Source organism: Salvelinus namaycush, chromosome 36 (genome assembly GCF_016432855.1).
Source record: "Salvelinus namaycush isolate Seneca chromosome 36, SaNama_1.0, whole genome shotgun sequence".
NCBI lineage: Eukaryota > Metazoa > Chordata > Actinopteri > Salmoniformes > Salmonidae > Salvelinus > Salvelinus namaycush.
Genome location: NC_052342.1, coordinates 16,850,672 through 16,994,850, shown reverse-complemented (window position 1 = coordinate 16,994,850; position 144,179 = coordinate 16,850,672). Strand labels below are relative to the sequence as shown.

The following is a 144,179-nucleotide window of genomic DNA, read 5'->3' as shown; positions in this document are numbered from 1 at the left end:
CTCTCACCTATTCTGACCAAATAGCTATTCATAAACATTACAAAAAATACATGTTGTATAGGAAATGATAGATACACTAGTTCTTAATGCAATCGCAGTGTTAGAATTCTAAAAATATCTTCATTACAACATAAGGCTTACGTTATAGCGAGAGAGTGGCCAAAACCTGGGCGCAAAACTACTAGTACACAGTTCGACAGATATATGAAATAGCATCACAAAATGGGTCCTACTTTTGGTGATCTTCCATCAGAATGTTGTACAAGGGGTCCTTTGTCCAGAACAGTCGTTGTTTGGATTTAGAACATCGTTTTTCCCTCTTGAATTAGCAAGCACACTGGCCAAGTGGCGCGAAGCTCTCCATCGTCAACAAACACAGACAACGCAACACGCCTAACGTCCCGAAAAAATTTCAATAATCTAATAAAACTATATTGAAAAAACATACTTTACGATGATATTGTGACATGTATCAAATAAAATCAAAGCCGGAGATAGTATTCGCCTATAACGACAGCTTTCCAGAAGGCAATTCCAGGTTCATCTTCGCGCTTTCCAAAAAACAGGAAATGGCGGACACGTCATTCCAAGAGGATTTATTCCACCTCAGACCAAGATAATCACTTAATTTATTCTCTCACTTCCTCTTGACATCTACGGGAAGGTGTATGACGTGCATGTATACTCATACGTATCATGCCCATTTATAGGCAGGCCCTTGAACAGAGCATCATTTTCAGACTTTCCACTTCCTGGTCAGAAAGTGTGCTGCCAAATGAGTTCTGTTTTACTCACAGACAAAATTCAAACGGTTTTAGAAACTAGAGAGTGTTTTCTATCCAATAGTAATAATAATATGCATATTGTACGAGCAAGAATTGAGTACGAGGCCGTTTAAATTGGGCACGATTTTCCCCCAAAGTGAAAACAGCGCCCTCTGTCCTCATGGACTCTGGTGAATACATACAGGCTCAGATTTCTGACTTCCTGTTTTGATTTCAACTCAGGATTTTGCCTGCCAATATGAGTTCTGTTAATCTCACAGACATAATTCAAACAGTTTTAGAAACTAGAGAGTGTTTTCTATCCAATACTAATAATAATATGCAAATATTAGGAACTATGACTGAGGAGCAGGCCGTTTGATATGGGCACCTTTCATCCAAGCTACTCAATACTGCCCCTTCAGCCATAAGAAGTTAACAAGATGTTTATCTTTCCTTTGCTGTATTGGACTTGTTAATGTGTGAAAGTTATATATTTCAAAAAAATATTTTTGAATTTTGCGCGCTGCCTTTTCAGCGGAATGTTGTCGAAAGGTTAACTGACTTGCCTAGTTAAATTAAAAAAGTAATCTGTGTGCATTTTTATTTTACAGTGCGGATTATGCGGAAGCATAATAGAACTAGGAATAGATATAGTCCTTGGTTCACTCCAGACCTGTCTGCCCTTGACCAGCACAAAAACATCCTATGGCGTTCTGCATTAGCATCAAATAGCCCCCGTGATATGCAACTTTTCAGGGAAGTTAGGAACAAATATACACAGGCAGTTCGGAAAGCTAAGGCTAGCTTTTTCAAACAGAAATTTGTATCCTGTAGTACTAACTCAAAAAAGTTCTGGGACACTGTAAAGTCCATGGAGAATAAGAGCACCTCCTCCCAGCTACCCACTGCTCTGAGGCTAGGAAACACTCTTAAATCCACTATAATTGACCATTTCAATAAGCATTTCTCTACGGCTGGCCATGCTTTCCACCTGGCTACACCTACCCCGGTCAACTGCCCGGCACCCACCACAGCATCCTGCCAAAGCCCCCACCATTTCTTCTTCACCCAAATCCAGATAACTGATGTTCTGAAAGAGCTGCAAAATCTTGACCCCTACAAATCAGCCGGGCTAGACAATCTGGACCCTCTCTTTCTAAAATGATCTGCCGAAATTGTTGCAACCCCTATTACTAGCCTGTTCAACCTCTCTTTTCTATCGTCTGAGATTCCCAAAGATTGGAAAGCTGCCACGGTCATCCCCCTCTTCAAAGGGGGTGACACTCTTGACCGAAACTGCTACAGACCTATATCTATCCTACCCTGTCTTTCTAAGGTCTTCGAAAGCCAAGTTAACAAACAGATTACCGACCATTTCGAATTCCACTGTACCTTCTCCGATATGCAATCTGGTTTCAGAGCTGGTCATGGGTGCACCTCAGCCACGACTAAGGTCCTAAATTATAACATAACCGCCATCGATAAGAGACATTACTGTGCAGCCGTATTCATCGATCTGGCCATGTCACGGTTCTCTAAAGTAGAACCCAGAAGCAGACCAGGACAAGGAGAGTAAGACGAAGGTGAGTATTTATTTACAAGTTTAAATGTAGTGATAGAAAAATCCAAGTAGCGGAGCGGGCAGCGGAGGTGAGTTGATGGAATTGAGTAAGCAGATCCAAGGAAGTAACTGAAGTCACCGACGACCAGGTAGGGATGGGATGAGTGTTCCGGGTGAATGACTGTAGACAGAAAAAACAGAGGTGAGTTCAAGGCAAGCAAGACGTACAAAACAACCTCTATCAAACTGGAGGCTGATACGCTGGCACAACATACTGTTCATGGCTAACGATCCGGCAGGGAATGGATGTCAGGTCAGCGCTTATGAAGTGGAGGGGTGATGATCAGGACCAGGTGTGCAGATAGCTGATGGGATACAGGTGCGGGTACTCAGAGATCCTCCAACTAGCTACGTCGCCCGGCAACCAGACAGGGTGCGTTCCAGGACACCGAAAAAAACACTCCAGGACAGAACACAGGCAAAAACAGACTCAGGAAGCGGGATTCGTGACAGGCCAAGGCTTTCGACTCTGTCAATCACCACATTCTTATTGGCAGACTCGACAGCCTTGGTTTCTCAAATGATTGCCTCGCCTGGTTCACCAACTACTTCTCTGATAGAGTTCAGTATGTCAAATCAGAGGGCCTGTTGTCCGGACCTCTGGCAGTCTCTATGGGGGTGCCACAGGGTCCAATTCTCGAGCCGACTCATTTCTCTGTATACATCAATGATGTCGCTCTTGCTGCTGGTGATTCTTTGATCCACCTCTACGCAGACGACACCATTCTGTATACTTCTGGCCCTTCTTTGGACACTGTGTTAACTTCTTGGTGCCCCCATCCCTTTAGCGGGATCATTTTCGTTAACATCCGCTGAATTCCAAATTCAAACTAAAAATATTTAATTTTCATGAAATCACAAGTGCAATATACCAAAACACAGCTTAGCTTGTTGTTAATCCACTGGCGTGTCAGATTTCAAAAAAGCTTTACAGCGAAAGCAAACCAAGCCTTTATGTTAGGACAGCTCTCTCAAGAGACAAAACATTACAAACAGCTAGCAGCAAAGTAGATTGGTCACGAAAGTCAGAAAAGCAATAAATGAATCGCTTACAATACATGTTCGTTTTGTTCCATAAAGATTATTTTTATATCCAAAAACCTCCATTTGGTGACGCGTTTTGTTCAGTAATCCACAGGCTCGTGCAGGTCACGACGGGCAGACGAAATTACTATACAAATAGTATCCGTAAAATTCGTAGAAACATGTCAAACATTTTTTATAATCAATCCTCAGGTTGTTTTTACAATAAATAATCGATAATATTTCAACCGGACCGTAGCTTTTTCAATAGGAGAGAGAGAGAAAAGGTCTGCTCCAAGCTGCTCGCGCATGCAAAACTCTGGGGACACAAAGCTATCCACTGACGCGATGTGATCGTTCTCGCTCATTTTTCAGAATAAAAGCCTGCAACTATGTCTAAAGACTGTTCACACCATGTGGAAGCCATAGGGAAAGGAATATGGTTGATATCCCTTTAAATGGAGGGAAGGCATGCAATGGAACAGAGAGGTTTCAGGATAACAGCACTTCCTGCTTGGATTTTCCTCAGGTTTTTGCCTGCAATATCAGTTCTGTTATACTCACAGACAATATTTTGACAGTTTTAGAAACTTTAGAGTGTTTTCTATCCTAATCTGCCAATTATATGCATATTCTAGCTTCTGGGCCTGAGAAGTAGGCAGTTTCATTTGGGTACGTTTTTCATCCAAACATCAACTGCCCCCTAGTCTCAAGAGGTTTTAATAACTTTTCATGTTCAAAATTCATGTTCAAAATTCTGAGTTTGCAAGGAGTGTTTTGCCTGGTTTTTAACTTGTTGCCTTTTAGAATGCATTTCCACTGGCAATTCACATAGATTCTTCCAACCCCAAAATTGGTTCCACACCCGTCGCCATGTAATAATATCTGGGTATTGTTACTGGTCCTACAGTCAGAGACATAGGTAGTAGTCGTATTGCTTTCGATTCTGCCCCTTTTACCTTCCTGAATGTAATACTTTTCCTGTTTTAAATTTTGCCAATTTCTCATCGTAAGGAATCTATTAGAAAGTTGTGTGGGATGTGGCCTCCTACCTCTCCCTTCACATTAAAACCATCAGCTCTAAGCACCACTATCGATCGAACCAAGGCCATATACCGCTATGTGAAAGTTTCCTGCCCGCTGCTTTCAAGACTGTTTGCTGCCGTTCTTTTGTCAAAGATGCAAACACTTGCCTCGCAGCATTACCTCCGAATGCAGCGGGTGCAGTAGGCTCCAGTACTACCCTACACTCCATCATCCGATGACCAATGGGCCCCAAATCTAAAACAGGGATCTGTCGCCCTAAGCTTTGATGTTTTTTCACTACATTTCCCCCCCTGTTTCTTTGTCTTACCTTGGTCATTAAAACCATTATTAGTGACTTTCACTGTGGCTGCCTTAACCACTCGCCCATCTGCAGAGTGAACGGAATTTGACTCCACTCTAATCGGCGCTTGTACTATTTCATCCCAGTGAGAATGTTGGTCCAGTACCCCCACAATAGCCGATTTGATAACAACTGTCAAACCTGCCATCAAATCAGACGTACAAATTCCTATCAAGATACTCACATACCTGATGTCTTATCAAAATTATTCACAGTTGTCTTCCTATTTCCACATAAAATGTCACGGTTCTCCACCCCAATTTGGCATAAACCAACTCTCTCTCCTTATTGCTACTGCTAACATAAACAAATCATGTTCAAACAACGTTCAAATATCTTCTTGCTTTTCTAACCATGAATGTGGCTCTCCTCCGGAACTTATAGGCAACCTTTTATCGCCATCCCCATTTCCTATCACTGACAATGTTTAATCTTTAAGCACAGATATTCTTGGATATCTCCTATTCTCTTCAGAATGCACTTCCTGCCTTTGTCCCTCTATACTCTGTATAGTGGCACAGCGGTCTAAGGCACTGCATCTCAGTGCAAGAGGCGTCACTACAGTCCCTGGTTTGAATCGAGGCTGTATCACATCCGGCCGTGATTGGGAGTCAGATAGAGCGGCGCACAATTGGCCCAGCGTCGTCCGGGGAAGGCCGTCATTGTAAATAAGAATTTGTTCCTAACTCACTTGCTTAGTTGAAAAGGTAAATCATTATTATTTTTTTTAACATGTACATGGACTACTTCTCTATACCCTATCGTACTAACACATGGATGTTCCAACATCTCCATATACCATATATACTACAGACACTTAAACAGACTCCAACCCCTAATCTAGCATACGAAGTGGCTAAACCCTCCTGAACACGCTGTGCCCACTGTGCCTAGTCCTACCGGTAGTATTTACAGTGGGCCTACTAAATAAACTCAGGCTTTTTTTAGGTCCGTATCCTATAATTGTTCAGCCTAAAATTCTCACCCCCCCAAGATGTCAGAATGAGTGGTAAAAAGTGTAGGAGCTGTGCCAACCTTGTTTTTTTTTTGTGCCGGCTCCTGCTCTACTGATTCGGACTCTCCAGTTGGACTGTAAACCATGGTGAACCCAGCTCGCAGCGCTAACTTTTAGGTTCTAAATAAACACAGTAAAACTCACGGACGACTAAGAAAAGCTCAAACCAAGTCTATTCTCCCACTGGGTAAAACAGCTGCATAAGACAAAGACATATTTACACAAGTACATACAGTTGTAGTCGGAAGTTTACAAACACCTTAGCCAAATATATTTAAACTCAGTTTTTCACAATTACTGACATTTATTCCTAGTAGAAATTCCCTGTCTTAGGTCAGTTAGAATCACCACTTTATTTGAAGAATGTGAAATTTCAGAATAATAGTAGAGAGAATGATTTATTTCAGCTTATATTACTTTCATCACATTCCCAGTGGGTCAGAAGTTTGCATACACTCAATTAGTATTTGGTAGCATTGCCTTTAAATTGTTTAACTTGGGTCAAACGTTTCAGGTAGCCTTCCACAAGCTTCCCACAATAAGTTGGGTGCATTTTGACCCATTCCTCCTGACAGAGCTGGTGTAACTGAGTCAGGTTTGTAGGCCTCCTTGCTCGCACATGCTTTTTCAGTTCTGCCCAAAAATGTTCTATAGGGTTGAGGTCAGGGTTTTGTGATGGCCACTCCAATACCTTGACTTTGTTGTCCTTAAACCATTTTTCCACAACTTTGGAAATATGCTTGAGGTCATTGTCCATTTGGAAGACCCATTTGCGACCAAGCTTTAACTTCCTGACTGATGTCTTGAGATGTTGCTTCAATATATCCACATAATTGTCCCTTCCTCATGATGCCATCTATTTTGTGAAGTGCACCAGTCCCTCCTGCAGCAAAGCAACCCCACAACATGATGCTGCCACCCCCGTGCTTCACGGTTGAGATGATGTCCTTCAGCCTGCAAGCCTCCCCCTTTTCCTCCAAACATAACAATGTTCATTATCGCCAAACAGTTCTATTTTTGTTTCATCAGACCAGAGGACATTTCTCCAAAAAGAATGATCTTTGATCTCATGTGCAGTTGCAAACCGTAGTCTGGCTTTTTTATGGCTGTTTTGGAGCAGTGACATCTTCCTTGCTGAGTGGCCTTTCAGGTTATGTCGATATAGGACTCGTTTTACTGGGAATATAGATACTTTTGTACCTGTTTCCTCCAGAATCTTCACAAGGTCCTATGCTGTTGTTCTGGGATTGATTTGCACTTTTTGTACCAAAGTACGTTCATCTCTAGGAGACAGAACGCGTGTCCTTCCTGAGCGGTATGACGGCTGCATGGTCCCATGGTGTTTATACTTGCGTACTATTGTTTGTACAGATGAACGTGGTACCTTCAGGCATTTGGAAATTGCTCCCAAGGATGAACCAGACTTGTGGAGGTCTACAATTGTTTTTCTGAGGTCTTGGCTGATTTCTTTTGATTTTCCCATGACGTCAAGCAAAGAGGCACTGAGTTTGATGGTAGGCTTTGAAAGACATCCGCAGGTACACCTCCAATTGACTCAAATGATGTCAATTAGCCTATCAGAAGCTTCTAAAGCCATGACATCATTTTCTGGAATTTTCCAAGCTGTTTAAGGCACAGTCAACTTAGTGTATGTAAACTTCTGACCCACTGGAATTGTAATACAGTAAATTATAAGTCAAATAATCTGTCTGTAAACAATTGTTGGAAGGAGGAACATGGCTGCCACCACCAAACACTTGCTCTGTCTACCCTACCTGCACTCACCTGTATTGTCTGGACTGACTCTTTAATTATTGTTGTTGTCAAGTTCCCTTGCATAATTGAACAAGTGTATCAATAGCTGGATACCCTCAGATTAAAAACCAACACGCTTGTCTCTAGATTACACCTATCTAAACATATTTTACATTATTTGCAAGGTCAGTCATACTATCACTGTAATTTGAGGATTCATTTGCAGAAGTTGCTTTCATTTCAGCACATCTAATTGTAAAAATGTCAACAGTATTAAATTATAACTTTTAGTGAAATTGAAAAAAGTTAACACGGATCAAATCAAATCAAATTGATTTATATAGCCCTTCGTACATCAGCTGATATCTCAAAGTGCTGTACAGAAACCCAGCCTAAAACCCCAAACAGCAAGCAATGCAGGTGTAGAAGTACATCAAAATGAAGTTATCTTTGTTGTCTTTATTTTGATATAAGTGTCGAGACGGTGCGTTAAATCCCTGATGAAGCTTTAGCGTTCTTATAGATTCAATGGAAAGCCATTGTATCCCATCGAGCCCATTTCATCCATTACCGGAGTGCGTTTGACACATTTCCACGGATGTAACGTTAACCGGGAAAAAAATGACAGGCACAAGCACGAGTATGAAAGAGTCTCAGCAGTACAATGAAAGTAATCAATCCATGTAACCCCTCAAACTCAGGAAATAGATGACTGGAAAAGACAGATCCTCAGGTGGGTGGGGCATCTACAGTGGGAAGAACAATATTTGATACACTGCCGATTTTGCAGGTTTTCCTACTTACAAAGCATGTATAGGTCTGTAATTTTTATCATAGGTACACTTCAACTGTGAGAGACGGAATCTAAAACAAAAATCCAGAAAATCACATTGTATGAAAATGGAAGAAGTTCAAGATGACGGTCAATCACCCTCGGTCTGGGGCTCCATGCAAGATCTCACCTTGTGGGGCATCAATGATCATGAGGAAGGTGAGGGATCAGCCCAGAACTACACGGCAGGACCTGGTCAATGACCTGAAGAGAGCTGGGACCACAGTCTCAAAGAAAACCATTAGTAACACACTACGCCGTCATGGATTAAAATCCTGCAGCGCACGCAAGGTCCCCCTGCTTAAGCCAGCGCATGTCCAGTCCCATCTGAAGTTTGTCAATGACCATCTGGATGATCCAGAGGAGGAATGGGAGAAGGTCATGTGGTCTGATGAGACAAAAATAGAGCTTTTTGGTCTAAACTCCACTCGCCGTGTTTGGAGGAAGAAGAAGGATGAGTACAACCCCAAGAACACCATCCCAACCGTGAAGCATGGAGGTGGAAACATCATTCTTTGAGGATGCTTTTCTGCAAAGGGGACAGGACGACTGCACCGTATTGAGGGGAGGATGGATGGGGCCATGTATTGCGAGATCTTGGCCAACAACCTCTTTCCCTCAGTAAGAGCATCGAAAATTGGTCGTGGCTGGGTCTTCCAGCATGACAACGACCCGAAACACACAACCAGGGCAACTAAGGAGTGGCTCCGTAAGAAGCATCTCAAGGTCCTGGAGTGGCCTAGCCAGTCTCCAGACCTGAACCCAATAGAGAATCTTTGGAGGGAGCTGAAAGTCCGTATTGCCCAGCGACAGCCCCGAAACCTGAAGGATCTGGAGGTCTGTATGGAGGAGTGGGCCAAAATCCCTGCTGCAGTGTGTGCAAACCTGGTCAAGAACTACAGGAAACATATGATCTCTGTAATTGCAAACAAAGGTTTCTGTACCAAATATTAAGTTCTGCTTTTCTGATGTATCAAATACTTATGTCATGCAATAAAATGCAAATTAATTACTTACAAATCATACAATGTGATTTTCTAGATTTTTGTTTTAGATTCCATCTCTCACAGTTGAAGTTTACCTATGATAAAAATTGCAGACCTCTACATGCTTTGTAAGTAGGAAAACCTGCAAAATCGGCAGTGTATCAAATACTTGTTCTCCCAACTGTATATATATCCCACTTAAGACACTCCTCCTTCTCTCCAATCCTTAGATCTTATGGTTTCAACCCGTTTGGACGCATGTCCCGCTAACGGGACACCTACGACAACATCCGGTGAAATTGAGGAGCGTGAAATTCAAAATACAAAAATCGTAATATTAAACATTCATGAAAATACAAGTGTCGTACGTCATTTAAAAGCTTAAATTCTTGTTAACCCAACCGCGTTGACAAATTACAAAAAGGCTTTACGGAGAAAGCATAGCATGCGATTATCTGAGGATAGTGCCCCACATCAAAATACTTTTTCAACCAGCACAGGCATTACAAAATCACAGATAGCGATTAACTTCTCTGGTATATGTGGGACGGTAGCGTCCCGCCTAACCAACAGCCAGTGAAATTGCAGGGCGCCAAATTCAAAACAACATAAATCTCATAATTAAAATTCCTCAAACATACAAGTATTATACACCATTTTAAAGATAAACTTCTCGTTAATCCAGCCAAAGTGTCTGATTTTAAAAGGATTTACGGCGAAAGCACACCTTGTGTTAGGTAAGTACATAGCCACAGAAAAACCCAGCCATTTTTCCAGCCAAAGAGAGGAGTAACAAAAAGCGGAAATAGAGTTAAAATGAATCACGAATCTTTGATGATCTTCATCAGATGACACTCATAGGTCTTCATGTTACACAATACATGTACACTGCTCAAAAAAATAAAGGGAACACTTAAACAACACAATGTAACTCCAAGTCAATCACACTTCTGTGAAATCAAACTGGCCGCTTAGGAAGCAACACTGATTGACAATAAATGTCACATGCTGTTGTGCAAATGGAATAAACAAAAGGTGGAGATTATAGGCAATTAGCAAGACACCCCCAATAAAGGAGTGGTTCTGCAGGTGGTGACCACAGACCACTTCTCAGTTCCTATGCTTCCTGGCTGATGTTTTGGTCACTTTTGAATGCTGGCGGTGCTTTCACTCTAGTGGTAGCATGAGACGGAGTCTACAACCCACACAAGTGGCTCAGGTAGTGCAGCTCATCCAGGATGGCACATCAATGCGAGCTGTGGCAAGAAGGTTTGCTGTGTCTGTAAGCGTAGTGTCCAGAGCATGGAGGCGCTACCAGGAGACAGGCCAGTACATCAGGAGACGTGGAGGAGGCCTTAGGAGGGCAACAACCCAGCAGCAGGACCGCTACCTCCGCCTTTGTGCAAGGAGTAGCACTGCCAGAGCCCTGCAAAATGACCTCCAGCAGGCCACAAATGTGCATGTGTCTGCACATGTCATTACACCACATCAGTCAGTGGCTTCATCAATAAGTGCATCCATGACATCGTCCCCACAGTGAGAGTACGAGCAGATGAGCAGGGACCCTGGGCATCTTTCTCTTGGTGTTTTTCAGAGTCAGTAGAAAGGCCTCTTTAGTGTCCTAGGTTTTCATAGCTCCCATTGAAATTACAGGGAGATATGGATGAGTATTCACTTCCTACAGCTTCCACTAGATGTCAACAGTCAATAGTGAGAGTACGAGCAGATGAGCAGGGCTCCGGGCAGCCGAGCGGAAATGGAGGAAAACTCGCCTCCCTGCGGACCTGGCATCCTTTCACTCCCTCCTCTCTACATTCTCCTCTTCTGTCTCTGCTGCTAAAGCCACTTTCTACCACTCTAAATTCCAAGCATCTGCCTCTAACCCTAGGAAGCTCTTTGCCACCTTCTCCTCCCTCCTGAATCCTCCTCCCCCTCCTCCCCCCTCCTCCCTCTCTGCGGATGACTTCGTCAACCATTTTGAAAAGAAGGTCGACGACATCCGATCCTCGTTTGCTAAGTCAAACGACACCGCTGGTTCTGCTCACACTGCCCTACCCTGTGCTTTGACCTCTTTCTCCCCTCTCTCTCCAGATGAAATCTCGCGTCTTGTGACGGCCGGCCGCCCAACAACCTGCCCGCTTGACCCTATCCCCTCCTCTCTTCTCCAGACCATTTCCGGAGACCTTCTCCCTTACCTCACCTCGCTCATCAACTCATCCTTGACCGCTGGCTACGTCCCTTCCGTCTTCAAGAGAGCGAGAGTTGCACCCCTTCTGAAAAAACCTACACTCGATCCCTCCGATGTCAACAACTACAGACCAGTATCCCTTCTTTCTTTTCTCTCCAAAACTCTTGAACGTGCCGTCCTTGGCCAGGTCTCCTGCTATCTCTCTCAGAATGACCTTCTTGATCCAAATCAGTCAGGTTTCAAGACTAGTCATTCAACTGAGACTGCTCTTCTCTGTGTCACGGAGGCGCTCCGCACTGCTAAAGCTAACTCTCTCTCCTCTGCTCTCATCCTTCTAGACCTATCGGCTGCCTTTGATACTGTGAACCATCAGATCCTCCTCTCCACCCTCTCCGAGTTGGGCATCTCCGGCGCGGCCCACGCTTGGATTGCGTCCTACCTGACAGGTCGCTCCTACCAGGTGGCGTGGCGAGAATCTGTCTCCGCACCACGTGCTCTCACCACTGGTGTCCCCCAGGGCTCTGTTCTAGGCCCTCTCCTATTCTCGCTATACACCAAGTCACTTGGCTCTGTCATATCCTCACATGGTCTCTCCTATCATTGCTATGCAAACGACACACAATTAATCTTCTCCTTTACCCCTTCTGATAACCAGGTGGCGAATCGCATCTCTGCATGTCTGGCAGACATATCAGTGTGGATGACGGATCACCACCTCAAGCTGAACCTCGGCAAGACGGAGCTGCTCTTCCTCCCGGGGAAGGAATGCCCGTTCCATGATCTCGCCATCACGGTTGACAACTCCATTGTGTCCTCCTCCCAGAGTGTTAAGAACCTTGGCGTGATCCTGGACAACACCCTGTCGTTCTCAACTAACATCAAGGCGGTGACCCGTTCCTGTAGGTTCATGCTCTACAACATTCGCAGAGTACGACCCTGCCTCACACAGGAAGCGGCGCAGGTCCTAATCCAGGCACTTGTCATCTCCCGTCTGGATTACTGCAACTCGCTGTTGGCTGGGCTCCCTGCCTGTGCCATTAAACCCCTACAACTCATCCAGAACGCCGCAGCCCGTCACCCCGCGTCACCCCGCTCCTCCGCTCTCTCCACTGGCTTCCAGTTGAAGCTCGCATCCGCTACAAGACCATGGTGCTTGCCTACGGAGCTGTGAGGGGAACGGCACCTCCGTACCTTCAGGCTCTGATCAGGCCGTACACCCAAACAAGGGCACTGCGTTCATCCACCTCTGGCCTGCTCGCCTCCCTACCTCTGAGGAAGTACAGCTCCCGCTCAGCCCAGTCAAAACTGTTCGCTGCTCTGGCACCCCAATGGTGGAACAAACTCCCCCACGACGCCAGGTCAGCGGAGTCAATCACCACCTTCCGGAAACACCTGAAACACCACCTCTTTAAGGAATACCTAGGATAGGATAAAGTAATCCTTCTAACCCCCCCCCTTAAAAGAGTTAGATGCACTATTGTAAAGTGGTTGTTCCACTGGATATCATAAGGTGAATGCACCAACCTGTAAGTCGCTCTGGATAAGAGCGTCTGCTAAATGACTTAAATGTAAATGTAATAGAACTTTGTCTGATGACTCTAATGTGAATGGGGCCCAAAGGAGACAGGAATGATTCACCACTGCCATGAGGTGACCACTTATTGAACACGCGCGTTCACGTGAGAGGCAGCTCCATTCCATCGCTCAACTGAAGTCAATGTAATTCTCTGGTTGGAACGTTATTCAAGATGTATGTTAACAACATTCTAAAGATTGATTCAATACATCGTTTGACATGTTTCTACTGACTGTTACGGAACTTTTGGACATTTCGTCACTTTATAGTGGACGCGCTTTGTAGGCTTTGGAATTGTTTACCAAACGCGCTAACCAAAGTAGCTAATTGGACCTAAATAACGGACATTATCGAACAAATCAAGCATTTATTGTGGACCTGGGATTCCTGGGAGTGCATTCTGATGAATATCATCAAAAGTAAGGAAACATTTATCATGTATTTTCTGGTTTCTGTTGACTCCAACATGGCGGCTAATTTTACTATTGTTCTGAGCTCCGTCTCAGATTATTGCACGGTTTGCTTTTTCCGTAAAGTTTTTTTGAAATCTGACACAGCGCTTGCATTAAGGAGAGGTATATCTATAATTCAATGTGTATAACTTGTATTATCATCTACATTTATGATGAGTATTTCTGTTGAAACGATGTGGCTATGCACTATCACTGGATGTTTTTGGAACTAGTGAATGTAACGTGCCAATGTAAACTCAGATTTTTTTATATAAATATGAACTGTATCAAACAAAACATGCATGTATTGTGTAACATGAAGTCCTATGAGTGTCATCTGATGAAGATCATCAAAGGTTAGTGATTAATTCTATCTCTATTTGTGGCTCCTCTATTTGGCTGGAAAAATGGCTGAATTTTTCTTTGAGTTGGTGGTGACCTAACATAATCGTTTGTTGTGCTTTTGCTGAAAAGCCTATTTGAAATCGTACACTTTGGTGGGATTAACAACAAGATTACCTTTAAAATGATATAAGACACATGTATGTTTGAGGAATTTTAATTATGAGATTTCTGTTGTTTGAATTTGGCGCCCTGCACTTTCACTGGCTGTTGTCATATCGATCCCGTTACCGGGATTGCAGCCATATGAAGTTAATCCTTTAACATAACTCCTAAATTTAACCATAACCTTAACCCTAATCCCTGACTCTAACCCCTAGCCTAGCTAACGTTAGCGAGCTAGATAACGTTCTCCAACTAGCTAGAATTCGTAACATACGTTTTGAAAATTCATATCATATAATACAAATTGTCATTCGTAACATATCATACAAAATGGGTGATGGACATCCACAAATGTAATATATGCCATACACATATACTGAATGGAGGGTTTCGGATTTGCTCTGAGGCTAGGCTGTATTATTTGTCATTAATAGACTGGTTTTATCCACAACAACTTTCTATCCAAGCTGGGCGATAGCGCGAGGAAGGCTCATGTTCATGCCGGTTCAGGTAGGCTAAGACAGTTGTATATTAAAACAAAAATATATTGGTAGCTGATTAATATGATGTTGTATCTAAAATGTATTTTACAATCTGCAATGTTTGAATTTCCAACTTGAATTACTGAACAAGTAGGATAATTACATTATTGCCGCCAGCCAGCAGACAGACACCTTGTATAGCTTAGTGAAATGTTAGGCTTGACGACTAAATAGGCCTACCGATACACTTTTATCCATTAGCTAAGGAAAAGCTATAGAATAGCTTAGCCATACTCATTGACAGCCTAATCTATATTTTAATATACGTTTGATGAATGTATGAGGCATTGCAAGACAAGACATTGCGAGATACTGATTGCCAAGATAGCCTATGCGCTTGGTTCCGACTGTCTGCCTGCCCCTCCTCTCTCTTCCTCGCTGGCTTGCCTTCTCTTTTTCAATCTCTTCTCTATGAAAGATGTGTGTTCAGTCTTCAGTAGTTTGTGTGTAGAATAGCCTAATCATTGATTCCCCCTACTTTAGTTAACTTGCGAGACATTGCAAGCCAAGAAATGGTGAAATAAAGCATTGCGAGATACAGCTTCTGATTATTGGATGCACGGTTCGGACTCTGCCTGGTAGATGCAAGAGTTTGTGTTCTCTGAAGTAGCCTATGCCAACTACTCAGTCTCATCCTTTGCACAAATACTGAATCTTAGGAGTCGATTCCTAGTGGAATTGAAGCTTGACACCCAGAAATGGGAGTCAACACCGGGAGTCAATGGGCAACAAGTCGAGGAATTGATTATTTAGGATTTGACTCGCACTAGCACAGGATGCCCACTTGATAAATATGCTTCTACTGCACCATTCGGTGACTCGACAACTAGCGTTTAAGATTGACTCAATTGACTCGTGAACCTGCATACCGGGTGAACGAGTGCTCAAAGTGTTGGGTTTGAAATTCTTATAATCTTTTCATCACTTTTAACTTACCTCTTCTCCTGGAGATGGTTTGTTTCAGTTCTGCAGTCAGAAGAGTAGAGAAGAAGGAAGAGAAAGAGGTGATGTGTGTTGCAGGTCTTATAGTGGAAGAGCCCAGCATTCTCCTCCCACCTCACCACTCCAGTACTATACTCCCCCTCTCACCTCTCACCAAGTCAGCTGATTTCAGAGAAGAGAGATAATTTCTTCAGCAGAGGGTACCGGATTGGTGGCAGGATTCCAAACAAATAAAGGAGATTTCTTCAGTAGAGGCAGTTGGAGCCAAATCCTCTATTCTTTATTTGTGCTATTTCAATTGTTTTGGCCCATTTAGAATATATCATCATGACATATTGCTATTTATTTTGTGATTTTGAATGTATTATGAAAGTGAGGAATTATGAAATTAACTTGAATTAATTGTGTTTGTGTTAAATTGGCAATATGGAGTCCCAGCTAGTCACGCACCCCTTTTTCTCCCAGGGATCTTTCCTTATGCCATATAGGGGGTTGGTAATATGGGCAAGCTAATCTCTAGGCACAGCAGCAAACAGTTTTTTACCACACCCGTTTATGCTTTTTGTTGTCCAATTGCTTCGTTTTTTGGTATTCATACCCGTAAGAGAACAAATGACCAACATGTAATGTCAATCTCAGTTTCATTATGAAATAATGTTGATTACTATTTTTTCACAAGCGGAGCTTCGGATATTTTTTTTTGTTGCATGATGAAGTTGTCTATAGACCATAATGATGTTGGGCAACTTCAAAATGTGTTCACTGGAACATATAGTCCTTACAGAAGACAAAGAGCTCTAATTCTGTTTCATTGGTCCTATGAAGTTCCTATTTGTCATAATCATTGCTGATGCTGCAGGCACTATGAGGTCACATAGAGCTCAATAGAGATCACATAATGATTAATATATTGAAAGGGAATACACTTTATTAGTGAGTCAACAAGGTCAGACATGTTTAAATGGGTGTAGGCAAGAAGTGTATAGACTCATGTAACATGTGGTGACATAGAACTTGTGATTAAAAAGATATGATTTACTACTGAAACTACAAAGGCCAACAACGAAACAAAGAAAGTTTTGTGGTTAACACATTCTCAAAAAACATTCAGTGCCTCACATCATAAAACGCAAAGTTTATCCCATGCATCATGGAATAATGGAATATAATGGCACCGGTGAAGAGGGCTGCCGTTCTACAGGCACCTAACCTGATTGTGCTACTAAGTGTGTTCTATTGCATTATTTGTAACTTATTTTGTACATAATGTCCCTGCCACGTCTCTTACAACAGAAGAGAGCTTCTAGATATCAGGACAGCGATTACTCACATCAGACTGGATGAAGAGTTTTTCTTCAATGAGTCGGACGGGAAGGATGTACTTCAAACACCCGACAAGGCCGAAATCTCTGTGATTCGCAGGAGAAAGAGACGGAGATATTGAGGACGTAGGTCGGGGTGCCTGATAAGGATCCGGCGGCGAGTGGGTAATCTGCCTTTACCATCAGTATTACTCGCCAACGTTTAATCATTGGAAAATCTACTAGACGAGGTACATCCTACCAGACGAGGTAAACAAGACGAGGTATATCCTACCAACGGGACATTCAAAACTGTAATATCTTATGATTCACCGAGTCGTGGCTGAACGACGACATGGATAACATACAGCTGGCGGGTTTTAAGCTTTTGGATAACATACAGCTGGCAGGATAGAACAGCGGCCTCCGGCAAGACAAGGGGCGCGGCCTATTTATATTTGTAAACAACAGCTGGTGCACGAAATATAAGGAAGTTTCAAAGTTTTGCTCACCTGAGGTAGAGTACCTCATGATAAGCTGTAGACCACACTATTTACCAAGAATGTTTTCATTAATATTTTTCGTAGCTGTCTATATACCACCACAATCCGAAGCTGGCACTAAAACTGCACTCAAGGAGGTGCTCATACTGCCAGTAGCAAAATCCTCACCCAGAGGCCGCGCTCCTAGTGGCCGGGGATTTTAATGCAGGGAAACTCAAAAACCAGTGACCCGATCAATAAGAAAGTGGTCGGATGAAACAGATGCTAAGCTACAGGACTGTTTTGTGAGCACAGACTGGAATATGTTCCGGGATTCTTCCGATGGCATTGAGGAGTACACCACATCAGTCAGTGGCTTCATCAATAAGTGCATCCATGACATCGTCCCCACAGTGAGAGTACGAGCAGATGAGCAGGGACCCTGGGCATCTTTCTCTTGGTGTTTTCAGAGTCAATAGAAATGCCTCTTTAGTGTCCTAGGTTTTCATAACTGTGACCTTAATTGCCTACCGTCTGTAAGCTGTTAGTGTCTTAACGACCGTTCCAGAGGTGCATGTTCATTAATTGTTTATGGTTCATTGAACAAGCATCGGAAACAGTGTTTAAACCCTTTACAAGGAAGATCTGTGAAGTTATTTGGATTTTTTTGGGGAGGCAACCACCTGCATAGTGTCGTTGTCACGTTTCTGACCTTATTTCCGTTGTTAAGTCTTTATTTTGTTGGTCAGGACGTGAGTTGGGTGGGTATAGTCTATGTTGTCTATTTCTATGTTTTCGTATTTCTGTGTTTGGCCTGATATGGTTCTCAATCAGAGGCAGGTGTTTTGTGTTGTCTCTGATTGGGAACCATATTTAGGTAGCTTGTTTTGTATTGTGGGTTGTGGGTTATTGTCTATGTCTATACGTTAGTTGCTTGTGTCTGCACTTTCGTTATATAGCTGCACGTTCGTTTGTTGTTTTGTATAGTTTGTCAAGTGTTCTTCGTTTCGTCTTCGTTAATTAAATTCAAGTATGTATTCAAACCACGCTGCGTTTTGGTCCGATCCTAACTCCTCCTCAGACGAGGAGGATTACGACGTTCGTGACAGAATAACCCACCAAAATAGGACCAAGCAGCGTGGTAACGGGCAGGAGCAGGAGAGGCAGTGATGTCAGGAAAAATGGACTTGGGAGGACGAGTTGGACGGAAAAGGACCCTGGGCAGAGCCAGGGGAATATCGCCGCCCCAAGGCAGAGCTGGAGGCAGCGAAAGCAGAGAGGCGGCATTTTGAGGAGCTAGGTCGGCAGCAGAATCTGGACTATACAACTTGGGAAGAGACAGACAGGTGGTCGGTCGACCCAGGGAGAGTGCCGGAGCCCGCCTGGGATTCGCTGGAGCAGTGCGAGGAGGGTTATAGGAGAATGGAGTTGGCGAAACGAGCACGGCGGCGCGGTAGGAAACCCGAGAGGCAGCCCCCAAAAATTTCTTGGGGGGTGGCACACGGGGAGTGTTGCTAAGCCAGGTAGGAAACCTGCGCCAACTCCCCGTGCTTACTATGGCACCGTGTTATGTGGTAGAACGCACGGTGTCTCCAGTACGCGTGCTTAGCCCGGTACGCTACATACCAGCTCCCCGTGCTTACCGTGAGTGAAGCAGAGACGGTGAAGGATTTAATGGGGAAATTGGAGGAGAGAGTTATGAGGGAGGTGCTGTGTTGGTGCTTGAGGCACGACATCCGCCTGACGGAGAGTGTCGGGGACTTGATGTCACCTGAGTCAGCTCTCCATACTCGTCCTGAGGTGCGTGCTAGCCATCTGGTGAAGACTGTGCCAGCACCACGCACCAGGCCTCCTGTGCGCCTCCCTAGCCCTGCACGTCCTGTGTCAGCTCAGCGCACCAGCTCTCCTGTGGCAGCCCCTCGCACCAGCCCAGTACTACCAGTGCCAACACCACGCACCAGGCTTCCTGTGCGTCTCCAGAGTCCAGTACGCCCTGTCCCTGCTCCTCGCACTCGCCCAGTGGGGCGTGTCCCCAGCCCGGTACCACCAGTTCCGGCACCATGCACCAGGCCTACTGTGCGCCTCCAGGGTCCAGTATGCCCTGTTCCTGCTCCCCGCACTCGCCCAGTGGTGCGTGGTCCCAGCCCGGTACCACCAGTTCCGGCATCACGCACCAGGCCTACTGTGCGCCTCAGCAGGCCAGAGTTTCCCGTCTGCCAGCGACGTCTGAACTGCCCGTCTGCCCAGCGCCGCCTGAGCTGCCCGTCTGCCCAACGCCGCCTGAGGTGCCCGTCTGTCCAGCGCCGCCTGAGCTGCCCGTCTGTCCAGCGCCGCCTGAGCTGCCCGTCTGTCCAGCGCCGCCTGAGCCGCCCGTCTGTCCTGGGCCGTCAGAGCCGCCCGTCCGTCCTGAGCCACTAGAGCCGCCCGTCCGTCCTGAGCCGCCAGAGCCGTCCGCCAGTCAGGAGCCGCTAGAGCCGTCCGCCAGTCAGGAGCCGCCAGAGCCGTCCGCCAGTCAGGAGCCGCCAGAGCCGTCCGCCAGTCAGGAGCCGCCAGAGCCGCCCGCCAGTCAGGAGCCGCCAGAGCCGCCCGCCAGTCATGAGCTGCCCTTCAGTCATGAGCTGCCCTTCAGTCATGAGCTGCCCTTCAGTCATGAGCTGCCCGTCAGTCCGGAGCTGCCCGTCAGTTCGGAGCTGCCCATCAGTCCTGAGCTACCCCTCAGTCCGGAGCTGCCTTTCAGTCCGGAGCTACCTTTCAGTCCGGAGCTGCCCGTCAGTCCGGAGCTGCCCGTCAGTCTGGAGCTGCCCGTCAGTCCTGAGTTACTCCTCAGTCCGGAGCTGCCCGTCAGTCCTGAGCTACCCTTCTGTCCTGAGCTATCCTTCAGTCCGGAGCTGCCCCTCAGTCCTGAGCTACCCCTCAGTCCTGAGTTGCCCCTCAGTCCGGAGTTGCCCCTCAGTCCGGAGTTGCCCCTCAGTCCAGAGTTGCCCGTCAGTCCGGAGCTGCCTTTCAGTCCGGAGCTACCACTCAGTCCAGAGGCGCCCCTCAGTCCAGTGGGGCCATTTAGGAGGGTCGCCGTTCCTAGGAGGCCACAGAAGCGGACGAAGATTATGGTGGAGTGAGGGCCACGTCCAGCGCCAGAGTCCGGAGCTGCCCCTCAGTCCTGAGCTACCCACCGCGGACAGATGCCCACCCAGACCCTCCCCTATAGGTTCAGGTTTTGCGGCCGGAGTCCGCACCTTGGGGGGGGGGGGGGGTACTGTCACGTTTCTGACCTTATTTCCTTTGTTTAGTCTTTATTTTGTTGGTCAGGACGTGAGTTGGGTGGGTATAGTCTATGTTTTCTGTTTCTATGTGGGGTTTCTTGTTTGGCCTGATATGGTTCTCAATCAGAGGCAGGTGTTAGTCATTGTCTCTGATTGGGAACCATATTTAGGTAGCCTGTTTTGTATTGTGGGTTGTGGGTTATTGTCTATGTCTATACGTTAGTTGCTTGTGTCTGCACTTTCGTTATATAGCTTCACGTTCGTTTGTTGTTTTGTATAGTTTGTCAAGTGTTCTTCGTTTCGTCTTCGTTAATTAAATTCAAGTATGTATTCAAACCACGCTGCGTTTTGGTCCGATCCTTACTCCTCCTCAGACGAGGAGGATTACGACGTTCGTGACAGTCGTGTCTTTTGCATCATTAAGCTGAAGACTTATTTTATCAAATAAATTCTCTGTAATTAGTATTACGTGATTAAACTAATCACGTAAATGTAATTAACTAGGAAGTCTGGGCACCAAGGAAAATATTCAGATTATAAAGTTATAATTGTCCTAATATAACTTTCAGATATTTTAATATCTGATTAATTACTCTTCTAATTAATGAATTATTCCTTACCTCATGTTAGCCTTATTCCAAACTTCGTAAATTGTTGGTTATCTGCACGAACCCAGTCTTCACTATGAATCATCCATACATGAATTGTCTCAATCATTTATTTATTAACTAACTAAATAATCACAGAAATGCACATACAAACAAACAAAGTAGATATGGTTACAAGGAAATGATAGGGTATGTGCCCTAGTGGGCTAAACCGGTATTACGGCTTGGTGGAAAAAACGGAAGTGGGTGTAGACTGAGAAATGCGGGAATTACACAAATGAGTCACTACACACTTGATAATTCTAACAATTGAAATGTGAATCCTTTGCACATGAACGCTCACTCATTCGGGAATAATTGCAATCAATATATATATTTACGCTCAGTGTGTCGTCGTGATCTCTGTTGGAAAGTTTGGAGAGTCTCTCTCTTCCGTGGTTAGAATGGATAGTTCAGAGTCCCATTCAGAAATGTTTTTATAGAATAGAAGTTTCGGCGGTTGTCAGTCCTCGCATTCATGGGTACATAATTTCTAGCTGCAGACTAGTAATTAGTATCGAAGAGTAGCTCTTATTCTGTCAGATCGATAGTCTCAGAGTTTAACCACGTGGTATGGTTAAAAGATTCAGCAACCATTACAACCTTAGCTCCTTTGATGGTCGAGGTATGCATGGTCTCTACTCAAACCTTAGCTCCCTCTGGATCGAGGTACTGGTCTGCTGGGAAATCCTTCAGGTGGGGGTTATATTCTTAACTTCTCTAGGGTAGGGGGCAGCATTTTCACGTTTGGATGAAAAACATACCCAAATTCAACTGCCAGTTACTCATCGCCAGGAGATAAGATATGCATGTTATTAGTAGATTTGAATAGAAAACATTCTGAAGTTTCTAAAACTGTTTGAATCATGTCTGTGAGTATAACAGAACTTATTTAGCAGGCGAAACCCCGAGGACTTTTTTTTGAGGTCACTGTCTTTTCAATGAATTTTCATTGGGAAACCAGATTTCTAAGCAACTTGCTTGCAGTTCCTACGGCTTCCACTGGATGTCAACAGTCGTGAGAAATAGGTTGAGGTTATTCCTTTGTGTAATGAAGAAATACGGCCATCTTGAAGTCGAGGCACTCCTGGTGTCCTAGACATGCGTTTCAATCAAACAGAAGGCATGCTACATATCGTTTTAATCCTGTATTGAACACATATTTCCGTCTTCAATTTTATTGATTATTAACGTTAAAAAATACCTAAAGTTGTATTACATAAGTAGTTTGACATTTTTTGGCAAAGTTTACAGTTACCTTTGATATATTTTGTCTTCATGTTTGAGCAAGTTGGAACCGGTATTTATCCGGATCAAACGCGCCAAATAAATGGACATTTTGGACATATATCGACGGAATTAATCGAACAAAAAGACCATTTGTGATGTTTATGGGACATATTGGAGTGCCAACAACCGAAGCTCGTCAAAGGTAAGGCATGAATTATATTTTTATTCTGCGGTTTGTGTCGCGCCTGCTGGTTTGAAATGTTTTCTCTCTTTTGTTTACAATGGTGCTATGCTCAGATAATAGCATCGTATGCTTTCGCTGAAAAGCCTATTTGAATTCAGACATGTTGGCTGGATTCACAACGAGTGTAGCCTTAATTTGATATCTTTCATGTGTGATTTAATGTTCATAGTCATTCATTTTAATGTGGCGCTATGCATTTTCTCAGGCTTTTTGCCAAGTGATACAGTAGCGTCTTGCCTAAACTCAGATTTTTGGATATAAATATGAACTTTACCGAACATAAAATACATGTATTATGTAACATGAAGTCCTATGAGTGTCATCTGATGAAGATTATCAAAGGTTAGTGATTAATTTTATCTCTATTTCTGCTTTTTGTTAATGCTCTCTTTAGCTGGAAAAATTGCTGTCTATTTCTGTGACTTGGCTCATACCTTACATAATCGTTTGGTGTGCTTTCGTCGTAAAACCTTTTTGAAATCGGACACTTTGGCTGGATTTACAACAAGTGTAGCTTTAAAATGGTGTAAAATACTTGTATGTTTGAGGAATTTAAATTATGGGATTTCTGTTGTTTTGAATTTACCCCCCTTTAGTATCACTGGCTGTTGATGATACCCTTGAGAGGTTAACAGCAGAAAAGGGCTGTCCCTTGACGCCAGGTCAATGTCTGTGCTCATGAGGCGGGCCTATGACTGAGTTAAAGTCCAAAAGAATTGGAGTTTCCTTCATTAAACAGTTTATAATCACATTACATAATTTCACAAATAGTTTCATCTTTACTCATTCATTTTATACAACAATTAGATGCAAGCCTCACAACTGAGACTCTTGTATAAACAGAGTTATGGTAATGTGGCTGTATTGTCTCTCACGAGTTTTACACACATTAATCGACAACCATGTCATCAGTGCCCGGGGAGCAACTGTTGTTGGGGTTTAACTGCTTTGCTCAAGGGCAGAACGGCAGATTTTCCAACCATGCCGGGTTGAGTATTCAAACCTGCGACTTCTTGGTTACAGTCTTAACTTCTTTGGGATAGGGGGCGGTATTTTGACATCCGGATGAAAGATGTGCCCAAAGTAAACTGCCTGCTACTCAGGCCCAGAAGCTAGGATATGCATATAATTGGTAGATTTGGATAGAAAACACTCTAAAGTTTCTAAAACTGTTAAAATAATGTCTGTGAGTATAACACAACTGAAAAAAAACATCTCAAAAACAAAAAGAATTCAGCTTATCACTGATTTCAATGGCTGGCACTTTTATAATAGGGCAAAATTGTCCCCGATTGCAGTTCCTATGGCTTCCACTAGATGTAAACAGTCTTTAAGAAAGAGTTTCAGGCTGGCTTTTGGAAAAATTAGGGAGAAGTTGTAGTTTTTCTAAGTGGCTCCCATTTTGGCTGTAGTGTTTCCAAGTGTTTCCAAGCGCATGGCCGAGAGAGCGCAATCTTTTTGTTTATCTCCCGTAAAGACAATAACGATTCTCCGTCTTAAATTTTATAGTTTATTTGCGTATTAGGGTACCTAAGGCTTGATTATAAATGTTGATTGACTTGTTTGGATAAGTGTATTGGTAACGTTTGGGATTAATTTTGTATGCATTTTGAAGGAGGGAAACCGAGTGGATTATTGACTGAAGCACGCCAGCTAAACTGAGTTTTATTGATATAAAGAAGGACTTTATCGAACAAAAGGACCATTTGTAATGTAACTGGGACCTTTTGGAGTGCCAACAGAAGAAGATCTTCAAAGGTAAGGCATATATTATTTCGCTATTTCTGACTTTCGTGTCGCAACTCCCTGGTTGAAAATGATTTGTTATGCATTTGTGTGTTGGGCGCTGTCCTCAGATAATCACATAGTTCGCTTTCGCCGAAAAGCCTTTTTGAAATCTGACATGGCGGCTGGATTAACAACAAGTTAAGCTGTATTTTGATGTATAACATATATTTTCAAGAATGTTAAATATTTTAATTTAGTATTTTTGAATTTCACTCTCTGCAATTTCACCGGATGTTGGCCAGGTGGGACGCTACCATCCCACGTATCCGTAAGATGTTAAAGGGGGTTTGAGGTCCACACTGTTCTATTTGTAAAATTGTCCCTCTCATGCATATAGATACCATCTGTGGTCACCTTCGCCATGACATCGAAAGAGGACAAATCAGAAAAACAGTTTAGTTTAGAGCATTTCTGATTCAGGAAATCCAGACAAACTATTCACTGTAGGACAAATTATTACTTCTACCGGGGGCGCTGTTGGAAGCCAAGGATGTAGAACGCGTTTCCCTATCGCTCCTGAGTTAGACCAAATTTATGTATTTAACCTTGCAAATGTGTATATATTTGTGTTTGGCCAGGCGTCTGAAGAGACCCATAAACAATTCAGATCAAGTTTGAGAAATGTAAGTTTGTAATGGCGTCTACCCGGCCAAAAACAGAGTCTGCAAGAGCAGGCCACAGCAAGCCCGCGCCCTCTCCTGATTCACCCCCGCCACCGGACGCTGCTAATGCCAGCCCCATCTCCACAGACCGTCTCCGGGCTGTGGAGATGCTACAATCCGTGATAGGCACCCTCAAAACCAATATTTTCTGCAAAATTGACTCTCTCTCTACCAATCTCAGGTCTGAGGTATCAATGGTCAAAGACGAGCTTAAAACATATATCGAGAGTATACAGAATAAGCTCGACGCACACGGAGTGGCCTTATCGGATTTGGAACGAGGTGCTACAGACCACAGCACTCGCATTAGCGAGCTAGAGGCTAACGTTGGCTCATTGATAACTAAGGTGGCATACCTCGACAATAGATGCGAAGATATGGAAAGTAGAATGTGGAGGAACAACATTTGTCTACTGGGAATACCGGAGGGAGTGGAAGACCCAGACCCACAGAATTAATGACCCAGCTGCTTCAGGAGCTGCACGGTCTGGAGGAGAAGCCACTGCTAGACCGGGCCCACCGCACTCTGCGTAGCCGACCCCAGGATGGAGAACCCCCGCAACCATTTGTCATCAGGGTGCATTTCTTTCACGTCCGCAATGACATACTGAGGAGATCGGGAGAAACGGGCTAGCTTTGGAGCTGTGAAGCGACGCGCCTACCCGGGCGTGAAGTTCGGCCTCATCTACCCTGCAGTTCTGAGACTGACTTTACCGGACGGCTCCACACACAGATTCGAGGACCCGGCTTTAGCGGCAAATTTCATCAACAAGAACGTGAAAGCGGCTGTTGTACCACATGGTGTGGAACAAATGGTTGGTTGGCTGGTATTCTTAGCAGGCTAGTTAGCAGGCCGAATGGTTTGCTAGTAAAGCCAATTTTGCTGGCTGGGTTCATCGACATTTGAATGTCATTCTCTTTTTAATTTTTTTTATTTCTAAGCCAGGTTGCCACCTCTAATGCCAATATCTGGCTGTTTCATGGTTCAGTCGTAGATTTACCATCTGTATTATTGCTGTTAAACCACTCTTAACTGAGGTTAGTTTTCCGTAGACTCTGTTGGGGACTAATCTATGTATGTTTGGCTTACTCTAGTTAAATGGCCACAAATCTCAGGTAGCACAGAGTAAGAGTTATCATGCTTTGCTCTAAAGAAAATTGTATTTAGGGTTTTGCTTGCATCTCAGTTGGGGAGATGCTTCGGCATTGGAGGGTGTGAGGGAAGGGGTTTTTCCCTCTTTATTTGTATATAGTTTTTACATGTGTTTTGTGCCTCGTCAATGTGTTTGTTTTTAAAATTTGCGCATTTAGGTTCAACTAAGATCTTCAGTTTACGTTGTACCTTGTCCTTTCTCTCATAAGACATGACTCAGCCTAGTGTAGCCCACCCTGCTGGAGGGAATGGCTTTAATTTTCTTACTTGGAACTGCAGGGGCATAAATAACCCAGTTAAACGTTGTAAGGTGCTACACCACCTTCATCAATTGAAAGCTCACATCATCTTTCTCCAAGAAACTCATCTGAAGGTATCACAACACTCAAGTTTTAGGTGCAGATGGGTGGGTCAGGTTTTCCATTCCTCATTTCAGAGTAAGGCAAGAGGGGCGGCTATTCTACTTCACAGATCGGTACCTTTTACATGTTCCAATGTGATCGCAGATCCCCATGGTAGATATATAATTGTAAGTGGTAGGCTGCTCAATACAAAGGTACTTGTTACGGAGTCTAGTTGATAGGTAATCGACTAGCTGGACTGTTCCCCAGACTCCACGCATAGGGATTTGTACAAGGCTTAACAAGGCTATTGAACTTGACATTGGTGTCTGTCTTTATTCCTTAATCCGACATATCATACTGAAACATGGTATCAGAAGTGGCTCGGAAAACACACGTTTGTTATTTTTGTAGCTAAGTACAGTATAGGCGCAGTTACGTTCCATATGCGAACACACGCCGTTTCCTACTCACAACACTGATCAACTCGTTGTTAGCTGGCTAGCTAGCATCACTACCTACCTCCATGACTGAAGGCAAAGAAATCTCCTATTCCATTGCTATGGCAGCGAACATTCCGCCACCAAATCACATGGTTCTCACAGGGGACTGGAATACTAATTGGGACAACTTCAGGGATGAATTCGAGGACTATGCGCTGGCGACCGGTCTACATGAGAAACCCAACGAGGTACAAGCGGCAAGTCTGAGGAGTTTAATGGGCAGCGAATGCAGGCATATCTACCGGCACAATCTCACCCTCACGGCACGACAACAGTGTGATGCAAAGGCTATATTGGATGCATTGGAGAATTACTTCAAACCTGCCAGAAACGTCATTTACGAGCGGTTCGTTTTCGGAAGCTGCAAACAGGAAGAGGGTGAGTCAGTACACAACTTTGTAACCCGTTTGAGAGAGAAATCCGCCACTTGTGAATACGGGGGATTGAAAGATGAATTGATTCGTGACAAAATAGTACTGGGAATTGCAAATGAGAATACGTGCCGGCGTCTACTGAGAGAGAGAGGCTTAACATTAGTAACTGCCATCGAAATGTGCCGCACTGCTGAAGTCACTGACATGAGAATGAGAGCAATGGAAACGGAAACCCCACGCTCCGACGTTGATACTGTTCACGCTGTTGTTAGGCAGACATTCAGACAAAACCAATCGAGGCAGAGTAATTCACCACGAACGGTGAACACAGAGAGCCCCGTAGCATGTAAATACTGTGGGAATACACACACGTGGCAAAGAGCACTGCCCTGCCTACGGAAAACCATGCAGAGCTTGTGGAACTAATAATCACTTTGCAAAAGTGTGTCTCAAAAGCAAAAGAAGGGTGAGTGAGGGCAAGATTCACTGTGTTGATGATGTTACTCAATGTTCAGAGCTGAACAGTGAAAGTGACATTTACATGCATGAATCCATTGGGGCTGTAACCTCAAGAGGGAAGAAATGGTTTGTGACACTACGATTACACAACAAGCAACAACAATGTCAACTGGATTCGGGTGCTACATGCAACGTAATGAGCTACAAAGACAAAATCAATCTGGCACCTGACAAACATCTATTGCCCAGCGATACTAGACTAAAGCTGTACTCAGGAGAACTAATGAGCTCTATGGGCACCTTTGAGACCGAATGTGTTATTCGGGGACGCAAACACAAGCTGGAGTTTGAGATTGTGAAAACCAGTCAAAATCCTCTCCTCTCAGGCTCTACATGCGAACGCCTGGGACTGATGCAGTTCACTGTACCAAATGACCTGCACATTGTGGATCATGTCCAGCATGGACCCCTGTCCAAAGAAAAACTACTCAGCAGATATGACGATGTATTCAACATGCCCGTTGAATCAGTGCCTGGGGAGGTACACTTTGAAGTGGATGAGAGCATCACTCCAGTCCAGTGTGCTCCTCGCAATGTGCCCATTGCAATGAAAGTGGCTGTGAAGGCCCAGCTGGACAAGTATGAGGCCGATGGCCACATGACATCTGTGACTGAACCAACTGACTGGATCAGCAATATGGTCATAGTGAAAAAACCAGAGAAGCTGAGGGTCTGCATCGACCCAAAGCATCTGAACCAAGCACTGAAACGATCCCACTACATCATGCCGACACTAGAGGATGTCCTCTATAAGCTTCCCAAGGCCAGGATTTTCACCTTGGTGGATGCCCGAGATGCATTCCTTCAATGCAAGCTGGACGAAGAAAGCAGCTTCATGACTACCTTCTGGACCCCCTGGGGTCGGAAACGCTGGCTCAAGCTCCCGTTTGGTGTCTCAGTGGCGCCTGAGGTATACCAACGCAAGCAGCACGAGTTACTGGCTGGGCTCTAGGCCATTGAACCCATCGCCGATGATATCCTGATCGTAGGCTGTGGTGAAACAGACGAAGAAGCAGAACGCGACCATGATGTGAAGCTCCTGGCACTGATGGAGCGCTGCCGATCAGTTAACCTTTACCGAACCTCAACCCCGGATCCGGGATCACCCCCCCCCCCCCCCCCCACACTGATTAGCATCGCTAGCATAGCGTCACAATTAAATAGTAGCATCTAAATATCATTAAATCACAAGTCCAAGACACCAAATGAAAGATACAGATCTTGTGAATAAAGCCACCATTTCAGATTTTTAAAATGTTTTACAGGGAAGACAAAATATGTAAATCTATTAGCTAACCACGTTAGCAAAAGACAGCACTTTCCTAACTCCATCAGTTTCTTACTCCATCAGGTGCTATCACCAATTCGGCCAAATAAAGATATTGATAGCCACTAACCAAGAAAAAACCTCATCAGATGACAGTCTGATAACATATTTATTGTATAGGATAGGTTTTGTTAGAAAAATGTGCATATTTCAGGTATAAATCCTAGTTTACAATTGCACCCACCATCACAACTCGACTAGAATAAATACACAGAGCAACGTGTATTACCTAATTACTAATCATAAAACATTTCTTAAAAATACACAACTCACAGCAATGGAAAGACACAGATCTTGTGAATTCAGACAATATTTCAGATGTTCTAAGTGTTTTACAGCGAAAACACAATAAATCATTATATTAGCATACCACATATGCAAACGTTACCCGACCATTGATTCAAGCCAAAGAGAGCGATATCGTTATCATCGCCAAAATATATTAATTTTTTCACTAACCTTCTCAGAATTCTTCCGATGACACTCCTGTAACATCATATTACAACATACATATAGAGTTTGTTCGAAAATGTGCATATTTAGCCACAAACAACCGTGGTTATACAATGACAATACTAGCAAAACTAGCCTGAAAATGTCGGACGCCATCTTTCACAGTGATCTTGTCTCATGGATAACTATTCATAAACTTGACTAAAAAAATATAAGTTGGACAGCTATCGAAAGACAAATTAGTTCTTAATGCAATCGCTGAATTACATTTCTAAAATTATCCTTACTGTGCAATACAGGGTTCGCCAAGCGAAGCTATACCAAACAAAATGGCGGAATATGCGTTTAAGATTTTTCGACAGAACAACGATTTATCATCTTAAATATTTTTTACTATGAGGTGATCTTCCATCAGAATCTTGGGCAATGTATCCTTTCTTGGGTCTAATCTTCTTTTGGTCGAAAGATGTCCTCTGTCCGTCGAAATGCCCACTAACGTTCGACCGGGACCCCGAAACGTGCCCAGCTCTTGGATGGGCGTCACATAGAACTGCCTCAAAATCGCACTAAACGGATATAAATTGCTATAAAACGGTTTAAATTAACTACCTTATGATGTTTTTAACACCAATAACGAGTAAAAACATGACCGGCGATATATAAGTGGCTAAACCAAAGCTTGGAAAGAGAGGAGGTCCAACGTCCATCCTGCGTCAGGCGCAGGGAGCAAAGGGACGGTACATCCGGTCTTTGCCGTTTTATACAGGCACTGATTGCGCAATCGACTCCATTCAAATTGTCACCACTTACTGACATCTAGAGGAAGGCGTGGGCAGTGTTTGTATCCTCATAGGATTTACAGGGACTTTAAAACTGATCTGGAACCAGAGGCCAAGATCTCTGAAATCTCACACACTGGGAGGAAAAGTGCTGTAGAATGAGTTCTGTTTCACTCAGAGACATAATTCAAACGGCTATAGAAACTAGAGAGTGTTTTCTATCCAATAATAACAATAATATGCATATTGTACGAGCAAGAATTGAGTACTAGGCAGTTTAATCTGGAGAGCAAATTATGCTAATGCGAAACAGCACCCCCTATAGTGGCAAGAAGTTAAGCTTCGTCTTGGCCTGAAGAAGCTGCAGTTCAAGGTGAAAGATGTCCACTTCCATGGCCACATTCTCTCGGCAAAAGGCCTGAAGCCGGACCCAGACAAGGTCCAAGCGATCCTCGACATGCCAAACCCGTCTGATGCAAAAGAAGTACAGCGTCTCATCGGCTTTGCAAACTATCTTGCAAAGTTCATGCCACACCTATCAGCAGTCTGTGAGCCTCTGCGCCGGTTGCTGGACAAAGACACACCATGGCACTGGCTACCCAAGCACGAGGCCGCAGTGCAGGAGATGAAATCTCTGGCTTCATCCATGCCAGTGTTGCGCTACTACGACGTCACGAAGCCTGTCACAATCCAGAGCGACTCTAGCCAAAGGGGACTTGGATGCTGCCTTATGCAGGAAGGCCAGCCCGTTGCGTTTGCCTCGAGAGCGCTCACCCCCACCGAACAAAACTATGCACAAATTGAGAAAGAGTGCCTCAGCATCGTCTTCTCCTGCCAGCGATTCCATCACTACTTATATGGTCGAGAGCTGGTCACCGCTGAAACTGACCACAAACCACTCATTGCCATATTCAGTAAACCTCTCCTCAACGCGCCCAAGAGGCTTCAAAGCATGCTCCTGACTCTGCAAAACTACAGCCTGAAGGTCATTTACAAGCCGGGACCTGAGATGTACATCAGCGACACACTGAGCAGGGCAACAGCACAATGTACAGGTAGAGGCACTGCCTATCAGCGGCAGGCCATCTGTTCGCTACAGCGGGAACAACAAGATGTTCAACAGATCAATCAGGCAGACTACTTAAACGTCACAGATCACCGCCTAGCCCAGATCAGGCAACATACTGACAAGGACGAACACCTACAGTCACTGAAGTCCATGGCTCTCGCAGGTTGGCCATATCTGAAAGAGGAGACACCTTTCACAGTGAGAGAATACTGGACCTTTCGAGATGAGATCAGTGTGCAAAATGGCGTCTTGTTCAGAGGTCAGAAGGTCATTATTCCCAAATCACTACGTCCAGAGATGCTTACCCGCATACACTCCAGTCACGTTGGAGGTGACGCATGCTACCGCCAGGCTCGTGAAACATTATACTGGCCAAACATGCAAGCAGAAATTAAAGACTTTGTCAGCAACTGTACCACATGCAACGAGTACGCTCATGAACAGCAAAAGGAAACCATGATGTCACACGAACTGCCCACAAGGGCCTGGCAAATCATCAGCATGGACTTATTCAGCCACAGACAAAAGGACTATCTTCTCATCGTTGATCATTACTCTGACTTTTGGGAAATTGAACTGCTCCCTGACTTGTCTGCAGAGACGGTCATAAAGCGCTGCAAGGCGCAGTTTGCAAGGCAAGGTCAGCCTGACAAGGTAATCACGGACAATGGCCCACAATTCACTGCACAGTTCAAGCGTTTCGCCTCAGAATGGGAGTTTGACCACGTGACCTCCTCTCCAAGACACCCAAAAGCAAATGGCAAGGCAGAATCAGCTGTCAAGATTGCAAAAAACCTGTTAAGCAGGGCCTTGCGCGACAGCAACGACCCATGGAAAGCAATCTTACAGTGGAGGAACACACCCACCGAAAACATGGACAGCAGCCCAGCACAACGCCTTCTGTCCAGACGTCTGAAGACTACTATCCCCGTAGCTAACAAGCTACTTGAGCCCTGCGTCATGGTTGGCGTCACGGACAAACTGCGTCACAGAAAGCAGCTCGCTAAGTGCTTCTACGACCGGACTGCTCGAGACCTACCAGAGCTGGAGGTGGGTGAAACTATAAGGATGAAACCGCTGCCGGGAGACCACACAGGACTTTGGAGGCTGGGCACATGCCTACAGAGAGTTGCACCACGTTCTTACCTGGTGGATGTTGGTGGCTCCCTCTATCGTCGCAATCGGGTGGATCTGCGCGTAGCAGAGCAGACAAACCAGAACATGCCATACACTCACCTAGATGAGCTGGATCACAGTCCAGGCCTAAGGGTAAGGGGTGCAGAATTGAGACATGAGCCAACTGAAGGTGAAGCTTCTACCCCACCAAACTCTCCAGCTCGTGGCCCTAATCCTACCCCTGTCAGAGCCAATACTTACTCACGGGTGGGTCGGCTGTGCAAGCCACCGGACAGGCTTACTCTGTAAGCAAGAGACTTAACTTGTTGTCTGTTAATTTAAAAAATTAAAATTAAAATTAAAATTAAAAATGTTTAAAAAAAGGAAGATGACAACTGAAGTAAAAAGAAAATGTCATGCTTTTCAATTGTTATGACTTGACTGTTAAGAACTCAATGTTATGCCGTTATGTTTGCACTTTCTATTGAAAAGGATGATGTTACGGAGTCTAGTTGATAGGTAATCGACTAGCTGGACTGTTCCCCAGACTCCACGCGTAGGGATTTGTACAAGGCTTAACAAGGCTATTGAACTTGACATTGGTGTCTGTCTTTATTCCTTAATCCGACATATCATACTGAAACAGTACTTCTTGTTAATATTTATGCTCCTAATTGGGAGAATGGGGATTTTTTCAAATCGGTTTTCTCTACACTCCCAGATATGTCTTCCCATATGTTGATCTTACTTACTTACTTACTTACTGACTTTATTGTCCCCATGGGGAAATTTTGTTGCAGTGTCATGTACACATTTAAAGTGGCGTTTAAATACAAAACAAATTTGACAATACAACTTTCATAACAGTTACGTACCAATAAAAAATAAAAAAATAAATAATAATAATAAAGAAATAAATAAAACATTTTAAAAAAAGACTAGCCTGCTGGCCTTACGGAGTCGATAGGAACATTAGTCTGAGCTATTTAGGAGAGATATCACACCTGGCACAAATTATTGTCTAGTTCTGTTTTTTCTGCTGAGGGGTGCCCTATACCTGCGCCCAGAGGGGAGTAGTTTAAAGTCCATGTGCAGGGGGTGGCTTGGGTCTAAAATTATTTTGTGAGCCTTACGGAGGGCCCTGACCTTAAAGATCTCATCCAGGCCTGTGTGTTTGACTCCAAATACCTTGCTCGCTGTGGTAATAATCCTTCTCAGCATATTTCTCTGGCTGACAGTGTGTTGTTATGTGTTAATAACATTTAGACTACGTTACCCAGCAGGCTATGCGGGCGCGGGAGATGGTTAAAGAATGCCTTGCATGGCTAAACATGGAGTTTTCTAGCTGAAGTATATGTTCATTAAAAGTAGTTAAACCTACGCCCCGGTTTGTCATTATATAAGGAACAAACATAACAGACAGTAGCGTTGCCAAACCAACAAACAATACAAAAAGTTAAAATACTATCAATAAAAGATTTGTAAAACAGAGTCAATATAGTACAGTCTACATTAGAAGATCTCAGCTTTTTGAGAAAGTACAGTCTCTGTTGGCTCTTTTTGTAGATCAGGTCTGTACATTTACTCCACTGAAGCTTATTGTCCAAAAGGACACCCAGATATTCGTATTACTCTACAATTTCTATGTTCTGACCTCTGATAGATGTTGCAGAGGTAGGTGTTGTACGCTTCCTGAAGTCTATGCATATCTCTTTGGTCTTGTTGGTATTGAGGACCAAGTGTGATTCCTCACACCACTCTACAAAGTCATCTAGGACCGGGCCATGATGTTCCTCGTCATCATGCAACAGGCTGATCAAGGCAGTGTCATCAGCGAACTTAACGAGGTGTCTGTCAGTATGGGAACTAGTACAACTATTAGTGTACAAGATGTACAGGAGTGGGGACAAAACACATCCCTGAGGAGAGCCTGTATTGGTTTTGCGTATGTCCGACACGAGGGGACCTGTTTTGACTCGCTGTGAGCGTTGGCTCAGGAAGTCCAACAGCCATAAAAGCAGCCCCCCATCTAAGGAGAAGTCCCCAAATGAGTCTCTGTGCCAGAATGTAGGGCTGGATTGTGTTGAAGGCAGAAGAAAAGTTAACAAACAAAACCCTGACATGGGATTTGGCACCCTCTAGATGTCTATAGACCATGTTAAGGAGGGTAAGAATGGCATCATCAACTCCTCTGCTAGGCTGATAGGCAAACTGAAATGGGTCGAGACGCTTCTGGGTGACACTGAGAATATGACTTTTCACAATTTTCTCCAGGCATTTCATTACTAAGGATGTCAAGGTGACAGGGCGGTAGTCATTCAGCACAGAGGGATTAGATGCCTTAGGAATTGGTATAATTATTGAGTTTTTCCACAATACTGGCACGTGTTGCTGGTCGAGTGAGGATTGGAAAATGTCTCTAAAAACACCAGCCAATTGTTCAGCACAGTGCTTTAACACATGTCCACTTATTTTGTCTGGGCCTGGGCTTTTGTATGTGTTACATCCCCTGAACAACATTAAAACATCAGACTGTTTAGCAACAACTCAAACATTTGTAATGATGCTTCCATTTGTTTACCTCCGACACAAAGTTGTCTGATTTAAATCTTAAGAAAACATTCAGTTCATTAGCCATGCTCTGGCCCTTATATCTCCCAAGGTCAGCACTGGTTTTTTCCCTGCCTATGTGGGGGGCACTAGCCATGGATTTAATCCCTTGCCAGGCCACCCTTGCGTTTCTAGAGGAGAGGGTCCTCTCCACCCTTTGCTTGTATGCCTCCTTGTCCACCAGTATCTGTCTTTTGATCTCATGTTGTACATCTCTTAAAGCCTGTCTATCACCCTCAGCATAAACTGCCTTCTTCCTATCAAGTAGTGATTTTGGATGTTTTGATACCCAAGGCTTGTTGTTAGGGAAGATTTTACAGGTTTTAGTAGTCACAACTGACTCAACACAGAAGTTTACATAGTCTGAAATAACATCTGTGAGTTCATCAAGATCAGAGCTGCTCTCCTCAAATACCGCCCACATAGTACAGTCAAAACACCCCTGGAGACAAATGATACTGTTGTCATTCCAGATCTGGACAGTTTTAACTATTGGTTTCTCCATCTCCAGGAGCCGACAGTAGGTTGGCCTGAGGTAGACCACATTGTGGTCTGATGTTCCCAGGGGAAGTCTGGTGGTGGCAGAGAACACCTTTGGTATTGTCCCATAGCACAAATCAAGAGTCCTATTTTTCCTGGTGTGACATTTCACATACTGGTGGTATGTGCGCAAGACTTTGTGCAAGGTACAGTTGTTAAAATCCCCTAAAATAAATGTGGGTGCGTCGGGGGAGATGGATTCCAGTTTCTGTGACAGATTATAAATAATCTCTGATACCTTTGTTTTATTAGCTTTAGGTTGAATGTACACAACGGTAGCAAACAATTGGGGGAACTCACGGGACAGATAGTAGGGTCGCAGTGACACAGAAAGCAGTTCAATGTCGGGGTACAGAGTCTCTCTCTTACCAGGATCCATTTACACCACTGGTCCCTGACAAGCAGGCAGACGCCCCCGTGAAGTTTCCCTGTGACTGTCAGATCACGGTCCGCTCTGACCAGAGTGACTTCTCTGTCATCCAGCCAAGTCTCAGTAAATGCCAGCAAACAGGCCTCCCGATATTCGTGTTGGAAGCGCAGATTCGCTGACCACTCATCCGCTTTCCCCCTCAGTGACTGGGCATTAATCAGCAAGGTGGTGGGTAAGGGAAGTTTGTTCTTAAATGTGTTAAGTCTTTGTCTGATTCCCCCGCATTTTCCACATTTGCATTTGGGTTTGTAATCCACTCGCAGACAATCAGGGATTAGATGGGCCATTGGGATATCCATCACGTTTGTATTTGAGTTGGATTGTAGTAAGAACTCCCTGCTGTATTGGATTCCGCTGCCAGCAGCGTTTTCATAATTTAGTCCGTTTGTAGGCGGTATGTACACGATCAACAAGATCAGTCCAACACCCCACCACTGTAAATCCATGGTTGGCAGATTGTTTGTAAACTGAGTGTACAAATTAAAAACATAAAAGAACGCCACACCAAACGTCACACACACTGCAGGTCGCAACAGAGCCGCGCCCCCTACCTTAGTATTGGTGGTGACTTTAACTCTTGGTTAGACCCAAATTTGGATCGATCCTCCACTAAACCTACCACCTTATCAACCTCAGCTAGAGTTGTCTGAACCTTTATGTCTGAATTCGCAGTTTCAGATCCGTGAAGAATGTTTAATCCAGCTGGAAAAGCATACTCTTTTTTCTCATCAGTTCACCACACTTTTATGCGCATAGACTACTTTCTTGTAGATGACAGGCTCCTCCATTCCATATCTTCATGTTCATATTATCCAATTGTTGTATCTGACCACTCCCCTGTTACTATGGAAGTAGCCTTTCAAAATGTTGACAATCTGCGGCCGCCTTGGTGGCTACATACCCAACTGCTCAGCAATGAACACTTTGTCAAGTTTGTTTTGAGTCAAATCGACTTTTTCATGATTACAAATAGAACCCCGAACATCTCTGCGTCTACTCTCTGGGAAACTTTGAACGCTTATATCAGAGGTTAAATTATTTTCTACACCACACATGAGAACAAACTGAAAAGGGATAGGCTATCTATGTTAACACGCTGTATTGCCCAATTAGATGACATTTATGCCGTTTCACCATCCCCAGATATTTATAAGGAACGTTTAACTCTGCAAGCAGAATTTGACACATCATTAACAGACCAGGTTACTGAACTGCTTGTCAAGTCTAGGAGCACTTACTATGAACAAGGAGATGAAGCCAGTAAATTATTAGCTCACAAGTTACATCAACTATCATCATCATTTCAGATTCCAAAAATGTGTACATCATCTGGGATATCATTAGATCCTAGGGGGATCAATGATGAGTTCAAGAGATTTTACCAGTCTCTATATACTTCTGAAAGTAAAGTGAATATATTGAAGTTGGATAATTTCTTCCACTCACTTGCTGTGCCTTCTGTCAGCTGGGATTTGGTTAAAAAATTAGAGGAGCCGATCACTGTTGATGAATTGTCTAATGCTGTCAAATCACTTCAATCTGGGAGAAGCTCAGAGCCTGACGGCTACTCAGTTTTATAGTTTTATAAAAAGTTTATCTCCAAAATAGCCCCTATTCTAATTGAAATGTACAATGACGCATTTGTAAATGGTGCTCTCCCACAGACTCTCACTCAGGCAACCATTTGTCTTATTCTTAAAAAAAACAAAGACCCTCTTGACTGTGCATCATACCGTCAAATTAGCCTGCTAAATGTTGACTTTAAAATTCTAGCCAACCTTCTGGCAACGCGTCTGGAAACAGTCCTCCCATCAATTATCTCACCGGATCAAACAGGATTTATTAAAAATAGACACTCATTCTTCAATCTTCGACGATTATTTAATATTATATATAATCCTTCTGTCGTCAATACCTCTGAAGCCATTATATCCCTGGATGCGGAGAAAGCGTTTGATCGGGTGGAATAGAAATACCTTTTTTACACTCTAAATAAATTTGGCTTTGGCTCCAAATTCATGGCTTGGATAAGACTTCTGTACTCATCCCCTCAAGCCTCTGTCAGGACTAATAACACTCAATCAGACTGCTTCCCTTTGCAACGATCGACACGCCAGGGTTGCCCTTTAACTTCTCTAGGATGTGTGGGATGGTAGCGTCCCACCTCGTCAACAGCCAGTGAAACTGCAGGGCACCAAATTCAAAACAACAGAAATCCCATAATTTAAATTCCTCAAACATTTACACCATTTTAACGCTACACACAATCCAGCCAAAGTGTCCGATTTCAAAAAGGTTTTACGACGAAAGCACACCAAACGATTATGTTAGGTATGAGCCAAGTCACAGATAAAGACAGCCATTTTTCCAGCCAAAGAGAGCAGGAACAAAAAGCAGAAATAGAGATAAAATGAATCACTAACCTTTGATGATCTTCATCAGATGACACTCATAAGGACTTCATGTTACACAATACATGTATGTTTTGTTCGGTAAAGTTCATATTTATATCCAAAAATCTGAGTTTAGGCGGCACGCTACTGTCTCACTTGGCAAAAAGCCTGAGAAAATGCGGAGCGCCATATTCAAATTAATTACTATGAAAATTACTATAAAAACAAACTTTCATTAGATCACACATGAAAGATACCAAATTAAAGCTACCCTGGTTGTGAATCCAGCCAACATGTCAGAATTCAAATAGGCTTTTCGGCGAAAGCATACGATGCTATTTTCTGAGGATAGCACCATTGTAAACAAAGAGAGATAAGCATATTCCGACCCTGCAGGCACGACACAAAACGCAGAAATAAAAATATAATTCATGCCTTACCTTTGACGAGCTTCTGTTGTTGGCACTCCAATATGTCCCATAACCATCACAAATTGTCCTTTTGTTCGATTAATTCCGTCGATATATATCTAAAATGTCCATTTATTTGGCGCGTTTGATCCAGAAAAACACCGGTTCCAACTTGCTCAAACGTGACGACTAAATATCTCAAAGTTTACCTGTAAACTTTGCCAAAAAATGTCAAACTACTTTTGTAATACAACTTTAGGTATTTTTTAACGTTAATAATCGATAAAATTGAAGACGGGATGATCTGTGTTCAATACAGGATTAAAACCAACCGTAGCATGCCTTCTGATCATGCGCTTCAATCTAACAGGACACCTAGAGTGACTCGACTTCAAGATAGCCGTATTTTTTCATTACACAAAGGAATAACCTCAACCAATTTCTCTAGACTGTTGACATCCAGTGGAAGCCGTAGGAACTGCAAGCAGGTCGCTTACAAATCTGGTTTCCCAATGAAAACTCATTGAAAAGAGAATGACCTCAAAAAGAAAAAATCTAAATGGTTTGTCCTCGGGGTTTCGCCGGCTAAATAAGTTCTGTTATACTCACAGACATGATTCAAACAGTTTTAGAAACTTCAGAGTGTTTTCTATCCAAATATACTAATAATATGCATATCTTGTCTTCTGTGGATGAGTAGCTGGCAGTTTAATTTGGGTATGCTTTTCATCCAAACGTGAAAATGCTGCCCCCTACCCTAGAGAAGTTAAGTCCCTTACTGTTTGCCCTTGCCATAGAACCACTTGCAATAACACTTCGCTCCAACCCCCTCATCAAAGGTATAGTCAGATACAGACACAAACACAAACTGTCCTTATATGCAGATGATTTATTATTATACACATCCAACCTTTCTGTCTCCGTTCCTGCTGCCCTTGCCACTTTCGCATCCTTCGGTCACTTATCACGGTATAAACTGAATCTCAGTAAAAAGCAAATTGATGCGCTGAATATGGCCGCAAAAAATTCCCCTTTACATAACCCCGTTCCGCTAGCGGAATCCCTCGCCAACAGCCAATGAAATTTCAGGGCGCCAAATTCAATCAACAGAAATCTCAAAATTCTAATTTCTCAAACATACAAGTATTAGACACCATTTTAAAGATACAATTCTCGTTAATCCAACCACAGTGTCTGATTTCAAAAAAGCTTTTTGGCGATAGCAGAACATATCATTATGTTAGGTAAGCAACTAGTCACAGAAAGCACACAGCGATTTTCACACCAAAGAGAGGAGTCACAAAAAGCAGAAATAGAGATAAAATTAAATTTAAATTAATCACTAACCTTTGATGATCTTCACCGGATGGCACTCCCAGCACTTTGTTAGACAATAAATGTGTGTTTTGTTCGATAAAGTTAATATTTATTGTCTCAAACCATTGTCTCAAACAAACATCAGGGTGAAATTGCAGAGAGCCACATCAAATTACAGAAATTCTCATCATAAACATTGATGAAAGATACAAGTGTTATACATAGGACTAAAGATGCACTTCTTGTTAATCCAGCCGCTGTGTCCGATTTCAAAAATACTTTACGGCGAAAGCACACCATGCAATTATGTTTGGTCAGCGCCTAGCCACAAAAACCATACAGCCATTTTCCAGCCAAGGAGAAGTGTCACAAAAGTCAGAAATAGCATTAAAATTAATCACTTACCTTTGATGATCTTCATCTGATGGCACTCCCAGGTCTCCATGTTAGACAATAAATGTGTGTTTTGATCGATAAAGTTCATCTTTATGTCCAAATACCTCCTTTTTGTTCGCGCATTTAGTCCAGTAATCCAAATGCACAAAGCGCAGGCACAAAGTCGAGACGAAAAGTCAAAAAAGTTCCATTAGAGTTTGTAGAAACATGTGAAACGATGTTTCTAATCAATCCTTAGGGTGTTTTTATCATAAATATTCAATAATGTTTCAACCGGACAATACTGTTGTCATTAGAAAGGAAAGGGAACAGAGCTCGCGCTCAGGGCCACGCGCGATAAACAACCCATGGCTTTCAGCTGAGTCATTTACTCTGAGTGGTCTTATTCGCTCCCCTTTCACAATAGAAGCCTGAAACAACTTCTAAAGACTGTTGACATCTACTGGAAGCCTTGGAAGTGCAATCTGACCCCACAGACACTGGATATTCGATAGGCATTCACTTGAAAACTACAAACCTCAGAATTCCCACTTCCTGGTTGGATTTTTCTCAGGTTTTCACCTGCCATATGAGTTTTGTAATACTCACAGACATTATTTTAACAATTTTGGAAACTTTAGAGTGTTTTCTATCTACTAATTAGATGCATATTCTAGCTTCTACGCCTGAGTAACAGGCAGTTTACTCTGGGCACGCATTTCATCTAAACCTCCCAATGCTGCCACCTATCCCAAAGAGGTTTTAAACGAATACATTTTCCCTGCAGTTCCAGAGTGATGTATATTTATATATTGGTGAGGTAAGAGGCCTGGTATGTGCATACACGACATCTCGGATGTTAAGGATGGTATTATCTGTACTAGTTGACCTATAGCAACTGTATCAAAATATATATTTATACTTATTATTATTATTATTTGTATTTTTGTATTTAAATATTTTGTGTTTTTTCGTGTCTGTCTCTCTATGTTTTGCTGTATTGTTGTCTTTGATGTGTTGTTTTATACTACTACCAAATAACTTACAAGTGCAATTATTTTGTAAATGCTGGTACTGAAAATTCAATAAACAAAGTATATTAAAAAAAAGACTTCTACCAATATTCTTAATACAAATTTCTAAGACTAATGTAAAAAAAAATACCAACACATTCTGTTGAAATCATTTTTTCAAATTGGCTTATATCACACTGTCGATCTCATCGCTGGGCCAATATATCACAACCGGCAGTGATTGGGAGTCCCACAGGGTGGCGCACAATTGGCCCAGCATCGTCCTGGTTTGTCTGGTGTAGGCCGTCATTGTAAATAAGAATTTGTTCTTAACTGACTTGCCTAGTTGAAAAAAAGTTACATTTTATTTAATTTTTTAAGTCACAGGGTCAAGGAGTTAGAGGGCTAATTCTTAGGGAGAAATCCTGATCATCCAGCAGACCCAATCTGGTGAAATTTGTATTGAAACAAAATAGAAACAGAACAAACAACACAACAATACACTCCTTCATATATCACTTGATGCACTTCTATATCACTTGAGGTGTGTAAAACTTCAATCCAAAAAGCCTCAGAGGACTTGTAATTCCCCCATTTTGACACATGACTCACAACGTGATTAATGTAAAAAAAAAAAAAAAAAAACTTTTGGTTAAATAAAAATAAATCAAATAACAAATTGAATTAGAATTACAACCCTTAACTCCATAAAGAAATCATCAAATCACATTTTATTGGTCACGTACACATGGTTAGCAGATGTTTAATGTGAGTGTAGCGAAATACTTGTGCTTCTAGTTTCCGACAGTGCAGTAATTTCTAACAATTTCACAACTACTGCCTTATACACACAAGTGTAAAGGGATATAAGAATAAGAATATGTACATATAAATATATGGATGAGCGATGGCCGAACGGCATAGGCAAGATGCAGTAGATGGTATAGAGTACAGTATATACATATGAGATGAGTAATGTAGGGTATGTAAACATTATATGAAGTGGCATTGTTTAAAGTGACTAGTGATACATTTATTACATCCAATTTCTTATTATTAAAGTGGCTAGAGATTTGAGTCAGTATGTTGGTAGCAGCCACTCATTGTTTGTGATGGCTGTTAAACAGTCTGATGGCCTTGAGATAGAAGCTGTCTCTCAGCTTTGTATAATTTTATCTCATAAGTTAAGGAATACAGTTCTGTCCTTCTCGTGGTCTGTAACTATTAATTCTAAACTTTTTTGTTTGTTTACATATACAGTATATCTTACTCAAAGTTTCTAGCCTCTCTAGTGAAGGTGATCAGGCCTCACCAGAAAGTCAGAACAGAGGTCAGAGGTCATTCAACCCTTTCAAGTGATTGTTTCTCTCCCCTTTCCAAACATTTAACATTTTGTGTACCAGGATTACATTGTTAAAAAAAAAGTGTTCAATCAAATCTCAGAAAATAAAAACTTCAGAAATGTCAATGTGTGCCCTTTAAGTTGCATCCTTTCCAACCTGTGAAAAACCTACTAAAACCAAATAAAAATCCACTCACAATAAATAGGACATGGTATCAAAACCACTAACACATATTTAATAACAAGTGGGTTTTGGGTGTGTGTGCTGGTAAAACGTAGGGCAAAAACAAACAAAAATAGCCAGACCTTATTTAATTTGGGAGCCCCCTTAACATGCATACTGTACAGGACTTCCATCAGCTCTGGAAGAAAGAAACCTACTTAAGACCCATCAGATAATACAGTGTCCCATTAAGTGGAATAATCACCTTCTACAAAACTATCCCAGAACCCCTTTCCTGTAATCTTATCATTTTAACCTGTTGAATTAATTGAGTCAAAATATAAAACCGGTTGTTTAACAATTCTGTCAGAACCTTCAAAGTTGGCGCCGTCAGCTCAATATTCAACACTAAAACATTCACTTCAATCCACTATAAATACAAGACACTGTTCCACGTAATGGAAGCAGACCATCATTTTAAATGACATTAACTTTCTGCATAAATTCACTGGTGTTACCCAAACTACTGAGCAACAATAATTAGAAACTGTCAAAGAACGTCTCCCATTTAACTATTATTACCTATGCTCCAAATGTCCCACTGGGTCCCTTACAGCCCGCTTGCTTTCATCTGCAGCTAATCTATTTTTCAATATAAAGGCTCAATCCCTCTACTCATCATCCAACCCGGCATTGAAACCACAGCCTCTTCAATTTACCAAAACATGGCATTATTAAAGTGCGATCCAAAAAAACACTGACAACACATTACTATTCACATACTGTTCAACACTCACCAAGTTTACATCAACCCTGCTTGTCTTCGTCACTGTCACCCATCGTAAGGTTTAGAAAACAAAACAAACCAAACATGATTATTCTCTCCTTACTAGAAGACAATGTTTTCACTGTATTCCACCCCAACAACGTTACTCCATATTGCATTACCAACCTCTGTTGGATATTCACTTTGTGCTTCACAATTATTAAAGGTCTTTATTTTAATATTAACATGTAATGCGCCAAATTTATATAATACATCAGCCAATTCCCAACAATACTAGAGCATCTTACTGCCCACAACTTCAATTCATTGCTGTTGTAGCCTTGTTTTATGATGCAATAATTAATACCCATGTTTAGATATCAAGTATGATCATGGTCACAGCTCTATCGCAATAGCCAATCAGCTGTTATTAGATTAGATTAGATTTAGGTAACTGTCCCTTTTGATTAGACTACAGGTAATAAAACAAACACTTGATGTTGTTGACAAGCATGTATTCAGTTCATATCCATATTATTAATATTTGATTCAGTGATTTTAATTACGACCCCATTCTCAGTAGGCTACTCTAACAGACCATTAGGCAACAAAAAATGTATTACCTCGAAATCGCCCCGCTATTCATGTTGAAAACATGTGCCTTTCAAATTGAACTAAGCAAGCTGCTAAATTGTTCAGTTTACATCTTAAAACAAACACTGGCTGATGTATCTAGCTAAGAAAACCATGGCAATAGTTGAATTACAATCAGAAACCCAGATTTTAGTCCGTAACGTAGACCCAATGCTTTTGAAATTACAAGGAAATCCTGCAAATAACTCAATTATAATGGTTTGTAGTCTTAACATCTAACACATAATAATGACACAATTACCAGAAAATAGCCTTAAAGTTCGTCCAAGTTTTTCTTTACAAGAATTTCCCATGCGCAAAGTGGATTTAGCAGTCCACGAGTTGAATCGACATTCATTGATTTGGAAACAGATCTGGCGAGTTTAATAAATGCTGATTATCTTGTCTTGTGCGACATAATGGAAGTCATTTATTACATCACATTTGCTCTGCAATGATTATTTTTAATGAAACCCACTTTTTTTAACGTATTTAAAAGTTACGTCTACATTCCGTATTAATTCACCCTAACTTAATGGAAACATGATTTATTCAATAAATATAGCAGCAACTCTCTTACTGCGGGAAAAAAACACATGTTCAGGCCTTATGGTCAGTTTTTATAAATGTATTACCCGGATGGAGAAAATCCCATAAGCGTTTATAGTTTTATTGGTTAGAGGTAAGTAAATCTCCCGTACTTTTACTAAAAGTGAACATTCGCCAACCATTTTCTGAGAGCATATTTTCCAGACCCTCTAGACACATTTAATGCAAAACCTTATCTTTATCAAATTATCCATAAAGGGACCACTCTGAAACCCTCCGAATACTTTTTACACCCCTTACGTAAGTCTACGTATGGGTTTGTAAGTTGCATATCATTATTATACCCATTATTACTTTATCAAATCTCTAATAATCAATTATACACACACAATTTATCATATCTTCACAGAAGCCATATATAATGTTATAAATCTTAGGTACTCACATCAACCACTCCATGTGCGTTTTCAACGGCTCATCGCTGCAACAAAGTTTCAGCTTTGCAACCATACTCGCTCTGGATAAGAGCGTCTGCTAAATGACTTAAATGTAAATGTAAATGTGTCTGTCTGCTGGCTAGCGGCAATAATGTAATTTTCCTACTTGTTCAGTAATTCAAGTTGGAAATTCAAACATTGCAGATTGTAAAATACATTTTCTATGCAGCTACCAATATATAAAAAATAATAATTTAACTAGGTAAGTCAGTAAGGAACAAATTCTTATTTACAATGACAGCCTACCGGGGAACAGTGGGTTAACTGCCTTGCTCAGGGGCAGAACGACAGAGTTTTACCTAGTCAGCTCTGGGATTCGATCCAGCAACCATTCAGTTACTGGTCCAACCCTCCAACCACTGCCCCAATTTTGTTTTAATATACAACTGTCTTAGCCTACCTGAACCGGCATGAACATGAGCCTTCCTCGCGCTATCGCCCAGCTTGGATAGAAAGTTTATGGATAAAACCAGTCTATTAATGACAAATAATACAGCCTAGCCTCAGAGCATTTCGTATTATTCTGCACGTTAATCCGAGAAATAATTCAATAGCGCCATGTACACTCTTGCCTTAATCTAGCTGATCTAGGGTGTAATCATTAGTCCAACAGTTGCAAATGAGAGTTTCTATTGGACAAATTCAGTTATGTTTATCCCTGTTTCGTTCCGTTGTCTTCTGTTTAAGAAATGTTTCGGAAACGAGTTGGCGAAATGAATACACCCTTGATCATCCATAAACACAGTTCACTCACCTTTTCCCTTCGTTTGTGGATGAAGGGAAAAGCATCAGCAGTTTGTGACCAGGCAAAAAAAAACATTTCAAACCATATCCTAACCGCTACACACAGCCTATATCGTTGTCACCAAATTAGCTAAAGTAACATCCTAGTCAACATAGCTAATATAACTAATGTGTTAGTAAACCCCATACAATTATGCAGTAATGTTAGTCACTAAGCAGTATAGCGGTTACACCAGAGGGCCCCTGTGGAAATAAATTAATAAAACCAAAAGCTTGCTTTGACTTGGAATAGTTCCAGTGTTGTGTTTGATAGTCATAGCCAGCAAGCTAACATAGTGTAGCATCCCTTCTGTTTTAGCTGGGTGTTTTGAGTAGGCTAAACTAGCTAGCTGCATTCCTTCTCCTTCATTTTTGAAGATATTAATTTGTTCGAAACTGTTTAACAATTGTCTTTCTCTCTCTTTGAGTCAACTACTCACCACATTTGCTAGCTAGCTGTAGCTTATGCTTTCAGTATTAGATTCATTCTCTGATCCTTTGATTGGGTGGACAACATGTCAATTCATGCTGCAAGAGCTCTGATAGATTGGAACACGTCCTCCAGAAGTTGACATAATTACTGTGTAAGTCTATGGAAGGGGGTGAGAACCATGGTGCTACCCTACAGACTGCTGTTGAGGCTACTGTAGACCATTGAAAAACTGTGTTTTAATCAATTATTTGGTGACATGTGAATATCTTTAGTATAGTTTTATCTAAAAAGGATTAAATTTGCATTTTATGAAATTCACTGAGGAGGATGGTCCTCCACTTCCGCCTCTGAGGAGCCTGCACTGGCCAAGATATACCAGAGATAAGGGACTGTTGATATTGCAACCACACAACTCAAAAGGCGGATCACCAGTAGTAATGAAATTGCAAACCACTTTTTTTGTTCAAGTCCTCAAGAGCTGTTGTCCACTAAAGATGATAATCTGTTTGTATCTGCCAATTTATTGGCTGTCCAGTATGCAGAGGACCTGTCCCCAGAGCTTCCTATGCAGTTAATCTCTTTCTGTAAGGTGTTGAGGACGGCAATTAAGGATAATGAGAGGCACAATTAAAGATGCTACAGAACTGCTGTATTTGAAACACCACTTCATTCTTCCCAGTTTCCCTGATGTTGCTATGGCTGTTTTTCAAGCAGTTTTTACCATCTCTGTAACGGTCACTTCTGCAGAGAAATCGTTTTCTTAGTTAAAACTCATAAAAAGCTATAAAAGCATCAGGCTCTTGGTCTGATATGTGCATTTGAACACCTGAGTAAGCTAGACTGAATTTTTGAGGCTTACTGTGTGCCAGTGAATTGAAGTTGAACACATTGCCAAATGTGTCAGTTTTATTAGGTCTAAATGCTAAAGTTGAACACATTGCCAAATGCGTCAGTTTAATTAGGTCAAAATGTGCAATATAAAGTAGTATGCCTATAGCTTATTTTAATGAAACCCTGGCTGTTGATTTCCTAGGCACTACATCACAAAGCAGGGCATCCCCGATTCCCCACTGAGCTAAACTTTTTGGAAATGGCAAGTTCACTTTCTCATCCATAAACCATCTCAAGTGCAAATACAGTGCAACAGCTCAAATCAGTAGGATGTAGGACAGTAGGACAGTAGGACATTTGTATTAGCAGGGACATCGCTAAAATAATGATTATAATCACACTTTCTCAATTTAAATATTAATGGGACACCTGTACATTTGGCAGCAAAGCACGAGTTATCAGTGTAGCCTATCATCTAGACCAGTGGTTCTCAAACCTCTCCTCGTGGACCCCCAGATGTTTCACAATGTTGTTGTAGCCCTAAACTAACTCACCTGATTCACCTACTCAAAGGAGATGAGAAAGTGAACTTGCCATTTCCAAAAAGTTTAGCTCAGTGGGGAATCGGGGATGCCCTGCTTTCTCCTAAATTATGAGTGGTATTGACATGTTGAATGCACCGAGCTGTCTGTTTGAACTGCTGGTGCACAGCTCGGACACCCATGCATACCCAACAAGACATGCCACAAGAGATCTCTTCACAGTCCCCAAGTCCAGGACAGACTATGGGAGGCGCACATTACTACAGAGAGCCATGACTACATGGAACTCTATTCCACATCAAGTAACTGATGCAAACAGTAAAATTAGATTTAAAAAACTGATAAGAATACACCTTATGGAACAGCGGGGACTGTGAAGCAACACAGACATAGGCACAGACACATGCATACACACACACGATAACATACACACTATACAGACACGTACACATAGATTTCGTACTGTAGGTTTGTGGTAGTGGTGGAGTAGGGGCCTGTGAAATCTGTGAATGTATTGTAATGTTTTATAAATTGTATGAAATGCCTTAATTTTGTTGGACCCCAGGAAGAATAGCTGCTGCCTTGGCAGCCTGAATTCAAAATGGATTCAATAGATTTTTTCCACCCATTTACACACAATAGCCCACAATGACATGGTGAAAACACTTTTGTTTAATATTTGCAAATTTATTGAAAGTGAAGTACAGAAATATCTAATGTTTACATAAGTATTAACACCCCCGAGTCAATACTTTTTATAAGCACCTTTGGCACAATTAGAGCTGAGTCTTTCTGTGTAATTTCACTTTGACATTATGGGGTATTGTGTGTCGGTCATTGACATAAAATCTCAATTTAATCATGAATGAAAAAAAATATGTTGCACTCAAATAGCTAGGTGGATTGGACAAGGAGTTTAGTTTGTTGAATTTATTAAGACTGAACTTTGCAGCAATTCAAATAGTGTTGGGGGTTTCAACATTAAACTTAAAAATGCAGTGAATGCAGATACCTTGTCCTTTTTATGTTGGCATGAAAGTATTACTAACATTCCTGAGTTGGACAAGTCTTCCAATTTGTTGAAACTATGTTTTCTGTTTACAGAGTCTAATCAACTGTATCTTCCCTGGGTAGATCACACAACTATATTACCATCATGGCAAGCAAGTGAGTGTCAGCAGATTTTATTGTTATTTCAAATGTTATTGAATGTTTAATAGATTATTGACAGATGCAAACCATAAAAATCTTTAGGCAGTTTTATCAGACCCAGATTATGCCTAACTCTAGATTAAAATGCATGCTGAATAGAGACTATCCTTGGGAAGTGTTTTTTGTCAAGGAAAAGGCTTCATCTGGATCCGGAAAACCGGTCCCCAATTGGTTGAAATCGATATAACATTTTAATAAACAAAAAATATTTTTGCCCTAAAATCTCTCAGAGAATTTATGATTCATCCTATTCAGTAAAATACAATTGTAAAGTATATTTCATATTATTTATATATGTTATATTATAACATTATAACATTTATTTCCCATGATTAGGAACACACCTTCAAAAATTCAAGACATCATTTCACAAAGTGACAAAAGAAGTATTCTTATTGAACAAGGACCTCCTGAAAGGTACCAGCTGGTAACAAACAAACAGAGACTGGACCAGGATGATAATCTCACCAGATGTACCTTTGGGGAGAGAGATCCCACCAAGGTCAACAAAACCATTCTGATAGTGGGAGAGACAGGATCAGGGAAGTCAACTCTGATCAATGCCATGGTGAATTACATCCTGGGTGTAGAGTGGGAGGACAAAGTCTGGTTCGAGATTGTGGAGGAGGAAAAAAGAAGTCAGACTGAAAGTCAAACTACAGGAGTCACTGTTTATGACGTCTTTTGGTGTGAGGGCCAGAGAGTCCCCTACTCCCTCACCATCATTGACACTCCTGGATATGGAGAGACCAGAGGGATCCAACAAGACAAAATGATTCCTGAAAAATTGATGGAGTTGTTTAGATCTGAATATGGAGTCCATCAAGTTGATGCTGTCGGTTTAGTGGTGAAATCAAGTACAAATCGACTTACTGTTGAACAGAAGTACATTTTCGATTCAGTTTTGTCTTTATTTGGCAAAGACATGGAGAAGAACATTGTGGCCCTCATTACACACTCAGATGGTTTGAAACCTACTGATGCTCTACAGGCCTTAGAAGAAGTCCCCTGTGCAAAAGATGACAACAATCAATCTGTATATTTCCAATTCAACAACTCTAAAATAAATGAAAAGGTTTTTATATGACCAATCATATCGAGTGGTTCCAATGACGAATTTGACGTTATGCCACTCATCGCTGGTGACTTTCTTCAGCAAAGAAGTCTGACAAAAACATTACGGTGGAGGGAAACGTAAGTAATTATAATGTCATAACGAATCAAGCAAAACATTTACAAATGAGAGAAATATGTTAGTTAATGTAGAGACAACAATTGTGCATATGTTTTTGTCATAAAGTTCATTTACAAAAATCGCTATTTAGCAAGTTTTTATTTCAGTCATATCCAATACCAGGTGTATCAAACTCCATTATTTGAATGATGCTGTGTCTGCATGTATGTATTTCAATTATACACTTCAACAGTGTTTACTGCTCCTGGGACATCAATGATTACACATTCTAACTATGCAATAGACTAGAAACATGATTTAAGTCAAGTCTGATTTGTAATTAATTTATACAGAAGAAGAAAAAAACAGTACACTACACTTTCTATGCATATTAACTCCCTTCATCTGCATTAATCTGAGGAGGTTCTCCCAGTCAATTGGACGATTGAAAACAGGGCAGCAAAGTTTGTTTGTCAACAGAGTGGTTTAGATCATATTACTATTTGCCTTTGAAAAACCAGATCTTCATACAAACTTGCTATGCTGAATTCTTGACGCACAACCGAAGGTGCTGCCATATCCTGCCAGCACGCCAACAAGTGAGCCACTCAGGCAGAGAATGACGCGTGGAAGAGGGCGAGGAACGAGATGGCAGTAACAATCCAGGCTATTTGCTCTGAGACCGGCATAATAATGTAATGAAACAAGCAGGGAGCAGGTTTCGAACCCTCAACATTCTAGCCCGAAGTCAAGCACGCTATCGACTGTGCCCAAATGTATAAATTGGGGTTGGGGCAATTGTTGCTAAAAACAATTTATCAATTGGAATCTTTAACAAGTAGAAAGGAGAAAAAGTATTATTATTAGTTTTTCATAGTCTATTGTTCAGCTAATATTGGAACAAAGTTGTCTAATGAAGGTAAACAATTTAGATTCCTCCAATCCTCTTATGCTGTAGCCTACTCCCGACCATCATGTTGTACAGCGCCATATTTTCTATTCAGTCCTAACGGAAACCCTGAGGGTTTCGTTTTTAGTTTTTCTCGGAATAGAAACACCATAATATTAATCAAATTAATTAAGCCAAATTTCTTAAAGTCCATCCCATATACTATGTTATTACAACAACAACAAAAAATCTCTGGTAATGCCCATATGGAAGACTATCAAATGCTTCTCAAAGATGCCCTCTGGTGGTCAAACTAGCACTAACTTGCATTAACAGAAACAATGGCTGACAATTTACCTCTTGGCGCACGGATCCCTTTAACGGGATCATTTTAGTAAACAACCGCTGAATTGCAGAGCGCCAAATTTAAAAAAAAATTACTACAAATATTTATTTTCATAAAATCACAAGTGAAATATACCAAAACACAGCTTAGCTTGTTGTTAATCCACCTATCGTGTCAGATTTTGAAAATATGCTTTACAGCGAAAGCAATCCAAGCGTTTCTAAGTTTATCGATCACTAGACAAAACATTACCAACAGCTAGCAGCAATGTAGATTGGTCACGAAAGCCAGAAAAGCAATAAAATGAATCGCTTACCTTTGATGATCTTCGGATGTTTGCACACACGAGACTCCCAGTTACACAATAAATGTTCCTTTTGTTCAATAAATATAATTTTTATATCCAAAAACCTCCATTTGGTTGGTGCATTATGTTCAGAAATCAACAGGCTCGAGCAGTCATGAAGGGCAGACGAAAATTCCAAGTAGTATCCGTAAAACGTTTTTTATAATCAATCCTCAGGTTGTTTTTAACATAAATAATCGATAATATTTCAACCGGACGGTAAACTATTCAATAACAGAGATAAAGAAAATGTCGAGCTAGAACTTTCGCGCGCATGAACTAATGGAAGAACATCCGTCTATCCACTGACGCGTTTTGATAAATCTCGCTCCTTTTTCAGAATAAAAGCTTGAAACTATGTCTAAAGACTGTTCACACCCTGTGGAAGCCATTTGAAAAGGAATCTGGTTGATATCCCTTTAAATGGAGGAAAGGCAGGCAATGGAACAGGGATTTTTTAAAATAAGAGACACGTCCGGGTTGGATTTCCTCAGGTTTTCGCCTGCAAAATCAGTTATGTTATACTCACAGACAATATTTTGACAGTTTTGGAAACTTTAGAGTGTTTTCTATCATAATCTGTCAATTATATACATATTCTAGCATTTGGGCCTGAGAAATAGGCAGCTTACATTAGGAACGTTATTTTTTCCAAACATAAAAATTCTGCCCCCTAGCTTCAAGAGGTTTTAAATAACGTGCCACAGAATGCTGCAGCAGGCCGCAAGGTGTGCTGCAGTATGACGCAACTTTTAAAGGAGGAACCACTGTAGGTTAGAAAAGAGATGAAAAGAAAAAGCTCTGTTCTTCTTCGCTCTTTTTTTCTTCAAGAAATACTGTACATTGTATGTTATCCAGATTATATGCCGTATAAGTCTTTATGTAAGGAGGATCATATTTCTGTTTTCATTTCAACAAAGTAATGTCATGCCTACAATAATAACAAACTTATGTCAATAACTTTTGTCATATGCATGTATGTACCCTACTTTAGTCCAGGTGAAATATATATATTTTTTGTCACTGGAATTGTATTTTATCCGAACGTATCATCAGCTTTATCGAAATGCAAGGGAACCTAACAATCAAAAATCTTTCATGATATCTTTGTTGTGAAGTGATTCTCACATACTGATGAAAGTGAACACTGAAACATTTGTGTATGTTGTCTAGATGTTTCAACTAAGAAATATATTAAATAAATTATCACAAGTGCATTATATGAGTTCTGACTCTTTTTATATTGTCAGTGTTAGTTTTTTAACTGCCTTTATTTGACCCCATGTCTCTAGTCACTCACCAAATTAAGGCTCATATGATTGATTGATTACATCAACACTGAAAACAACAACACTAACAGACAATAGTTGGAGCTTAAAGTATATTGTGAAAATTTAGACTGATGAGACACCTATTGGAATATATTGGATGTTCGCAATACTAGACAGTATCACATTGGTAATCAGTTTACAATAGCAATAAGGCAAATCAGGGGTTAGTGGTATATGGTCACGGCTACAGGTGTTTCAGCCTAGCTCAGTGCTTTCTGTGGTGGTGGGGCAGGCCAGCAGAAAATATGGAGTGTTGCGCCGTGATTGGCTCAGTGTTCTGTTACTCATGGGGACACTACTTCACCAACAAGTCTAAGGGGAGAGCTAGAAAATTGTAGCCCCTTGGGTGCTGCCATAGACATTAGAAGTGCCCATCCCAGAATGCTCAGAATTGGCCACAGATAAAATTATGTCAATTCACGTTATATGTAGAGTAGCTGTGATTGGACTGATTATGTCAACATCATACTTTTAAAAGCTTAGGTACCAGTCATTATCATGATGAGCAAGTCAAATCAAATCAAATTTTATTGGTCGGCCTCCCGGGTGGCGCAGTGGTCTAAGGCACTATGTGTCACCAGAGACTCTGGGTTTGAGCACAGGCTCTGTCGCAGCCGGCCGCGACCGGGAGGTCCATGGGACGACGCACAATTGGCCTAGCGTTGTCCGGGTTAGGGAGGGTTTGGCCGGTAGGGATATCCTTGTCTCATCGTGTACTAGCGACTCCTGTTCCCGGCCGAGCGCAGTGCGTGCTGACCAGGTCGCTAGGTGCACGATGTTTCCTCCGACACATTGGAGCGGCTGGCTGTGGTTGTTGTCCTTGATGATCTTTTTGGCCTTCCTGTGACATCGGGTGCAGTAGGTGTCCTGGAGGGCAGGTAGTTTGCCCCCGGTGATGCATTGTGCAGACCTCACTACCCTCTGGAGAGCATTACGGTTGTGGGCGGAGCAGTTGCTGTACCAGGCGGTGATACAGCCCGACAGGATGCTCTCAATTGTGCATCTGTAAAAGTATGTCAGTGTTTTTGGTGACAAGCCACATTTCTTCAGCCTCCTGAGGTTCACTGTCTGTGTGGGTGGACCATTTCAGTTTGTCCGTGATGTGTACGCCGAGGAACTTAAACCTTCCACCTTCTCCACTACTGTCCCGTCGATGTGGATAGGGGGGTGCTCCTTCTGCTGTTTCCTGAAGTCCACGATCATCTCATTTGTTTTGTTGACGTTGAGTGTGAGGTTATTTTCCTGACACCACACTCCACCACACTCCGAGGGCCCTCACCTCCTCCCTGTAAGCCGTCTCGTTGTTGTTGGTAATCAAGCCTACCACTGTAGTGTCGTCTGCAAACTTGTTGATTGAGTTGGAGGCGTGCATGGCCACGCAGTCATGGGTGAACAGGGAGTACAGGAGAGGGCTGAGAACGCACCCTTGTGGGGCCCCAGTGTTGAGGATCAGCGGGGTGGAGATGTTGTTTCCTACCCTCACCACCTGGGGGCGGCCTTTCAGAAAGTCCAGGACCCAGTTGCACAGGGCGGGGTCGAGCCCCAGGGTCTCGAGCTTAATGATGGGTTTGGAGGGTACTGTGGTGTTAAATGCTGAGCTGTAGTCGATGAACAGCATTCTTACATAGGTATTCTTCTTTTCCAGATGGGTTAAGGCAGTGTGCAGTGTTATTGCGTCGTTTGTGGACCTATTGGGGCGGTAAGCAAATTGGAGTGGGTCTAGGGTGTCAGGTAGGGTGGAGGTGATATGATCCTTGACTAGTCTCTCAAAGCACTTCATGATGACGGAAGTGAGTGCTAAGGGGCGATAGTCGTTTAGCTCAGTTACCTTAGCTTTCTTGGGAACAGGAACAATGTTGTCCCTCTTGAAGCATGTGGGAACAGCAGACTGGGATAAGGATTGATTGAATATGTCCGTAAACACACCAGCCAGCTGGTCTGCGCATGCTCTGGGGACGTGGCTAGGGATGCCATCTGCGCCGGCAGCCTTGCGAGGGTTAACACATTTAAATGTTTTACTCACGTTGGCTGCGGTGAAGCAGAGCCCGCAGGTTTTTTGTAGCGGGCCATGTTGGTGGCACTGTATTGTCCTCAAAGCGAGCAAAGAAGTTGTTTAGTTTGTCTGGGAGCAAGACGTCGGGGTCCGCGATGGGGATGGTTTTCTTTTTGTAGATTGTGATTGACTGTAGACACTGCCACATACCTCTTGTGTCTGAGCCGTTGAATTTCGACTCTACTTTGTCTCTATACTGACACTTAGCTTGTTTGATTGCCTTGTGGAGGGAATAGCTACAATGTTTTGTATTCGGTCATGTTTCCGGTCGCCTTGCCCTTATTAAAAGCAGTGGTTCGCGCTTTCAGTTTTGCGCGAATGCTGCCATCAATCCACGGTTTCTGTTTGGGGAAGGCTTTAATCGTCGCTGTGAGTACAGCATCACCGATGCACTTGCTAATAAACTCACTCACCGAATCAGCGTATACATCAATGTTATTGTCCGACGGTATCCGGAACATATCCCAGTCCACGTGATCAAAGCAATCTTGAAGCGTGGAATCAGATTGGTCGGACCAGCGTTGAACAGACCTGAGCACGGGCATTTCCTGTTTTAGTTTTTGTCTATAGGCTGGGAGCAAGAAAATGGAGTCGTGGTCAGATTTGCCGAAAGGAGAGCGAGGGAGGACTTTGTATGCGTCGCGGAAGTTAGAATGTAAAAAGCATGGTTTTATGTAAAATGCAACATAAAAAATACAGCAAATTCCACTTTTAAACATAAACAGGCACTACACTCTTGTTTAATTAACAAACTGAAATAAAGAGAGAAGTGTAATTTTTCAAGAAAAAGCAAGACCATCAACAATAACAAAGGAAAGCATATGAGCCACCAAAAGCTAAAACATATCAACTTACAAAACAATAACATTAAGCATTTGTGAGAAATGTTCACTTTTTATGTTATATATGAAAATGAATACAAAATACAACACACCTTCTCCATTACACTTACTTAGTGGAACACTCATCTGGCTCCTATAACAACTACTGTAAAAATACAACAATTAAACACCCACAAACAGGGAAATCGATCCCAATCAAAGGTGTTATTACGTGCTCCACTAAGGCACTTGTCCTATAACTTGTCCTTGTGGGAAACATTATGTGGATAAAACAAAGTGCGAATTAAAAGTACGTATCTCAGAGCATCGTAGCACCATTAGGTGCAGAAACTTGACTTACCCAGTTGCGGCCCACTTTTTGGAGGCAGGCCACTCGATTTCGTCTCTGCGTTATATTGGCATCGAACATGTCACCCTCCCTAGGAGAGGGGGTGACCTTGATCATTTATTGTTAAAACGAGAGGCTGCCTGGATCTTTAACTTAAAGACCCTTGCTCCCTTCAGTCTCAACGTAGACTTTGATCTGAAGCCATTCTTGTGATTATTGTGACTTTGCCATTGTAATTGTTTGTAAGCTTGTGTAGTCTAAAATGAATCTATGATCGTATGCTATCCATTTGTTTTTTGTATGCTGCTCTTTGTATGCCATTTTAATATTTGAGAATTAACCAATGATATTAGGCCACTCTTGGCCATGATTACAGACACCTGTGTGTGTTTTGACACTATATAAACGAGTCATCCCGCAGTGTTTGTGATAATACCCTGATGAAGACAGCTTGGCTGTCGAAACGTTGGTAATACATTTTTGCATCTGAGCTCCTAGAGTGTGCGGCTCTCCTTTATTTTTAAGTGACTGAAGACACCAGCGTTTCATCTGGACCGGACCCCTACAGTTCTTTGTCAAAATTAGAAAGCTACAGATCCTTAAAGAGAAACAGAAAAAATGTGCATCTGATGTCATGTTCTTCTTGACTCACCTTCCTCTTTCTGTAAAAGGAGAAGACACAGCAACACTGTGGTCTTATTGTTGGTGGAAGAGAGAACTAACAAAACTAAAGTAATGATCTGAGGAAGGAGCATTGATGATAAAATTATATTTTGCATCAATTGCATTGACCATACCCGGTCATGTTTACATTTTCAGTAGGATCTTTAATGGCAGTAGGAGAGGTGGAGAGGTGTCAAAGGGTTGACTTCGTGGTTTAGGAGCTATTTAGAAGTTAGCTGTGTGTGAAGATTCTTGCGTTAAAAGGCAAGTCTGTCAACTGTTCAGAGGAATAACACAGGAAATTAGTTATCAGACTGCAGTGGAGGCTCCTCAGAGGAGGAAGGGAAGGACAATCCTCCTCAGTTAATTTAATAAAAATACATATTTTAAAACATTTAAAAAGTGATCATTTTTAGATAAAACTATATTAAATATATTCAAGTCACCAAAAAAATGTTTAAAACACACTATTTTGCAATGAAGTTTTACAGTAGCCTCAACAGCACTCTGTAGGTAGCACCATGGTGTAGCCATAGGACAGCAAGCTTCTGTCGTCTTCTGGGTACATTGACTTCAATACAAAACCTAGGAGGCTCATGGTTCTCACCCCATTCCATAGACTTACAAAGTTATTATGACAACTTCTGGAGGACGTTCTCCAACCTATCAGAGTCCTTGCAACATGAACTGACATGTTGTCCACCCAATCAAAGGATCAAAGAATGAATCTAGTACTGAAAGTACAAGCTACAGCTAGCTAGCACTGCAGTGCATAACATCTGGTGAGTAGTTGACTCAAAGAGAGAGAAAGACAATAGTTGAACAGTTTTGAACTAATTAATTTCTTCCAAAATTAAGGAGAAGCAAGAGAGAGACATTTAGTTTTTTTTTAAATCACGTTTAGTTTCACTTACTTAGCTAGCAAATGCAGCTAGGTAGTTTAGCCTATTCAAACACCCTGCCCAAACATAGGGATGATATGTTAGCTAGCTGGCTATGACTATCCAACACAACACTGGAACTCTTCCAAGTCAAGATACTCTTTTGGTTTTACAAATGTTTTGTAACATTACTGCATGATTGAAGCAGGTTTACTAACGCTTTAGTTCTATTGGCTATGTTGACTATGACGTTACTTTAGCTAATATGGTTACAACGATGTAGGCTGTGTGTAGCGGTTATGACATGGTTTGGCTTGGAAAGTTTTTTTTGCCTGGTCACATACAGCTGATGTGTTGTGCATTGAAGTCCACAAGCGAAGAGAAAAGGTGAGAGGAGGAGAGCGCATAGATGCAAGAAGGAATACAATGTGGCTGCTATGAAAGTGACCCATGTTTACACATGATCAGGGGTGTATTCATTCTGCCGATTCTGTTGAAAAACGTTTCTTAAACGGGAGCATACGGGGATAAACATACCTGAATTCGTCCAATAGAAACTCTTGATTGCAACTGTTGAATTAATGATCACACCCTAGATCAACTAGATTCAGGCAAGAGTGTGTCTCAAATTTGTCATAGACTAGCAACCTCATGATGGAAAATGTTTGTATTATGTAGTAGCCTAAACCTATCGTTGTTACATTGAACTGGGTGAATGGAATATGAATGACAGTCATCCAATATGCTGTAATAGAAATAAGGCCATGCTCATAAGGAAAGAAATCATCCTCCCTCATCTTAAACGGCTCAGACCGCCACTGTCAGTGATAGATTAAATGTAAAGGAGAAATGAATATGACAAGTGAACTACAGTATACTGTATGCTAAAATAACATTGACGTTCGTCTTTTTGATAAACACAGAAAGCCCCACACTGTCACGACTTCCGTCGAAGTCGGCCCCTCTCCTTGTTCGGGTGGTGTTCGGCGGTCGACGTCACCGGCTTCCTAGTCACCACCGATCCATGTTTCATTTTCGTTTTGTTTTGTCTGTATTACACACACCTGGTTTCAATTCCCATATCATGTTCCTTATTTAACCCTCTGGCATACCTTTCTGTTCTGTCCGTGATTGTTGGTGTCTTAGTTGTTCGTGTAGGTGTTACTTTGTATGTATTTTCCTTATTGGAATATTGCTTGCCTTTTTGTGAGTAAACTCAGTTGTTTTGCTCAAACCTGTGTCCTGCGCCTGACTCCGCTACATCTCTGCACCCAATCGCTGACACACACACCATTTCATGTATAGGCCTGTTCATCATTTTGACATCTACGACCCTCTCCATTTGTCTCTCTCTGACCACAGTAGAACAAGACAGCTTCACACACACCACCCTCCTTCACAACCCCTCACTGCTAAAGAGGAAGAGATCAAACCATAACCACTCAACTCCTCTCTGTTTAAGCAGGGTTGTTGGTTTGTGATAACTATGACAAACCAGTGTAAGGTTTCTCAGCCTTTGTGCAAGACTGAATATTGAGACAACCTCAATCATCTAACTGGAACAACCGTCTCAGTAACGGGTTCAATAAATCAAAGAGATTGGATTAGTTTAGGAAACTATGTTATTTATTTAACTATGTTTTTTTGTACCCATCTACCAATAGGTGCCCTTCTTTACGAAGTATTGCAAAACCTCCCTGGTCCTTGTGGTTGAATCTGTGTTTGAAATGTACTGCTCGACTGTGGGATCTTACAGATAATTGTGTGTGTGGGATACAGAAATTAGGTAGTCATTCAAAAATCACGTTGTGCACTATTATTGCACACAGAGTGAGTCCCTGCAATTTATTATGTGACTTGTTAAGAAATGTTTTACTCGTGAACTTATTTAGGCTTGCCATAACAAAGGGGTTGAATACTTATTGACTCAAGACCTTTCAGCTTTTCATTTTTTATTCTAATAAATTTAAAAATATATATAATTCCACTTTGATATTATGGTGTATTGTGTGTTGGCCAGTGATTAAAAATCTAAATTTAATCCAATTTTAAAACCAGGCTGTAACACAACAAAATGTAGAAAAAGTCAAGGGGTTGAATACTTTCTGAAGGGTCTGTATAATACAAAATATAAAGTAAGTAGATTTACACAATATACTGTACACAGGCAACAGCCCAAATGGAACAGCCTCTGTATCAGGCTTAACCTTCCTACAGGTAGATGGCAAGACTGAGAGAAACCAAATCTAATATCTCACATAATACACTTGGGCCCACCCAGCACCCTACTATTACCATTACCCAATCGACAATTAAAACCACTAAACTGGTTTTACAATGTAAAAGGCAATTTCCATCGTTACAGTAGCGATTTTAGCATGTAAATCTTGGTGGGTCAAACAAAACAACTATTTTGGGGATGCATGCCAGCAAAGCCACTACACAACACAACACTAAACAATACATAAATTGCACTATAACGGTGACAAATGGTGCCCACAAACCAGTGTTTCCTCTGGAAAATGTGTTAGCTGTGGGGGAAAAGGTAACGGGGTGGGAGGGTTCCCTCTTTTTTGGAACCCCCCCCGCCCCCCCCAAAAAATGTGCATAAGTACTTGCAAAGCTTGGCTCTGGTGATTTTTTATAATGAACAAATTCTCAAATAAACCATCTAAAATATAATATCCTCCCCCAGAAATTAGCTCAATAACATATTTGTATAATTATTATAGTATACAGGATTCAATTTAAGGTTGTGTGCTGCAGCTATCTAAAGAAACACAACAGAGACCGTCTTTCTAAAATAAAGTTTATCTTGACAAAATTAACAGAGGAAAATTTGACTGAACATGAATTAGAGCCCACTAATTCATGTTCATCACAAAAGGAGGGCATTGGAAATCTCTTTCCAGGTTCTGACAAAAACCTAGTTCTGACATATTTTAAAGCCTTTGTCAGAGTACTTTATTCTTCTGGGCTTTTGGACGCCCTATTTCCAACGCCCTCCTGTAATTGTGCTCCTTGATGGGGGGGTCGTTGATGGAGAGCCGCATGCAAGCGGCTAGATGCTCTGCCTGCAGTCTGCTCCTCATGTCTGTTTTGATCTGCAGTAACAGAAAGAACAATACAAGAAGGGAGAGGGACAACAATAATCTAATTTCACATTTAAATGTTCTTACTCGTTTCATTGCAGAGAAGTCCCTCTCACAATTAACGGAAGACACTGGTATAGTCAGTGCGATTGCTGCCAGCTGGCTAAGGCAGGGATAGACTGCCCCCACTCATCAAACTGCGAGGCCAGCTTTCTCATTGCCTTCAGCTCGTCCAACCCCTGAAATACATGAAAAACAAAAAGATGTACAACATTAGAGAAGAACCAACAGAGTGGTAGTTCAACAGGAAAAAGGGTTGGGCAACACTGGCCTAAAATCAAATCAAATCAAAGTTAATTTGTCACGTGCGTCGAATACAACAGGTGTAGACCTTAAAGTTAAACGCTTACCTACAGGCTCTAACCAACAGTGCCAAAAAGGTATTTGGTGAACAATAGGTAAGTAAAGAAATTAATACACCAGTAAAAAGACAGTGAAAATAATAGTAGCAAGTCTATATACAGTAGCGAGGCTATAACAGTAGCGAGGCTATAACAGTAACGAGGCTACATACAGGCACCGGTTGGTCAGGCCATTTGAGGTAGTATGTACATGCATATATAGTTAAAGTGACTATGAATATATGATTAACAGAGAGTAGCAGCAGCGTATTAGAGGGGGGGGGCACACAATGCAAATAGTCCGGGTAGCCATTTGATTACCGGTTCAGGAGTCTTATGGCTTGGGGAGAGAGAGTTAGTAGAGAGAGTCTATGACTGGGGTGGCTGGGGTCTTTGACAATTTTTAGGGCCTTCCTCTGACACGTCCTGGTGTAGAGGTCCTGGATGGCAGGTAGCTTAGCCCCAGTGATGTACTGGGCCGTACGCACCTCCCTCTGTAGTACCTTGCGGTCAGAGGCCGAGCAGTTGCCGTACCAGGCAGTGATGCAACCAGTCAGGATGCTCTCGCTGTTGCAGCTGTAGAACCTTTTGAGGATCTGAGGACCCATGCCAAATATTTTTAGTTTCCTGAGGGGGAATAGGCTTTGTCGTGCCCTCTTCACGACTGTCTTGATGTGTTTGGACCATTCTAGTTTGTTGGTGATGTGGATACAAAATGTTCTCTTCAAAAGATTGTCACACTCATGCCATACCTTGAATGCTCCAACTAGCACATGTTGCTTGTAAGTGTGCCACTCTTGCAGCACAGCAGCCTCTGACTCTTGCAAGAACTGCCTGGAGAGTCCGGGCCGGTTAAAGGTGTTTATCCTCTCACTCGAGAACGCAGCTTTAGGTCCCAACACACTGAAGGCCCCCAGAATCTCCAGGTGTTGGACCCTCCGGTCTAGGCTGTCCTGGAGGCCAACAAGATATGTATCCATGACCTAATTACAGCACAAAACAGAAAATAAGTGATGAATAGCTGTTTGTTTTTAATTTATCCAACACACATGATGTAACATTGGTTTCATCACAGCATTTGAAAACAAATGTTTTTACCTCCTCTCTGAACCCAGCCCAGAACTGGCCTTACTCCTCTCTCCTCTCCTCTCCTTTTATCTACATACCTTTCTTCTCCTTCTCTCTGCTCTCCTCTCTCCTTTTCTCCTTCCATCTCCCTTCCTGGCTCTCTCCTTCTCTCTGTTCCACTCTGCTCTCCTCTCTGTTTTTCTACTTCCATCTTCCCTCCTGGCTCTCTCCCCTCCTCTAGTCCATTCTGTCCCTCATACGTCTCTACCTCACTCCCGGGATTCTGCCTATTCTCTGTCTAGTAAAGTAAGCCATACACTTGTTATACAATCGGTAACTTAAGCTTTTAAAGAGTTAGCTAACTAAAGCAAGTTTCAATTAATGCAGGTTGATTTGACGTTAGCTAGTTAAGCTAATGTTACCTGACACTCTTGTAGACTGCTCCCCCCTTCTCTTTCGCTGCTGTTGCTGGAAATATTTCATTAAACTCATCTGAGAAAAATCTAATCAAATTGAAGACAGATAAATGTAGCTATCTGTCTTGCACTTGATACAGTTCCAAATGAACCAGCTAGCTAACTTGTAGACTAGTAATGTTAGCTTACCATGTTTCTATCATCAACATACTTCACTACATTGGATAGCTAATTGCCATTACAATTGTTTCAGCAATATTACAGATCTAAATTATGTTAGTATTGGTTTTAGGTTATATCTAGCTTTTGTAGTTAACTAGTTGACTAGCGAACCTTAGTCAAACAAGCAAGCTAACATACCTTTCCTGCAGTTTCTCACGCAGGAGCACTCTGAGGTGATTTAAGTGAATTGTGTTTTGTGCTGCAAAGCGTCTGTATCGAGCACTGGTCACTGGCACGCTATGTTTCTTGAGTTGCAGGCTGCCTGCCACAGCTCACAGAGCTAAATAACCTTCAGAACTGTGTTGAACCCAGACAGATGATCTATTTACCAAGAAAAGAGAATGTGCTTTACATAACTTTATTAAAACTATGTTTGGTAGAAATAGGATGTTTCTTTTGGTGTGGCGGCAGTAATTCTGCCGTGGTGCAGCGCCAATGCTGTGCTTCTGAGAAAGGATGGTTCCTCTCTTCCACATCCACTCCCCGCTGATGGTCTTGTAGTAAAGGCGTGTAGTAAAGGACATGCGATAGAGATAAGCTTGAGGAACAGATATAACTGTATTGTTTCAATTTCTCTTTGCTTCTGAGTAACCTGGTCACACGGCATAAGACAAAGAGCCTCTGAGAAGTGACCACAGTTCTTCAGCCCATCCTGTTCTTTTACTATCTTCCAAGGGCCCAGCTGTGGGGCAATGGAAGAGAACAGAGGCTGGCTTGGTAGAGAAAGGAGTAACAAAATTAACGTTATCACTTGTTTGTGTGCTATAAGCTCACGCACCCAATACACCTGGCCACAAGAAGAAAACAAGATCGCTTATATTGCCCTGATCTGCTGGAGAGGGGTGGAACCAACCATGACTAAGCAGTTCTTATCACGTTTCAGGGAAGACCCAGATGCAGACAGTGTCGAAGTAACACAAGTTTATTATTAGAACAGGGGGCAGGCAAAACGACAGGTCAAGGTTAGGCAGAGGTCAGTAATCCAGGACAGAGTCCAAAAGGTACAGAACGGCAGGCAGTCTCCGGGTCAGGGCAGACAGCGGTCAATAATCCAGGGTAGTGTGACAAGGTACAGAACGGCAGGAAGGCTCAGGGTCAGGGCAGGCAGAATGGTCAAAATCGGGAAAACTAGAAAACAGGAACTTTAGAAAAGACAGGTGCAAAGGGAAACCACTGGTAGGCTTGACGAACAAAACAAACTGGCAACAGACAAACAGATAACACAGGTATAAATACACTGGGGATAATGGGGAAGATAGACGGCAACTAGAGGGGGTGGAGACAATCACAAAGACTGGTAAAACAGATCAGGGTGTGACAGTTCTTGGGTTTTTATATAAACCCCTTGCGTCTCTGTATTATTCGAGTTCTCACTCTATTCACTCTGTGAGCATGTAGTGACCTGCTCCCTTATTAACACTTTTTTGGTTACTACATGAATCCAAACTTTTGACTGGTACTGTATACATATACAGTATTTAGTACTGGACTGATATGCATGCCACTTTCACCTGTAGCTTTCCGGGAGACTAGACGCTTTGTTACGTATTGCTTCCTTTCACAGGTCGGAGTGCGAATTACACATTCGGGACACAGAAAAAAGGCGAGAGGGGAAGCGGAGACGTTCTTATTATACTCCAGTGACCAGTGCTAGCTACCACAATCAAAACCAAAAACTATTGCCACGCAACAAGAAGTTCTAGAATCAACAGTTCTAGAATGTTTGTCAAAAAAGGTAAAGAACTTGTGTAGTCTGTGAGGACCAGATCTCTATTAACCAGGTGGTGTAGTGTGGTAGGTAGCATCATGTATCATAGCACCCCCTTCAGCCTGGAGGGTTACACAGGAACTTCTGTTGTTTCCTTGTATGAATGCAGTTGGTCTATAATTCATGTTCATAGTACAATGTTAACAAAAACTCAGACATAAACAAATTATTTAATATAAGATTAAAAATGTAAAAAAAAATTATTACATCAATTGACTTGGACTTAGATGGACATTAGCAGTAGGACTTTAGAATGTTGATAAAAGTAAAGTAACAATATGATAATAAAGATACTACGAAAATAATATCATATACATTATATAATCACCTCATTCATCATTCTTAACAATAAAACTCTCATAAAAATACTGTATTGCTATCTTAACATATCTTGTGAGAAGTGTATTGCATCAGATGGCTCATAGGAGGGAAAGTGATAAATATATATGCATAAAGTCTTCAATTACCACTCCAGGTGGGTATGGAGGTCTGCCTGGGGGCAACACCAGCAGAGCAGGATTTGTATGGTGAGCTGGTCTTCATGCACTCAGATTTGAGCTTAAGGCACACAAAACAGAACTCTTTCTTGCAACGCGGGCAGAGTAAATTCTTACAAGCGGTCTTGTCATGCTCCAATAGTGCACCACAGGTAGGACAGGCACGCATGGAGGGGCAGGCAGTGACCCCATGTACCTGGGGCAAGGCGACAGTTAGACAGTTCTGCAGCAGATGCAGCCTCTGGTCAGAGTGTGGCCCCGGACCTTTTAACTGCTTCAGGCTTTTAAACAATTTGGACCGTGACTGTGGGATGGCCGCGTAACCAAAGGACATCTCTGCCCTCAAGGTTTCAGGGATATCATCCAGAGCTGAGACACAACAACAATGAAAACAGTGATAAAAAGGTATCCTTGGGACAAGTGGTGCATGAGAATGTACAAATGCCACGGGAACAGAACAGGACAAATCTACATAAATGGAATCCAGTTTCAATGAATGCTGCCAAATAATTTACAACACAGAGACCAACCATATACAGTATGTGATTATGTTTCTTTCAACATTCCATTTCAGATGATTAATTACATTTCATTACATTTTAATTAGAAAAGAATAGACATGACAAGTAGATATGTTCCTAATGCCTTTACATGAGGTACTTTCAAAATACAATCTACACTGTCTGGCCACAGTTGACTATACAGTTCATACATTTTTCAAAGCATTGCCTTTTAATCATGAGAGAGGCATAAAGAAACCTTACTAATGTCATCCTGTCTGTTGACAAACTTGGGTGTCCTGTCACCGGGGTCATAGCTCTTCTCGTCCTCCATTGTGTTGTTCTTTGTTTTTGTCTCTCTCTCAGTTACTGCCTCATACACACGGGACGGACTATGACTTCTGACTAAGAGAAGCAGGCTTGCTTTCACTGGAAAGTCCCTTGGCTTTGTTTGTCAACATCAGTACATTTGACTTTCGCTTTCTAGCATTTACAAGAAGTCCAACCTTCTCTGAACCTCCTCTGATTTCCTGTACCCGGGCACTGGAATTCCCTCCCTATGTCAGCACACAGGCACACCCTTATGTACCTTTACACACTTATACAGCTGACTGTGGTACCAGGATCTGGGATCCCAGGGGAATACCAGTAAACATTGCTTTGGCAACGATTCAGATAATGGAGCAGATGAATGACAGCCTGCGTGGTTACCAGTCTGGTTAGCTATCATTCCCATTCTTGACACTCCTGCTGTGCTCTTTGGCATATGACACAGAGTACAAGGAGTGGAATGTGTTAGCTAAACAGGCTGGTTCCCAGGCTAGATGAATGACAATCAAACACTGATATTTCTGCTATTTGTCTGGTTGTAAAATGTAAAATGGTTGACATTTTTAGTAGAAAAGTTTGGTGCTTTCAAACAGTGGTACAAGAAATATCTTGAACTTAAATATTTCATTATCAAGCATTGTTCCCAAAACATCTCTCAGCCTGGCTTATACACCATGTATAGAAAAGTATGTGGATTGGTGGATTTGGCTATTTCAGCCACACCCACTGCTGACAGGTGTATAGAATTGCGCACACAGCCATGCAATCTCCATAGACAAGCATTTCGCTACACCCGCAATAACATCTGCTGAATATGTGTATGTGATCAATAAAATGTTATTTGATTTAGAGAAAATATTGGCAGTAGAATGGCCTTACTGAAGAGCTCAGTGACTTTCAACGTGGCACTGTCGTACGATTTCACCTTTCCAACAAGTCAGTTCGTCAAATTTCTACCCTGCTCGCGCTGCCCCAGTCAACTGTAAGTGCTTCTATTGTGAAGTGGAAACGTCTAGGAGCAACAACTGCTCTGCCGCGAAATGGTAGGCCACACAAGCTATAAAAGAACATGAGCTGGCGGACACACAGAAAAATGATTTTGTGTGGAGGTGCTGACTAATGGCGAATAAACAGAGTCGTACACTCCATATATAAACTTCCAGTAATTTATTTGGTAAATCACCAATGTTTCGGCATCACTGTGCTTTCTTCAGGGTAATGTCATGAATACTTGAACCAGGTTATGTAGACAAACAGTGCAATTAGTGCAACCAATGGCAATAGTGAGGAGTGTGTCATAATGATTAAGTTAAGTAGAATGAATTGAGTGAAACTGTTCAAAAACAATAGTTTATGGCATATTAAATATGTTAGGCTATTGTTATCATATGCAAACATAATTGAATATTGAACATAATATTAGCATCCACATACATTATTGTTTAATTCAATTTCACATATTTAATTGCTTCCTAATTAATTTATATTTGTTACATGTAGTATTTTGGTTCAACCTTAATGCATAATAAGCATCATCAACAGGGGGAACATATTAGGTGTACGCTAATAAGCTGTAGAAAGACTATATCAATTTATAAGACTTCATAAAAGAGAGAATTGTTCATAAGAAGGGCCTGAGATCAAAGTAATATTCAAACCACTAGGGGTCAATGTTTTTAGATGGGATATCCAGTAAGCCTCCCTTTGTATGATCTCGATGTTACCTCCTCTGCTTGGTAGAGCAACATGCTCAATGCCTGTGTATTTGAGGGAGGAGATTAGATGGTTAGCGTCAACAAAGTGAGCTGCTACTGGATAGTCAGTGTTCTTACACCTGATTGAGCTGCGGGGTTCAGCTATGCGTTGTTTTAATTGTATTTTCGTTTGTCCTACATAGGCTTTTCCACATGAACAGGTGATGAGATAGATTACTCCCTTGGTCTTGCATGAGATGATACCCTTAAAAAGGGATTGTTTGACCTGTATGTGAGTGTCTGAAGAAGGATGTTTTTATAGTGCTATTGCACTGTGCGCATGAGCCACATTTGTAGTTCTCATTTAGAATCAAATCAAATTTATGTATATAGCCCTTCGTACATCAGCTAATATCTCAAAGTGCTGTACAGAAACCCAGCCTAAAACCCCAAACAGCAAGCAATGCAGGTGTAGAAGCACGGTGGCTAGGAAAAGCTCCCTAGAAAGGCAAAAACCTAGGAAGAAACCTAGAGAGGAACCAGGCTATGAGGGGTGGCCAGTCCTCTTCTGGCTGTGCCGGGTGGAGATTATAACAGAACATGGCCAAGATGTTCAAATGTTCATAAATGACCAGCATGGTCAAATAATAATAATCACAGTAATTATCGAGGGTGTAGCAAGTCAGCACCTCAGGAGTAAATGTCAGTTGGCTTTTCATAGCCGATCATTAAGAGTATCTCTACCGCTCCTGCGGTCTCTAGAGAGTTGAAAACAGCAGGTCTGGGACAGGTAGCACGTCTGGTGGACAGGTCAGGGTTCCATAGCCGCAGGCAGAACAGTTGAAACTGGAACAGCAGCAAGGCCAGGTGGACTGGGGCCAGAAAGGAGTCATCATGCCAGGTAGTCCTGACGCATGGTCCTAGGGCTCAGGTCCTCCGAGAGAGAGAAAGAAAGAGAGAAGGAGAGAATTAAAGAGAGCATACTTAAATTCACACAGGACACCGGATAAGACAGGAGAACTCCAGATATAACAGACTGACCCTAGCCCCCCGACACATAAACTACTGCAGCATGAATACTGGAGGCTGAGACAGGAGGGGTCAGGAGACACTGTGGCCCCATCCGATGATACCCCCGGACAGGGCCAAACAGGCAGGATATAACCCCACCCACTTTGCCAAAGCACAGCCCCCACACCACTAGAGGGATATCTTCAACCACCAACTTACAATCCTGAGACAAGGCCGAGTATAGCCCACAAAGATCTCCGCCACGGCACAACCCAAGGGGGGGCTAAATAAGTTCTATTATACTCACAGACATGATGCAAACAGTTTTAGAAACTTCCGAATGTTTTCTATCCAAATCTACTAACAATATGCATATCTTATCTTCTGGGGATGAGTAGCTGGCAGTTGAATTTGGGTATGCTTTTCATCCAAACGTGAAAATGCTACCCCCTATCCTAGAGAAGTTTTAAGACCTGTGGGTTTATAAAGATTCATCACAAATCACGAGTGGTAATGAAGAGTATGATCCACAAGGTAGGATGGCAATGCCAATGGACCCTTATCAAATGAGACGGGAAAGTAAAAGCATTTGGCTGTCCTTACAGGTACATCAACATCAACAAAGACAGAGTTCAGTAGCTCACAGCCACACTTAGTGACAAGGGGAAGATCTACCAGGTCACAGTGATTGGACTGAGAGGTGAGAAAATGATGATTGATGTGAGCAATACAGAAGAACATTTGCACAATATGACAGTACTGCAGCTGAATCTCAAAATTGCTGAGAATGTATCCGAGAGCTCAGAGAGCTCATCCCCAAGACACATAAAACTACCAGATTCAATCTGTCATTCAGCTGGTGATGAGGCAACTGGCCTTGGGGATGGAGAGACTGAAGAATGGGCAGAATGAAGCCACCTGCTGCTTCCACTACCTAGCCTACTGTGCCAGGATGTCTGATAATAGCTCATGTACATTTCTGATATAGAGCTACTTGCAAAGGTTGACTTTACAATCTAGTTCTGATCTCGAAACCAAAGGATGAAAAGTGAATGTTGTTTATATGTAATTCTCAAAATAAAAATTGGGTATTTACTGTATGTGACTAGAAGGCAGATTTGAATTTTCTTTTCTTGCTCTCTTCTGTCATTTTATTTTCCATGCATTTTTATCAAGACTATTGACTTAATCTGAGCTATCTATATGTCAGACATTTTTCAGTAATACATTCGCTACATGCTCTATAATCTCAATTTCTTAAACCTTTTATGTGACACAAATGTTGTGCTTCGTTAAAAAATGGTGTGTGTGAGTGAGGCGATACACATAAATTATTATTAATAACATCTCTTAATATTTTCTTTTTAAAAAGGTCGTATGGAAAACGCACATCTGGGTCCTCCATTTAGATTGTAAGTGAGGTAAAGTGAATCTAAATCGAAAGTGAAATTTTGAAAAGCCATGTGCGTCAGCTTCTTTCTCGAAGCTGGGTCTGTTGAGTGATCTGCCATTGCGCTGAGAAATCGGTGAAGTCTGTAAATTGATGGTAGGCCTTTCGGTTGTTTTGTTCAGTGTTATTACAGTGGTCAAATTTTGCCTACATGAAACAGTAATGAGGTAATCATGTATATAGTATTGTAAGGCGCCTGCTGTCCGGTTCCACGGTTCCATGTATTTCAGCTCTGCTGTAGACTATTCATAATTCGTTAATGTAGGCTATTCATTCATGCATGCGCATTTTTGTTGATATTCTTCAAATCTTGACGACTGACTCTGGGTTATCGAAATAGTTCTGGACAACAATTTCGGGCGTACATAAAATAAAAGCATTGAAAGTAGCCTAGCCCAGATACACAACGACATTCTCATTGTCACGTTCTGACCATAGTTCTTGTGTGTTTTACTTGTTTTAGTGTTGGTCAGGACGTGAGCTGGGTGGGCATTCTATGTTGTGTGTCTAGTTTGTCTGTTTCTATGTTTGGACTAATATGGTTCTCAATCAGAGGCAGGTGTTTTGTGTTGTCTCTGATTGGGAATCATATATAGGTGGCTTGTTTTGTGTTGGGGATTGTGGGTGGTTGTTTCCTGTCTTTGTGTTTTCCCTGCACCAGATAGGGCTTTATCGGTTTGCCACATTTGTTATTTTGTATCGTGTTTTATTAACCTTTATAGAGTCACAAACCCGGATCCGGGATCCCCCCCATCAAAAAAGCTGACTAGCATAGCCTAGCCTAAAGCGACAGGGATATCATATAATCAAATGTTCATGAAATCACAAGTCCAAGACACCAAATGAAAGATACAGATCTTGTGAATCCAGCCATCATTTCCGATTTTTTAAATGTTTTACAGGGAAGACAAAATATGTATTTCTATTAGCTAACCACCATAGCAAAAGACACAACTTTTTTTTGTCCACCATTTTTTTACTCCATCAGTAGCTATCACTAATTCGACTAAATAAAGATATATATAGCCACTAACCAAGAAACAACTTCATAAGATGACAGTCTGATAACATATTTATGGTATAGCATATGTTTTTTTAGAAAAATGTGCATATTTCAGGTATAAATCACAGTCCTACATTGCAGCTGCAATCAGAAATAGCGTTGGAAGCAGCTGGAATAATTACAGAGACCGACATCAATTACCAAAATACTCATCCTAAAACATTTCTGAAAAATACACAGCATACAGCAAATGAAAGCCCAACATCTTGTGAATCCAGCCATCATTTCTGATTTTTAAAATGTTTTACAGGGAAGACACAATATGTAAATCTATTAGCTAACCACGTTAGCAAAAGACACCACTTTTTTTACTCCACCATTTTTTTACTCCATCAGTAGCTATCACTAATTCGACTAAATAAAGATATATATAGCCACTAACCAAGAAACAACTTCATAAGATGACAGTCTGATAACATATTTATGGTATAGCATATGTTTTTTTAGAAAAATGTGCATTTTTCAGGTATAAATCACAGTTCTACATTGCAGCCACCATCACAACTCTCACCAAAGCGACTAGAATAACTACAGAGAGCAACGTGTATTACCTAATTACTCATCTTAAAACATTTCTGAAAAATACACAGCGTACAGCAATTGAAAAACACAGATCTTGTGAATCCAGACAATATTTCAGATTTTCTAAGTGTTTTACAGCGAAAACACAATATATCGTTATATTAGCATACCACATGAGCTAACATCACACCAGCATTAAATCAAGGCAAAGGGGGCGATAACGTTATCGCCACCAAAATATATTAATTTTTTCACTAACCTTCTCAGAATTCTTCAGATGACAGTCCTGTAACATCATATTACACAATGCATATAGAGTTTGTTCGAAAATGTGCATATTTAGCCACAAAAATCGTGGTTATACAATGAGAAAAGTAGCTAAACTGGGCAGAAAATGTCGGGCGCCATCTTGGAGAGTGACTTAGTCTAATCATTAAATAATCATAAACTTGACTAAAAAATACAGCGTGGACAGCATTTGAAAGACAAATTAGTTCTTAATGCAATCGCTGAATTACATTTTTAAAATTAACCTTACTGCGCAATACAAGTTGCGCCAAAGCGAAGCTACCCCAAAAAAAATGGCAGCTTATGCGTTTAACATTTTTCAACAGAACAACGATTTATCAGCATAAATAGTTCTTACTATTAGCTGAGCTTCCATCAGAATCTTGGGCAATGTGTCCTTTCTCCGGTCTAATCGTCTTTTGGTCGAAAGATGTCCTCTTGTCCTGTCGAAATGGCCACTAACGTTCGGCATGTACAGGGAAAGTGTCCAACTCTTGAAAGTGCGTCACAAAGAAATGCCAGAAAATCGCAATAAACTGATATAAACTGAAATAATTCGGTTCAAAATAACAAGATTATGATGTCTTTAAAGCTTATATCGAATAAAAACATGACCGGAATTATCTAAGGAGCTAAAACCAGAGCTTCCACAACGATACGCAAAGCTCCTCTTTGCGCCCGAGCGAAGATCCAAAAGAATGGCCACCGTGATTCCAATTCAATTTATAACCTTTGGGAACTACGCAGAGAGTCCATTTCAAGTCTCCCTATTCGCTGACACCCAGGGGAAGGCGTATGCAGTGCATCTCAACCAATAGAGGACAGGCAAATTAATACACAGGTCTCAGAACAGCCAGTACAATTCTGAATTCTGACATACACATAGGAAAATTGCTCTAAGTCGAGTTCTGTTTCACCCACAGACATAATTCAAACGGTTTTAGAAACTAGAGAGTGTTTTCTATCCAATAGTAATAATAATATGCATATTGTACGAGCAAGAATTGAGTACGAGGCAGTTTAATTTGGAGACGAATTTGGACTATGTCGAAATGGCACCCCCCTAGTGGCAAGAAGTTAAACATGTTGAGCACTGGCTACGCTGCGTGTTGGTCCGATCCCTGGTACACCCTCTCTTCTCGTGAAGAGGAGGAAGGCTGCCGTTACACTCATGGTTAGGGTATGGTATGTGGATGAAGGTCATACTTAGGCGTATAAACTATAAAGGGAAATAAACTAACTTCTACCCGGTAACTGGCACCCTGGGGGTTTCACACAAGTGTGTTAGAATCCATTTAAAAAGTTTTATCTATAAATTCTTTGGTAAGTAATACTTAAAAGCCAAGTCTAGTTTTAATAAAATACGGGGGGGATGGTGTTGCACATGTCACCATTAATATCCGCACTATGGGGAGATTTGTTGTAAAGTCCATATTTTTAACTCCCCTGCATACTAATTTTCTTTGTTCGTTGTTTGTTGATCCTTTTCCATACAATCCATTATGTACAATTGCACTGAATATGATTTGAATAATGCAAGATTTTAAATCCCAGCAGTCTTTAAATTACATTCAGGAGCAAAAGTTTTTCAATGGCTGTTTTTAATTGATAAAAACATGATTTATTGGAATAGAAAATAAATAACAACATTAAATAGCATTGGAATATAACATTTAATAACAATAACTTAACTAATTAACTCAGTGTAACATTGATGTGGGAACTCTCTTATGCTCTGCTATTGCACGATTCTAATTTGTACCTGTAGGTCACAAATCAAGTTATCCCCAGTCAAATTGGAGTACAACTCATGAGCCCACCTCCTGCACTGCTCACACCAAACCAGTGCCCACCTGTGACTGAAAACAGGGGGAGAGATGCCAATTGAAAAGCTCTCTCTTAAAAACGTAGATAGCTATCTAACTACATGACATAAAATGCTGTGTAAAATAGCTAAACGGCTATAAAGTTGCATTAACTGTAGAGCTATCGTATGGCCTTTTTTTGCCTTTACCTCCCTTATCTCACCTCATTTGCTCACATTGTATATAGACTTATTTTTTTACTGTATGATTGTTTTACTCCATGTGTAACTCTGTGTTGTTGTATGTGTCGTACTGCTTTGCTTTATCTTGGCCAGGTCGCAATTGTAAATGAGAACTTGTTCTCAACTTGCCTACCTGGTTAAGTAAAGGTGAAATAAATAAAATAAAAATAAAATAATAAATAAAATAAAATAAATAAATAGTGGAAACATTTACAACTGACATTTAAATTACTTTATCTTTTTTAATGTATTTTACCTCAGACAATCTGGTAGTAAGGTTGCTAGCTAGTACTCCTAGCAGCTTATGCTAACTAGCTAGTGAAGTTGTTAACTAGCAAGTTAGCATAAACTAGCGCTAACTGGCCCACAACACTCTCATCCAACATATTACTACTTTACTAAAACATTATCTACATTTTTTTCTCTAAACAAATTGATTATTTCTCTTAAGGCTTCCTACTTGTATATTAAAAGGACAAATATAGATCTAACTTCATTGGAATAGATCTACAACCTTTTCAAAATTGTTTTGTTGAATTATCTCCAAAAGTTGTGATGACACAGAGCAAATGTTTTGTTCAGCATGAGCAGTGACAGCCAGGGAAAGTGAAATCATTTGGTGACATCTTGTGATCTTTATGTGGATTACAGGGTGTTGGGGGGGGGGGGGGGGCAATTTCCCCCTGCTACACTACTTTAAACGAAATTCTAGGCATTGAGGCAGATTGCTTGTTCATCACAAAACCCTTTGATGTTGCCAACCACTTTAATAACTTTTTTGTTGACAATATTATCACACTTAGGCATGACATGCAAACTACAAACGCTGAGCCTTCATTTTCATGCATAATGAACCAAATAATTAAAGACAAGCACTGTAATTTTGAGTTCCACAAAGTGGGTGTGGAAGAGGTGAAAAATTGTTGCTATCTATAGATAAGGACAAACCACCTGGTACCGACAACCTGGATGGTAAACTGCTGAGGTTGGTTGTGGAATACATTGTGACTCCTGTTTGCCACATCTTAAATTTAAGCCTAAAAGATGCTGTGTGCCCTCAGACATGTAGGGAGGCAAAGGTCATTCCACTACCCAAGAATAGCAGAGCACCCTTTAATGGTTCAAACAGCCGACCAATCAGCCTGTTACATGTGCTTAGCAAACTTTTGTAAAAACATTTGTTTGATCAAATACAAAGTTATTTTACAGAAAACAAATTAACTTTACAGAAAACAAATTAACAACAGACTTTCAGCATGCTTATAGGGAAGGGCACTCAACATGCTCGGCACTGAAAGAAATTGATAGTAGATTGTGGGAGGTGTTTTGTTAGATTTCAGTGCAGCTTTTGACGTCATTAATCATAACCTATTGCTGAAAAAAACATACGTGTTATGGATTTACATCGTGCTAAATAAAAAAATTACGCAGAAAACTTCATTTTTTGGGGCAAATCACTTGCTCAATGCTGAACCTCAATTAGATCTATTAAGCTCAGTCTACCAGACAGGTCCTACAGACCTTCGTTTTGTGGCACTACTGCCCAGCTGTTTGGTCATGTGCAGCAAAGACGGTAGGCTATGTGTGACGTTTTAAATGTATGTAGTTCAGTCCTTGACTAATAATGTTCTGTATTATGTTGTGTTTCATGTGGACACCAAGAAGAGTATCTAATGCTTTTGCAGCGGCTAATGGGGATCCTAATACTGATTTAATAAACATCATATCGAATTAAACTTGGAGTCATGGGATGACGAGTTGTCGGGAAACCATGCAGTTTATGAGGCTACAGATTAAATAAGTTATGATGAACTTCACAGGGTGGTGAAAGTGCACGGTGATGAGCTTGATGCTCCTTTCCAATAAATATCGAGGGTCTTATTCTGGTGACATGATTATCTATGCTCTGCTGCTGTTTGACCTATACAAATAATCTCGCTCTTTTGTCCATAATAATCTCATCATGTAGGCTATAGTATACCCACACTGTATCTGTGAGCTGTTGGCTAGAGTGCAAGTGCCAAATGTAGATAACAGAGTGGGCACACTCGCTATGTAGCCTTACGCAACATCAGTAGAATTTAACTTGTATTTTTTATTTGGTACATGGAAATTTAACCGCAAAAGGTATTTTTATGTGCACTATATCAGTATGCATAGCCTTTTATCCACAACAAGTAAATGTGATGGAAACACATCTGTTTTTATGCAAATCTTTGAATATTCGAATGGCAATCTGTCACCAGTTGGATGGAAACCTAGTTTTTGGCTACTCAGTGAGACTGCTTTAAAAATTAATTACTTTGATAAAACAATTAACATTTAATGGGACTTTACTCTTTAAAAGTCTAAACATTAGACCAAGAGGAAATTCCCTTTTGGGTTGAGGGTGACTGTTTTTCGCAGGCAGATCTACTTCCTCATGACAGAATGAGTCCAACTCCTCTTTGCTGCACTGGCTTCTCTAATTTTGTATTGTTTACTTGGGTTACTACTAACACCTCTTATATAATATTGTCTCTAATAGGCCTATATAGTCAACACCTACATACTAAGTTCCAGGAAACAAAATGAGCACTGGCACCATTTCATTGCACTTCAAGCACTGACCAAGATATAAATCATTATGTAACTAAACTGAATGCATTTGGATTTCTCTCACATGTTAAAAACACCCGCTACAGAAGCTTGCAGGCATATTCAGCAAAATGGCGAAGATCTACCAGGTCATGGTGATTGGAATCAGAGGGGAGAGACTGGCAATCGACGTGGGAAATGAGGCAGAGTGGAACTGTATGACAGTACTAAAGCTGAAAGAGAAAATTCTTAAAAAGCTACCGACGGTGAAGGGGTTAGGTAGGTAGGAAAATGTTTTTAGGTAGGAAAATGTTTGGTGGCAAGCATTTCCAGGTTTGAAACCATAAACCTGATGTGAGTGTTAACATGATGACAAAGACAACTAGTCATTACAATGATATTCATAACATGGAGATGTTTTTATGATGTTTGGTATTGTTCTCCTCTTTACGTAGATCTGCAGAGCCTGCAGCTGATATACACAAGCGAGACTCTGGAGGACTCACGTCGTCTCACCTACTATGGGATGTCGGACAAGTCTATGATTCAGTCAGTGGTGCAGTTACCAGGGGGCGGAGGGGAGGGCGGAGAGCTTGACAAATAGGTAGAACTTCCCCTATGGCACATCTGCTCCTGCCATGCCCTCTGGTGTTCATCTGGTGTCTCCTTGACCTGCAGCCACTCCCCAGTACACTCTCTCTCCCTCTCCCTCTCTCTCTCTCTCTCTGTGTGATTGTGTGGTTGGAGACAGGTGTGCTGGAGTCAGAGCAAATCCCCACCAGCTGCAACCCGTTCCATAATCAAGACCCCTTCAAATACTCAGTCCTGCCACTTCCACTCTGCCAGATCGTAATCTCTATTCAGTCAGTCATGCGTTTAGCTATTTGTTATTATTTAAGATCCTGTATCCTGCTGTGCCTGTTTCCATGCCTGACGCTGTTTCTCCTCTCACTGCAGTTTTGCCGCTCTGACTCTGGTTCCTGTCTCCTGTTCCACATCTCACCACCCTGCTACCCTGTTCTCGATTCAGCTCACTACCACTCCCTTGGATTCCCCTCAGGACCTGTTTACCCTGTCCCAACCCAGCTCACTCCAACCTCAGCCTCCACATCTGGTTTCCTACAACCCATTCGAGCTTTCTCGGGCCTGCACTCCATCTCTCCCTGTGTTACAATAAATATCTTGGTTCATTCATCCCTGTTTCCTTGTCTGAGTTTGCTCTTGGGTTCCCCTGTGCTGCTCCGCCTAACAAACTAGACTACAGTCTTGACTTTTTCTCGTAATGAAAATGTCGCCGATACCTAAATCCACCACTGGTCATATGCCTAAGAGCATGACAAGGAGTGTCAAGGATGGGAATGATATCTAAACAGACTGGTAACCATGCAGGCTATCATTCATCTGCTCCATTACTTGAATTGTTGCCAAAGCACTGTTTACTGATATTCGAGAAATTTGCTGCAGAGCTGTTGACTTAATCTGAGCTATCTATATGTCAGACATTTTTCAGCAATACATTCGCTACATGCTCTATAATCTCAATTTCTCAAACCATTTATGTGACACAAATGTGCTTCGTTAAAAAATCGTGTGTGTGAGAGAGGCGATATATATGAATTATTAATAACATCTCTTAATATTTTCTTTAAAAAAAGGTCGTATGGAAAACGCACATCTGGGTCCTCCATTTAGATTGTAAGTGAGGTAAAGTGAATCTAAATCGAAAGTGAAATTTTGAAAAGCCATGTGCGTCAGCTTCTTTCTCGAAGCTGGGTCTGTTGAGTGATATGCCATTGCGCTGAAAAATCTGTGAAATCGATTTTGAGTTATGGTAGGCCTTTGTTTTTTTTGCAGTGTTATTACAGTGGTCAAATGTTGCCTACATGAAACAGTAATGGAGTAATCAAATCATGTATACAGTCGTGGCCAAAAGTTTTGAGAATGACACAAATATTAATTTTCACAAAGTTTGCTGCTTCAGTGTCTTTAGATATTTTTATCAGATGTTACTATGGAATACTGAAGTATAATTACAAGCATTTCATAAGTGTCAAAGGCTTTTATTGACAATTACATGAAGTTAATGCAAAGAGTCAATATTTGCAGTGTTGACCCTTCTTTTTCAAGACCTCTGAGGGTTAGGGGGAAGGTTAGGGTTAAAAATAATAATAATGGTAAGCCTATTAATAAAAACACCAATAATAATAATATGCTCATAATAATAATAATGTGAGCTACGTAACTTGATTTTTATAACAATTATTGTTGAATTATTTTATTAGTGTTGTTGTTGTTATAATTATTTTTATAATTTTATAATTGTTAGTGTTATAATAATAATGTTTTTATTATTAACCTATTTGTTTACAATAAGGTATGGCTAAGACAGTTAATGTCATTAAAGTATGTCTTCTTCCAAATTAAGTGGTATAACGTAAATCTTACAGATTGTGAATGTTTTCTCCATAACATGTATTTTTTTTTGTAACTTTTATGAAGATTATTCGGACATGGAAAATGAAAAAAATAATTCCTAGGAAAATCGTCCAAAGAAGAAAGGATGTGATAACAGCATTGTAAAGAGGTTTAAAATTAAACTTGACCTCATATTAGGTTAGCAATTAAGTTCGAGCCATTATAGGCCTACATGCTGACACACTGAGGTGGATGAGTTATAGTATTACAATCATTCCTCATTCTTTTCTTATTTGAGACAACAATGGCTGATATAATCAAGGGGCAATGTGTTATTTGAACAGTGTGCTGCAGGTCCTCTTCATGACTAAGGACTTCAGAGAGGCTGTGGAAAGGTTTGAATATTGACATTTTCTGCACTGGATTTAGTCCCTCTTAACACAATGCTTGTTCGATCAACGTGATGCTGCTGAATATTTGGAGAACATTTGAAGCATGATCAATCCTGATGTGTCTCAGGTACTTTATCATGTATTATACTGAGATGATTTTGGACAAAAACCTGCAACTGAACATGTTTGACATGACAAGGCTATATGTTACATATTACATCTTTTTGGCTTTAGATCTTCAAAGGACATTTAGGACGAACTACCACGTGTTTTAAAGGTCATATGACCAGTGATGAAACTGGTCCATTTTGGACACTGCCCCTTTCAATGGAAGGAAACTACAGTGTGGTAGGGTAAATACACTTACAAGTATTTTAGTCATTTCTAACGTTTTTGATGGAGCAGGGAATGATTGTAAACTGTCTGTGTTGTGTTTCAGAGGGAAGGGTTTGAGGAGTTTTTCAAGTCTTCAACCATCAGTGGGATGTACTGTGACCAATGCGATGAGAAAACACATGCAACCATTGTGAGTTGTGATATTTGGAATACTCAATCAATTTCCCTAATCAATAATAGTGCCAAAAGATAACATGCTTTTCACTATGTTAGGTAGTAGTACTGTGTAACACTGTCTCCCTCTAGGGGTTATATTAATCAGGACTGATAGTAAGTGTTTGTTTTGTGTCTGCAGGTATGTAAGATGGTACATCACCCAGAGATTCTAACTCTGCTACTCAAGAGGTTTGAGTTTGACGACCACAGTAAGTCATATGTCTGCTGTGTGAACATTCCTCACACGTTACAGACAAAAGGTATTTAGAGATACTATTTCTTTATTTGACACGTGCTTTCATAACACACATTCTCAAATAGGTGACACATTTGTATATTAATTCAGTCAGGTTAGGCTAAGAGAACAGCAGCAGTATAAAAGGAAACCAGAAGGTTCCGTTATATCTCTCCTTCTTATTGGTCCTTTTGATTTATCCAATATCTGAACCGAACTGTGACTATGAACTCTATGAACTCTATGTCTAATAGGTAGTCATTACACGGCTACAATCAAGTCCCATGATGATCACAACTGGTATGTCTTTGATGACACAAGTCAGACGGGTAAGATTTTTAAATGTTTTATTGAATTGAATATTGATTGTTTCAGTGTCAAAGATGATGTTAAGGATGATGTCAAATATGTCTCATCAGAATGTAATAAAACACAACCTATAGACCCCACTTCCTCAATATACAGTAGTTCCATACCCATCCGAGGCCAGTATATATATATATACACAGTATTTGTTTACTATTTGTAATATGTACTACACCTCTCTTACAGCCCAACCCACAATCAATCAGTCTCATGAATAACGAAAGGTAACATGTCAGTGTTTTTCCATGTCTTCAGGTTGTGTGTGGGTGTGTTTCCTTTGCAAACCTACCACATTTCCAGAGAACGGCATGCCAAACTCTCACGCCCCTCTTTTTTGTAAAATTACAATTCTAATATTATTTTCTCAATTTCCACTAGATCCCAGAGAGCATATCTGCTTATGTACAATAAATGTAAGTTAACTATGTTTTACTTTTTAAAATAACTGTCCTACAGTCAGCCCTTACAGTAGCATCACTTATCTTAAAGGATCCTGGTACTGATGTCTTCAGTTATCCTGGCATCCACAGCTCCTGTTTGATCCATGTAGAACTGTGGCCCTAAATATGTATTCTCCTTGGCTAAACTGAAATATGCTTCCTTCATCTATTACTCTTTTTGACCAATTTACAGTCAAATGTATGAATCCATTTCCCCCTGTAATTCTAAGCATGTGCTCCAGATGAACCAATAGAAGGGGAATTAAACAAAAAAGAAGAGGAAGTGAAGTGTATGGAAGAGGAATGGAAGAGAATAGAGGAGGAATTGAGGATAATGGAAGAGGAATGGAAGACAATAAAAGAGGAATTGAAGAAAATAATCCAAATGGAATGGAAGAGAATATATGAGGAATTGAAGACATGGGTAGACAACATTGGAAGAGGCAGCGATGACAATAGGAGAGAAATTGAAAAGCATAGAAGAGGAATTGTAGAGTATAGAATAGGAATTCAACAATGTAGAAGAGGAATTCAAGAGTATAGAAGAAAAATGGTCAACTATAGAATAGGAATTGAACATATGACTGAGTCTGTTACGTCCCATTGGGGACACAAAGTCACTCAAAACGAATTGCCAATTGAACGTTAGATCTCATGGAAAGTGACATCAACAATGGCCACTAACAGCTACATTAGCCAACTAGTTTCAGTCTGTTACAAAGAGAATAGAGGTGGGAAAGAATGATGTGAAGTGAGAAAAAAGCATATCTCCAAACACTGCTAAAGGACATGAGAGCAGACAGAGAGAGTCTGCAATAAAATAAGTAAGCTTGGATTCATTACATTCAGCTTAGTTTTATTCAGTGGTCTTTCATTATTTAGACATGGTTTTAGCTATGTAGGCTTAGTCTATATCAGTAGCCATACCAAATATTAATCTCTATATATTAATTAATCTCCATGCAATGCAGTGGAAAGGTCCCACCCCCGGCTCTGACAACGATGGCTGCATCAACCAGGACTTGGAACTGCAAGACCACCACTCTGCACCAGGTACAGGGGGTCTCCGACTGTCCCGCCATTCGTGCCTGCCCTACCTGTGGCCAACGGGTGGAGCACGACAAGACCGGCTGCAAGAATGTTCTCTGCATTAAAAACGTATGCTTTGTGTGCCTGATGCTCACACCTGAGTGGCTGATGACTGCCAGCTCATATTTCATAACCTGCTCTGAGGGAGTGGCTCCAACACTCGTAGAAAAAAGGTGCTATCTAGAACCTAAAAGGGTTATTCGTCCCAATAGGAGAACCCTTTGAAGAACCATTTTTGGTTCCAGGTAGAACCCCTTTAGTTCCAGGTAGAACCCTTTCCCCAGAGGGTTCTACCTGGAACCATAAAGAGTTCTCCTATGGGGACAGCCGAGGAACCCTTTTTTTAAGAGTGTAGGAATACCTTTACACCCATCTGGCACAGAAACTAAGAGATACATAGCTCTCATTCCAGTCATGGTAGGCACACACCATGGTATTCACACCCCATGGTAGGCACACCCCATAACCAATGTTGAATATAACTGATGGAATATGTATGTTTAGACCCTTTTACAGTAAAATCAAATTGACATGTTTCCTTAAGTATTTTTAAAGTCAGATTTTATATGACCTCGTTAATATAACCGCAGCTCAATATTTCAACCTTTTTATAGGAATTAAATGAAACTCCAGCTCTCAGAGTTGCATACCTTTTGTAGTATCATGACTTTGCTCTGTTGGTCTGGTCAAGATTTGTCAAAGGTGAGTGAAATATGGAGCAATTGGTGAATCTTCATGTACATTTATTATTGGGAAACGGTGAATGTCCAGTGACATTGTTTATTGTGACCTACTGTGCTGTGTTCGACTGCAGCCTAAATATATATACTATGGCGCATTCAATGCCGTCTCATAATTTTTAATTTTTTGTTGCCTACATAAGTACTGCACTGGCTTTAGTTATTTGTATACTTTTTGGCTTAAGGGAAATTCCCCGGGCGCAGAAGATGTGGATGTCGATTCAGAGGGGTTGGGTTAAATACGGAAGACACATTTCAGTTGAAGGCATTCAATTGTACAACTGAGTAGGTATCCCCCTTTCCCTTAATGAATTTTGCATTCAGAAGTTTAAATATATTCCAGTCTATGGTAAACTACACTGCAAACGTTATGACATCAGAATCTTGGTTGACATCTATGATTGATGTAAGGCCTACTTAATGTGTGAAAGTTACATATTTCAAAAAAATATTTTTGAATTTCGCGCGCTGCCTTTTCAGCGGAATGTTGTCGAGGTGTTCCGCTAGAGGAACCCCTGCCCTAGAAAGGTTATAAAACTGTGAAAACACACCCTTCTCCCTCCACTATATAAAGCCTTGACAAAAATGTAACCTCCTGTTCCGGGTACATTAGGATGACAATCCGATGTCAGAATGGTTCAGATAATAACTACAGAACGAAGCCAACCTCAGCGTGAGCTTTGGTTGCGAATGGTATGAACTTTGAACTCTTACTCACTACATAAGTGATATGCCGCTGAGTTAGCCGTTGTGTTAGCAACAGCAGCTGCAAACGTGGGCTAGGAAAGAACAGACAGAGTATCCCGTCTACCACACAACGACGTTACTACAACGTATCCAATTTACCACCAGAGACATTCTTCAAAGGACAAAGGACTCTGTTGGGCAACACGGCCTTCCATCTACCACCAATCTACCGAAGCGCAGCTCAGAGTAAATATTTATTGCATTTTCCTTTTCCAAATAGGCGGTCATTTAGAATGCATAAGATACTGTATTTACGATAGAGACATCGCTTCTCCCTTTGTTCCTCAGTCTTCCCGCTCTTTCACTCAAACCCAGCCCCTTTTCTTTGTGTAACCAGCTGTCGTATATTTTCTGTCCGCTAGGGACTTTTTCCATTCGGACGTAATTTGTAATCAAGGTGTGATTCATTCCGTGTATATGTAATTCTGTGTGATTAGTTAGGTATTTAGTAAATAAATAATTCAACCCAATTTTGTATTGCTGATTCAACTTGTTAGCCAGGGTTCGTGAAGATAACCAAGAATTTACAACTTTCAGATGAGACTGAAATAAGGTGACGATTACTATTGACTGCTATTGATGTAAAATATTACTAGGTCTTTAAGAGTTTATTCGGAAGATAACTGCTCTATAAATATTATTTCGTGGTGCCCCGACTTTCTAGTTAACTTCTTATGGCTGCAAGCCCGATGTCGGTACACTTATGACAACAGCCAGCTCAAGTGCAGGGCGCGAAATTCAAAATATATTTTTTAGAAATATTTAACTTTCACACATTAACAAGTCCAATGCAGCAAATGAAAGATACACATCTTGTGAATCCAGCCAACATGTCAGATTTAAAAAAAATGTTTTACAGCGAAAACACCACGTATATTTATGTTAGCTCACCACCAAATACAAAAAAGGACAGACATTTTTCACAGCACAGGTAGCATGCACAAAACCAACCTAACTAACCAAGAACCAACCAAACTAACCAAGAAACAACTTCATCAGATGACAGTCTTATAACATGTTATACAATAAATCTATGTTTTGTTCGAAAAATGTGCATATTTGAGGTATAAATCAGTTTACATAGCAGCTACCATCGCAGCTACCGTCACAAATAGCACCGAAGCAGCCAGAGTAATTACAGACACCAACGTGATATACCTAAATACTCATCATAAAACATTTCTGAAAAATACATGGTGTACAGCAAATGAAAGACAAACATCTTGTGAATCCAGCCAATATTTCCGATTTCTTAAGTGTTTTACAGCGAAAACACAATATAGCATTATATTAGCTCACCAAAATAGCCAGAAACACAAGCCATTTACCAGCAGCAAAAGTTAGCGATCGTAACAAACCAGCAAAAGATATATAATTTTTGACTAACCTTGATAAGCTTCATCAGATGACAGTCCTATAACATCAGGTTATACATACACTTATGTTTTGTTCGAAAATGTGCATATTTAGAGCTGAAATCAGTGGTTATACATTGTGCTAACGTAGCATATTTTTCCCAGAATCTCCGTATATGTTTCTGACACTCACCTATTCTGACCAAATAACTATTCATAAACGTTACTAAAAAATACATGTTGTATAGGAAATGATAGATACACTAGTTCTTAATGCAATCGCCGTGTTAGAATTCTAAAAATAACTTCATTACGACATCCAGCTTACGTTATAGCGAAAGAGTGCCCAAAATCTGGGCGCAAACTATTAGTAAACATGTTCCGACAGATATATGAAATAGCATCATAAAATGGGTCCTACTTTTGATGATCTTCCATCAGAATGTTGTACAAGGGGATCGTTGTTTGGTTTTATAATGGCATTTTTCCCTCTTGAATTAGCAAGCACACTAGCGAAGTGGCGCGAAGCTCTCCATCGTCAACAAACTCAGACAACGCAACACGCCTAACGTTCCGAAAAAATTTCAATAATCTAATAAAACTATATTGAAAAAACATACTTTACGATGATATTGTCACATTTATCAAATAAAATCAAAGCCGGAGATATTAGCCGTCTATAACGACAGCTTTTCAGAAGGCAATCCCCGGTCCCTTCTCGCGCGTTCCAGAAAACAGGAAATTGGTGTCACGTCATGCCAAGAGCTTTTATTCGACCTCAGATCAAGATATACACTCCATTTCTTCTCTCACTGCCTGTTGACATCTAGTGGAAGGCGTATGAAGTGCATGTATACTAATACACATCAAGCACATTTATAGGCAGGCCCTAGAACAGAGCATCGATTTCAGATTTTCCACTTCCTGTCAGGAAGTATGCTGCAAAATGAGTTCTGTTTTACTCACAGATATAATTCAAACGGTTTTAGAAACTAGAAAGTGTTTTCTATCCAATAGTAATAATAATATGCATATTGTACGAGCAAGAATTGAGTACGAGGCCGTTTGAAATGGGCACCTTTTATCCAGGCTACTCAATACTGCCCCTGCAGCCCAAAGAAGTTAATTACATTTACATGATTAGCTCAATCAGGTAATATTAATTACAGAGAAAGGATTTTATAGAATAGCATGTTATATCACTTAATCCGGCATAGCCAAAGACACGACACCACCGTACCTTCTCCGCTACGCAATCCGATTTCTGTGCTGATCATGGGTGCCCCTTAGGCACGCTCAAGGTCCTAAACGATATCATAACCGCCATCGATAAAAGACAGTACTGTGCAGCCGTCTTCATCGACCTGGCCAAGGCTTTCGACTCTGTCAATCACCGTATTCTTATCGGCAGACTCAATATCCTTGGTTTCTCTAATGACTGCCTCGCCTGCTTCCCTAACTACTTCTCAGATAGAGATCAGTGTGTCAAATCGGAGAGCCTGTTGTCCGGACCTCTGGCAGTCTCTATGGGGGTGCCACAGGGTTCAATTCTCAGGCCGACTCTTTTCTCTGTATATATCAATGATGTCGCTCTTGCTGCGGGTGATTCTTTGATCCACCTTTACGCAGACGACACGTTCTGTATACATCTGGCCCTTCTTTGGACGCTGTGTTAACAAACCTCCAAACGAGCTTCAACGCCATATAACACTCCTTCCTTGGCCTCCAACTGCTCTTAAATACTAGTAAAATGAAATGCATGCACTTCAACCGATTGCTGCCCACACCCGCCCTCCGGACTAGCACCACTACTTTGGATTGTTCTGACTTAGAATATGTGGACAACTATAAATACCTAGGTGTCTGGCTAGACTGTAAACTCTCCTTCCAAGCTCATATTAAGCATCTCCATTCCAAAATTAAATCTAGAATCGGAGTCGAATCCAGAAATCATGGAGTCGTTCACCCCAGTGCCACCTTGTGCCATTGGTAGTTTCTTCCCAGCAATCTCAGTGTGTTGTTACCTAGCAACAACATACTGTAGTCGCAACCAATGTTCCCTTTAAACTTACTACAAGCTCAGCGCAGAATTACAATGTCGTTTTTCATCACAAAAGGGGCGGCTCCTTGTTAATGTATTTTGTTTAGAAGTAATAACTAGTGATTACAGGCTTTTGTAAAATAGTAGAACCTGCTGTAGCTAACTATCTGGCCATGTGCTTTTTTCTGTGTGACCAAAACTGTGCCTCATTTCCTTGTAGGTATTTAAACCATTAGTGTCCCTCAGTCCTTTGCTCTGTGTTTGTATGTTAGCACCCAGCCCCAGCCATGCTGTGAACATATATTTCTCTTGTTGGATTTTCCAGAGGTTCTCTGTTTTTGATTAGTCTTTTGAGGTTTGTTTTTCCCTGCTGTTCTTACCACTTTGTGGATTTTCATTGTATTTTGGAGGATATCCATTTTTTCTCTTGGCTTACTTTTGACGTTGTGGATTTATATTTTTTGCCTGAAGATCTTTTACCTTGATTAAACCACCGCCTCTAGTACTGCTGTGTCTGCCTCATCTTCTGGGTTCTGCCGACTATTAGTGACTGTTTCTCACACCGGGTCCTGACACATAGACAGTATACTTCCTCAAAATAGTCTGAATTAATGTCACGCCCTGGCTATAGAGGCTTTTTATTCTCTATTTTGGTTAGGCCAGGGTGTGACTAGGGTTGGCAGTCTATGTTCTTTTTTCTATGTTGTTGGTTTTCTATGTGTTTGGCCTGGTGTGGTTCCCAATCAGAGGCAGCTGTCTATCGTTGTCTCTGATTGGGAGCCATACTTAGGTAGCCTGTTTTCCCATTTTGAGTTGTGGGTGATTAATTTCTGTTTAGTGTGTGTTGCACCTGACGGAGCTGTTTCGGTTGTCACTTTGTTGATTTTTGCTTTTTAGTGTTCAGTTTCTATTAAACATGACTAACACTTACCACGCTGCGTTTTGGTCTTCACCTTCTTCCGACGACAGCCGTTACAATTAATCTGATAATGCAAGAAATCTGTAATTCATTTGTTGTGTAATTTTACATCTAACTAAGATGTTTGGTGCAGTATTTCTAGTGAAAGATGTGCATGAAAAGCGAGTTGTCTATTGTTGAATAACAACAAACACTTATTGAAGAATCCTTACTGTTGACTAATCACAGAGAAAGGGGCGTAGACTTCGACTACCGAACTTTGGCTTGCCTCAATAAAAAATGTTGTGTGCACAAACAGTCAAACAACATTGCTGAAGACCAAATCGAACAAAGAGTTGATAAAATTCCACCATAATATATACACAAACTGTTTCAGATTGGCAAGCATGTGGACACATTTAGGGGCCAAGTGTTCAGTTTGTGCTTTTCCGAACTCCAAGAATTTGTTGAGTTCGCACCGTTACTGAGACTGATTAGTTTTATTGTTTCATGTACAGTATAACATTCCTCAGTTGAAATGCCATGTTCTCTTTCTACAGAGATAACTCACCTGTCAGCCTTATCTTCCTTGGGTGGATTACACAACTAAAGACCATCATGGCATGCAAGTAAGTGTCAACAGATTTCATTGTCTTTTCAAATGTTATTGAATGTTTAATATTATTGAAGAACACAATTATAAGTATTTGGGTATGGTTTCCTGGGCCTTGATTAAGCTTTATCCCAGAGTAAAAACATTCTCAATGAAGGATAGCTCAAGGATTGCACCCTTTTTTTCAATGTTCGCCTAAAATGACATACCCAAATAAAACAGCCTGTAGCTCAGGACCTGAAGCAAGGATATGCATATTCTTGATACCATTTGAAAGGAAACACTTTGAAGTTTTTGAAAATGTGAATTTAATGTAGGAGAATATAACACATTAGATCTGGTAAAAGATAATACAAACAAAACTTTTTTTCCCCATCATCTTTGAAATGCAAGAGAAAGGCCATAATATAATATTGCAGTTTTGGCACAATTTAGATTTTGGCCACTAGATGGCATCAGTGTGTGTGCAAAGTTTCAGATAGATCCAGTTAAGCATTGCAATACTGCACAGCATTTTGTTTCAAGTTTGGTCAATTGATACATTTTCAACTATAGAGAACATACAAAAATTATATGGCATTACAAAATTTAAGTTTACACACTCCCAGGAATGTGTGGGTGTGGAGCCAGAGACAGCAGGGAACCCAATTCCTACATTTGAATATAAAAATAGATTTTGTCAAACAAAACTATGCTACATTTTATCTCTGGGACCATCATGATGACAAATCAGAGCAAGATTACTGAATGTAAGTACATTATTTACCTTCAGAGGTGACTGTATCAAACCAGTTGCCGTAATAAACGTTTTTTGTTGTTGTGCACTCTCCTCAAACAATAGCATGGTCTTTTTTCACTTTAATAGCTACTGTAAATTGGACAGTACAGTTAGATTAACAAGAATTTAAGCTTTCTTTTCATACAAGACATGTCTATGTCCTGGAAAGTTTGCTGCTACTTACAACGTCATTTTAGGCACATTAGTTCACGTTAGCATCAATCGTCCCGGTATAGGAACACCGATACTGTAGAGGTTAACCTGTTTGGGATAGGGGGCAGCATTTTCACATTTGGATGAAAAGGGTGCCCAGAGTAAACTGCCTGCTACTCAGTCCCAGTTTCTAATATATGCATATTATTAGTAGATTTGGATAGAAAACACTTTCTAAAACTGTTTGAATGATGTCTGTGAGTATAACAGAACTCATATGGCAGGCAAAAACCTGAGAAAAATTCAACCAGGAAGTGGGAAATCTGAGGTTTGTAGTTTCAAGTGATTGCCTATCCAATATCCAGTGTAAATGGGGAAAGATTGCACTTCCTAAGGCTTCCACTAGATGTCAACAGTCTTTAGAAAGTTGTATTGAACTGATCATATTAAATACACTGAGTGTACAAAACATTATGGACACCTGCTCTTTCCATGACATCGACTGACCAGGTGAATCCAGGTGAAAGATATTATCCCTTATTGATTCCTTTATTGATGTCACTTGTTAAATCCACTTCAATCAGTGTAGATGAAGGGGAGGAGACAAGGCTTAAAAATCCTTCTTTAATCTAAGACAATTGAGACATGGGTTGTGTATGTGTGCCATTCAGAGGGTGAATGGGGAGTCAAAATATTTATGTGCCTTTAAACAGGGTGTGGTAATAGGTGTCAGGCGCACCATTTTGTGTCAAGAACTACAACCCTGCTGGGTTTTTCACGCTCAACAGTTTCCCGTGTGTATCAAGAAACACCCAAAGGACATCCAGCCAACTTGACACAACTGTGGGAAGCAACCTCCTTGAAGGTTTTCCTAATGTTTGGTACACTCAGTGTAGACGCTTTAAATATTACATATTTTCGAATAAAAAAATCTGTAAAAGTACACTTTGGTCTTGTGACCATTTTGAGAAATCATATGAACTGTCTTCGAATCATACTAGACACCTTAATAATGCATAATATGATTTATTAACTTTAACTTCCGTAAAGCCTGTGTAAAGTCTCCCAAAAAATCTCATTATTGTGACCAATGGGATTAAATGGATTTTAAATGGACTAAGGGCTGGTTTCCCTGCTTCAGATTAAGTCTCTTCTGCTTTTTCTACAATGTACTATAAACTTAAATGTTGTATAGACCTTTATCTTTTTTTTCGTTGAAGCACGTGTGTGAAACAGATGAGCAAAAACATGGGATATTGTCATGTATGCAAAAAATTGTGCCTTTTGAATTTTGTATAATGTTAGTAGCTAGAAGCATTACCAATAATGCATCATTCAATATAGACACTACACTTGAGACAGACCAAGTGGAATAGGTTGAAAATATCCCTCTGGCCCAGTTTACCTATTTTAAGAAATACCATTGGAATATGTTACAGGATTAAATCACTGCCTCCTGCTCAAGTTAGCATAGGGCTAAATGTTCAAGGTTATGTAATGGGGACAGCTAACATGTAGTGTTTGATCACGTGCAACTACGTCAACGATTTTAATGCACATTTTAAGATGGAGAAACAATATAAACTTAAACATTTTCTAATGATCTCAAGTATGGCCCCAACGAGAGGACTCAAAATAAATCAATAATGGTGAATGATTTGATAACAGCATATTATCTCTGCATGGGATATACATATCAGAAAACAGGGGAAAGTGAAGACAATCAATTTGTGAGAAAGACTGATGATGGGAAGAGAAGGTATTATCCCTAGTACTAAGATTTCTAAGGAACCAGGCATCCACAATATTAAAATCGTCCAAAAAAGGTCTTAATATAGCTTGAAGGTGCCTGGTGTGCCATAATGTCAGTATTAGTGGTATCAATAGTTCAATCTACTGTCAGGTTAAAATCTCTCCCAAGAATGGTCACGGAGTCTAGCAATTTAAGCTTCCAAAACATTTGGCGCATAGATGGAAGACAGACATAATTTAGTACTAATAGATAATAACACAGGGATAACAATGCTTCCATCAATATACCTCAACCTTCGCATTAAGCTTCCTCTTAAATAGAGCCCTATGTTTAATAACTAAGGATATGTGATGTTTGCTTATGCCAACCTTTTCATTAAATCTCTTTGTAGTTATCGTTCATTCATTATCATAAAGGACTGATATGGCAGAGAGAGTTGGTTGACTAATCAAACCATCGACCAAGTCAGTCAGGTAGAATGTCATTAAATCTCTGTGTCAAACATAAACATATTCCACTGCAGAGTAAAACTGCTGCAGTCATAATATAACCCAGTCTGTGCAAATCAAGACTCCAAGGAAAATAGGCAGGGAAGAAGCAAAAATTTAAATAGATTTCAATCTAATGTATTATTTAATTAGATGAAATAGACCAACAAATGTAGGATACTTTATCTTATGTTAAATCCTAAAAATTAAAGATGTTGAATCCCGTCTACAGATCTCTGAGCAAAATAAAACGAAATGACGTCCCATACAGACAGAGTGGATCTGGCTTAGGGAAAAGAATATGACCACAATGCCCATTATTAAAATAAATTACATTGTTCATGATAAACACTAAGTAATTGATGCATGCCATTCAAATAACTAAATTCCTGGGGAAACATTATTGGAGGGCTAAGCCCCAACTAAGACATTTGTGTCCCTAAGGTTGTGAGCATCATTCATATTGTAAAGTAAGAGGATATTTATTGTTACAGTACAATTTAATGTATAATGAAATGCATAGGGCATAAGAGTATAACGCATGTTCATTTATTTCACATTTTAGGAACACATCATCAAAAATACAAGACACCATTGCAATAAGTACCCGTATCAATCAAGGACCTCCTGCAAGTTATCAGCTGGTAACAAAGAAACATAGTCTAGATGATGAAGGCATGCTCAGAAGATGTACCTTTGGAGAGCGAGATCACAATAAGCTCAACAAAACCATTCTGATAGCGGGAGAGACAGGAACAGGGAAGTCAACTCTGATCAATGGCATGGTCAATCATGTCCTAGGAGTAGAGTGGGAGGACAAAGTCTGGTTTCAGATCGTTGAGGAGGAAAAAGGAAGTCGAAGTGAAAGTCAAACTACAGCAGTCACTATATATGACGTCTTCGGGTGTGAGGGCCTGAGAGTCCCCTTCTCTCTCACCATCATTGACACTCCTGGGTACGGAGACACCAGAGGGATCCAAGAAGACCAACTGATCTCTGGAAAACTGTTGGAGATGTTTAGGTCTACCAATGGGATTCATCAACTTGATGCTGTGGGTTTAGTGGTGAAGGCAACTGAGAATCGACTCAGTGACAGACAGAAGTACATCTTCGATGCAGTTTTGTCTTTATGTTATTCTCCATGTCTTTGCCAAATAGTGACCCTTATCACACACTCACTAGGGAGGCCCCCAAAGAATGCACTTGAAGCTATTATAAGAGCAAACGTTCCCTGTGCCAAGAATGACAGGAATCAACCTGTTCATTTTGCGTTCAACGACTGTCAATGTGAAGTCTTTGATGAGGAAAATGAGGATTATGAAGAATATGTGGTTAGTCCGAAGACAGTGTGGGACAAGGGAGCAAAATCCATGGACAAGTTTTTCGACAATAAAATGGAACCAAAAAGCGTGAAGATGACTGAAGGAGTTCTGAGAGAACGCAAACAACTGGAGGCGTGTGTCAGCAACCTACACGAGCGGATCCACATGGTTGATCTGAAGCAGGATGAAATCAAGCAGACTCAAGGAGCACTCTGTGAACACAAGGAAGACATAGAGAAAAACAAGGACTTTACATATACTGTTGAAGAGCCATACAAAGAAAAGGTTCCTGCAGAAAAGGGGACTGCAACCACCTGCACAGTGTGTGAGGAGAACTGCCACTATCCAGGCTGCTGGTGGGTCAGTGATCTCTCATGGTGCAGTGTGATGAAGAAGATCTACTGCACTGTGTGTACTGGCAAATGTCACTACACCAAGCATGTCAAATGATATATAATGTATGTTCCAAAGACCAGACAGGTTACAAGGACATATGAGGATCTGAAAAAGATGTATGAGCAAGAGATTGAGCAAGAGAACGGGAATGTGATCATCAGACTTCAGACTGAGTTGAAGCAATTCACTCTCCAGAAGGCCACACTGGTGGAGGAATCCTACCAGTGCATCATCAAACTGGAAGAGATTGCTTTGAAGTCCCTCTCTCTGTCCACTGCTCTGCATCTTGGTTTCCTGATTGACAAGATGAAGGAGACAGGAAACACAGAGAAGGTTCAGAAACTGGAGGAGATGAAGAAGAGAGCTGAGGAACAAAAGGGAGCTTTCGATTACTTTAAAGCAGGTGTGAATAAAAAGTGGAATACTTTTTTGGGAAAATACAACTGAGACATAGTAAAGCAAAGATGTTGAAAAGACAAAACTGGAGTGCTGTTGTTATTCATGATTTTCCTTTCCATAAATACTTGACAGGAGTAGTAGGTTAAGGCCAAGTTCTCTGTGACATTTTAGAGACACACTCTCATACACCCCTACACACACATATGAAGATCTTCCACACACACACACAGAGAACAAAGAAGAATGAACATTGAGAGAGAATTGATATTGAAAGAAAATAAGAAAAATAAATGAATTTGGACTGGAATTTATTAAGATAATAATTAAAGGTTAAGTATGTTAAATAAATGCTGAAAGTATGGGGAAACATACAGTGGGGGTATATTGTAGGGGGTTTGAAGTAATGCAGTAAAATAGTTAATGTGACAATGTTGTTTGCTTTAAGGTATGACGCATATAGACTATGTTTGTTATGCTTAGAGGAACAAGGTCTTAGGAGGAGGTTGCTAATGAAAGGATATATTGAGATGTTGTAATGATGAAATGTTTGTGTTGTTGGAGATTTAAGATGTAATGGCAGTAATACATTGAGTTGGAGTAAGATTATAATTGAGTAAAGTAGGGAATGTTAATGTTTAAAAATTTCTGGTTAGAAATTAATGGTTTAAAAGTTAATGATAATGGAGTGTACTAAGGGTGCTAGCTTGCATTGGAAATGACCTGGTGTGGTGGAATATTGACTCAGAAATGTAACATTCTTACTAGAACTTGTGAATTCAAAATAGACTTTAATACAATGTAGCAAAGCCGAGCCCTTCCATGTAAAGACTAAATTGCTTAATCACAGAGTTCTGACTTAATAGTCTTTCCCGTCTTTACATAGCACAAATAGTCACTCCTTGTATGTATATGAACAACTCCTATTGGCCTTATAGTTCTCCCATCTTAGCACTGCATATAGAATCCCCCCTCTATACGAAATTAACTCCTCTTGCCCTTTCTCCACCATTATCTTTTCATCTCAGTTCTTGCTTGTTAACGCCCACGTCTGACAGCTGTATAGGTTAAAATGGTAGCAGGCCCTGTTCATATATGTTCCATTCCTTATATAGCCACTCTGTCTTAGCTCGCCAAAGTAGACAGTCTAAATACTGCCTGCTAATATTGGAGTCACGCACTAGATGACATCATTTTTGCATCCGGCCAATGTACTTATTGGCTTGATGTTTTCTCAGCATAGCAACTGCACCTAGTTACATTGAACAATCTCCCACACTGGTCAGAGCGGCTAGGAGGAGACATCCTGTCAAGGCGGGCAACCTGTGTAAGCGAGCGTCCTGCCTAGGCAGGGAAAGGAGCTATGTCCGCATTAGGTGTTTAACCACTGAATGCGTTATCGGGGGTTAGCAGAAAGGAAGATGGAGGGTATACAGGAGGCATGATTTGGAGAAGGGGATAACTCTATTTGAGCTTGCTGGAAGAACCTGTCGTCTAATGGAAGAAGATTTTTGCTGTAGCTTTTTAGTTAAAAATATATTTATTTTTTATTATACTCATATTTTGATTTTATTCAGTTAAGGTAAACTTCTATGGGGAACCCTTAAGGTTAGCCCATTGATATAAGTGTGTTAAAGTAGTGGTTAGAGTTTTTAGACTCCATCTGAGGGACTGATCATCCTGACGGGGAGCCAAAAAACTGTTGATAGAGTTGTAGAAGGTAAGAAACTGTTTTTCTTGTTATTAAATATTGTGCTTCTCATAAAATTGTAATATACAAAAAATATTTTATTTGCACACCCCAATAAGGGTTTAGTTAAGGGCGTTGAAAGGGTCTATCAATTTAATTTGATGTTTGCCTATCATTGATTGGTGATATTGGTCGCTCTGGATAAGAGCGTCTGCTAAATGACTTAAATGTAAATGTAAATATTGATTTGTGACTGTTCGATTGTTTAGGGATTTATTATGCCTGTAATTTTGAATAAACCTGCTTTATTGTTCTGAAACCCTGTCATCAAAGAGTCATACAAGTGCGTGTCGTTTTACTTTCTGTCTCCGGAATAGACTTGATTAATTGAGGATTCTTTTCAGCATCTGGTTGGTTAGTCTATCAGGGACCCTAGTGGCTGGTATAAAGGAACCTGAGACCCAACTACAGGTACTGAGTGCATTGGTAGGAGTCGTAGGGAGGGGTGTCTCTGGGCTATGGCCAACCCAGGGAGGGCGACCCACTCATAGTGTGCTGAGGTTGAAATAATGGTCCGGACGATCCTGAGAAGGTGCTGGGTTTATAAGGTTCAGGATGTGGGAACGTAGGCACTCGACTTCAGGGATAGCTCACTTTACTGTAAGGCCCTTACAGTTCAGTTTGAGGAACAAGTCCCTAGCTGTAGACTAGCTCAGTCGTAAGGCAGAGTGGCATCTATTAGATATGTAGGGATTAATGAGGACTGATGACTGACCTGCCATTGAGTAAGCAGGGGCGAGTTGAATTGTTATAATGTACATTTTATGTTACCAGATAATATGCTGTATGAGACTATATACAGTATAAGGAGGACCAGATTTCTGTTTCTGTAATGTTTTGTTTATTAATCTGAAAAGTGCTATTACATTGTCATTGAGCTATATCATTAGGTTTATTTAGCTGTCTACAGTAAGTATATAACTGCCTACAATAATATCAAACTTTTGCCAATGTTGTTCATATGCATGTATACCCTTCTTTGTAAATTCATTTGTTTTTGTGTGGGGGGGGGGGGGGGGGGGGTGGTAGATCAGGTACTGATAGATCAGCTTTAATAGTACAGATACAGTTGAAGTTGAAAGTTTACATACGCGTTAGCCAAAGACATTTAAACTCAGTTTTTCACAATTCCGGACATAGTAACATTTCCCTGTTTTTTTTCACAAGTTCCTTTGTTGTTGTTCTGGGATTGATTTGCACTTTTCGCACCAAAGTACGTTCATCTCTAGGAGACAACGCGTCTCCTTCCTGGGCGGTATGACGACTACGTGGTCCCATGGTGTTTATACTTGCGTACTATTGTTTGTACAGATGAACTTGGTACCTTCAAACTTCTGACCCACTGGTAATGTGATGAAACAAATGAAAGCTGAAATAAAAAATTCTCTCTAGTAATATTCTGACATTTCACATTCTTAAAATAAAGGGGTGATCCTAACTGACCTAAGACAGAGAATTCTTACTAGGATTACATGTCAGGAATTGTGAAAAACTGAGTTTAAATGTATTTGGCTAAGTTGTATATAAACTTCCGACTTCAACTGTACATACTATATACATTTTACGGACACAATGTAATTTATATTAGTTCTCTTTTGTTTGTATTTAATCCTATACTTTAACTCCACTCAACCATTCCCATCTATCTCTTAACAGCATCGATTTTTTATTTATTTTTACCATAAACTCAGCAAAAAAAAAAACGTCTTCTCACTATCAACTGCGTTTATTTTCAGCAAACTTAAAACGTGTAAAAATTTGTAGGAACATAACAAGATTCAACAACTGAGACATAAACTGAACAAGTTTCATCGACATGTGACTAACAGAAATTGAATAATGTGTCCCTGAACAAAGGCGAGGGGGGGGGGGGGGGGGGGGTCAAAATCGAAAGTAAGAGTCGGTGTCTGGTGTAGCCACCAGCTGCATTAAGTACTGCAGTGCATCCCCTCCTCATGGACTGCACAGATTTGCCAGTTCTTGCAGTGAGATGTTACCCCACTCTTCCACCAAGGCATCTGCAAGTTCCCGGACATTTCTGGGGGGAATGGCCCTAGCCCTCACCCTCCGATCCAACAGGTCCCAGACTTGCTCAATGGGATTGAGATCTGGCCTCTTTGCTGGCCATGGCAGAACACTGACATTCCTGTCTTGCAGGAAATCACGCACAGAACGAGCAGGATGGCTGGTGGCATTGTCATGCTGAAGGGTCATGTCAGGATGAGCCTGCAGGAAGGGTACCACATGAGGGAGGAGGATGTATGCCATGTAACACACAGCATTGAGATTGCATGCAATGACAACAAGCTCAGTCCGATGATGCTGTGACACACCGCCCCAGACCATGACGGACCTTGACGGACCTTAACCTCCAAATCGATCCCGCTCCAGAGTACAGGCCTCAGTGTAACGCTCATTCCTTCGACGATAAACGCAATCTGACCATCACCCCCGGTGAGACAAAAACGCAACTTGTCAGTGAAGAGCACTTTTTGCCAGTCCTTTCTGGTCCAGCGACGGTGGGTTTGTGCCCATAGGCGGCGGTGTTGCAGGTGATGTCTGGTGAAGACCTGCATTACAACAGGCCTACAAGGCCTCAGTCCAGCCTCTCTCAGCCTATTGCGGACAGTCTGAGCACCAATGGAGGGATTGTGGATTCCTGGAGTAACACGGGCAGTTGTTGCCATCCTGTACCTGTCCCGCAGGTGTGATGTTCAGATGTACCGATCCTGTGCAGGTGTTGTTACACGTGGTCTGCCACTGCGAGGACGATCAGCTGTTCGTCCTGTCTCCTTGTTCCTGCTGTCTTAGGCATCTCACAGTACAGACATTGCAATTTATTGCCCTGGCCACATCTGCAGTCCTCATGCCTCCTTGCAGCATGCCTAAGGCACGTTCATGCAGATGAGCAGGGACCCTGGGCATATCTCTTTTTGTGTTTTTCAGAGTCACTAGAAAGGCCTCTTTAGTGTCCTAAGTTTTCATAACTGTGACCTTAATTGCCTACCGTTTGTAAGCTGTTAGTGTCTTAACGACTGTTCCACAGGTGCATGTTCATTAACTTCTTTGATATAGGGGGCAGCATTTTCACTTTTGGATGAATTGCGTGCCCATAGTGAACTGCCTCCTACTCTGTCCCAGATGCTAATATATGCATATTATTATTGCTATTGGATATAAAACACTCTGAAGTTTCTAAAACTGTTTAAATGATGTCTGTGAGTATAACATAACTCATATGGCAGGCAAAAACCTGTGAAAAAATCCAAACAGGAAGTGAGAATTCTGAGACTGGTCAATGTTCAACTCATCGCCTATTCAATTCCCTGTTAGATATGGATCTGTTTGCACTTCCTACGCCTTCCACTAGATGTCAACAGTTTGTAGAATGTGGAATGAAGCCTCTAGTGTGATGTGTCATTGGTCATTGGTCTGGCAGAATGCCAGTTCCTGGTCATGCGCTTTCCTCATGATATCGCCTTGCGTTCCATAACTTCTACAGACACGAAGGAATGCTCCAGTTGGAACGTTATTGGATATACAGTGGGGAGAACAAGTATTTGACACACTGCCGATTTTGCAGGTTTTCCTACTTACAAAGCATGTAGAGGTCTGTCATTTTTATCTTAGGTACACTTCAACTGTGAGAGACGGAATCTAAAATCCCAAAAATCACATTGTATGATTTTTAAGTAATTAATTTGCATTTTATTGCATGACATAAGTATTTGATACATCAGAAAAGCAGAACTTAATATTTGGTACAGAAACCTTTGTTTGCAATTACAGAGATCATACGTTTCCTGTAGTTCTTGACCAGATTTGCACACACTGCAGCAGGGATTTTGGCCCAAAACTCCATTCAGACCTTCTCCAGATCCTTCAGGTTTCGGGGCTATCGCTGGGCAATACGGACTTTCAGCTCCCTCCAAAGATTTTCTATTGGGTTCAGGTCTGGAGACTGGCTAGGCTACTCCAGGACCTTGAGATGCTTCTTACGGAGCCACTCCTTAGTTGCCCTGGCTGTGTGTTTCGGGTCGTTGTCATGCTGGAAGACCCAGCCACGACCCATCTTCAATGCTCTTACTGAGGGAAGGAGGTTGTTGGCCAAGATCTCGCGATACATGGCCCCATCCACCAATACGGTGCAGTCATCCTGTCCCCTTTGCAGAAAAGCATCCCCAAAGAATGATGTGTCCACCTCCATGCTTCACGGTTGGGATGTTTTTCTTTGGGTTGTACTCATCCTTCTTCTTCCTCCAAACACGGCGAGTGGAGTTTAGACCAAAAAGCTCTATTTTTTGTCTCATCAGACCACATGACCTTCTCACATTCCTCCTCTGGATCATCCAGATGGTCATTGGCAAACTTCAGACGGGCCTGGACATGCACTGGCTTGAGCAGGGGGACCTTGCGTGCGCTGCAGGATTTTAATCCATGACGGCGTAGTGTGTTACTAATGGTTTTCTTTGAGACTGTGGTCCCAGCTCTCTTCAGGTCATTGAACATGTCCTGCCGTGTAGTTCTGGGCTGATCCCTCACCTTCCTCATGATCATTGATGCCCCACAAGGTGAGATCTTGCATGGAGCCCCAGACCGAGGGTGATTGACCGTCATCTTGAACTTCTTCCATTTTCTTATAATTGCGCCAACAGTTGTTGCCTTCTCACCAAGCTGCTTGTCAATTGTCCTGTAGCCAATCCCAGCCTTGTGCAGATCTACAATTTTATCCCTGATGTCCTTACACAGCTCTCTGGTCTTGGCCATTGTGGAGAAGTTGGAGTCTATTTGATTGAGTGTGTGGACAGGTGTCTTTTATACAGGTAACGAGTTCAAACAGGTGCAGTTAATACAGGTAATGAGTGGAGAACAGGAGGGCTTCTTAAAGAAAAACTAACAGGTCTGTGAGAGCCGGAATTCTTACTGGTTGGTAGGTGATCAAATAATTATGTCATGCAATAAAATGCAAATGAATTACTTAAAAATCATACAATGTGATTTTCTGGAATTTTGTTTTAGATTCCGTCTCTCACAGTTGAAGTGTACCTATGATAAAAATTACAGACCTCTACATGCTTTGTAAGTAGGAAAACCTGCAAAATCGGCAGTGTATCAAATACTTGTTCTCCCCACTGTATATGATAACAACATCCTGAAGATTGATTCTCTACTTAGTTTGACCAGTTTATTCAACCTGTTATATAACTTTTTGAAGTTTTCGTCCGAGTTCGCCTGCATCTGCGCGAGCGTTTGGACATGTGCACTAAACATGCTTGCAAAAGTAGCTACTTAGACATAAGTAATGGACATTATCGAACAAAACAAAGATTTATTGTGGAACTAGGATTCCTGGGAGTGCATTCTGATGAAGATGATCAAAGGTAAGGGAATATTTATGATGTAATTTCGTATTTCTGTTGACTCCAACATGGCGGAGAAATGTTGTTATTTTTGAGCGCCGTCTCAGATTATTGCATGGTGTGCTTTTTACGTAAAGTTTTTTTTAAATCTGACACAGCTGTTGCATTAAGAACAAGTGTATCTTTAATTCTATGTAAAAGATGTATCTTTCATCAAAGTTTATGATGAGTATTTCTGTTATTTGACGTGGCTCTCTGCAATTCTCCGTATATTTTGGGGGCATTTCTGAACATTGCGCCAATGTAAACCGAGATTTGTGGATATAAATATGCACATTATCGAACAAAACATAAATGTATTGTGTAACATGAAGTCCTATGAGTGTCATCTGATGAAGATCATCAAACGTTAGTGATTAATTTTATCTCTATTTCTGTTTTTTGTTACTACTATCTTTGGCTGGGAAAATGGCTGTGTTTTTCTGTGGCTATGTACTGAGCTAACATAATCGTTTGGTGTGCTTTCACCGTAAATCCTTTTTGAAATCAGACATGTTGCCTGGATTCACAACATGTGTAGCTTAAATTTGGTGTCTTTCATGTGTGATTTCATGAAATATTGATTTTTATAGTAATATATTTGAATTTGGCGTGCTACATTTTTTCTGGCTTTTGGCCAAGTGGGACGCTACCGTCCCACATATCCCAGAGAAGTTAATTGTTTACGGTTCATTGAACAAGCATGGGAAACAGTGTTTAAACCCTTTACAATGAAGATCTGTGAAGTTGTTTGGATTTTTACGAATTATCTTTGAAAGACAGGGTTCTGAAAAGGGGCCATTTCTTTTTTTGCTGAGTTTAAATTTTCAACTGTGTCTGATGTTTCACAAATGTTCTGAACCTTTCTAAATGTATCTTTAAGATTAAATCTATTTTTGTAACTCAAATCTTATTGTGTTAACAATACCAAAAATGTAGCCAATTTCGACTTTGCAGCTGGACCATCAAATAAAATAATTCGCCACACACACAGGACCCCAGCCCTATCTCCCCGATGATAGTATTATGTGGCTGCAGGGGCAATATTTAGCCAGCCCTTTGACTGTGAGTATGCTGCACTCTTAGCACCCTTTTTCTATCTAGAACCAAAAATGGTTCTTTAACTGTCCCATAGGAGAACCCTTTGAAGAATGCCTTTTTGGGTTCCATGTAGAACCTTTTCCACAGAGGGATCCCAAAATAGAACAAAAGGGCTACAAAAGGGTTCTGCGGCTGTCCCCATAGCAGAACCCTTTTCGGTTCCAGATAGAACTAAGAGTGTGGCCATGCTAGGTGGATTCCAGTGGTATGCTTAGCTCCAACACAAATCAACCAGCAGTCATTATGAAAATCCTCAATGGTTAGAAAAATTGATGGACCAATCAGTTCTCAGGTTATATCCTGCCTGTTTGGCCCTGTCCGGGGGTATCATCGGATGGGGCCACAGTGTCTCCTGACCCCTCCTGTCTCAGCCTCCAGTATTTATGCTGCAGTAGTTTGTGTCGGGGGGCTAGGGTCAGTCTGTTATATCTAGAGTATTTCTCCTGTCTTATTCGGTGTCCTGTGTGAACTTAAGTATGCTCTCTCTAATTCTCTCTTTCTCTCTTTCTTTCTCTCTCTCGGAGGACCTGAGCCCTAGGATCATGCCTCAGAACTACCTGGCATGATGACTCCTTGCTGTCCCCAGTCCACCTGGCCGTGCTGCTGCTCCAGTTACAACTGTTCTGCCTGCGGCTATGGAACCATGACCTGTTCACCAGATCTGCTGTTTTCAACTCTCTAGAGACAGCAGGAGCAGTAGAGATACTCTCAATGATTGGCTATGAAAAGCCAACTGACATTTACTCCTGAGGTGCTGACTTGTTGCACCCTCGACAACTACTGTGATTATTATTATTTGACCATGCTGGTCATTTATGAACATTTGAACATCTTGGCCATGTTCTGTTATAATCTCCACCCGGCACAGCCAGAAGAGGACTGTCCACCCCTCAGAGCCTGGTTCCTCTCTAGGTTTCTTCCTAGGTTTTGGCCTTTCTAGGGAGTTTTTCCTAGCCACCGTGCTTCTACACCTGCATTGCTTGCTGTTTGGGGTTTTAGGCTGGGTTTCTGCACAGCACTTTGATATATCAGCTGATGTAAGAAGGGCTATATAAATACATTGGATTTAATTTGATTTGATTCTCCCCTTTAACTTACACATTGTAGAGCCCAAGGACACTATAGGCTAAAAGGAGGGATGACCAAGAGTTGACTGAAAGTTATTTATCCCTCCATCTCCCTCAAGGACCTGTAACATATCACCACACAAAGTAATTTATCCCTCCATCTCCCTCAAGGACCTGTAACATATCACCACACAAAGTTATGTATCCCTCCATCTCCCTCAAGGACCTGTAACATATCACCACACAAAGTTATTTATCCCTCCATCTCCCTCAAGGACCTGTAACATATCACCACACAAAGTAATTTATCCCTCCATCTCCCTCAAGGACCTGTAACATATCACCACACAAAGTTATGTATCCCTCCATCTCCCTCAAGGACCTGTAACATATCACCACACAAAGTTATTTATCCCTCCATCTCCCTCAAGGACCTGTAACATATCACCACACAAAGTTATGTATCCCTCCATCTCCCTCAAGGACCTGTAACATATCACCACACAAAATTATTTATCCCTCCATCTCCCTCAAGGACCTTCAACATATCACCACACGGGCCTCCCGGGTGGCGCAGTGGTCTAGGGCACTGCATCACAGCGCTAGCTGTGCCACCAGAGTCTCTGGGTTCGCGCCCAGGCTCTGTCGCAGCCGGCCGCGACCGGGAGGTCCGTGGGGCGACGCACAATTGGCCTAGCGTCGTCCGGGTTAGGGAGGGTTTGGCCGGTAGGGATATCCTTGTCTCATCGCGCTCCAGCGACTCCTGTGGCAGGCCGGGCGCAGTGCGCGCTAACCAAGGGGGGCGGGTGCACGGTGTTTCCTCCGACACATTGGTGCGGCTGGCTTCCGGGTTGGAGGCGCGCTGTGTTAAGAAGCAGTGCGGCTTGGTTGGGTTGTGCTTCGGAGGACGCATGACTTTCGACCTTCGTCTCTCCCGAGCCCGTACGGGAGTTGTAGCGATGAGACAAGATAGTAATTACTAGCGATTGGATACCACAAAAATTGGGGAGAAAAGGGGATAAAAATAATTTAAAAAATCAAATAAAAAAAACATATCACCACACAAAGTTATTTATCCCTCAATCTCCCTCAAGGACTTGTAACATATGACCACACAAAGTTATGTATCCCTGCTTCTCCCTCAAGAACATACAACATTTTTTAGTACATGTAGTCAAACAAAATCCTAAGAATAAAACAGAGATATACTGCAAATAGATACAGTATACTATGATATATGAGCATCAGTTCCATCTAAGTGTAATACCCTGATAAACCATGTATTAGAAACATGTCGTTTTACTACAGCCTATGCTGTTAAGCCTGTGTTATATTATTTTCATGTGCAAGCGTCAAAGAAATTACATGTAAAAAATTCCATCCCACCAAAACATGCTGAAATGTCCTTTTTTTTTTTTAAAAACAGCTCTTAAAATAAACGGGCATTATTATAATGTTAACAATTTCACAGTATTTTTGCAACATCATCCCCCAAAGCCAATTCTTTCTTTGGCCGCATCTCCTTCCAGTTCTCTGCTGCCAATTACTGGAACGAACTGCAAAAATCTCTGAAGCTGGAGACTCTTACCTCCCTCACTAGCTTTAAGCACCAGCTGTCAGAGCAGCTCACAGATCACTGCACCTGTACATAGCTCATCTGTAAATAGCCCATCCAATCTACCTCATCCCCATACTGTATGTATTTATTTATCTTGCTCCTTTGCACCCCAGTATCTCTACTTGCACATTCATCTTCTGCACATCTACCATTCCAGTGTTAATTGCTATTGTAATGGTTTTCTTCCGTTGGTGAAGGAGAGGACCAAAATGCAGCGCGGTTAGTGTTCAACATGTTTAATAAACAAGAGACGATAACGTGAACACTATACAAAATACAAAACAATAAATGTGAAAACCGAGACAGTCCTATCTGGTGCAGAACTGTAACGGCTGTCATAGTCGTTCTCCTCCTCAGACGAGAAGGAGCATGGATCGGACCAACACGCAGCGAGGTGTGTAGACATAATGACTTTAATTATAATAACGAATACGAAAATACAAGACAAACTACAAAACAACAAACGACGTCAACAGACCTGAACATGTGAACTTAAACACGAAGAACGCACGAACAGACTAAACAAAACGAAACAGTCCCGTGTGGTACTAACACTGACACGGAAGACAATCACCCACAAACAAACAGTGAGAACAGCCTACCTTAATATGGTTCTCAATCAGAGGAAACGTCAAACACCTGCCCCTGATTGAGAACCATATAAGGCTAATCACAATGAACCTAAACATAGAAAACACATAACATAGAATGCCCACCCCAACTCACGCCCTGACCATACTCAACAAATACAAAAACAAGGGAAAACAGGTCAGGAACGTGACAAGAACACAAAGACAGAAGACAACCACCCACAAACCCCAACACAAAACAAGCCACCTAAATATGATTCCCAATCAGAGACAACACAAAACACCTGCCTCTGATTGAGAACCATATTAGGCCAAACATAGAAACAGACAAACTAGACACACAGCATAGAATGCCCACCCAGCTCACGTCCTGACCAACACTAAAACAAGTAAAACACACAAGAACTATGGTCAGAACGTGACAGTACCCCCCTTCTGAGGTGCGGACTCCGAACGCACCACCTAAAACTCTAGGGGAGTGTCTAGGTGGGCATATGTCCGCGGTGGCGGCTCCGGCGCTGGACGAAGATCCCACTCCACCATTGTCTTTGTCCCCCTCCTTAGCATCCTTTGAGTGGCGACCCTCGCCGCCGACCTTGGCCTAGGAACCTTCACAAAGGTCCCCACTAGACTGAGGAAACTCCTCCGGACTGAGGGACAGCTCCTGACAGAGAGGTAGCTTATGACAGAGAGGTAGCTCAGGACAGAGAGGCAGCTCCGGCCTGAAGGGCAGCTCATGACTAGTGGCAGCTCCGGACTAATGGCAGCTCATGACTGGAGGACAGCTCATGACTGGACGGCAGCTCATGACTGGAGGGCAGCTCATGACTGGAGGGCAGCTCATGACTGGCGGGCAGCTCATGACTGACGGGCGGCTCCGGCAGCTCCTGACTGGCGGGCGGCTCCGGCAGCTCCTGACTGGCGGGCGGCTCCGGCAGCTCCTGACTGGCGGGCGGCTCTATCGGCTCCTGACTGGCGGGCGGCTCTCGCGGCTCCTGACTGGCGGGCAGCTCTGGCGGCTCCTGACTGGCGGGCGGCTCTGGCGGCTCCTGACTGGCGGGCGGCTCTGGCGGCTCCTGACTGGCGGGCGGCTCTGGTGGCTCCTGACGGGCGGGCGGCTCTGGCGGCTCCTGACTGGCGGGCGGCTCTGGCGGCTCCTGACTGGCGGGCGGCTCTGGCGGCTCCTGACTGGCGGGCGGCTCTGGCGGCTCCTGACTGGCGGGCGGCTCTGGCGGCTCCTGACTGGCGGGCGGCTCTGGCGGCTCCTGACTGGCGGGCGGCTCTGGCGGCTCCTGACTGACGGACGGCTCTGGCGGCTCCTGACTGACGGACGGCTCTGGCGGCTCAGGACAGACGGGCGGCTCAGAAGGCGCTGGACAGACGGGCGGCTCAGATGGCGCTGGACAGACGGGCGGCTCAGATGGCGCTGGACAGACGGGCAGCTCAGACGGCGCTGGGCAGACGGGCAGCTCAGGCGGCGCTGGGCAGACGGGCAGCTCAGGCGGCGTTGGACAGACGGGCAGCTCAGGCGGCGCTGGACAGACGGGCAGCTCAGGCGGCGCTAGACAGACGGAAGACTCTGGCCTGCTGAGGTGCACAGTAGGCCTGGTGCGTGGTGCCGGAACTGGTGGTACCGGGCTGGGAACACGCACCACTGGGCGAGTGCTGGGAGCAGGAACAGGGCTTACAGGGCTCTGGAGATGCACAGGAAGCCTGGTGCGTGGTGTTGGCACTGGTGGTACTGGGCTGGTGCGAGGAGGTGGCACCGGATAGATCGGACCGTGAAGGCGCACAGGAGCTCTTGAGCACCGAGCCTGCCCAACCTTACCTGGTTGAATGCTCCCCGTAGCCAGGCCAGTGCGGCGAGGTGGAATAGCCCGCACTGGGCTGTGCTGGCTAACCGGGGACACCATGCGTAAGGCTGGTGCCATGTACACCGGCCCGAGGAGACGCACTGGAGACCAGATGCGTTGAGCCGGCTTCATGGCACCTGGCTCGATGCCCACTCTAGCCCGGCCGATATGAGGAGCTGGAATGTACCGCACCGGGCTAAGCACGCGTACTGGGGACACCGTGCGCTCCACCGCATAACACGGTGCCTGACCAGTACGACGCCCTCTCTCTCCACGGTATACACGGGGAGTTGGCTCAGGTCTCCTACCTGGCTTAGCCACACTCCCTGTGTACCCCCTCCCAAGAAAATGTTGGGGCTGCCTCTCGGGCTTCCTTGCCAACCTTGTTCCCTCGTAACGCTGGCTCCTCTTAACAGCTGCCTCTGCTCTCCTAGCTGCCTCCACCTGTTCCCATGGGAGGCGATCCCTTCCAGCCAGGATCTCCTCCCATGTGTAGCAACCCTTGCCGTCCAAAACGTCTTCCCATGTCCAAGAGTCCTCCGATCGCTGCTGCTGCTGCTGCTGCTGCTGTCCGTTACCACGCTGCTTGGTCCTTTTGTGGTGGGTGTTTCTGTAACGGTTTTCTTCCGTTGGTGAAGGAGAGGACCAAAATGCAGCGCGGCTAGTATTCAACATGTTTAATAAACAAGAGACGATAACGTGAACACTATACAAAATACAAAACAATAAATGTGAAAACCGAGACAGTCCTATCTGGTGCAGAACCCAAAGACAGAAGACAACCACCCACAAACCCCAACACAAAACAAGCCACCTAAATATGATTCCCAATCAGAGACAACACAAAACACCTGCCTCTGATTGAGAACCATATTAGGCCAAACATAGAAACAGACAAACTAGACACACAACATAGAATGCCCACCCAGCTCACGTCCTGACCAACACTAAAACAAGTAAAACACACAAGAACTATGGTCAGAACGTGACAGCTATATTGTAATTACTTCGCCACCATGGCCTATTTATTGCCTTACCTCTCTTATCCTACCTCCTTTGCACATGCTGTTTATAGATTTTACAGGGAGGAGGTGAGGACATTCAGAGTGTGGTGTCAGGAAAATAACCTCACTCAACGTCAACAAAACAAAGGAGATGATCGTGGACTTCAGGAAACAGCAGATGGAGCAACCCCTATCCACATCGAAGGGCCAGCAGTGGAGAAGGTGTTCCACTGTTCCTTGGAGAACACATCACAGACAAACTGAAATGGTCCACCCACACAGACAGTGTTGTGAAGAAGGCGCAACAGCACCCGATGTCACAGGATGGCCAAAAAAATCATCAAGGACAACAACCACCCGAGCCACTGCCTGTTCACACCGTTTCCATCCAGAAGGCAAGGTCAGTACAGGTACATCAAAGCACAAGCATTTCACTACACTCGCATTAACATCTGCTAACCATGTGCATGTGACCAATAACATTTGATTTGATTTGGGGATCTGAATACTTACAGTACCAGTCAAAAGTTTGGACACATCTACTCATTCCAGAGTTTTTCTTTTTACTATTTTCTACATTGTAGAATAATACTGAAGACATCAAAACTATGAAATAACACATATGGAATCATGTAGTAACCAAATATAATTATTTAAAAATGTATTCTTCATGAGTGCGGCAGTACGTTGCTGCACTCGTCGCATGCACGAGTTACCCACCAGTGGTGAGTTTGAAATGAATACTGCCTGTAGTAGGTTACTTTGAAGTTGTCTCACGGTCAGGGACAGAGAAGAGGGCAGCTGCTGTTTGACTGTTTGTCAGTAGCAGAACAAATTTAAATCAAGTAGCCTATAACTAGTTAGCTTGTCTTGACAGCATAGCCTAGCTAACTAGCTGATTCATCTAGCCTACATATCAAATCAAATTAAAGTTTATTTGTCATATGCGCCGAATACAACATGTGTAGACCTTACAGTGAAATGCTTACTTACAGGCTCTAACCAACAGTGCAAAACAGGTATTATGTGAACAATAGGTAAGTAAAGAAATAAAAACAACAGTAAAAAGACAAAATAAGTGCAAAATAACAGTAGCGAGGCTATAACAGTAGCGAGGCTGCATACAGGCACCGGTTAGTCGGGCTGATTGAGGTAGTTGTCACGCCCTGACCTTAGTTATCTATGGTTTTTTTCTGTATTATTTTGGTCACGTCAGGGTGTGAGGGTGGGTATGCTTGTTTTGTATTGTCTAGGGTTTTTGTATGTCTAGGTGTGTTTGTAAGTCTAGGCATATGTAGGTCTATGGTGGCCTGAATTGGTTCCCAATCAGAGGCAACTGTTTGTCGTTGTCTCTGATTGGGGATCATATTTAGGTTGACATTTTCCCTTGGGTATTTGTGGGTTCTTGTCTATGTGTAGTTGCCTGTCAGCACTCGTTTTTATAGCTTCGCGGTTCGTTTGTTGTTTTTGTTAGTTTGTTCTGTGTTCATTCGTCTAATAAAAGAGAATGTACGCATACCACGCTGCGCCTTGGTCTCCTCAATACGACGAACGTGACAGAAGAACCCACCATAAAAGGACCAAGCAGCTTGTGAATGAGGAGCGGACATCATGGACCCGGGAGAAAGATGAGTGGAGGACATCCTGGACCTGGGAGGAGGTAATGGCTGTGGACAAGACTCTGCCATGGAAGCAGGTAGAAACAGAGCAGGAGGAACGGCGAAGATATGAGGGGACACGGCTAGCACGGAAGCCCGAGAGGCAGCCCCAATAATTTTTTGGGGGGGTCACACGAGGAGATTGGCTGAGTCAGGTTGGCTGAGTCAGGTTGGAGACCTGAGCCAACTCCTCGTGCTTACCGTGGGGAGCGTGTAACTGGTCAGGCACCGTGTTATGCAGAGATGCGCACGGTGTCTCCAGTTCGCATTCTTAGCCCAGTGCGCTCTATTCCAGCTCCTCGCATTTGCCGGGCTAGAATGGGCATCCAGCCAGGACGTATTGAGCCAGCTCTACGTTCCGGATCTCCAATGCGTCTCCACGGCCCAGTGTATCCTGTGCCTCCTTCCCGCACTCGCCCTGAGGTGCGTGTCCCCAGCCCGATACCACCAGTTCCGGGACCACGCACCAGGCCTCCGGTGCGCCTCCAGAGTCCAGTACGTCCTGTTCCTCCTCCACGCACTCGCCCTGAGGTGTGTGTCCTCAGCCCGGTACCATCAGTTCCGGGACCACGCACCAGGCCTCCAGTGCGCCTCCAGAGTCCAGTACGTCCTATTCCTCCTCCCCGCACTCGCCCTGAGGTGCGTGTCCCCAGCCCGTTACCACCAGTTCCGGCACCACGCACCAGGCCTCCAGTGCGCCTCCACAGTCCAGTACGGCCTGTGACTCTTCCCCGCACTCGCCCTGAGGTGCGTGTCCTCAGCCCGGTACCACCAGTTCCGGCACCACGCATCAGGCTTCCAGTGCGCTTCCATAGTCCAGAGCTTCCGGCGACAGTACCCAGTCCAGAGCTTCCGGCGACAGTACCCAGTCCAGAGCATCCGGCGACAGTACCCAGTCCAGAGCTTCCGGCGACAGTACCCAGTCCGGAGACTCCAGCGTCGATCCCCAGTCCGGAGCTTCCAGCGACGGTCCCCAGCCCGGGGTTTCCAGCGAAGGTCCCCAGCCCGGGGTCTCTAGCGACGGTCCCCAGCCCGGGGTCTCCAGCGACGGTCACCAGACCGGGGTCTCCAGCGACGGTCACCAGACCGGGGTCTCCAGCGACGGTCACCAGACCGGGGTCTCCAGCGACGGTCCCCAGACCGGGGTCTCCAGCGACGGTCCCCAGACCGGGGTCTCCAGCGACGGTCCCCAGACCGGGGTCTCCAGCGACGGTCCCCAGCCCGGGGTCTCCAGCGACGGTCACCAGACCGGGGTCTCCAGCGACGGTCACCAGACCGGGGTCTCCAGCGACGGTCCCCAGACCGGGGTCTCCAGCGAAGGTCCCCAGACCGGGGTCTCCAGCGACGGTCCCCAGACCGGGGTCTCCAGCGACGGTCACCAGACCGGGGTCTCCAGCGACGGTCCCCAGACCGGGGTCTCCAGCGAAGGTCCCCAGACCGGGGTCTCCAGCGACGGTCCCCAGCCCGGGGTCTCCAGCGACGGTCCCCAGCCCGGGGTCTCCAGTGAAGGTCCCCAGCCCGGGGTCTCCAGCGACGGTCCCCAGCCCGGGGTCTCCGGCGATGAGCCACGGTTCAGCTCTACAAAGGCGGAGGGAGCAGTGTAAAGATGGGGGGCGGCGTCCAGAACCAGAGCCGCCACCGAGGGTAGATGCCCACCTGGACTCTCCCCTATAATTTCAGGTTTGCGGTTGGGAGTCCGCACCTTTGGGGGGGGGTACTGTCACGCCCTGACCTTAGTTATCTATGTTTTTCTGTATTATTTTGGTCACGTCAGGGTGTGACGAGGGTGGGTATGCTTGTTTTGTATTGTCTAGGGATTTTGTATGTCTAGGTGTGTTTGTAAGTCTAGGGATATGTAGGTCTATGGTGGCCTGAATTGGTTCCCAATCAGAGGCAGCTGTTTATCGTTGTCTCTGATTGGAGATCATATTTAGGTTGCCATTTTCCCTTTGGTATTTGTGGGTTCTTGTCTATGTGTAGTTGCCTGTCAGCACTCATTTATATAGCTTCACGGTTCGTTTGTTGTTTTTGTTCGTTTTGTGGCAAACCTCTTCAAGGTTATGAGCGTTTGTCACAAATTAAGTGGGAAACTGTCACCAAATTACCCCAGAATGAGAGTTCTTTCGAACAGGACAGTACCTGTGTGTTTGTCTCTCCGTCCTTGTCCACCCAGGTCGTAGGCAAGATCAAGGATAGCAGGGTTCGGTACACAAATCGGGTTCTCAGTAGGTCCAGGTCCAAATGCCAACAGGTAAGTCCAAAACAGTCCAGCTCATACACGGTAAATCCAGCCTAATATCTATTGTCTCTTTCTCTACGGTTCATAGATCCTTCCAGCCCTCTCTTTTTCTTCCTGGTTTTTCTTGACCCTTTATCTGTGTGTCGGCTCCACCTTCTGAGGGTTCCCCTTGCTTCTGGGACTTGTAGTTTTGGCAGTCGGCCATTTTGGGATCTGTAGTTCTGATCGGGGTGGCCATTTTAGTGATCGGGCAGAGCCCGTTTATTAGTTCTGCTCTCACATATCTGCCATTTATCACTCGACCCCCTTCTTTGCCACACTTTGTTCTGTCTTCATTCGTCTAATAAAAGAGAATGTACGCATACCACGCTGCGCCTTGGTCTCCTCAATACGATGAACGTGACAGTAGTATGTACATGTAGATATGGTTAAAGTGACTATGCAGATATGATGAACAGAGAGTAGCAGTAGCGTAAAAGGGGAAGCGATGATCAGATGATATAGTCGGAACTAAGAAACTGAAATCTACAAATTGCTAACTGGTTGTAGTTATACACATGCTTTTTTCATCCAGTTAGCAAGTCTGACATTTCAGAGTTTCCTAATTCCGAGTTTCCTAAGCCCTCCCCAGCAGTGGTTCTTGCAAACATACTTAATTAACTCCTTTCAATCTTTGATTCTAGCTTGCTTAGCCTACAATGTGTGATGGGTGACTGTGTTTTTGCAGAAAAGTAAGACCTGATCATGGAAAATTTGGCAACAGGATCAGTTGAAAAGTGTGAATGGATTTTCATTTGGGGAGGGGTGTTACTTTAAAACCATTAACCTGTAATGCGGTGCGCGCTGGTGGCAAGGAAGTCAGGCGCAGGAGAATGAACTTGGTAAAAACAGAGCTGTTTAATAAACATTCAAAAACCTCCAAAGTAAAAAAAAAACTAAGTATACAAAAATAACAGAATAGGGTGCAAAGCCCGTCGCACACCAGAACAAAATAACACACCTACATACAACAAACAATCTCTGACAAGGAAACAGAGGGTTAAATACACAACATGTAATGAATGGGATTGGAACCAGGTGTGTAGGAAGACAAGACAAAACCAATGGAAAATGAAAAATGGATCAATGATGGCTAGAAGGTCGGTGACATCGACCGCCGAACACCATCCTAACAAGGTGAGGGAGCGACTTCGGTGGAAGTCGTGACATAACCTTTTCAGAATAATCAATTGATCTGAATTTCTGAAGTTTATAACTTGCCGTCAAGCTCAAGAACAAAGCTATATGAATAGAGTATTTTGTATTTCTCACCACTGACCACAAACTTTATTTTGTAATTCCAGAAACAGTGCAAATTCATTTGCCCTGCATCACGCAAAGATGGTGAAACGTGTGGTGCCGAGTGGTCTTACACAGAAGTGCGTAAGCTGGTTCTTCTGACTCCTGAGGAGATGAAGAAATTTGAGGAGACAATGACCGACTTGATTTCAGCCCAGAACTCTTACAAATCGGTCAGTATTTTCTGAAATTGTTTTATGCATTTAACTATCCAGTCATTCAAACTATCACTTTTCAAAGAACTGTGAGTATACAATGTTGCAGGACAGAATCAATCCTATTTAGTATTCATTTGTACTTATTATCCTACACACCCAACCTCAAACAAGTGTCCAGGCTGTAACTCATATGTTGCAAGGGCTGACCTCTCCAACCTGAGAGTCCACTGCACAGTGTGCTCAGCAGAAAAAGGCCAGCTGTACGAGTTCTGCTGGCAGTGCCTGCAGCAGTGGAAAGGTTCCCAATGGTGTTCTGACAGCTGTGACAACGATGACTGCATGACTGATCTGGAACTGCTGAAGACCTGCCCTACTGTCACATTTTCTGTTGTCCAGGGGGTCACCGGCTGCCCATCCACACGTGCCTGTCCCACCTGTGGTGTATTGGTAGAACACGATAAGACTGGCTGTAAAAATATAGAATGCAAGAATTGCAATAAAGAGTTCTGTTTTGTTTGCCTTAAGCTCACAACTGAGTGCTTGAAGACCAGCAAATACTTCTTAGGCTGCTCTGCTGGTGTGGCCCCCAGGCAGACCTCTATACCCTCATGGAGTGGTACATAAATATTTTATCCAGGTGTACCACTTTCCTTCCTATGGGCACCTGAATAACTTACACTGATATGCAGAACATGCATAATAGCACAGAAATTGGCATGTATTAAAATTCCAATGTATTGGTACCTAACTCAAATTGTGTATAAAGTCTATATGTGTGTATTAATACATGTGTAATAATGTATTAGATTCTATAATGTTTCATGAATAACAATCCATATACTACTGATTATTGTCCTATCTATTTCTGTTGTTTAATCTGTGCCTGAAACAAAAATAAAAAAACGCAAATACAAATAATAATTTTAAAAAATTATTTTGAGGAAGGACATTTGTATCTCTGTAGTGACTGGGTGTATTGATACACCATCCAAAGTGTAATAACTTCACCATGCTCAAAGGGATATTCAATGTCTGCTTTTTTTTACCAGTAGGTGCCCTTCTTTATGAGGTATTAGAAAACCTCCCTGGTCTTTGCGATTGAATCTGTGTTTAAAATTCACTGCTCGACTGAGGCTCCTTACAGATAATTGTATGTGTGCGTTACAGAGATGAGGTAGTCATTTAAAAATCATTGCATATATAGTTCATCCATGCAACTTGATAAATTACACATTTTTACTTCTAAACGTATTTAGGCTTGCAATTAAAAGGGTTGAATACTTATGGACTCAAGACATTTCAGGTTTTCATTTTTTATTAATTTGAAAAAAATCTAAAAACAGAATTCCACTCTGACATTATGGGTTGTGTATAGGCCAGTGACACAATTTTCAATGTAATAAATGTTATATTCAGTCTGTAACGCAACATTGGAAAAAGTCAAGGGGTCTGAATATTTTTTTGGTTACTACATGATTCCATATGTGTTATTTCATAGTTTTGATGTCTTCACTATTATTCTACAATGTAGAAAATATAAAAAATAAAGAAAAACCCTGGAATGAGTAGGTGTGTCCAAACTTTTGACTGGTCCTGGACAGTGTGTAGCGTAAAGAATGTCTGCTTGACTTGGACTATTAGCATGTAGCGGCCAGAATGCTAAACAAAACAAATGGTCCTTCTTCAATGTGATAACGTTGTGTACAAAATGTTTCATTGACGCTTTCTTGGATGGTTTTGGAGAGTTTCACCTGAGCGTTTGGTGTGCTCTCTCATGTCTGAGTTCGTGATGGACCTGAAAATGGGGGAAGCGCCCGCAAACTTGCCTGTTCTATTTCAAATACTCGTTTTGATGTCTCACTATGGGAAATGCAAGGGTGTGACCGCATGCTCAAAGCAACCAATCACACAGTGTCTGTTGGAGACACAGGTCTAGTGAGCCCATCTCCTTCATAAAGGAGCCATTGGCCTGCCAACGGGTCATTCTCTCCTCTCTTCGTAGTTGACTACGTCCAATAAAGCTCTCCTCAGTATACTAGATTTCTGACCCACTGAACCGTTCCTAGGCGAACCGTTAGGTTAATGCTACCGAACGCAGGACTGAAGTTTTCCTGTCGCTAGTGTTGAGTACAATTAAGTAAATTAAGAACAAAATCTTATTTACAATTACGGACTACCAAGAGGAAAAAGTAATCCTGCGGGGACGGGGATTAAAAACAAAACACAGACAAAACACACATCATGACAAGAGAGACACCACAACACTATGAAAAGAGAGATCTTAGACAACAACACAGCATGGCAGCAACACAACGTGACAGCGGCACAATATGGTAGGTGCACAAAGATTGTTAGGCACAGACAACAGCACAAAGGGCAAAACGGTCAAGACAACAGGGCTAGCTATTGAAGCTCGGTTCGCCCTCGCCACAAGACATCGGCTGACTAAATTAGCACATGCCGCAAGGGTTTATTTAATCTGTCTAGATAGCTACAAGCAAGCTAACCACACCAGCAATACTACCTGCACCTCAGTACTATTGCTAGCACTCTTATCTGCTTCAAAACTACATTTACTTTGTGTTAAGCCTCACGGCTCTACAGTTGTGGGAGAAAACCCGAAGTCGAACTACCCACACTCTGTTCCCTTCGCCCAACGCAGTGCTCGCTACAGCACACCCTAGCAAGGGTAGCTGCTAGCTAGCTAACGCATCACTAGACTCACAGCTTTAGCATTCCCACTGTGCACATCCCTCACTGTCTGACGATGTAGTGTCAGGGGAAGACGAGCAACGGGATAATGAGGACGGCGACAGGATTCATATCATGGGTTTCCTCTACCCCATTCTTCCCCCCTCTCAGATCCAGAGGTCCCCCTGCCACCAATATGTAGGAGCCGCTGATCTCCCCCTGGGGTATGGGCTCCTCAACGGTTTGCAAGTGGGCCACAGCCAGACTTGATATTGAGTGGCTGGCACCCTTGAGGGGCCAGGATCCCAGAAGAGACCTATATGATGGTAAAATACTTCCATCTTGCATAGCCCCCACTAAGCAACTGCTTCCCGTTGTCCCAGCCTGCCTCAGAGAGCAATATCCTGGCTATGGGTTTCCCAAGCATGGACACAGTGCTTGCTTAGCGAGTACCACTTACTCCCGATTCGGCAGATACCCGGCGCAAACTTGGGACCTCTGCCTTGCTAGCACCTCCTGAAGTGTCTTCCCAGTAGGCACAAGGCGAAAAGCTAGCTATTCGCTGGCACAAGTGGGGACACTTCAGGCTGAGGAGTAAGTCTCACACATCCCCATGTGCTACACCAGCACTCTTAGCACCTCCCTCCCTGGAAGGACAGAGCACTTTTCTACCTCCATTTTCCATAAGACATACAAATCCTTGGCCTTATCAATCAGAGCATTTAACGTGACCTCTTTATTGTTGGCCTACCAGGCAGAGCTACTGGAGGATAGGGGGAAGCTACTGGATTTGGTTACCATGAATCAGAAGGCTTGTGATGAGATCTGTATGATTACGGATCTAAACATCCGGGCCTCCCGTAATTCCATCCAAGGTTGTGGTCGCACCATGAGCCTGGGGGTGGTGAGAGAATGGGCACTTTGGCTAAGCTTGTCCAGCTTAATGTACAAAGAGAAATTGGACCCCCTTGATGCCCCTGTGACATACAAGGAGTTGTTTGTCCCCGCTGTCGCTGTCATGTGGCAGAAGTGTGACATTTGTAAGAAAGAAGTCGAAGCCTTCAACTTCTGCCTGCCCCACGCCAGCCTGTTGGCCACTGCAACTCACCCTTACAGCAGCGAGGGGGCAACAAGCTGGTTTCCTGTCCATTTGATTGATAAGTTTTAACTTACAGCTAGATACCTCAATATGACATACCCTGTATAAACCACAAACAAGTGATGGACAGCAACTGATTTCAGTAAATTAATCTGTATAAAAAGGAAAACATTTATAAAAAATAAAATCAAGGCGAGTAACACATAAAAAGGTACCCATAATCTTATAGAGAGAAGACTATTCCCTAGTTTTATGAGGAGACTAGAGCGAGGGTGTAACGGTATCATGGAAAGCCCTGCTGACAGCTGTCTGTAGGCATTTAGAAGAAATTGCTATGTGGTATGTAGCCACTAAAAAAATAGTACCCTGCTGCTCCAGTTTCAACTGCTCTGCCTGTGGCTATGGAACCCTGACGTGCTACATTGTCCCGGACCTGCTGTTTTGGACTCTCTCTCTACCGCACCTGCTGTCTCTAACTCTGAATGATCGGCTATGAAAAGCCAACTGACATTTACTCCTGAGGTGCTGACCTGTTGCACCCTCTACAACCACTGTGATTATCATTATCTGACCCTGCTGGTCATCTGTGAACGTTTGAACATCTTGGCCATGTTCTGTTATAATCTCCACCCGGCACAGCCAGAAGAGGACTGGCCACCCCTCAGAGCCTGGTTCCTCTCTAGGGTTCTTCCTAGGGTTCTTTCTAGGGAGTTTTTCCTAGCCTCCGTGCTTCTACATCTGCATTGCTTGCTGTTTGGGCTTTTAGGCTGGGTTTCTGTACAGCACTTTGTGACATTGGCTGATGTAAAAAGGGCTTTATAAATACATTTGATTGAGTACGGGGTGTTATTCATATGTATAGTAGAAGCGGCAAGAGACCCGTTGACGATACATATTGTGCATAGCAAGTAACAACAGAGATAATCGTTGACGATGCACGCGTATTGAGGAGATTACCGAGTGTGTTTGGGAATAGTACTAAGTGAACGTGGATGTGAAAGTTATGTGATTGTGAGATATGACATATTAAGCTGATTGAAATATGGATAATAAGCTGATTGAAATTTGGCTGTGAATGAGAGCTGTCAGGGGACTAGCTCAAGTGTGATTTCTGATTGAAATGTAGCTATAAATTGCTGAGTGATTGAGAGCTGTCAGGGGAATAGCTCATGTGAAAGAGGTGAATGATTACCCAACCTGTTCTATGAGCTGAGTTTTTCGATCTGTAACGTTATCTAGGCGTCTGTCCAACACCGCCGTTGGATCTACAGGTGGAGGATAACGTCTCAGAAATCCCATACGTAACATGTTTCAGAGGATAACATGTCTCATTAGTAACGAGGAAAACATTTCTCATTAATGTTGATGATAACACGTCTCATTGGTAATGAGAATAACATGACTAGATTATGTGAGAATAACATGTCTCATCAGTGGAGTTTGATGTATAACGTTGTTATGTATGGAGATATTAAAGAAGAGATCTATTTCAGAATATGCTGTTAAATAGAACTAGTGTAAATATCTAAACCCCTGTATGAATAGAACACTAGTCTAGAGGAGGAATTTGTTATGTAACACAAATGTATAATGAGTTACTAGAGATAAAGTAACATAATATTGAGAATACTGGGTTATTATGATGATCATGAGAAGCGTGAATAGAAAAATAATAATAATATACAACTAGCACACCCACACATAGACGTACGTAAGTGGTGTAAAAAATATACTGAGAAATGTTCAAGTTGTCCCTTTATGGATCATTTGAGGTATTGGAATCCCAGAGAGGGGATTTGGCGGAGCAAACGAGAGCACGATTGGCAGTACTGTTTGTAGGCATAGGATAAATGTCTATATAGCCTGAAAGCTATGAGTCGTGGAAATAGAGAAGTGGGAGTCGAACACTGTACAGTTGTGTGTTGAACATGCACGAATGAGAGAATAAGGGTGAATGACTAACCTTTTTGACAGGAGGAATAGCCTCCCGTGTGGCTCGTTAATTCTTAAACTCACGATGTGAGTCATGTGTCTCTCAGGGGTAATTACTAGTCTCCTGGGGCCTTTGGTAAAAATGCTAATTGATTTTCTTCACATGCCTGTCTGTAAAAGAAAAAAAGAGATGTTGGTAATGGATGAGTTATTCCAAATGAATTGGAGTTTTCCCCACCTCGAGTGATAGATGTGTTTTGCTGTTGTTGTGTTTTTTTGTTTTTTTGTCTTGCTTCAATAACAAATCTCACCAGATTGGTTCTGCTGGATGGTGGGGATTCTCCCTAAGGATTCCTGACCTGTAATTCTGCAGTGAGATCGCCAAGATAATAGGGGAGTATAAGCCAATTTGGAGAAACATTTGTTTGACTTATTTTTAAAAATCTGTATTTCCTGAATCAGGTAGTAGTAATAATTTGTCTGTATTTCCTGAATCATAAATGTACTAAACTGTTCTGGTCTGTCCTCGCTCGAGGTTATGGCGAGGTGACCACAGAATGGTTTCAGCCCTCTAACCGGCTGAAAATGCCATTTAGTATGGTCCTTTACCACTTATACCGTGAGACCTGAGTCCGAACCAGTGACCTACCTGTACACAGGGTTAGGGTTAGGACAAAGACCTAATAAACTGTAAAGGACTGTGGTGCTCAGGTGAGAGACATTATCAAGGGCCATCCACTTTGAACATGTGAAGAAAAAAAAAGACAAACTGGAACACTATCTAAAGAAGAACATGAAGAAACACCAGGAAGTATGAGTGCCGGGGACCAAGGGGGGTGGTCAACTGTGCCCGAAATTGATTTATCCAAAATTATTACTTGGGGTATTGGGTTGGTTGTGGAGGTCTGCACACTGTGACATTTATAGTAATTTAGACTAAGAATGCATTGAGATACCAATCTGTCAATTCCTCAAATGGGGGCCATGATGAGAAGTTAATGCTAGAAAAATAAGATGAGTATCCTGTATGTAAATTCCACCAATAATGGTGTGTGTTAAGTTGAGGGTCTTAAAAGAAAGTGATAGAACCAACATGACGCACTAAGGACTATCATTTTTAGAACAGGCAAGATCTCAGCTTATTTTACCTTTATTTAACTAGGCAAGTCAGTTTAGAACAAATTCTTATTTACAATGACAACCTAGGAACAGTGGGTTAACTGCCTTGTCCAGGGGCAGAACGACAGATGTTTACCTTCCCAGCTCTTGGATTTGAACTTGCAACCTTTCAGGTACTAGCCCAATGCTCTAACCACTAGGCTATCCTGCTCGTGAGGTATTGGTCTTTCACATGTTATGAACCAGTATCGGTCTGTCACATGAATGAAACAAACCGGTGATGATGAATTAATTATGCTAAATCATGCAAAAATAACTTGTCTGAGTTTAGCCATATAAAAGACAACTGCTGGGGCTGCCCAGGAGAGCTTCTGACAGACATGTGTACTATGGTGCATTGAGTTGGTTGGAACCTCTCCAGCCCACTGACAATAAACAATGATTCATATTAATATTGACTTCGAGTGTTCCTGTGTAAGAATTTCCACAACAAGCTTTAATATGTGTTTAGGTGTTTTGAATTCATCATTCCCTTAGAGCCACATAATCATTATGGGGTATTGTGTGCAGATTGATGATTTTTTTTAAATGTCATCCATTTTAGAATAAGGCTGTAACGTAACTGTAACGTAAATGTGGGAAAATGGAAGGAGTCTGAATACTTTCCGAATACACTGTAACTCTATGTATAGCTAGAAACATGTAAATGACCAACTAGCTAGATGGAAAATGACTGTATATAGCTAAATCTGTTCGTTTACTGCTTAACATTGCCTTGAATTGTGAATTTCTCTGCCACCGATGAATTTTGCACCTCTTGTCAAGATCAGTGTTGCCTTCATAGTTTTTTTCCTGGTTGGAAAGATAAAATAAAATCTTGAGGGATGCCATTGAAGTGAAAGCTACATACAAACAGAACGCTACAATAAGTTAGCTAGCTAGCTAACATTAGCTAAATAAAACTGTCTGGCTAGCTAGCTGACTAGGCAGGCTGAGTACAGTAGCTAGCAACATCAATCTAAAAATAGCTTAAATCATTTATTCCTATTTAACAATATTTTCTTATACACTGTTCAAAAGTTTGGGGTCACTTAGAAATGTCCTTGTTTTTGAAAGAAAATTACTTTTTTTGTCCATTAAAATAACATCAAATTGATCAGAAATACAGTGTAGACATTGTTAATGTTGTAAATGACTATTGTAGCCGGAAACGGCTGATTTAAAAAAATATATGTTTTTATGGAATATCTACATAGGCGTACAGAGGCCCATTATCAGAAACCATCACTCCTGTGTTCCAATGGCACGTTGTGTTAGCTAATCCAAGTTTATTATTTTAAAAGGCTAATTGATCATTAGAAAACCATTTTACAATTATATTAGCACAGCTGAAAACTGTTGTTCTGATTAAAGAAGCAATAAAACTGGCCTTTAGACTAGTTGACTATCTGGAGCATCAGCATTTGTGGGTTCGATTGCAAGCTCAAAATGGCCAGAAACAAAGAACTTTCTTCTGAAACTCGTCAGTCTATTATTGTTCTGAAAAATGAAGGCTATTCCATGCAAGAAGTTGCCTAGAAACTGAAGATCTCGTACAACGCTGTGTGCTACTGCCTTCACAGAACAGCGCATTTTTTCCACCCATTCCCACATTCACTCCTAATTCCACAAACAATATTTTCCATAGTCCCTATTCAGACTTGACAAAAGTTTACTTAACAGGGACTTAAGTAAAAGAAAATCCATGTTTTCTCCATTTAGCGCAAGTCTGAATTGTTCCCCATGTGCTCAGTGTAACAGTAGTAGTTCAGTACAACAGATGGGTTCTGAAGACTGGCTGAGTGGACTAATGTACTGTTTCGACAAGCTAGGAGACCTGAGTTCAAATCAAACTTGTCACACAAATACCAGAGAAGAAGGCCTACTTTTTACATGTTACCTCTGCTTTAACATACATAGCTCTAAATGTGTTTATTGTAACATAATTTATAATCTCTCAATGGGCCTGGCAACTGTACTGCCCTACAAAGGCAAAGAGATGGGTTGAAAACTGCAGTCAAAGCACGGTGAACAAGGCAGAGTGCCCCAAATTCACTTACTGCTGTTTGCTTTAGTTTTTATTTGGATGTTGTAATTCCTGCACATTTGACACGCCATGCTGGTTATGCATCTTGTTGACATTTATCCAAGGACACCTTGATTTGCATTAAACACCCTCACTGCAGAAACATTTTCTTATGAAATCATTTGACCTTATAGTTAGAGAAAAAGATTCCTGTAATTGCGCCCTGCTTACAGGCAGGAAACAAGTTATGGACGAACCAGAATTGTGATGTCTGTTTGATAGCAACCCTGGATGATAAATGTGTGACCTACAGTGCATTTGAAAACTATTCAGACCCCTTGACTTTTTCCATATTTGGTTACGTTACAACCATAATTAAAATGGATTAAATGAAATAAAAAATCAATCCACACACAATACCCTATAATGAAAAAAGCGAAAACAGGTTTTTATACATTTTTGCTAAGTTGTCACTTCCTGTGTCTGGTGGTCTCCATGACCTGCTGTCTGTCTAACTGGAACAGTGGCCTTACTAACCATCCAGCGACACTGAAAATAGCAGTCAGGGTCAGACAACCACAAACTTGACATTCAATTCTCGAGTTTTTGCTGTCAGCAATGTGGTTGAAACGCTGAAATATTGCCGTCCTAGCACTTTTTCTGTAATGCCAAAGAGGAAGTGATTTTTTATTTAATTTTTCCTTTATTTATACCGTTTTTCTCTCATTGAGATAATATCTCTTTTCCAAGAGAGACCTGGTGGAAATAACGTTTCTGTAACGGCTTTCTTCCATAGGTGAAGGAGAGGACCAAAGTGCAGCGCGGCTAGTGTTCAACATGTTTAATAAAAAAACAAGTGAAACACTACAAACATACAAAATAACAAAATGTGCAAAAACCGAGACAGACCTATCTGGTGCAGACAACCACAGAGACAGGAAACAAACTCCCACAAAATCCCAACACAAAACAAGCCTCCTATATATGATTCTCAATCAGGGACAACGATTACCATCTGCCTCTGATTGAGAACCATATTAGGCTGGACATAGAAACAGACAAACTAGACACACAACATAGAATTCCCACCCAGCTCACGTCCTGACCAACACTAAACAAGCAAAACACATAATAACTCTGGTCAGGACGTTACAGTTTCAGACAAAACAACTTACATACACTAACACAACATTAAACAAAACTATAAACATACATACAGTACAACAATTACATAATAAATGAAAAACACAAACATCTTGACTAAAATAAGCTGGCCTAAAAACAATTACACTCTTCTATGATATATACATCAATCAAGTGTTTAAACTCCACCAACGAAACTAGATCATCACATTTTAAAATGTTCATGACAGAATTCCAGGACCACGGAGCTAAGTAACTAAAACTATTTCTACCATGACCTGTTCTAATTTTTGGTACTGTTTGAAGCAAATCAGAATGGGACCGTAATTGATATTTATTTACTGACCTGACTAAAAAAGAACAGAGATAAAATGGCATTTTAACCAATACGGCCTTATTAATCAGTGTATACCAGTGTTTAAGCCTACGCAAGGTCAATGATGACCAGCCAACAGTGCTGTAGAGATCACAATGATGTGTTAGACATTTCTGATTTGTAATGAACCTGAGGGCTGCATGATACACTGAATCAAGTGCTCTCAGGGTAGTGGCCGATGCCTGCAGATATATAACATCACTAAAATCTAAAACCGACTGTAATGTACATCGTACCAGCTCCTTCCTGGCCTCAAAAGAAAAACTAGCCTTATGCCGGTAATAAAATCTTTTTTTCAGCTTGAGCTTCCTTGTCAAGTTCTCTACATGCACAGTGAAGCTCAGCTTATCATCAACCCACACACCCAAATATTTGTACAGTTTAACTTGCTCTATAGTATGTACAGCCAATGTAGCAATTACATGATTTGTAACATGCCTGGCATTCGAAAATACCATGCATTTTGTTTTACCCGAATTTAGAATCAACTTTAAATCATACAGATTCTGTTGTATGATGTTAAATGCTCTTTGGGCATTTTCAAAAGCTAAAGATAAACTACTACCACTTGAATAAAGAACAGTATCATCTGCATAAAAATGAACGTTTCAATAAGATCCCCAATGTTGTTGATATACAAAATGAACAACAGTGGGCCCAAAATAGAACCTTGCGGAACACCTGAGCACACCTCTATGGACTCAGATTTACAACCATCCGCCATTACACATTGTGTACGATTTGATAGGTAATTTATAAACCAATCTAGAGCATGACCAGTAATTCCACAACATTTTAACCTTTGCACTAATACAGCATGGTCCACGGTTTCAAAAGCCTTCGACAAATCAATAAAAACAGACACACAATGTAACTTCTTATCAAGAGCACAGTGGATGTCATTTAAAACCTTCAATGTTGCTGAAACAGTGCTGTGGCCAGATCTAAAACCTGATTGCATGTTACCAGTACTGACCAGCTCTTCAGAACTGCTGCAGAGGGGAGACATAAAGACATGTATAAGTTATGTTCATCAATATTAAATTGGTATATATTATTCATTTATAGGTCAACGCATTTGATTTACCAATCAAGGATTGGCACTTTAACTCACACTTTGAGGAGCCCAACAACTCTATTAGGCTGAAAGGAGGGCTGGACAAAGTATGTTGGTTGTATGGAAGAGTTGACCATGATGACAACATCGATTTACTGTAAAAAAAGATATATATATATTTAAAAGCACACATATCTGGTGAATAAAAAAAGCATAATGAAAAGTTTCGTCAAAGTACAGCTCATTAGAAGAAAACATGTATAATCCTTAATTAATATTAAAATATGTTATTCTATCATCTGATTGACAGAGATAATACATCAATACATTCACAATATAACAATTCAATGCACAATACAAAGCAGATACAATTGCTGTAGTTGCAGATAAGATCGATCATCATTAAACCATATAAATCAAATATATTTATTGGTGTGTGTGTATGTTGTTGTTTGTGTGTGCTTGTGTGCGTCAGGTTCACACCCTTCCCTAAAGTAATTTTGAACACTCTGGGTCTCAGCAGATTGGATAGGACAATTGAACTAACCTCATGAGGCAATTATGTAATATTCTTCAAGAATCCTTGGGTGTACACTGTCACCCCAAGTTTTTTTTAACCCTGGATAAAGATGAGCTTCCAGCCCCCCTTCTATGTTTCAGGGTTGTGACTAGAGGGAGTACAGCTACTACACAAAGTGACTTATTTTTGTAGCAGGTTAGGAGAGCATTTTAGCTAACTTTAACAATAAACATTTTTCTAACCTTAACCTAAGTCTCCTAACCTACCAGGTTCATTATACTAACCTGCTGCGTAATTCTCCTAGCCTGCTACGAAAAAGTCACTTCCGGCCGTAGCTGTACTCCCTTTAGTCAGAACTAGTTTCAGGTAACATCTTATGGTGATGCCACCTCCTGTTTTTGGTGCTGTCCTTGAGGACCTGGTGTCTGTCTGTTTGCCTGACCACATAGACATAAACACATAGACACAGAACCCCCCTAACTGGAACAGTGGCCTTATCAACCATGCAGGGACACTGAAAATAGCAGTCCAGTCAGGGTCAGACAACCACAAGTTTGACATTCAATTCTAGAGTGTTGCTGTCAGCAATGTGGTTGAAACGCTGTAATGTTGCCATCCTAGCACTTTTTCTGTAATGCTAAAGAGGAAGTGAAACACTGTACCAGTACTGACCAGCTCTTCAGAACTGCTGCAGAGGGGAGACATAAAGACATGTATAAGTTATGTTCATCAATATTAAATTGGTATATATTATTCATTTATAGGTCAACGCATTTGATTTACCAATCAAGGATTGGCACTTTAACTCACACTTTGAGGAGCCCAACAACTCTATTAGGCTGAAAGGAGGGCTGGACAAAGTATGTTGGTTGTATGGAAGAGTTGACCATGATGACAACATCCATTTACTGTAAAAAAGCACAAATGATATCTGGTGTATACATGTTTTATATAAAAAAAAGCATAATGCAACGTTTTGTCAAAGTACAGCTCATTAGAAGAAAATATGTATAATCTTTATGATATTTTGTGAAATTCATATTAATATATGTTATTCTATCATCTGATTGACAGAGATAGTACATAATAGAAAGCAGATACAATTTCTGTAGTTGTAGATAAGATAATTCATCATTGAACCATTTTAAATCAAATGTGTGTTTTTGTTTGTGTGTGCTTGCATGCGTCGGGTGCACACCCTTTCCTAAAACGTGATTTTGAACACTCTGGGTCTCAGCTGATTGGATATGACAGTTGAACTAAGCTCATGAGGCAGTTGTGTTATATTCTTCAAGGATCATTGGGTGTATACAGTCACCCCTAAATTGATTTGAACCCTGGATAAAGATTAGCAAAAAAAGACTGTATAAAGTAAATATGCAGAGGCTGCAGATTCTGCTGTGTTTTGTTTGTCTTAAAGTAACGTTATACTGGTATTATATTTGGTTATGTACAATACTATCCTTATGTTGTCTTGCAGACATTAATTCAGCTTCTATATAACTTTAATAAACACACACCCTTCGCCAAAGTAACCTGTTCTCTACCAGTAGGCTAGAGCAGAGACAAGGGCAAGATCTCAACTGAATACTCCTCATCTCCTTCTCAAAACCCATTGGTCAGAGGGATGGCCCCTTTGGCTTTCTCATCCTATGATCTTTGAGAAGGAGACAAGGAGAGAGGACGTGCGATTATGCAATTGAGATCTTCTCTGTGAGTAAGTAGAGAATACCGCACAATGAGCAGAAGCTTAGGGACCTTTAGCCCCCAGGAAGAAAGGTCGATTAAAAGTCGGATCCACAGCCTCTCCGAAGATTTTATAAAATCAAATTATAAAATGACAGGTAGCTTACAGTGTGTGCGCTCCGACGCTGCGCTCACAGCCCCATTGGCAAACATCTTGTAGCTCCCCTATTGATTATGCTTTTAGGAACAAGAACATTTTCCTACATAGGCTACAACAACACAATGCAATGAAGAAGTTTACATATTATTGCTTACTCTTTTTTCAAAACTCTAGTCCATAAACCATGCCTTAGCTGCAAGTGTGAATATTGATATCCATTCCAGCACCATGAATTTGAATTACGCTCTCATTCAAACGTCCATAAGGAGGTTAGATCAATATTTATTATAATATAATGATTTATGAGTAGCATATAACTTTATTCAACTGTTGCTAGAATATTCAATCCTACAAAGAGAAAATACTGTAATCAAACGTAAGAAAATGTGCAGGTCGTGATGAAATGTATCTGTAACAGCTATCTACAGAACGTAGCCTAGGATACAGAGATAAAAGGGGAAAGGGCTTCTGGGCGTCCAACTGTGATCTTGTCATACAGAGTCTGCGGCTCAGGTCATCCACAGTCTCATAGATGGACATTAAAATTAAAGGCTAACACACATTCAGATAGAGTGCCTTCAGAACGTGTTCAGACCCCTTGAATTTTTCCACATGTTGTTGTGTTACAGCCTGAATTTAAAATGTATTAAATTTAGATTTTGTGTCACTGGCCTACCTACACACAATACCCCATAATGTCAGAGGAATTATTTTTCCTAGAACTGTTTGCAAATTAATAAAAAATGAAAAGCTGAAATGTCTTGAGTCAATAAGTATTTTACACCTATATTATGTCAAGCCTAAATAAGGAAATGTGCTTAATTCTTTAGAGTCTAAGACGTTGGGGAAGGGGGGGTGCTAAGCTGACCTCTGGAATTGTTTTAAGATGGTCATACTATGGACCATTTAGGTATTTGATTGTGAATTTTAGGACCCCTTTAGGTATCAAAAAAATATATTAAAAAAATTATTTGATGAAATATTGATTTTGGCATTTACTACTAAAGCCCATATAAATGCATTGAATAACACATTCATACATGGCAACAAGGACAGTCAATAAATAAATCATAAGAAACAAGGTTTTGAAGTGTCTGTCCTAAATCTAGGAGATATAAAACAAACTCAGAAAATATTTTTTGGTTTATTTTAAACATATTTAACCCCTTTTTTGAACACCACCATGTTCGTGAGAGTCTCCCCTTGAAAATGACCAACAACCAACTTCACAGAGCTAAAATAATCAAAAAAAGAATGATGTGCAAATATTGTACAATCCAGGTGTGCAAAGATCTTAGAGACCTTCCCAGAAGGCTCACAGCTGTAATCGCTGTCAAAGGTGTTCCTAACATGTATTATCTCGAGGTTGAGTACTTATCTAAACAAGATATATTTGTGTTTTTTTGTGTGAATTTTTCTTCCACTTTGACATTAGAGTATTGTGTGTAGATTGTTGACATACAATGACAAGTAAATCAATTTAATCCCACTTTGTAACACAACAAATGTGGAAAAAGTCAAGGGGTGTGAATATTTTCTGAAGGCACTGTAAAACGCTATCTGGGTTAGGTGGCCATCATTTGACAGCTTGTTCTATTACCAACATGACTAGTTAAGTAATAACATACCACATTAGCGTGTTAGGCTTTCACAATGCAAGTCAGGGAAACAGATCATAATTTTGGTGCCAGAGAAAGGAGTCATTATGAGTATATTCAGGTGTGTGCCACAGCGAATTTATCACAAAAAATAAATTAAGCAACACCTCACGGCACAACGCCTCTCCACATGTGACCTACTTGTTGTGTGTATGCACTGACACGTATGTGTAAGTGAAAGATGTACATACACTACATGTTAATGTTTTTAAATGTATGTAAAATGTAAAGTATTTTGTCTGTAATGTATTTTTCGTTATGTGTAGGACTCCAGTAAGACTAGCTGTCGCCATTAGCGTCGGTTAACGGGGATCCTAATACATAAAAAATCTAATCACAATAGAAACAAAGGCTAGTTCTTTTCAGAACAACCCGGGGCATGTTATCTTGTAGCTGTACATCAAACATAGTGATCATAAACGTTGATACTGTATGACATGAGTTTTATGATATGGAAATGTGAAGTGCACATTTGGACTTTGGTGTTTGGCTTGCATCAAAGCGGTATTTAGTTAAATAAAGGTAAAATTAAAGAATTATTATAATCCTCAATCTCTCGTCTTTCAAAATACATAGTCCTCTTGTGCTGGAAGAATCAGAATTAGCTTGGTAACATAGATAATTAAGATGTCTTATCTGCATAATATGCTTATATGAGTTGCACTTCCTCCCCCATTTGGGCCTCAGTCACCTGGTGACCAGAGAGGGGAGAAGTCAGGCTTGTCTATCACATGTCCCTGTTGCTATGCAGAATATCAGGAAGGGAAAGAGACAGGAGGGAACATTGTTTTCATATAATAAGATGTGTCTTTACTTATTGCAAACCACGTGAAGGGATGGCTTGATTAATGGGGAACCAATTACTGGTCTCCACAATGTCTGGGGCCAGTCACTCCCTCCTTCGGCCTTGGGGGCGATAAGGTCTGAGATAGGATGTGTGGGGTAGTGTCTGGAACCATTGTATAACATCTCTGATGTTGCACTTATCCTGGGATTGTGTAATGCTTAAAGGACATGGGTTTTAATTGGACAGGGGTATCCAGAGCTGACAATTGATTTATGCCATAGAATGAGTTGGTGTTTGTGTTTTGGAAGGTACCAGGGAGATATGGCTCGGGTATAGATAATATGAGAGGAGTCTTGCCTTTGTTCTCATTGTAGAGTTCAGCCCCAGTCTGTACAGCAGATACTGTCAGTTGTGAATTATTGGTATCTTTCATACGGATCCTAACCTTGAGACCCATTCCATACATCTGTTGTTTGTCGTGAACATTAAGGAGGGTATGTTTGCTATAAAAGGTCTGTGTATTCTTAGTATCGGGGCTCTCAACGAATCACCTAAGGGTGGTCTGTCGACCAGCCATCATCATTATTGCAAAGCACACATCATTTACTTGCGTCTCTGGTGTGACCTGCTTTCTTTACTTATAAGTAAATAAAGATTTAGTTTAAGTAGAATTCTGACTTGTGTGATTAGCTTGTGTCTCCTCATTTGATAATACAGAACATTTCCAGAGCATCTCTTTTATTTTAATTTAGTTGGTATTTTCCAGAACACTTGCTATCAATTGCAACCTTAGCGTTGATAACCTGGCATCAACCTGGAATCCACTTGGGCATCTAAAGCTGATTTCCTTCATTTCTACACCATTAAATTAGACCATTTTGCGGTATTTTGGTGTCACTTTTATTGTAAATAAGAATAGAATATGTTTTTAAACACTTCTACATGAATGTGGATGCGACCATGAGATAATTCTGAATGAATCGTTAATAACATTGAGTGAGAAAGTTATAGACGCACAATAATCCTACCCTCCCCCCCCAAAAAATGCTAACCTCCCCTGTTATTGTAATCGTGAGAGGTTAGCATGTCTTGGGGATATGATGTTTGTGCGTCTAACTTTCTCACTCCTCATTATTCATGATTCATTCAGGATTATCTGTAATCATGGTAGCATCCACATTAAATTTAGAAATGTTCAGAAGCATATTCTATTCTTATTTACAATAAAAGTGACTCCAAAATGACACAATACATTATTTAACAATAATTTCTATTGGGCACAAAATAATCTGAAACACAACCAAAACAAACAGCAAATGCATCCAACATATTTGTAGTCACAAGCTTGAGGTAGTCATTGTGTGCTAGGAATATGGGACCAAATACTTTTTACTACTTCAAACAAAATTGTATTGGTCACATACACATGTTTATCAGATGTTATTACGGGTGTAGAGAAATGCTTGTGTTTCTAGCTCCAACAGTGCAGTAATATCTAACAAGTAGTATTTAACAAATTCACAACAATACACAGTAATCTAAAGTAAAGGAATGGAATTAAGAATAAATACATATTTGGACAACCAATGACAGGGCGGCATAGACTAAGACACAGTATAATATAATACAGTATATACATATGAGATGAGTAATGTAAACATTATTAAAGTGGCTAGTGTTCCATTATTAAAGTGGCCAGTGATTTCACGTCTATGTATATAGGGCAGCAGCCTCTAATGTGCTGGTGGTGGCTATTTAACAGTCTGATGGCCTTGAGATAGAAGCTGTTTTTCTGTCTCTCGGTCCCTGCTTTGATGCACCTGTACTGACCTCGCCTTCTGGATGTTAGCAGGGTGAACAGGCAGTGGCTCGGGTGGTTTTTGTCCTTGATTATCTTTTTTTAATTTACTTTACTACACATACAAGTGAATTTGTCCCAATACTTTTGCTCCCCTAAAATGGGGGGACTATGTACAAAAAGTGCTGTAATTTCTATACAGTTCACCTGATATAGATGATAATACCCCCTCAAGTTAAAGCTGACAGTGTTCACTTTAACTTCATTGGCATTGTTCGATTTAAAATCCAAATTTGGAGTATAGAGCCAAAATAATAAAAAATGCTTCACTGTCCCAATAATTACAGAGGGCACTGTAATTCATATCATAGGCCTAAAAGTACTGCAGAGCTCTTTATACTTGCACATAAAATAGCTGGATCCCCCCCGTCCTGCCCCTAGGGGTCCACCGTCCTGCAGCGCCCCAACCCAACACACCCTACTCAGCTTTAGGATCTTAGTGAAACATTCATTATTGGTTTCAGGTGTATTAGGCCATGGCCAGAGAGACAACCAACAGTACGGCAGATCACCAGGGCCAGGACTGAGCAGGCCAGCAGCTAGGGATTGCCTAAATAGGTATCTTCCCTGATTTTTTTTTTTTTTTAATAAATGTAACGTTTATTTAACTAGGCAAGTCAGTTAAGAAAAAATTCTTATTTGCAATGACATCCTACCAGGGAAAATTAGGTTAACTGCCTTGTTCAGGGGCAGAATAACCAATTTTTACCTTGGGGATTAGAACCAGCAACCTTTTGGTTACAATCCCAATGCTCTAACCACTAGGATACCTTCCATCCTGACGTGTCCATGTTTTCAATACAGACTCCGTTTGTTGTACAGTATTCCATATAAGGCATCCAGACCTTATGAAAGTTGCACAGTATACCTTTAATCTTGTAATGACTCAAATCTAGTGATACATAACTTTACATTTTTGCCATCCATTGTGGCAGGATAAACAATCTTCCAATTAATGGCAATGCATTTCTTAACCGCAATAAATGCTAGGTTACACAGTTTATTTACAAAGTCTCCAGTATCAACATTTCCAAACAAAAACAGGGCGAAGGGAGAATCTGTAGACATGCTGAGATAAAAGAACATACACTTTGCCAGAATTCAGCCAGCCTTCACAAGAGCATAACATGTGCAAATATGTCCTACAGCAGAGGAATTACATTTCGGAGTCCATGGTATTCAGTTTCACTGGCATTTAGTACATTCTATGGCTAGTCTTAAACTGCAGTACTTTCTGTCTGAGATTATATGAACATGACTGGGCATTCAAACATATCTTTATCGATTCATTATTATCAATAGTGTCTGTCGGGTCTTCCTTACATTCTTGTTTCACATGTTTTGTATCATCGGGAAAAAACCATCAACCCTTGATACAGTTTGGAAATCAACTAGAGCTTTGTCAGACTGCCTTAAAATAGTTTCAATCTTTGAAGCTTCTGGCTTACCCAGTGTTTGCTGCACAGAGAATAAAGTGTTGCATCTGCAAAAGTTCACCTCGGCACGTCACAGACTGGTCTTCCCTGGTTGCCTGACCTGCTGAGACCCCTGTCCCAATCTGATCCTGCTCAGATGAGGCATGACAAAGAATTACCTTGGTATACATTATATTATCCAAGAATAGAATCAATGGTTCAATAATTGAAATTACAATTATTTCTAGATCCCAGACTGTAGCCTACCCATCAACTTAAGATGGAACTTTGTATCCATTCACTGGTTGTTATAATATACTGCAAAATTCACCTGAGCTCCGTAGACTGGTCTTCACTGGCTGTCTGACAATGCTGGGAGACCATTCACCATCTGATCCTGTTAAGACATGATGAATATAGTGTTGTGTACTGACTGTGCACCATGACAATGAACCCTGTAGAGCTGTTACTACCTACCGTGTCAGTGTGAAAAGTAGGGAATTAGCTAGGGAAACTGACAGATCAATAACGTTACATTGCTATACTGACAAAAAAAAGTCTGAATATCGGTCTTCAAACGTTTGGCCGCTGGTTTCATTGTTTGATTCAGGTCTAGTGTGATTGAAGCAAAATTCATAGCTAAAGTTAGTCAGCTAGCTAACTAACGTTAGTCAACTTTTGGCTAGCGCTAATGTTACACCAACTGGAAAAAACTATATAAAAAACTAAATATAAAACTAAATAAAGAGTAGCCAGTTTCTACTCTACGTGGTTTTATAACTCAGAGACAAACACAACACAGACAACAGTTGGCTCTGTTTGCACGCTCTGTGGTGTCCACGCTGTCCTAAATCCAGCCGGCTGATACAACCAAACAGCCTACCCGACCGCTCTGAGGTTTCTGCATGGTCCTAAAGGACGCAGATGCCTCATTTTGTATCAAAGTGAAATGACAAAAATGCAATTTCAGAATCTGGGGGGGGGTCTTGTACCCCCGTACCTAGTGAAATTTACATCTCACGTTTAGGGGTTGCTTCTGGTCTTTACTCAAAGTAACACACAATAGTAATCTTTAATTTCAGTGTATTTTCCAGGAACCTTCTCGATCGTCTTGTAAAAAGAAGTCAGGGAAGACCTTTGACCTTTTTTCCCTCATATTTCCTTCTGTTTTTTGCTTCCCGCTGGACAAAACATCCACCTTCACGTCTTAACCACATTATACATTTTTTATCGAAATAACTTATGCTTTTTTTTTATGTATGTATGCAATGCCACCATCACATATTGTAACAACAGCACACTATTCTTATCAAATCAATTAGTATTTGTCATATGCGCCGAATACAAGTATAGACCTTACAGAGAAATGCTTACTTACAAGCCCTTAACCAACAATGCAGTTTTAAGTTAAAAATGTATGTAACAAATATTTTAAGAGCAGTAGTAAAATAACAGTAGCGAGGCTATATACAGATAGTTTGTGTGTATGCATTGATATGTAGGCTACGTGTGCCTTTTTTTTAAATTATGTAGTTCTGTCCTTGAGCTGTTCTTGTCTATTGATGTTCTGTATTATATCACTCTGTATTATGTTTCATGTGTTGTGTGGACTCCTGGAAGAGTAGCTGCTGCTTTTGCAACAGCTAATGGGGATCCTAATAAAATACCAAATATATACAGGGGGTACCGAGTCAATGGTACAGAGTCAATGTGTGGGAGCACAGGTTAGTTGAGGTATTTGAGGTAATATGTACATGTAGTTAGAGCAAAAGTGACTATGTATAGATAATAAACAGAGAGTAGCGTAAAAGGGGGGGTAGCCATTTGATTAGCTGTTCAGGAGTCTTATGGCTTGGGGGTAGAAGCTGTTAAGAAACCTTTTGGACCTACACTTGAAACTCCGTTACCGCTTGCCATGCCAGCAGAGAGAACAGTCTATGACTAGGGTGGCTGGAGTCTTTGACAATTTTTAGGGCCTCCCTCTGACACCGCCTGGTGTAGAGGTCCTGGATGGCAGGAAGCTTGGCCCAAGTGATGTACTGGGCCATACGCACTTGTCACACCCTGGCCTTAGTATTCTTTGTTTTCTTTATTATTTTAGTTAGGTCAGGGTGTGACATGGGGAATGTATGTGTTTTTGTAGTGTCTAGGGTGGTTGTATGGTTTAGGGGGTTAAATAGAGTAGATGGGTTTGTGTTTAGTATAGGTGTCTAGCTGTGTCTATGGTTGCCTGAATGGTTCTCAATCAGAGACAGATGTCATTAATTGTCTCTGATTGGGAGCCATATTTAAGGCAGCCATAGGCACTAGGTTAATGTGGGTAATTGTCTATGTTGTACATTTGTAGCCTGTGTGTGCACTTACGTCATTAGCTTCACGATTCGTTTGTTGTTTTGTTTCAGTTTGTTATAGTGTTTGTTGCGTGTTTTTTTTCCTTTCTCTACAATAAAAGAGAATGTATTTTGCACACGCTGCGCCTTGGTCCACTTTCTCTCAGCAAGACGATCGTGACAGCACTACTCTGGATAGGGCAGGTTAGTGGTGAACGTAAACCAGAACATCCAGTACAGAGTACAGCTAAATAAATAGCAGGTGTATGCCATAGCGGTTAAACATGAGCCTATCACAATAATAAAATAACCTATTCCAAGAAAACTATTATTTATCATTACCGCAATGTCAATAGCATGAAAAACTAGGGAATAGACTTAAAACCTTGTGGAATAGATTTGAAACCTTGATGGACATCCACAAATGAATACATACATACCATTTATGTATAGCACCATACGAAACGTAACATCTCACAATTACATACAGAATAATATGAAATGCTCTGAGACCAGGTTGCAGCAGCCTGCCAGCCAGCCCAGCTAAAAGGGACCAGGGAGATTTCCAAATGAGATCAGTTTGACCGGTTTTAATTCAATGAAAATCTGTGAAAATGATCCAACATGTTTCTGATAGTGTTTTAGTTAATCTTGGAATCATATTGTATGTGGTTGAAAATGAAATACTGTCAGCTTTTCTGACGCTGAAATAAATTGCACATTTAGTTTACACAACACCCTAAACGCTCATTCGCATTATCTGAAGAAGCAAAATATATATATAAACTAAGCAAAAAAATAAATGTTACAGACCACGTGTAACCACACCTGCACAGGATCGGTACATCCCAACATCACACCTGCGGGACAGGTACAGGATGGCAACAACAACTGCCCGAGTTACACCAGGAATGCACAATCCCTCCATCAGTGTTCGGACTGTCCGCAATAGGCTGAGAGAGGCTGGACTGAGGGCTTGTAGGCCTGTTGTAAGGCAGGTCCTCACCAGACATAACCAGCAACAAAGTCGCCTATGGGCACAAACCCACCATCGCTGGACCAGACAGGACTGGCAAAAAGTGCTCTTCACTGACGAGTCGCAGTTTTGTCTCACCAGGGGTGATGGTCGGATTCGCGTTTATCGTCGAAGGAATGAGCTTCACACCGAGGCCAGGACTCTGGAGCGTTATTGATTTGGAGGTGGAGGGTCTGTTGGAACCTGTTGGATCGGAGGGTGAGGGCTAGGGCCATTCCCCCCAGAAATGTCCAGGAACTTGCAGGTGCCTTGGTGGAAGAGTGGGGTCACATTTCACAGCAAGAACTGGCAAATCTGATGCAGTCCATTAAGGGAAGAGATGCACTGCAGTACTTAATGCAGCTGGTGGCCACACCAGATACTAAGTGTTACTTTTGATTTTGACCCCCCCCCCCCCTTTGTTCAGGGACACATTATTCCATTTCTGTTAATCACATGTCTGTGGAACTTGTTCAGTTTATGTCGCAGTTGTTGAATCTTGTTATGTTCATACAAATATGTACACATGTTCAGTTTGCTGAAAATAAACGCAGTTGATAGTGAGAGGACGTTTCTTTTTTTGCTGAGTTTATATGTATTGTTCACCGTAGGATACTGGGTTTGGATTGTTCAAACATGGATCTCTTTCGGAGCAACAAACACTATTATCAAAAACCTGAAAGTGAACACACGTAAGCATATTATGAACTTGACATAGAACTACCAACTTTATTAGTTCACATGTCAGTCAACTGAAATGCATGGAAATGTATGCTATACACACATACAGTACAAGCACTGGGGGTTTGTGAGGCATACCTATATAAACAGAAAACAATCTGCATAACGACATACAGCAGTGGTCACCAACCGGTCGATCGCAATTGACTGGTCGATCTTCAAGACATTCCTAGTCGATCACCAAACATTTCTATAGAAAAACCCAACAACAAAGGCTTGCGCTCCATTTTTTTATTTGTGCTGCGCTGTTGGCGGTAGGTGCACTTGATTCCGAAGCCCTGCGCACCGGGCAGACGAAGTATTTCCATTTAACCATTTAATTTAGGCTTCTACATCTGCATTGCTTGCTGTTTGGGGTTTTAGGCTGGGTTTATGTATAGCACTTTGTGACATCTGCTGATGTAAAAAGGCTTTATAAATAAATACATTTGATTGACTGAAAAGACAAACTCTGTCTACCCGATGGACCATGCTCTGGATCGACAGGTGCGAAAGCTTTTTCCAGTTTCCATTGGGAACGAGATCAGAATGACTGCTAAGGCTTGATCCATAAATACTTTTTATTTTATTTTATTTTTACCCCCTTTTTCTCCCAAATTACATTATTGTCTCATCACTGCAACTCCCCAATGGGCTCAGGACAGGCGAAGGTGGAGTCATGCTTCCTCCAAAACATGACCCGCCAAACCGAGCTTCTTAACCTGATAGCCAGGCGCACCAATGTGTCGGAGGAAACACCGTTCGACTGAATTCTACAAATCCGTTACGATACTCGCTTTGGCAGAGTACTCGTCGCAACCATACTCACCAGAAATGTCACCCATTGAGTATGTTTGGGATGCTCTGGATCGATATGTACGACAGAGTGTTCCAGTTCCCGCCAATATCCAGCAACTTCACACAGCCATTATAGAGGAGTGGGAAAACATTGCAAAGGCCACAATTCACAGCCTGATATAACTAGCATATAACAAGAGACAATTCTCTGAGTAGTATAACACAGGATAGCATGACTAATTTTGTAATTTTACCGACAGAACTCAGTCGATGACTATATTGCTGTTAGATCTAAAACTGACTCATCAACCTGAGACTGAAGGGTTTAGATTCATCTTGCTTTTCCTTTTGATTTATTGTATTGGGACCATGGTCATGGAGTACTTTCTGACAAAAGGGACCATGGGAGTACATGAGAGCCAAAGCCAATCTAGTTCTAGACAGCTCAGCATGGGAAAAGGATACATGCTCTATTTTTCCACCTGGTGCTTTCACTCTGAGGCCACTCCCTTCATTTAGTCAGCTGATTTCACAGAATACACCTGCATTCTCTCCACACTACCAGTATATACCTGAACTTTTCTCTGAATCAGCTGACTTTTTGAGAGGAGGTGTGCAGACTGCAGCATTATGGCGCATTAGAGCACAAGTTTACCCTTGGAATGACTGTTGAAAAGGTTCACCCTTAGAATACTAAAGAATGTAAACAATGTCAGTGAAGTGGTGTAGACTGTGGAACCCAGAACCAAATATTGCTTGTGACAGCTAGCTCTTCTTGTCACAAGATATTAAATGGACCTTGCATTTTGTACGTAGAACAATACTATTTTGTTAGGGGATTTACACAACGTAGATGTAACTTCAACGTCTGGGGCATATTTCAGGAATATTTCACATTTCATTACATGGGTTATTGTTAGCAAACATATTTGGCACTTGGCATCACTCGGGAGAGAGTATTTCACGTTAACAATTTGCCATTTGCTGCAGCACAGGCATTTTGAAAAGCAACCTTTCAACAAGCACAACTGTATACCCTCTGCTCTGCTGAAGAAATGGGTTGCGTTCTTGGTCGACGACATTGCCAACTGGCCGACTACATCACACTGTTCGATAGGTATTTATCATATCAGCTAACCCCATCATGTGAAATAGTATTCTGATGCCTGACTGTGCTTTTGATTACATTGGTTGATACAATGCAATCTGCAATGCAATCAGCCTGGAACGCACGCAACCATGAGCTCTCTTCTCCAAAATCAGCTGACTTTGTGAAAGGCAGTGTGGGCTACTGGTGGGAGGAGAATGACCCTACACCTGAGAGAGTGGGCTGTTTTACTCTGGGCACGCAACACCCAGTTGGCAGGGCTGTATCTATTTTTATTTATTTTTTATTTTATTTGACCTTTATTTAACCAGGTCGGCAAGTTGAGAACAAGTTCTCATGTACAACTGCGACCTGGCCAAGATAAAGAAAAGCAGTTAGAAACATAGAACAACACAGAGTTACACATGGAGTAAAACAAACATACAGTCAATAATACAGTAGAAAAATTAGTCTATATACAATGTGAGCAAATAAGGTGAGATAAGGGAGGTAAAGGCAATAAATAGGCCATGGTGGCGAAGTAAATACAATATGGCAATTAAAACACTGGAATGGTAGATTTGACAGTAGATGAGTGTGCAAAGTAGAAATACTGGGGTGCAAAGGAGCAAAATAAATAAATAAATAAATACAGTAGGGGAAGAGGTAGTTGGATGGGCTATTTATAGATGGGCTATGAACAGGTGCAGTGATCTGTGAGCTTCTCTGACAGATGGTGCTTAAAGCTAGTGAGGGAGATTAGTGTTTCCAGTTTCAGAGATGTTTGTAGTTCGTTCCAGTCATTGGCAGCAGAGAACTGGAAGGAGAGGCGGCCAAAGGAGGATTTGGCTTTGGGAGTGAAAATTGAGATATACCTGCTGGAACACGTGCTACGGGTGGGTGCAGCTATGGTGACCAGTGTCAGGCGGGACTTTACTTAGCAGGGTCTTGTAGATGACCTGGAGCCAGTGGGTTTGGCGACGAGTATGAAGCGAGGGCCAGCCAACGAGAGCATACAGGTCGCAGTGGTGGGTAGTATATGGGGCTTTGGTGACAAAACGGATGGCACTGTGATAGACTGCATCCAATTTGTTGAGTAGGGTGTTGGAGGCTATTTTGTAAATGACATCGCCAAAGTCGAGGATCGGTAAAATGGTCAGTTTTACGAGGGTATGTTTGGCAGCATGAGTGAAGGATGCTTTGTTGTGAAATAGGAAGCCAATTCTAGATTTAACTTTGGATTGGAGATGTTTTATGTGAGTCTGGATGGAGAGTTTACAGTCTAACCAGACACCTAGGTATTTGTAGTTGTCCACATATTCTAAGTCAGAACCGTCCAGAGTAGTGATGCTGGACGGGCGGGCAGGTGCAGGCAGCGATCGGTTGAAGAGCATGCATTTAGTTTTACTTGTATTTAAGAGCAGTTGAATGCCACGGATGGAGAGTTGTATGGCATTGAAGCTCGTCTGGAGGGTTGTTAACACAGTGTCCAAAGAAGGTCCAGAAGTATACAGAATGGTGTCGTCTGCGTAGAGGTGGATCAGAGACTCACCAGCAGCAAGAGCGACATCACTGATATATATAGAGAAGAGAGTCGGCCCAAGAATTAAACCCTGTGGCACCCCCATAGAGAGTGCCAGAGGCCCGGACAACAGGCCCTCAGATTTGACACACTGAACTCTGTCGGATAAGTAGTTGGTGAACCAGGCGAGGCAATCATTTGAGAAACCAAGGCTGTTGAGTCTGCCGATGAGGATGTGGTGATTGACAGAGTCGAAAGCCTTGGCCAGGTCAATGAATACGTCTGCACAGTATTGTTTCTTATGGATGGCTGTTAAGATATCGTTTAGAACCTTGAGCGTGGCTGAGGTGCACCCATGACCAGCTCTGAAACCAGATTGCATAGCGGAGAAGGTACGGTGGGTTTCGAAATGGTCGGTGATCTGTTTGTTAACTTGGCTTTCGAAGACCTTAGAAAGGCAGGGTAGGATAGATATAGGTCTGTAGCAGTTTGGGTCAAGAGTGTCCCCCCCTTTGAAGAGGTGGATGACCGCCGCTGCTTTCCAATCTTTGGGAATCTCAGACGACACGTAAGGGAGGTTGAACAGGCTAGTAATAGGGGTTGCAACAATTTCGGCAGATAATTTAAGAAATAAAGGGTTCAGATTGTCTAGCCCGGCTGATTTGTGGGGGTCCAGATTTTGCAGCTCTTTCAGAACATCAGTTGACTGGATTTGGGAGAAGGAGAAATGGGGATAGCTTGGGCGAGTTGCTGTGGGGGGTGCAGTGCTGTTGACCGGGGTAGGCGTGGCCAGGTGAAAAGCTTGGCCAGCCGTAGAAAAAGCTTGTTGAAATTCTCAATTATAGTGGATTTATCGGTGGTGACAGAGTTTCCTATCCTTAGTGCAGTGGGCAGCTGGGAGGAGGTGCTCTTATTCTCCATGGACTTTACAATGTCCCAGAAGTTTTTTTAGTTTGTGTTGCAGGAAGCAAATTCCTGCTTGAAAAAGCTAGCCTTAGCTTTTCTAACTGCCTGTGTATATTGGTTTCTAACTTCCCTAAAAAGTTGCATTTCACGGGGGCTGTTCGATGCTAATGCAGAACGCCATAGGATGTTTTTGTGTTGGTTAAGGGCAGTCAGGTCTGGAGAGAACAAAGGGCTATATCTGTTCTTGGTTCTACATTTCTTGAATAGGGCATGCTTATTTAAGATGGTAAGGAAGGCATTCAAAGAAAATAACCAGGCATCCTCTACTGACGGGATGAGGTCGATATCCTTCCATGAAACCTGGGCCAGGTCGATTAGAAAGGCCTGCTCGCTGAAGTGTTTCAGGGAGTGTTTGAGAGTGATGAGTGGAGGTCGTTTGACAGCTGACCCATTACAGATGCTGGCAATGAGGCAGTGATCGCTGAGATCTTGGTTGAAAACAGCAGAGGTGTATTTAGAGTGCAAGTTGGTTAGGATGATATCTATGAGGGTGCCCGTGTTTACGGCATTGGGGTTGTACCTGGTAGGTTCATTGATAATGTGTGTGAGATTGCCGGGGTGTTAAGTTTTTATTCAGTGGGGCAAAAAAGTATTTAGTCAGTCACCAATTGTGCAAGTTCTCCCACTTAAAAAGATGAGAGAGGCCTGTAATTTTCATCATAGGTACACTTCAACTATGACAGACAAAATGAGAAAAAAAAATCCAGAAAATCACATTGTAGGATTTTTTATGAATTTATTTGCAAATTCCTTGGTCTAACAAGGACAGTAACCCTTAAAAAATGCTGTTGTTGCGGCAAACTTCCTGCACGTTTGTGGCAAATTTTCTTCAAATAAAATAGTGTGCCACAAAATGTTGCCAGAAGTTAGCAAATGTTGACACTAGTGGTGAATTTGCAGCAAACCTTTGGCAACAAATTTTTTGCAAATTAAATAGTGTGCCACAAAATTGTATATTTATTGCCACTCGTAGCAAACAGTTCGCCAGGGTTTTTTTCTGGCAAACAATTCTCTCAAGAAAACCTGTGACAACAATATTTATTGCCACTAGTGGCAAAGCAGTTTATCAGAAGCCATTTCTGATGAACGCACGATTTCCAAGACCAGTAATTGTTGATGAGCAATCAGGGGGATTACAAAAATCTGTTGGAAAATGGAAACCAAGTTATCTAGCTCGCTATCTACCAAAGTTTCCCGCAACAAATACATTTTTGTGATGGTAATTAAACTTCCTAATAAACTTTAAAATTGTTAGCTAATAGTTATCGCTGAGAATAATATGAATGTCATACTGTTAATGGTTCTGTATTTCTACATTGTTTAGGGGTCTACGATAAACATGAGGCACGTTACAGTACTACTACATCCCATACATACAGTACATGCCATTGATATACTCCCTAATCTGAAATACCGGTTTTGACATGACAATGAACACATCAAGGGAGTTGGCTAAACACACAAACATATCTGGTAGCAGGCTAGTCTACCACTGAGTCAAATAAGAAACACTATTTCTACAACAGAAGGAAGAAGATGCCGCCAGATTATATATAATGCTGTTCCATAGTGAAAGAATTGCTAGGTGTCTTTATTATCCCTTTTTTCCTCAGTAATTTCCTCTTACAACAGAACATCTGACCCACACCTGACCTTTGACCCTACCCCTCCAGTACCAGGGGTCAGTACAGACCCCACTGTGGCTGCATTCCTGGGGGTCAGTGCTGCTGTCTTTCTCCTGGCTCCCCTGGT

General features: G+C 41.8%; 2 protein-coding genes across 2 annotated transcripts; both read left to right on the top strand.

The window, feature by feature from the left end:
- Nucleotides 1–49,624: 49,624 nt before the first annotated feature.
- LOC120030283 lies at nucleotides 49,625–94,306 on the top strand. Its single transcript, XM_038975620.1, has 3 exons — nucleotides 49,625–49,635; nucleotides 50,017–50,645; nucleotides 93,717–94,306. The coding sequence occupies exons 1-3, from the start codon at nucleotides 49,625–49,627 to the stop codon at nucleotides 94,304–94,306; spliced, it is 1,230 nt and encodes a 409-aa protein (XP_038831548.1).
- A 60-nt stretch (nucleotides 94,307–94,366) lies between these two features.
- Nucleotides 94,367–115,047, top strand: LOC120030282 (E3 ubiquitin-protein ligase arih1-like). The gene is made up of 4 exons (XM_038975619.1): nucleotides 94,367–94,657; nucleotides 112,862–112,939; nucleotides 114,271–114,438; nucleotides 114,595–115,047. Exons 1-4 carry the CDS (start codon nucleotides 94,367–94,369, stop codon nucleotides 115,045–115,047), a joined length of 990 nt encoding a protein of 329 aa, XP_038831547.1.
- The last annotated feature ends 29,132 nt before the right edge of the window (nucleotides 115,048–144,179 follow it).

Bases quoted from the DNA above. Each gene is read 5' to 3' on its own strand.
- LOC120030282 (XM_038975619.1), top strand. From the start codon at position 94,367: ATGTATGAGCAAGAGATTGAGCAAGAGAACGGGAATGTGATCATCAGA. The intron at 94,658-112,861 runs GTGAATAAAAAG...TTGTCCACCCAG, and splicing joins TCGATTACTTTAAAGCAGGT to GTCGTAGGCAAGATCAAGGA. The intron at 114,439-114,594 runs GTCAGTATTTTC...ACCTCAAACAAG, and splicing joins CCCAGAACTCTTACAAATCG to TGTCCAGGCTGTAACTCATA.
- LOC120030283 (XM_038975620.1), top strand. The intron at 50,646-93,716 runs GTTTGAAACCTA...CACACTCACTAG, and splicing joins CCTCATTACACACTCAGATG to GGAGGCCCCCAAAGAATGCA.